Consider the following 144179-nt stretch of genomic DNA (forward strand, 5'->3'; position numbering starts at 1 on the left):
TGCTTTTGTTGTTGGCAGCATAAAGACCTGCTTTGCTATTTGAGAATCTCTGCCTTTTAATTGATACGTTTAGGTCACTTACTCTGAATATGGTTAGTGATATGGGGTGGTTACATGGTTAGTGATATGGATTTAAGTATTACAAAGAAAATAATTTTAATATTTCAACATTTTAAAAAATATTTTAAAAAATATACCCTATACTAGTTCAAGGAAGTTCCCTATGTTTTTAATTTTGATGAGTATTTTTGAAATGTTATATTTAATTGCATGCTTTTTTCTATTAAGGTAGTAATATAGTCTTTATGAGCATGACTCTTTTATATTATGTTCTTGTCTCAATTGGTGCATTAGAAAATACTCCTCAATTCTTAAAATTGTGTAAGAAGTTTTCTTTTCAATAATATATGAATGTATGTATATAAAATATAGAATATTTTAATAATGTTGTTATTTTATAGAATAGTTTTTAAGTTAAATTTAAATTTTTTTCCTCCTTGACAGTTCTTAAAACTTACTTAAATCATCCAGTCCTGCTGCTTTCCTTCCCAACAGATTTTTCCTTGCTATTAAAAGAAAATTATTTCATTAATGCAAGAGATACATTCTGAATATCTATCTGAAACCTGTCACCGTTCTAAGTACAGTATACACACAAGCTATAAAACAAGAAATCTCTGCTTTATGAAATTTACATCCTAATGGAGATATGTAAATATGAAAATAGATAAATACATTAATTGACCCACTCTTATTATGAATTTGCCAGTTTCTCCTTGCAGTTCTGATAATATTTACCTTACATGTTTTGTCATATGTGATGATATGCAGGTAAGTTTGCAATTGTTTGCTTCTGAACCCAGTGACCTTTTTAACAATTTATAATAAACCCCTTTATTTAGATAATATTGTCGTTACCTTCTGATTAGCATATTTTTACATCATTTTACTTTTAACCTTTCTTGCTTTTTTGTTTTAAATGTTTCTCATAAATAAAAAATAACTGCCTTATGGGTTTTCATCTTGCCTCATAATCTGTTTTTTAATGAGAGTATTTGATTCATTATTATTTATGTTAGTAGTGGTCTTCTTTTAAACTTCCCATTCTGATTATTTCTCTAGGTTTTTTCTTCAGTTCCTCATGCTTTCAGAGGTCATGAATAAAGTTCATGGTCATCGGGGCTAGTGAACACCACCATTAATTCTTTGTTTAGCTCTCAGATTTTCTTGTTTCATTTAGTTTTATTTCCTGAGCATTATTAATTTTATGCCAATAACTTATAGTTAGATGTCTCTTTTTTCCTTTTACTTAGCTTTTGAGTCTTTTCAGTAGATGATTATCTGTTCCACAATACAGCTAGGAAAAGAAATCCAGGAGCGTTTTCCACTTTTACTTAACAATTATTTAAAAAGCAATTAAAAACGTTTAAAGTATTTTATAAATATTAACTAATTTAATTTAGCTAGTTTAGTGTAGTTAGTTAATTTAGTTAAAAAATTTAACCTTCATAACAAAATTCTGCAGATACTAGTATTATATCTTTTTGAGACGAGAGAATTACTGTATGGAAAGATTAAAGAACTTACTTCAAGTCAGAGTTAGTAAAATATGAAGCAAGCATTCAAACTCAGGAAGCATGTACTGTCAAGTACTATGAAACTCTATGCCCCCTTTCTTATCCCCCCAATCCTTGCACAATCTTTTGTGGTGAAACACACATAGAAACATATGTAAGAATGATTATCTGTTCATTGTGCCATTTGTTTAAAAAAGAAGTCAAATTATACTATAACTTACTAATGAAAAGGAATTAAGAAATGCCCAGATTATGACTTCGTCATTTATTAATGTTCATTTATTAAGAAATATCAAAATTTATTGTAACATTGACTTTAAAATAAATTAGAGAATACATGATAACCAGATAAAATATTTGTTTATATAGTCCTTCATCCAAACCTTGTCACCTGTATTCATTCATACATGAAAAGAGGACTATTATAGGTACAGGACTATAGCAATGGAAGAACTTTCTCTAAAAAGTCAGTTTTCGTGGAGAAGGAAGAAGTGGGATAAGAAAGAACCTTAAGAGATTTAAAAAATAAGTGGAAAATATATCACATCATAGTGACTTCATTCCCATCTTCCCATGTAGAAATCAACCACCCAACCTCCTATCCATTCCACTTTCTACATTGCTAAAATGCTAGTGAATAAAATGATCTCTTTTTAAAATTAATTTTGTATTACAGCATCATTCTCCTTACCAGTCTTTCTTTCTCTAGTCTTACTTCATCAATCTGTTTATTAATCCATATTTCAGACTTCATAAACTTTTCAAATAAAATATATTCAATTAAATCCCTTCATTGCACCTACATTTCCCATAAGAGAGAGTTCATATAAACATTTGGGATGGCAAGACATATCTTCCTGATCTTGTCCGTAATCAGCTATTTTCATCTCCCACTGTTGTCCTTGTATGTTTGTGTTAATAAGTAATGATTGACTACCTATGTAAATAAACAATACTGCTACAATTCTCTAGTTTTGTTGTTAATGAGCCTTGTAATAGAGATAATGATTAATTGATTATATCAGCACTATATGGAATTCCTGAGTATGTTTTGCATGAACTAGGGATGAAGTTATCATTGCCAATATTATGATTTAATATTCCATAAATGTAATTATGTAGATGTGGAAGATCAGATAAAAAAGGATCATTTTAAGTCAGAGAATATGTGAATGGTTTACCTGTCACCTAAATCTGAGATAAAACCTTATAGACAAAAAATCTTCTTGGTGACATTTCTCTTGTCAAAATCCTTCAACTTAAGAAAATGTTCCCGCCACAATTAAGTCAAGATTTAGTGTTTGATCAAATGCCAGACACTCACTTAATGGCCCCAAAATATCGTGAGCCTCAAAATATGTCAACTGTTGTCAGTACGACCATATTGTTTGGCCTTTTTTTTCCTCAAAATTTATACACACACACACACACACACACACACACACTGAATTCACTTTGGTAATTACTTTCTGATTAATTCAAAAATCTTGATTATGGCCGGGCGCGGTGGCTCACGCCTGTAATCCCAGCACTTTGGGAGGCCGAGGCGGGCGGATCACAAGGTCAGGAGATCGAGACCACGGTGAAACCCCGTCTCTACTAAAAATACAAAAAAATTAGCCGGGCGCGGTTGTGGGCGCCTGTAGTCCCAGCTACTCGGGAGGCTGAGGCAGGAGAATGGCGTGAACCCGGGAGGCGGAGCTTGCAGTGAGCTGAGATCACGCCACTGCACTCCAGCCTGGGCGACAGAGCGAGACTCTGTCTCAAAAAAAAAAAAAAAAAAAAAAATCTTGATTATGAAATCAACATCATAAAGTTATTAGGGCAGACAATTAATAATAATTTAGTTGAAGGTAAACCTAGCTTGAGACAGCTTAAGACTACAGCTCAAAACAATGTCTAATAAGCAGTACCAACCTAAGTTTTTAAAATTCAGATTTGGAGCTATTGTTCTACTTTGATAACTGCTTTAAGTAATGCGTGTTACTATAAGGCAAAGCAAAAAAAAAATTATGTATTGATGGCACTCTCATACAATTGCTGAGAAGGTCAGAAAGCAAAACATGTAGGTAATCTGACATTTTCTTGATTATCAGCTACAGATGGAACAGTATTTATTTATTTATTTATTTATTTTTTTTTTTTTTTTTTTTTTTTTTTTGAGACTGAGTCTCGCTCTGTCGCCCAGGCTGGAGTGCAGTGGCCGGATCTCAGCTCACTGCAAGCTCCGCCTCCCAGGTTTACGCCATTCTCCTGCCTCAGCCTCCCGAGTAGCTGGGATTACAGGCGCCCGCCACCTCGCCCGGCTAGTTTTTTGTATTTTTTAGTAGAGACGGGGTTTCACTGGGTTAGCCAGGATGGTCTCGATCTGCTGACCTCGTGATCCGCCCGTCTCGGCCTCCCAAAGTGCTGGGATTACAGGCTTGAGCCACCGCGCCCGGCCGGAACAGTATTTATTTTATAACTTTGACATTCTCTGGAAATAAAATGGGTGTAGTAACATACTCACCTAGAATTACATTCTTTTTATGTATCCTTTTCAGTAATTTCATATTTATTTTTGATTTCTGGCTACTTCTCTGTTCTTAAGGTATAATTTTTTCTACAAATGTTGTATGATTTTAGTATAATTAATTTTAGTTTACTGAGAATTTTCAGTAGGGTTTTAAAAGACTGTGATTTTATAGAACAAACTAAGCAGAAGATTAACAAGTAAATAAAGACTAAAAAAAAAACAACTAGATCTAATAGATGTGCAGAACTCTCCACTCAACAGAAACAGAAATACACATTCTTAACTGCACATGGAAAATTCTCCAAGATAGACACATTTTGTATAATTTTATATTTTTGAATTTATTGAGGCTTTTGAAAAAATGTCAGATTATACAAAGTATGTTCTCTGACATCAGTGGAATTACAATAGAAATTAATTGCAGAAGGAAAATTGGGCAATTCAAATACAAATTGTCCCCAACTTATGATGGTTCCACTTACAATTTTTAGACTTTATATTGGGTTTACCAGAGTGCTGAATACATTTTCAACTTATAATATTTTCAATTTACAATGGGTTTATCAAGAAGTGATGCATCTTAAGTAGCAGAATATCTGCATTTGAAAATTAACAGCACAGTCCTAAATAACCAATTGGTTAAATAAGAAATTACAAGGGAAATCAGAAAATTTTATGAGATGAATAAAAAAGATCTCACAATATATCAAAACTTATGGCAAGAATCTAAAGAAGTGCTCAGAGAGGAATTTTATAGCAGTAAATGCCAATATTTTTTTAAAAGAGCAACATTCTAAAATTAACAACTTTTCTACTTTAAGAAACTAAAAAATAAGGAAAACTAAACTCACAGCAAGGAGAAGTGAGGAAATAATAAAGATCATAAGAGAAACAAAATCGAGACTAGAAAAACAATAGGGAAAATCAATGAAACCAAAAGTTAGTTCTTTGAAAAGATCAACAAAACTGTTAAACCGTTAGATAGACTGATACATACACACACACACACACACACACACACGCACGCGCACACGCACGCGCACACAGAGACAGAGAGAGAGAGAATTCAACTTACTAAAATTAGGAGTAACTGCCAATATTGCAGATATGTAAAATTCCAAAAGGGTGCAACTATCCTCCAACAAATTAAATAATCTAAATAAAACAGAAAAATTCCTAGAAAGACATGAACTGCTGAAGTTGACAGATATGGTCATAGCAACATTATTAATAATAACCAAAATGTAGAAAGAACAGAAGTGTGTATCAATTGATGAATGGATTTTTTTAATGTGGTATATTCATACAGTAGAATATTATTCAGCAAAATTTTGCCTGATACAGGTTACAACATGGATGAACCTTGAAACCATGTTAAGTAAAAGAATCCAGTATCAAAAGACTAAATATTATATTATTTTATTTGTCTGGAATGTTCAGAATAGGAAAATCTACAGAGACAGAAAGCTATGGGATGGGGAATCTGGAAATAAATGAGAGACCGCTAAAGAGTATAGGATTTCTATTAGGGTGAATATAACGTTGTAAAATTAGTGATGATGGCTGCACAACTCTGAATATACTACAGGCCATGGATTTGTATACTTTTAAAGGGTAAATCTGATAGTGTTTAAGAACATTTCAAATCTTTCTAAGAACATATGATTCAGAGAAAAATTAAAATTCTATGAAAATATCCAATTCACATATTTACATATATTTTTGACATTCACCATAATTTTCATTTGTTATCACTATCAATATTTCACTTAAATATTCAAATACTTAATGCCAACTTTTAAATTTCAATAAATATGGTAAAATAAAAAACTGCAGAATATTGCTTTTGATTGAGTACTAGCTTTGCACCAAAAACTGTTAATATGAGCAGCCAACCAAAGTGTCTTTTAGAGAATCATGCTGAAATATTTGTAATACAATGTTTAAGACTTGCTTCAGAAAAAATTGAATTAAGCAGAGAAGTGAACTGGGCTATGTAGGAAATAAAATTGGCTATGAGTTGATAATTTTTGAAACTGAGTGGTAGGCACATGAAATTCATTGTATTATTTGTCTTCTTTGTGTATATATGAAGTTATACATATTATAAAGTTTTAAAACGCACACAGAAAGTGAAAGTGGAGATTCAAACTAAATGATTTCACCACAAAAGTTTTAAAATAGTAAGTATATGAGGTGATTAATATGTTAATTTCAGTGATTACCTCACAATGTATACAGATATAAAAATAATATGCTGTATGTCATAAATGTAAACAATTCGTATGTGTCAAAAATTAATTTACTATTTAAACTGAATGGATAACAAAGTTATTTGTAAGAAAATTTTTGAAAATCAAAGGCAAAAGAGAAAATATTAAGTCACCTAGTGGAGGAAAAAGTCAGGCTTGTTTCAGTCATTCTTTTGGTGGTATTCAACAATAAAAAACATTGGATTTTCCTATGAATTTTGAAGAAAATAGTTAATCAAGAATTTCACAATGAAACGACAAATCAATCAAATCTAAATGCTAAACAAGTAATTATTTATATCTATGAATGCAGAGGATATTGTTCTCATGAGCTCATCCTAAAGAAAATATTGTAAGGGATTCTATGCCCTCCAAAATGGAAGAATGAAGAATCCATTTATCTGATGGAATTGGAGAGCTTCATTGCTATTGCCCCTTTGCACACCCTCCCCAAACCCCTAGCCCATCCCCAAACCATTGACCTTCCATTTATATTGGCATTCCCATAGTTACTCTGCCCCTCATGGTTCCTCAGTGAGGATCCTACTCCTCTTGGCCTATAATTCCTCCTTTGCTCCATACTGTCCCACTGCAACCTTCCCAAAGGCCTAGTGAGAACCTTCTCCTTCAGATCTTAATTAAAAGATGTGTTTCAGTGAGTGCTTTCCTGAATAGAAAATATTTTCTTAGTATAGAGAATATGGTCCTAGAATATATTTTATATGTGTAGAAATTGCACGATAACAAAAATTAGCATGGAGACAGAAGAAAATAAGTTATAATTTAAACACTAATTTCTTTCATTTGAATATGATGAAAACGTAATAAAGTAATATAAGTTTGACAATATTTAAATATATAACAAGAGCAAGAATATGCTAAAGTGGAATCGAAAATTTAAAATTTGGTTAGTGCATGGGAAATAATCTTATGAGAAAAATATGGAAATATGCTAATTCTATTATTTTTCTTGGATAGAAATTTACTGATTTTTTCCTAAAGAAACAGATAATAGATGTATTATTTTAAATTATGTGTAAAATATAAAAAACTTTTAAACGTGAAAAAAATACATGCACATGAAACAAAAGAGGAGAACGTATATAAAATCAATCATTATAAGTAACTAAGAAAGAAATAATACTATTCTATTTTTAAACCCTCTAATAAATAAATAAAAATACCCTTCTAGGACGAAGCTATATGTTGGTGTGATTAGGAGAGGCTGGGATTTGCCTTTGGAAGAAAGCAATTACAGCTAACAACAACCAAATAATAAAATACACTTTGAAGCCTGCAAATTATTTTTAAATACGAGGTTACTATGTCTAAAGAGAAAATAGTTATCATGCATATACACAGAGAAAACGTTATAATATCACTCAATTTTCTAGGTTTTCTGGCTTATGATTTAAAATATTATGAGACAAATTATTAAATTCTTTCATATCTTTAAACTTCATATATTTTAATTTTTAAGAGATTACAAAGCAAAATGATTTTACATTACCTATTTTCCTCACTTAAAAGTAATGGAATCACCAGTGATATGAAATATACAGGAAATGGAATTTTCATTCCTTTTTTGCAGTCATTTTTTATTGTAATTTTAAAAAAGTAACATAAAATTTGCCATCTGAGTCATTTTTAAGTGTACAATTCGGTAGTGTTAAGTATATTCACATTGTTGTGAAGCAGATATCCAGAACTTCTTGACCTGGCAAGCCTACTACTCTATATCTCTTACAAAAGAACTCCCCTCCCCCTTTGTATTCCTTTTAAACACTGAGGTATTATTATTTGCATCTAATTTATCGTCACAACAGTTTATTCACAGTGGATATACGTGACAAGACCTGCAGTATAAGGAGTCACGCTATTGCCCCTTTGCACACCCTCTCCCATTGGCTCGCCCATTCCCGGACCACCGGCCCTGCGTTTGCTTTGCCACAGTCACTCTACTGTTCATGGTGCCTCTCGCGCAGATTCCGCTCCTTTCGGCCTACAGTTCCTCCTTTGCTCCACACTGTCCCACCACAACCTCCACACATGGCCTAGTGAGTGAGCTGCTCCTTCAGATCTTACTTCAAAGATGTGTTTCGGCGAATGCTCTTTTTGTTTGTTTGTTTTTTGAGACGGAGTCTCGCTCTGTCACCCAGACTGGAGTCCAGTGGCCTGGTCTCGGCTCACTGCAACCTCCACCTTCAGAGTTCAAGTGATTCTCCTGCCTCAGCCTCCTGCGTAGCTAGGACTACAGGTGGACGCTATCACACCCAGCTAATTTTTCTGTTTTTAGTAGAGATGGGGTTTTGCCATGTTGGCCCAGGCTGGTCTCAAACTCCTGACCTCAAGTGATCCCCCTGCCTCGGCCTCCCAAAGTGCTGGGATTACAGGTGTGAGGCAGGCGCCCGGCCAAAGTGAATGCTCTCTTGACCCCTGGGCTACATTAGGCCCTTCCTTCCCACTAGCACTGTCCCAGTGTGGAGAAACACTTCTCCAGAGGACTTACCAGTGTTGAGAGACAGGGATTTACTTTAAAAATTTTGATTAATGGGCCTGGTGCGGTGGCTCATGCCTGTAAGCCCTGCACTTTGGGAGGCAGAGGCGGCGGGGCCTGGTGGGGGGCGGATCACGAGGTCAGGAGTTGGAGACCAGCCTGACCAGCATGGTGAAACCCCGTCTCTAATAAAAATACAAAAAATTAGCTGGGCATGGTGGTGCATGCCTGTAGTCCCAGGTACTCTGGAGGCTGAAGCAGGAGAATTGCTTGAACCCGGTAGGCAGAGGTTGCAGTGAGCCAAGATGGAGCCACTGCACTCCAGCCTGGGTGACAGAGTGAGACTCTGTCTCAAAAAAAAAAAAAACATTTTTTTTTCTAGTAATGACTATCCTTTTCTGTGCATGACAAACTTCATGATGGTATGAATTAGGTGTTTGCTCTATATCTATCACAATGTAGATGATCACAAAATACTTGTTGAATGAGTGAAATAAATGAACGGATGCATGCTTTCATGCCTTCATTATGGAGTAAACTTTTCATTGAGACAAAGTATACTAATAATACTGTCTCGGATACAAAATCTTCAGGCTTAGTTCCTTGTTTCTGTAAAAGATGCAAGAAAACACCTAATTTCCAATAATTCACAGAAAATTTTAGCTTAACAAAACAAACAGAACTCAAGAATCCCCAAAAATTTGAACATAGGATGCAACACAAAATAGACATTTGCAAAGTTACATACTACAAACCTAATTTGATTTTTCTTCCCAGCTAGAATTATTGATCCCTAAGAAACCATCTGACAAAAACTCCATCTTTTAGAAAAGCAATATTATGAATACCATATTATGAATGAAATGACTGATTCATGGTCACATAAGAGAAAAAACTTCTGTTTTCTTTGAGCAACTTTTTTAAATTATGATTATTAGATAAAGTGAAATCTAACCTTTATTTACACACTCTTTAAATCTCAGTTTCCTAATTTGTGAAACGGGTTAATCTACCTTGTAGAATCGTCACAAGAAATAAATTTCAAAAGTGGCAATTCAAAAAGGAATGAAAACAACTCTATATTTACCAGTGAAACCATCTCAACCTCACGTTGTTGGCAGAAAAGACTCAATTATAAATTTAACCACAGTAATAAAAATACAGTAATACAGATTTTATATTTCATCCTGGGTTGATTTTAATAAATTATCTTTTTAGATGAAGTTTTCCATTTAGACTGTATTTTTATATTTAGTGCCATAAAGTTGTTCAAAATACTCTCTTCTCAACTATTTGTGTGAATCAAGTCTGTATAGAGGCCCCTGCTTTTACTCATGATATTTATAAGTATTCATTTTATCTAGTTCCAAGAATTTATTGAATTTGGGGTTTCTTTAACTCCACTTGTCCCTTGCCTGTATAATTGTTGACATGTATTTTTATATGTATTTTACTCATCACCTAATATTATTTCTAAATTTTTGTATACTTAATATTTATTCATTTATATCCATATATTACAATTTCTGTTGCTGTTCACTTCTCTCTGCAATCGCGGGTGAGCAATTTAGGGTATTTTTTTAAGTTTTCCTAGTGACTGAAGTATTCTGCCATTAGCATTTTATTCAAATTTTGTGAGGTTCTACAGGTAATAATATCTCTCTTTTTTGTGCCTTTTAAATTCCTTAGAGATGTTTTTATTTCAACTTTAATTGTGAAAAATATTTTCAGTGGCTGTAGAATTCTAGATTGAAACATTTTCATTCAGCATTTAAAGTTGGTTTTCCACTGTATTCTGTTTTCCTGCTCTTTCTGTTGACAACTTGGCTCTTAATCTGAAAGTTAGTGAATATGTTAGTCACAGGTGTTGTAAAGCCCATATCTAGTATCTTCAATAACTGGATCGTTTAAAGGTATGTTTCTATTGTCTGGTTTTTCTCTTAATTTCTATTAATAAGTTTTTCAGTTAGCTACTGCTGTGTTACAAGCAACTCCAAAACTGAGTGTCTCCTATTGCTCATGAATCTACCAATCAACTCCTTGTAGTTCTCATCTCATTTGGATTCCATTATGTATCTGTAGTCAGCCAGGTATAAAGTTGGTGTATCTATCAATCATGGCTTCACCCTTTCACAAGTTTGAGATGAGCTTTAAACTGGTCTAGAATAGATCAGATAGAGCAAATGGGCTCTGAGCTGTCTTCCATGTCGTCCCTCATTCTCTAATATGTTAGCCCAGGCTATTCATGTAGTGGTGATAGGAATCGAAAACAGAGAGACAGAGAGGGAGAAAGAGAAAGAGAGATAAATATACAAATCTTGAGCCCTGAACTGATACATGATCACTTTCAGCATATTCATATAAATTACAGCTCATCTCAACGCATTGTCTGCCTAGATACAACGGATGGGGAAATGTCCTCTGTCTCCTGATGGAAGGAACAGCAAAGACATATTGCAAGGAACATAGATTCAAGTAACAATACAATTGGGATTATTTTTGCAATTAAAGCATAATTTTTATGTTTTATTTTTAAATTGAATGCTAATTTGCATTTATGCCATCCATTTTAGAGGCTGTGCATGTTATCTTCCTTCAGAAAAGCTTAACCCTGCCCTCTAGACGGCAGTACAGCAGCAGATTATCTCAATGGAGCCACAAATTTAGCTCATTCAAGGCTGCTCTGCAACCTTTGAAAGGACGTATTTATTTCTGTTTTCCCCTACTTCTACTAAGTGACCTTCCAGGAGTCCAGCAAGTGTTTCTGAGGGCCCCTTCTTTTTTTTTGAATTCTGAATTCAAATATCTGTCTTCCTTGCACTGTGAGATTGCCAAAAAGTATTCTCTGTTTCTAAGCTCCTTTGTGTTTGGCTATTTTGTCATTTGCCTTTGAAGCTTAATTACAAATGACTAAAGGAGAAAATCTACGTTAAGTATTGTTCTCACTTGTCTGCAGTTGCCTTCTCTATCACATCTTGACCTTCTAAATACTGGTTGTTTTGGCAACCCCAAAATGCAATTTTTTTTGTCTCACAACTCCATAGGTTGGTTAAAGCTCTATTAGCTTCTCTATCTCTCAGCACTGCTCTACGCCTAGCTCCTTACCATCTTGCCTATGATAAGATTTGGATAATGCCTTGAGAGATTTTCATTGGCATACAGGAAGTTGGTTTGTCTCAATAAACTTCTCCCCAGGATATGGCCTCTCAACTCCTGGCTGCCTTGCCAGCTCAAAGTTGATGCCTTTAAACAGATTACTAAAAACAGACAAATAAACCTATTTTATGCAGCTTTTCTAGCTGTCTTCAGTGGGGGCCTTAGTCTCCTCCAGTCTATTTGATCATGGCTAAAACACAAGTCCATCAGAGTATTTGTATTTTACTTGTATTTCAAACCCCATAAAACATCATGAGTATTATTTTTAATAGTAAACATTCATTTTATATTTACCCTTCCCATTATTTTTCCTCCTTCCTGTATTTCTTTGTTTCTATTTGGGATCCTAATTTTTTCTGCCTCAAAAATATTTTTTAATGTCTCTTTCAATGTAGTTCTGCTGATAATAAATTCTATCAGCTTTTATTGATTTGAAAATGCCTTTTTCACATTAAATTGGAAGAATACATTATTTGGGCATTAAATTGTATGCGTACTGTTTTCTTTTCGGACTTTATCTCATTTCCTGTGGCTTATGCTCTTTTCATTACACAATTGGCTCTATGTCCTTTGTTCACGTTTGAAGGCAATCTGACATTTTTTTTTAAATGGTTCTAAAATTTTTCAATATTTTTTATTTTCAGCAATTTGACTAAGATATGCCTTAGTAGGATTTTCCTTGTAATTACCCTGCCTTTTTTTTTTGTTTGTTTCAGCTCATTGAATCTATGACTTTATATCTTTTATCAGATTTTAAAAATTCTTAACCATAATCTCTCCCAAATGTTCTCTCTCTTTTTGCCTTGTGTGAATCCAATCAACAGATAAGAAATCTTATCAGTATATTCCACCCAAGATATTATAGTCATTATTATATTTTTTCACTCTTTTTTCTCCATGTCTTACTTTGAATATGTCCTAATGCCCTATTTTCCAGAATACAAATCTTCTCTTTAACTATAAATAACCTGCTATTAATCCTATATATATTTCATTAATAATTTTATTTGTCATAGTTTTCAGTTCTATAGTTCTTCATCCTGTCATTTATTTTTCTGAACGTATTTATCAGTTGTTTTCTTAAAAATATATATCAGATAAAAAACAACCTTGTAAATCTGTTTTTACTGTCTGTTTTAACTTATTCTTGTTCATTAGTTTTCCAGGTAAGTTTATTGGTTCCTATAGAAAGTAGAAAAGTTCCTCTTCAAAGCTCACCTTGGTTTAAAAATAAAATAATAGACACTAGGAATAAATAGCTTCTTACTCTGAAGCCTTCTATCAACTATCAGTTCCTACACTTTAGCCCAGTTAGTTGCTTTGGCTTACTCAGGTATGTCTAGACAGGCCCAGGTAAGTCTTAGCTCATAGCTTATGCTTCTTCCTCATTTGGAAATGTTATTGCTTCCTTAAACCTTTCATAAGCAACTTCCTCTCCTTCTTTGTTTGCACTTACCTATTTAGGAAAGTTTCAGGTTGTTAGCAAATCAGGTATCAGTTTAAGACTATAAGGTCCAGTTCCAGTCAATGGATGCCGGACACAGAAGTAAGGATGACCAAAATGCTTAAGGGATAAATATGTCTGTTTTTTCTTTGTTCAAACGTGCTCTCACTATTGTTCCATCTGTGAAGGGCACCCTTTCTGCAGAAAGTAAAAACTGCCTTGCTGAGAGATCCTTTGTCTCCATGCTGACTTTTCTTCATGGCACCAATTATCTGTTTCCAACAGTTCCTAAACATTGTGTATTAAAAAATAAGAGATTAAAGATAATGCATTTTCCAGCAATTTTCTGTACATATTAGCAGGCAATTAAAGTGAGAGTAGATCATTTTTCTACAACCAAACTTGGTTATAAGCTTTGTAAGTTCTAGTTTCTTTCTGATTTACCATCAGTTTTACAGCGTGATCTTTCAGGGATCTCAAGTGAAAGCCTGGAAATACTCTGCCTGAGAGTGCTGTAAGTTCCAAATTTCTATTTTGACAGCAGAAAGAGACTGCTAAGAGCTGAAATTAGGAAGTTAAACTTACGTTAGTGTTGGTTTTGTGGATGTTTTAAGAAGAGAAGCCACGGACGTTTAGCTGCCCAGAGAGCTTTCCTTTTCTCTGAAATCTTGGCCTCTCAAATCCCAGCTACCTTGAAGATACCATCAAGAAATTTATTGTTTTCAAAACTAGCTTTTCATTAATCTTCTGAAGAAGGGTTGATCTGTTATATACAGCTAGTGCATCATAGCCATAGGCTTATTGCTTCTTTTTGAAAAAGCCATTGTATATACTTCTTTTCATTGTTGTTCTTCAATATCATCATACTTTACATTTTAAAATGCTTTATGGAAAATACTTTCAATATTTAATTCATTATCCCTCATTATTGTCAAAGTGTACTCTACATGGTAACCATGCTATGATTGTAATATATATGTGTAAAAAATGTTCTTGATCTTAGGAAATAGAAATTAGAGTTTTCCAGGCATATTAGCTGCAACTTTTTCATCACTCTCTCCTCTCCTCTTGGTCTTCTGGAAATAATATTCTGGAAAACACACATACACACACATACATATGTATATGTATATATGTAGAGTAATCTCTCAGTATCAGCAGGGCATTGGTTTCAGGACCCACCACTTGAGGATACCACAATTCACAGATGCTTAATTTCCTTATATAAAATGGCATAGTGTTTGCCTATAATCTATGCCCATCCACCCTTATATTTTAAATGACCTCTAGATTACATATAATACCTAATACAATGTAAATTCTATGTAAAAGTTGTTACACTGTATTGTTTTAAAAAATAACAAGAAAAATAGTCTTTACATGTTTGGTGCAGTCATTCCCTTTTTTGTAGTCCCCTAAACTTTTATCTATGGTTGGTTGAAATCTAAATTATATCTAAAATATAATCATTAGTATATTAACTATTTGATATATTAATGTTATGCAATTAATTATGGCATACAATTAAAATAACATTATATTAATTTTTGGAAAACATGTATAGAGGGAAGACATTATATTTGTTATATAATTGAATTATATTATTTATATATAGATACGACATAATATATTTTAATTAAATACTAACATATAGTATCAGTATTCTGAAAAAATATTAAACATATATACATAGAGCATACACAAAGTAAAAAAGTTGGAGATAATAATGGAAATATTGGAAATATAATAATGGAAAGATCTGTGTACTTTCTTCAAAATTTTTCTGTGTAAAATTATATCTTAAAAACTGGAAAAAAATAATATATTTGTCTATACTTTAGATTTTTATAATGTAAAAAATTGACTTTGTGGAGGTGAGATCTGACATGTAAGTGGCATTCATGGAAGCAGTATGTTTAAAAAGTTTGTTTTATTAAAAAATTAAGTTTCCGGCCAGGTGCGGTGGCTCACGCCTGTAATCCCAGCACCTTGGAAGGCCAAGGCATGTGGATCACTAGGTCAGGAGTTTGAGACCAGCCTGACCAACATGGTGAAACCCTGTCTCTACTAAAAATACAAAAATTAGCCGGGCGTGGTGGTGTGCGCCTGTAATCCCAGCTACTCAGGAGGCTGAGGCAGGAGAATCACTTGAACCTGGGAGGCGGAGGTTGCAGTGAGCCGAGATGGTGCCTTTGCACTCCAGCCTGGGCGACAGAGCAAGACTCTATCTCAAAAAAAAAAAAAAAAAGAAGTTAAGTTGTGAATGGGGAATCTTTTTAAAACAGATAGTTTAAATTACTATTAGATTAAATTAATTGTTCATTTTGCCTTGAATTGTCTCTGTCTCATTTCTTTAAATAGCTACCATTATCTCACTAATACATTGTAGACACAACACATAAAATTATGCCTGCTATTGACTCAGGCCAAGACAGTTTATACTTAGCTTGAAATTAACATATTCTGTTTCGTTATGTCCACTCACAGACTTAATGAACATGTTTCTTTTTCACAAATAATTTTTTAAACTAATTCAGTTTCATCTTCTGTTTATTAATTTTTGAATAACTATTAATTGTGAGAACATTATAGCACATTAATAGTAAAATGAATAAAGCAAAAATTCCTATAACCCCCTAAAAAAAAGTTTTACATCTTCATTTCCGTTTTCTTACAGAGTCTTCAAAATGCTCACTGTTCGTTGATGCATAATGTCCCATCAGGTTGTTGCTCCATAGTTTACTTAACAACTTGTCTTTGCTGGACATTAGGTTGGCTTACAATTTTTAACAATCATGAATAATACCTCACTAATTTTGATGCAACCTACATGAATAAAATGCAATTTCAAATCTTTATAAATGTGCCTCTCTTGGGAAAAAGCACACATTCTTCTTCCTTTATTAATATTCTTATAACATTAAAACATGGTGTGCTGGAAATGATGGACGGACAATTTTGCTGCAACTCAGAAAAACTCTCAGCATACTGAGGTCAGTGTAGAAAAAGAAAACTGTTAATATAGGCTTTATTTTGTTGTTATAATGGGTTGGTATTTAATGTAATTGAGGTGTAATTTAACACATCACATTATATGTGCATATCCAATATTATGCATCTCATATTTAATTAGTGATTTTACACACCTGGAAAATGGGTCCAATATTGTTTGAGAAATTTTGAGCAATGTAGTTGAGTAAAAATAACCCAAAGCCCAGCCGGGCACGGTGGCTCACACCTGTAATCCCAGCACTTTGGGAGGCCGAGGTGGGCGGATCACCTGAGGTCAGGAGTTCGAGACCAGCCTGGCCAACATAGTGAAATCCAGTCTCTACTAAAAATACAAAAATTAGTCAGGAGTGGTGGAGTGGTGGCAGGCACCTGTAATCCCAGCTACTAGGGAGGCTAAGGCAGGAGAATCAATTGAACCCAGGAGGCGGAGGTTGCAGTCAGCCGAGATCACGCCATTACACTCCAGCCTGGGGGAGAAAAGCAAGACTTTGTCTTAAAAAAAAAAAAAAAAAAAAAACCCTAAGCCCTTCACAGATACTTCAAGTCCTATCACTGTGTGACCAGGTGTGTGGCCTTCTCCCAACACCTAAAAAGTTGCCTTGATTACCATCTTTCCAAAGGGTGTGCCTATATGTATTCAGGCTTCCAAGACATGCTCAGATAAGTGATGTTTCTTTAACAACCAGGCATGAGAGCTCTCCATTCCCTAACTCTTCGTGTTTTGTCCTTCTCTATATTATCCCTCACTGAGTCCTTACATGAGGGCATGTACACTCATGTATGTGCATTCACATAATTTCAAGTATTGTTTGTATATACCATGCCACGTGACTACCAAAATTCTACCTTGGGCTAGTATCTCAGTACTATTACTAATATTACTTCTTACTATCCCTGAGTTTCTGATACCTTTAACCTTTTTACTCAATGATGGACAGAGACTTCCCTTTCCCATGGTCCAAAATTTCATCAACACCAGGCTGCCACATTTGCTAGTGTTCATCAAAATTCAGAAATAACAGCATAAGATTTCTCACAGTAATTAACTACAAATTCATTACTATGCTGGACTCCATTTGGCACCCACAGTCTCCTGAAACTCTTAAAAGCCTTTCCCTGCCCTGCCCGTAAGGTATCTTGATTGGGTAGATGGCATTTTATTCCCACAACCCATGTGTGTCCTCAGCATCCTTAGGCTTCTTGGAACCTACCTCAGAGACAATGAGCCAAAGGAAAAAGAATAAATTTCTTCTTGGATTTGCATTGTGATGTAAACAAACCAGTTTTTTAAAAATGAACCAATTAGATGAATTTGAAACTGATTATGTATTTGATGAGATTAAGAAATTGTTTTAGGTATAGTGATTGTAGTATTGTAATGTTTAAAAGGAGGGAGTATCTATCTTCTAGAAGTATACACTGAAACATTTATTGAGTAATTATGTAACATCAGGGAATTGCTTTAAAAAATACAATCAGTGGCCAGGCACGGTGGCTCACACCTGTAATCTCAGCACTTTGGGAGGCTGAGGCGTGCGGATCACCTGAGGTCGAGATCAGCCTGGCCAACGTGGTGAAACCCCGTCTCTACTAAAAGTATAAAAATTAGCCGGGGATGGTGGCAGGCACCTGTAATCCCAGCTACTCAGGAGGCTAAGGCAGGAGAATCACTTGAACCCAGGAGGCAGAGGTTGCAGTGAGCCGAAACCATGTCACTGCACTCCAGCCTGGGTGGCAAGAGCAAGACTCCATCTCAAAAACAAACAAAAAAACAAAACAATAGGGGTGAGGGAGAATGAGTCAGCGTTTATATAGGTGAAACTAGATTGTTAAATGCTGATTATATTTGAACCTGGAAAATGTCTATATGGGGCTTTATTATATTATACAGTATTTATTCACTTATTTTTACTAAGGTACATGGCATCTCCATTCAATTGCCTTATTTTCCTTTAATTAAAAAATAAAGATGAAAGAAAGAATAAAAGAAAGAAGGAAAGAAAGCAAGCTATATTTTATAAATTTTCATAATAAAATTATTTCTTAAGCTATTTTTATCTAGTCTAATCAGTCTTTGTTTCTTGTAACAAGATCTGCCTCCTTCTAAATTAATTGGCACATATATGCTGCTGTTAGTGGAAGCACCATTACCCATGGAGAGTGGCCTTGTTCTGGTTACAATAATACAATCAAATCAGGAAAAAATGAATCTGCATATTGTACGTGAGCACAGTTTTTGTAAATTAACTAACTGCCTGGTTTTAAATCCTATTCTACCACTAGCCAGCTGCCAGCACTTGAGAAAAATTCACTTAAATACTCCTCATATTTAAAAGGAGAATATTAAAAATAACTGTATCTTATGGTTGTTGTCTTGATTAAGTGAAGCAATCCATATAAAGTGTTTTACATAATATATGGAACATACTAAATTTTAAACAAATGTTTAAAGTCAAATTGAACCAAAAAATCACATATTAATATGTTTGTCAAAGTCCACATCGTTCCATCTTAGATAACATATGTGATGCATCAGTATCACAGTACAGGGAAATCTCTCTAAATCCAGCTCATTTCCTTTTAATAATCAATGCCCCAGTAGGATATCAAAGCCATTTCTGCTCATCCATCCTGCAACTTCAGAATTCTTGGTATTTGATTTCTTGTGAGTCACCTTCTGAACCAGAATGCATATATATCCACAGAGACAAGAAATAGATGCAGGTCAGGCACAGACTAAATGGTATTTACAAAAGAAACATTTCTCCAAATTAAAGATAGTGAGATTCAAGCCTGTCTACAATATACATTACTAGGTCTCAAACATTTTTGCTGAAGACGATAATTTTTTCCTTATTTTTACAGAAATAAATATCCCTTCCAATAGTTTTTCAAGAGTAATTAAATAGCCTGCATAATGATCGTATTCTATTTGAAATGCACTGAAGAATTTAAAGTGGCAATTTCTAGGTTGCATATAGTTTTTATTCCACTTTCAAGTTCTTAGGATCAAATTTTAGCCAAGATTGCAGCTCTTCCTCTTTTTGATTTCTTCAGTTACACACAGTAAGCTTTGTACAAAGTTCAGTAATCAAAACTTAGCTAGGGGATCACGGCATAGAAAATGTATTTTCCCTGGACCTTCCTTTTTCACCTTTTCCAGATTCTCCAATTATCTGTTATTTCCTGAACACTATTCTTCATAAATTTAGATATAGTTATAAGTGAGGTATAGGTGTAAGTATAAGTATAAAAGGTAAAAATAAGTTGTAGGGTATAGGCAGTGAAGGATGTATATATTCAGAACTAAAAGAAAAATCAGTTGTTAAGCATATAACTTTGTATGAGTTATCTAATTCAATTTTATCAGTGACCACTCACTGTATTATTAACACTGCAATGCATAACCATTCTGCATTCTTATGAATATGTCAGTCTAATAGGTATCTTATAGGTATCTTTCTTTCTATCTTTCTAATCTTATAGGTATCTTTTCACTTTCTTTGAATACTCATGGATTCAATGTCTCATTAAAAAAAAAAACTTATCACCTATTTGAAGAATGCAATATGAGTAAAGACGATGTAATTTCATGACACAAACATGAGTTAAAATGAAATGTTAAGTTACTTCAAATAGTCTTTTAAGATTTTCTACACAGTAGTGATATTCACCATTGCAAAAAAAAAATCGTGTGCTTGGATTGTTGCAATTCTCATATTTCTACATCTTGGCTGAAAATACAAGTCTATTTTCTATCATCTTGGTACATAATTTATATGAGAATTACCTGTGGAGCTTAAATTTTATGCCATTGTTACTTTTGAACAGAGTTTTAAAAATGACTAGCAGGGACATGTTTTTCAGATACAGTTACTCATTACTGTATATGAGTAATAGAAAATATATAATAGAAAATTGTAGAAAAATATCAAAAACATGACTCAATTTTATGTGTGTATAAATACTTATACATGTATTAAAATCTCTGCTAAAGCACATGAAAGACTTGAATAAAAAGGAAGATATGTCACATTAGTAGATGATTTGGCCTATCATTGCAAACATTGCAATATCAAACTAATCTATAAACTAATCATCTTATGATGTTTTATTAAAATTTTATTGAATAGTTTAGAAACCAAATGCAACTATTTTGAAAGAATCATGGTCTACAAATAGTTAAGATAATTGAAAAGAGAAATAAAGAGGGAGTACTTGTCCCATCTGATGATATAATATATACAGACCAGTAACCTCACCTCACCATGTGGTGCTGTCACTGAAAGGTACCTAAAATAAATCAGTGGAACAGAATAGGTATCTCAGAAACAGACTGATGTACACTAAATAGTAGATATATTACACAAGTAGCATTAACAAATCACTGAAATAATGCAAGATATTTTTAATGTTTTGTTTTTAAAAAACTTGGATGACAATATAAGAAAAAATGAAGTTAGATATCTCATACCATATACCAAAACTTAAAGATGTAGAACTACATGAATTACAAAAGAAAAACTAGAAAAACATCTTTATAATTAGAGGAAAGGGCATAATCTTTTAAGCAAGGGGAGGAATGATGACTTTACACCAAATTTGAAGTGTTTAATGCAACAACACCATAGACATAGTTAAGTATGGGATGACAAATTTAGAGACGATATCTCAGTGTTTGAAACTAACATGAAATAAAAATTAAAAATGTTCGTTATTCTTGATACAGCAGACCAAGATAAACTATATGAAAATAAGAAAAGGAATAAAAACAGAAACTCCGAGGTTAAGAAATCCGAAGGCTAATAATCATATGAATGATTCATCTGTAATAACATTTTAAGAAATACAAATTAAAATAAGAATGAGATTCTACAACCTTGATAATGCCAAAATTAAGAAATTAAAAGAGCATATGATAAAATAATGTAAAATTCAGTTGTTAGCCAGGACATGAGGAAACAGGAATTCAAATGCACTTCTGGTAGCAATGCAAACTGGTACAGAAGGGGAAAGCCATCAGGGCCTACTAATGACAGTTATCCAAATCACACTCTAGGAATCCTTTTATCTCTAAGAAGTTCTCTCAAGGACCTGTAAAGGAAAATACACAAGGAGGTACATTGCTACAAGGAGTTATCTATAATGTGGCATATTTATTCACTATTAAATATATAACATTCAGAGTGGATTTCCACAGGTTTTTAAAAGATAAAGTTGAGTTTATCAAATAAACAAAAGAAAAAAATCTGTAAAACAATACCGTTTGTAAAATTAAACCCACACATACACATAAACAAGCACATGCATTAAAAAAATAATAAAAAAAATTAAAAAAATAAAAAAACTACAAAGAGCAAACTAAAACCAAAGCAAATAGAACGTAGGAAATGATAAACATTAGAGCTGAAACCAATAAAACTTTAAAAATAGATAAAATCAGCAAAGGCAAAGGTTGGTTTATCTAAAAGGGCAACAAAATTGGAAAACCTTTAGCCAGACTAAGAAAAGGAGAAATGATTTAAATTACTAAAATGAAGAAGAGAAGCTATTACAATCAACTTTATAGAAATAAAAGGATCGTAAGGGAAATACTAAAAAAATTTATGCTAACAAATTAAATGGCCCAGATGAAAAGTACAAATTTCTAGGAAAATACAAATGGTCAAAATGAACTCAGGAAGAAACAGAAATCCGAAAAACACTTCTCAGTATGTTCTATGAGGTCATTATTACCCTGCTACTAAAACCAGACAAAAAACTCATGATAAAAGAAAACTGCAGATGAACACTCGTTGTGAATACAGACACAAAAATTTTCAATAAAATACTAGCAATTAGAATCTGGCAACAAATCAAAAGGATGATACACCATGACCAAGAAGGATTTATTCCAGGAATGCAACATACAAAAAATAATCAAGGTGACATCACCTTAATAGAATAAAGAACAAATACCTTCACATGATCATCCAAAGAGATGTAGAAATGCATTTGACAAAAGCCTTTCATGACAAAACCACTCAACAAATTAGAAATCGATGGAAACTTCCTCAAACAAACAAGAAGCATCTCTTAAAAAGATAACCACTATATAATTAATGGTGAAAAGTGAACATTATCATTCTAAGATGAGAAATGGTACAGAGATGCCCACACTCACCACTGTATTTAACATAATACTGAAGGCTGTAGCTAGGGCTATTAAGCAAGAAAAAAATAATAAGTGATGTCCATATAGGAAAAGAAGAAGTAAAGGAATGTTTGTTTGCAGATGGCAAGGTATTATATGTAAAAAATCCTAAGACATTAAAAAATACTATTAGAGCTATTAAATGAGTTGGGACACATGGCAGAATACAGAGTCAGTAAACAAAAATCAATGGTATTTCTATACATTAGCAAGAAACAATTCAAAACTGAAATTAAGAGACAATTCCATTTATAATAATATCAGATGGAATAAACTGTTTATTGATAAATTGAACAACAGAAGTATAAAACTTGTATACTGAAACTACAAATCATCATTGGAAAATATTGAAGACAACTTACATAAATGGAGGCACTCTATTTTCATGGATAGGAAGATATAATGTTGTTAAGAGGGTAATACATGCCAAATTTATCTACAGATTCAACATAATCACAATCATATTTCCAGCTGGCATCTGTCAAGGGATTGACAGGCTGATCTTAAAATTCATATGGAAATGAAAGGGTCTCAGAATAGCCAAAAGATTCTTGAAAAAATAACAAGGTAAGAGAATATATACTTCCTGGTCACAAAACGTACTCTAAGCTATGTTAATCAAGACTGTGTAATACTACCATAAGGATAAACATGTGGAATAGAATTTGAAGTTCAGAAATAAACCATCTATTTTTTGGCAACTCATGTTTAACAAGGCTGTCAAAACAATTCAACAGGGAAATAATTTTCTTTTAACAAACAGTTCTGGGAAAGCTGGATTCACATCCAGAAAAATGAAGTTTGACCTCCTACCTCCACACATGTACAAAAATTAATTCCAAATAAAGTGGGTCAAATAGCTAAAAGTTAACAATGGAAAACTCATAGTAGAAAACATACATGTACATCTTTGTGATCTTGGATTAGGGAATGCTTTATTAGATGTGACACCTGCAGCACAAGCAACCAAAGGAAAAAAATAGATACATTGGACCAAATCTAAATTAAATACATGTGTGCTGCAAAGGACACCATCCAAAAATTGAAAATTAAACCTAGAGTACAAGGGAAAATATCTGAAAATTAGAAAGGTAGCTGGATAGACAGATCCAAAATATATTTCTACAAACCTCTTACAACTCAATAATGAAAACAGAAATAATATAGCCAAAAAATGGACAAAGAATTTGAATAGACATTCATCCAAGAAATATATACAACTGGCTACTAAGGGCTTGCAGAGGGTACACAACATAAATATTCATCAGGGAAATGCAAATCAAAACCACAATGAGATACTACTTTCATACCCATTAGTATGATGATAATCAAAAACACAGAAAATAGCAAGTGTTGACAAGGTTTGGAGAAATTAGAACCCCAATAAATTGCTGGTGGAAATGTAAAAATATGCAGCCACTTTGGAAAATAGCTGGATAATTCCTCAAAAATTGAAATGTACAGTTAACAGATCGTCTAGCAATTCCACTCCTATGTATATATCCAAGAAAATTGGAAACATATATCTACACAAAACATGTACATGAATATTCCTAATGGCAGCATTTTATAATAGCCCCATAAGTAGACACAATCCAAATGGTCAACTGAGGAATAAACAAAGTATGATAAATCAAATCAATGAAATGCTATTCATTAATAAAAATAAAAGTATTGATACATGCTACAGTATTGATAAACCCTGAAAACATTCTGTCAAAATGCTTATGAAAGAAGCCAGATGCAAAAGGCCACTGTTGTGTTATTCCATTTAATCATTCTGAAATGTCCAGAATAGGCAAATCTGTAAAAACAAATAGTGGATTAGGGTTTCCCAGGAGATGAGCAGGAAGGAAGGAAGGATGGGAAATGACTGCTAAAGACTGGATTTCCTTTTGAGGTGCTGATTGAACAGACTTTTGAATAACTTTAAAAACACTTACTTGTACATTTTACAAGGGAGGTCTTCATAGTACGCGAGTTATATCTCAATAAATAAAAGCAAAAATATTTTTCATACATATTAAAATAAATAATTGGAAGTTAGATTTGAAGTACAGATAATAAAACTGTTGGAGCGATTTACCCATTTTGGGAAAGAGACGTAGAGTATGCAGGTACAAGTTGAAAAATTACATTTTCTTCCTTCTCATTGGTAGTTTCCATATCTTTTAAGACAGCTAGATTTTAGGGAAAATGCTCAGTGTCTAAGATGGGGAGCACTATTTCTGATATCATAAGCTAGAAATTACCATGCCTGTACCAAAATATCTCATGTACCACATAAATATATACACCTACTATGTACTCCCAAAAATTTTTAATAATAAAAAAAGTATTCATGAGTTAGCAATATTTCCTAATGATGATGAATATATACAGATATAAAATATCTTTTAGACAACACATCTCTATCTTAAACAAAGTTTGTTAAGATAACATTTTAATTATCACTCATGTTTTAACTTGCATAATCAATATTAACACTTTTTGCTATGGCAAAGTTTTGACTAAAGCCTGGTATGGTGGTATACACCTACAGTCTCAGCTACTTGGGGGCTGTAGTGGAAGAATCACTGGATCCCAGGAATCCGAGGACAACTTGAGCAACATAGTGAGATCCTGTCTCTGAAAATATAAAAATAAATAAATAAAAGTTTTAACAAATTATATTTTAGAAGAGTTTCATAAAAGGCATAATTGTAAGTGCTTGTCCAAAATGCAGATCCATTTGGGAAGACAATGAATAAGAATACTTCATTTCCTAGGGCTTTCTACCCAAAATTTTAGATCTATTTATTATAATTCTATTAAGTGTTTCTGAATAGTAATTAGCTGATTTTTTAATCTTTTCATGTCACCTGGAAAATTCTTCATTCTTTTAAAAAAGCAAAAAAAAAAAAAATCACTAACATTATATAACAAAATAGTCTGTGTTCATTTTCAGCCACTATAAAAGAATATAACAAACTGGATAATTTTTAAGTAAAGTAAGTTTATTTGGCTCATGGTTCTGGAAACTGGGAAGTCCAAGACTGAATGGCCACATCTAGTGAGGGCCTCCTTGCTGTGTCATTAACATGGCAGAAGGGTAAGTAAGCATGCAGGAGACAGAGAGAACTAGGCCCAAACTTGTCTTTTGTATCAAGAACCCACTTCAATAACTAATCCCCTCCCATGATAATGGCATTAATACATTCATGAGGGCAAAACCTTCATGACGCAATCATCTTTTAAAGTCCCTACCTCCCAACACCATTATATTGGCATTTCACGAATATATTTCACCATGTTTTAGGGGAACATTCAAACCATAGCAGGCTTTCTGCCAAAGTAGTTATATTTATTTTGTAAAATATATGGAAGTGAAAAGGTCATGAGTGATAAAACACAAATCCATATTTTATGAGATGAGTCTTGGTGTGGCTTGGTGAAATGTGGCACATGTATCAAGATATTCAAGTAAACATCAGCTGAAGAGCAAAGGTACGCTGTCATTTGAGAGAACTGGGTCCAATCAAAGGAAAGAGTGGTAACAACAAAAAGTTCAAGGGAGTCCCACCAACAGGCAGAACTAGAAAGTCATTATGCAGAATAGGGCAGATTTAGAAGACAAGAGTTCAGTAGATGGGAGCAGCACAAGGGAGGGAATGTCAAATAGGAATACAAAATGGTGAAAAAGTAAAGGTCACGCCTGTAATCCCAGACTTTGGGAGACGGAGGCGGGTGGATCACTTGAAGTCAGGAGTTCCTGACCAGCCCGGCCAACATGCTGAAACCGTGTCTCTACTAAGAATACAAATAATAATAATAATAATTAGCCGGTGTTGTGGCGCACACCTGTAATCTCAGCCCCTCGGGAGGATGAGGCAGGAGAATCGCTTGAACCCCGGAGGCAGAGGTTGCAGTCAGCTGAGATCGCGTCACTGCACTCCAGCCTGGCGACAGAGCAAGACCCCGTCTCAAAAAAAAAAAAAAAAAAGAAAAAAGAAAAAAACAGTAAAGGTAATAATAGGTAGTGAAAAGAAAGTGTAGTGACTATCTAAATTTTAAAGCAGTACTGTCATGGTTCGACTCACTTTGATTATGGAAATATTCATAATCTGATCTGTCCAATAGAACAGCCACTAACACATGGCTAATGAATTCTGGAAACATGGATAGTGCGACTGAGTAAATTTTGAATTTTCTTTGATTTTAATTAATTTAAATTTAAATAGACGCACGTGGCAATTAAACTAGGCTCTTGTATAACGCAGCACAGATGTAGAATGGTTGGAGTTAAAAAGCACAGTCTCTTCAAACAACAAAAAACGTTGTTATTAGCTCTCCTTTATGTATGCTCTCACCCTGTAAGGTTCTCTACACAAGTTTTGTGAGAAAACCCTAAAAGTTTCAGACAATTTGGAAGTGGAAAGAACATGAAAACTGAGTATATGTAATCCAGGCATTAAAATAATTTGGCTTAATTCTCAATAAATTTCAGCATACTAATGGATGACCCTGCTCTTCATCTTATAAGTGTTTAGAAATATGAAAGATCTTTAAGTAGGTATAATAATCAGATTTTCATGTAAGCGATCATTCTTCTTGCAATGTGGAGAAGCAACAAATTCCTTGAGTGCAATGTCTAGTTTTCATCAGATGAGTATTGATCCATATCCAGTCTATAAAGTAAAGGCACTTATCTCTGATAAGTCCTCAAACAATTTCAATTGACCTCTGGTCTACTGTTCCCCAAATGAGAGTCCTTGCATCCATGATGTGATTATGGCATCTCATACTGTAGAATTACCATCAAGGGCTGCACTTCTCAAAAAGCCAAAATACTCAGACTTTACTCTCATATTGAATGAGCCAAGTACATTATATTACCTTTCTTCTGTAGCTAGAACTATGTGACTATCCCTAAACCATGATGCTATTTATATTTATGATTAAATAAATATGTCAAGATGAACTTACAATATGCCTGAAAGAAAACTCCATTAGCAAAATACTCTTCAAAACCTTGATTATCATTATCAGAACCTGAATTTATCATGTAGGATTTAAATACATGCACAAAGTGGGCACGGTGGCTGACGCCTGTAATCCCAGCACTTGGAAGGCCGAGGCAGGCGGATAACTTGAGGTCAAGAGTTCAAGACCAGCTTGGCCAACATGGTGAAACCCCATGCCTACTAAAAGATACAAAAATTAGCTGAGCATGGTGGTGCACGCCTGTAATCGCAGCTACTTGGGAGGCTGAGGCAGGAGAATCACTTGAATCCACGATGCGGAGGTTGCAGCGAGCCGAAATCCTGCCACTGCACTCCAGCCTGGGTGACAGAGCAAGACTCTGTCTCTAAATAAATAAATAAATACTCAAAAAGAAAATAAACTTTAAAGAGGTTAAAATCCTATACAAAAGGTGTGTATTAATTTAATTATTTCAAAAAATAAAGATTATAGATGTATGTTTGTAAATGGCTCATGATTTCTAATGTGGCCTCTTCAACTTTGGCACTAATTATTCTATGGAAGAATCTTAAAACACAAGGTACTGATGAATGCAGTGACCAAAAAGTTAACCAGTGTGTGAATCTCCTTTGATTTAGATTGACAAATGCATGTGTAGATTTCACCTCATGGTACGACTAACTTTCATTTTAGGAAATAAATAACTCTCACAAAACATAATGTGGAACTTTGCACCTCTCCACATGTCTGTGCCTCATTCATGCACATGAGAACCATGGCTTCTACAACTTGGGAAACTCTCCTCTAACTCCACTGGGGCACATTTTGTGGTGGGACTCTCCACTCTGACCTGCTTTACTCTGAATTTTCAGCAACATCCATAGCCTAATTCTTCATGAAGTTGAGAAGACAAAAGAGATTTGTAGTATTGAAGGAAAAATAAGATACATGAATCTTTGCCAATAGATAATTTTAACATTAAAAGAGCACACTACCATTTAGGATCCTATTTTTAATTAATCAAGTTATATTTTACCTAGTCTACTATTTTTTTTCCTTGGCTTTCAATTCCATCGCATTTCCATGTATCCATAGCAATTTCTTCCTCTTGTTTAGTTTCCTTTTAAAAATCAATTACAGGCCGGGCGCGGTGGCTCAAGCCTGTAATCACAGCACTTTGGGAGGCCGAGACGGGCGGATCACGAGGTCAGGAGATCGAGACCATCCTGGCTAACATGGTGAAACCCCGTCTCTACTAAAAAATACAAAAAACTAGCCGGGCGCGGTGGCGGGCGCCTGTAGTCCCAACTACTTGGGAGGCTGAGGCAGGAGAATGGCGTGAACCCGAGAGGCGGAGCTTGCAGTGAGCTGAGATCCGGCCACTGCACTCCAGCCTGGGCGGCAGAGCGAGACTCCGTCTCAAAAAAAAAAAAAAAAAAAAAAATCAATTACATTCTTTAATTCTTGAGTTTAAACTTTAGGTCTTTATGCTAACTTATTTAGTTTATTAAATAAATGATTTACTACTATTAATTCACCTCAACACATAACTGAGCATCTTTTAATAATAATCAACTGTGCCTGTTCTCATAATCATCTAAACATTCTTTAATTCAACTTGTCATAGTCTCCTTGACATAAGTATTATTTTCTAGTTCTGTTGTAGTCAATATAATTTTTCATTATATCTTTACCTTATTTTCTCTTTTAGTACTACAGTAGATAATATGGCTTACAAATTATAAGTATTTTGTATGTGTACCTTAGTGACTGAATTTTTAGAAATCCTTAAATATACTCTATTGTTTCTTGAAAATAAGATATATTTCCTTTTAATAGAATATAAATACATCTATTACATAAATCTTACTATATTATTCAAATATTCTTTCTTTCTAGTTTATATTTCTGTGTTTGGTTTGTCAAGCTCTGATTCTGACTTTATGATTATATTGAAATCAATTTTTCTATTTTTTCTTTCCAAAATATATTTTTTGATTGCTAAAAAATAAATGAATTGATTAATTTACTTGTCAACAGACAGAACATGGGCCTAGCCCCTCACTCTCTGTTCACCTGTGTGATGAATAAATCTTCAGGTCTGAATCAGAGGTCCAGCTCCCCATTTGAGTCAGTTCCCAGCACATTTGGCCAAGTACCTGTATTATTCTGCTATTCAGAGTAGTATTGTCTCTTGATCCATTGCATGGGCCTCTTGTATGCTAAGATGTCCATCCTTCAAAAATTCAAGCATACTCAGTAATTTTATTGCTCTCTTTACTTTTAAAACTGGGACAAAAACATGGTTTTGTTCATAATCTCTAAATGTGACTATTCTAGTAAATGGGATGGTTCAATGAAAAATCTGATTTGCTGCACTTTTTCCAATACACCCTGCTGTGAACAATAGTGATTTAATTAACAAACATAAGTACAATTACAAAAATAATGAATTGGAAACACAATTCTAGCATTCTGTCTTTTAATGAGTTGGAATACATTAATCCTGGTACATACTTGCAGTGCCAGGATTGAAAGTGCTACTAAATGAGGAAACCAAAAGTGAAGATGGAGAAAAGACATCAGCAGGATACACAGTATGACCACTTCTTATTTTTCCTCCTCAATAAAATCTAGCTAACATTTCCCTGTTCATCTGTATGTCTTTCAGGAATAAACCTTGACTCACTCAAATGATGCGTAGTCAAACATGATGAGAGAGGCTGTTAGAAAACAATTACTGAACCCTAAAGAGCTCTATGTTGACTAAGCTCATGAGAAAAAGAATGCTTTCAAATAAAACATGTAAATGGAATTACCTTAACTGTAGAGACCCACATACATACATGTGAGAATGCCTGTTCAGTTACATTAGGCTAAGTGTAAAGACCTGTCTGATCAGCAAGAGTTTACATTAAAATGATTTTATTCTATGTTTAAACAAGACCAAATGACTGATGCAAACTTTGGCAAGTTTATTCTAGACTTCACACTGCTCATTTTGAATTTTAGAAAAATAATTAAACCCAAACCAGTCTCCACCGGGAAAATAATGTTTGTAAGGAAAATGAAAGGTTTTCCAAATAGTATAAAAACATCAGACTCTGCTTTTCTGTATTTACTCGACTAAACAATGCTGTTTTCATATTTGCTCACTGGCCATGCTACAAATGTCCCACCCTGTCCATGACAATGAACTGAACCATCTTATCAGAGCTATTTCTGCTATCTGTTGTATTAATTCCATCCCCTTCACCTCCTCTGGCATGTCCCTTCATGAAGTAGCTTAATTTTTGACAGTGCAATCCTGTTAAGAAGTAATTTTCCCCACAGCCTACAATAAGCATAACTGTATTAGGTCTTTTAAAAAACAGCAAGATTTTCTTTCTACACACAATCTGTTAATCTGTCCACAGCCCTGAATAATAGATTTCTTAAACTTTCATTTGTCATAGTGGCAAAAAAAAAAAAAAAAAAAAAAAGAAAAAGAAAATCATGCATCAGCTAATGTTTGGCTTATTCTTCCTACAGAATTCTATGCCAATTACCTCCTTTATGAAAAAGATACAAAGGACAGCTGAGCACGGTGGCTCACGCCTGTAATCCCAGCACTTTGGGAGGCCGAGGCAGATGGTTCACCTGAGGTCAGAAGTTCGAAAACCAGCCTGGCCAACATGTGAAACCCTGTCTCTATTAAAAATACAAAAAATTAGCTGGGCATGGTGGCGGGTGCCTATAAACACAGCTACTCAGGAGGCTGAGGCAGGAGAATCACTTGAACCCAGGAAGAGGAGGTGGTAGTGAGCTGAGATCACGCCTTTGCACTTCAGCCTGGGCAATAAAAGCAAAACTCCATCTTAGAAAAACAAAACATAAACAAACAAAAAACAAAAACAAAGGACAGCTGACTATGTTTAAGCTAGACAGTACATATATATTTATTTAAATTGCATTGCAAATGAGAAAAATATCTACCATACATTAACATACATTAAATACACTCAGTACAAATGTAACTCCTAGCATAAATATAATATGCAATATAATATGAAGTATATCTAGATGTTCAGAATGAATAGATGTGTACACATACTGATATACACATGTGTATATAATATGTATAATTTAAAGTATTGCACACTTCTGTTCATTTATTCTATAAAATAATATTTATCAAGTGTGTACTGTGTGCCAAGCACTATTCCAGGTGCTGAGAATAGCCAGTGAACAAAACAGACAATCTTGCTCTTTTAGTGTTTATAGACCAGTGAAAGAGGAAACATATTAAGTATTATACATAATAAGTAAACACATTAACAGTAAGTTAGAATGAGGTAAATGCAGGGTAAGCAGTACGAAAGTTTAAAATTTTAAATATGGGAATCAATTTAGGCCTAGTTGAGGGGGGCAACATTTGAGATAGCTATAGTTAGACCCTCAGTCTTCAGACAGAGTCAAAGGAAAAAATGATACCATGAGTGATAAAGGTCTCTTTCTTCTTTTCATTATGTCTCTTTTAGGAGACTGTGGGTCCGAATGGTATTACTCCCACATTTTAGACATCCCTACATAAGTCATTGGCAGGTGCATAATTGTGTGTCTCTTTATCTTTCATATGGGGAGATGCTGACAGCTCTGAATTATGGCAATTGGTAAGCGGTGGCAGGCAGGCATAGTTGTGTGAGTTCTGGTTGGCCAGCCCTGAACAAGCACGTGCTGACCATGGCTGAGATGCTATCAGAAGTCCACTTTATATAAACAGGCTTCTCTGTGTGTAAAAAAATGATGCTACCAATTTGAACACCCAGAAGCTCTTCAAAATTCTAATGTAGTTCCTCCTTAGGACTGGCAAGTTTCAGGAATCCTTCCTCTACCCCCCAACATCAAACAGACAGATTCTGGCTGGCCAGCCTGCACAGACAAAAAGCTTACACTGTCGCCTCAATAGGAGACAAGATTCTTCCCCTAATGCTAGAATTCGATCTTGATTGTTTCATGAAATCAAATACTGTAAACAAAGCGTTTTATTCAAGGAATTCAAATATACTTCAATTAAAGAAAATATATTAATATAATTAATCACATCAAATGCTCACATAAGAAAAAGCTTAAAGCTTATGATCAACACTATAAATGCTGTGAGAGATCTTCAAAAATTCACACTTTATTCATGGCCAGAAGATGGCTCAACTCATTTAGCAACAATCTTCAGGGTTTTGGCCAACAAAGGTACCTCTTACTCTCACCTGAGTGAGAAAGGGCATTTAAACCCATTCATGCCTGAGCTTGCAGTTGATTGAATTTTTGCAATGAGACCTTGGCCGTGACCTTGAGCAGTAGGATATAAATAACTCCCGCATGCTTAGCGTTCCAATAATGGAACACGAGGCATAAATTGGAGGACACCTGTCACAGCAGTTCTATCCATTATCTCTCATTTAATCAGTGTAGGTACTCTACTACTGTGAATTTCCAAGTGTCTGTATGCCTTGTTTTCCTTGTGTTTCAGACACAAACAGCTATAACAATAGTTTCTCATTGCCATTCCAGGTTTATTCTTCACTTTATTTTCTCAGTTAAAAGGCTGCATCCTCTGAGAGTCTTGACTTCTGATGTGATAACTAAACTCACCTAACTGTATATTCCCTATAGCTCTTGGTCCTCAATAGGTACTCAAATCCTGACTTTTGTGACAACACTGTCCTTTCATCTTACTTTTACAAGCTATGAAGTCATCCCTAAATGACATACTTAGAATAGCCCAGTTTGAACATTACATGAATAGAAAGATTCTCTATGGATTTTTTTCATGTGTTTTTTTTTTTTTTTTTTTTGGCTCAACATTCACTTTGTTGGATTCAAACTTGTTGTTTGGGCTATTTATTTTATATTTATTTGACTTGTTTGTAATATTCCACAGGTAGCAATTTATTTGCCCATTTGAATGTTTAGGATACTTAAATTCTTTCTAGTTTGGAGTTAAGAAAAATGGTGCTATGAACATTCTTCTGCATATTTTCCTGGTGAAAATGTGTATATATTTCTTTACAGCATCTGATAGAAACAGACTTGCTAAGCCATAGAATATGAGTAGTTTCTAAATCACTCATGTCATACTGTTTTACAAATGTACACATTTATACTATAATAGCACTTTGTGAGAATTCATATCTCCATGTATCTGCCACCACCACTTGTTATTGTCAAAATTATAGCTTTTGCCAGTATAGTATGTATTGTTCTAAACTGTGATTGTAATACTCAAATCCCTGATTATTAATGATTACATATATATATACACATATATATATAGTTTTGGATTTCCTATTACAGTTTGTTCAAATTGTAGTTCTTTTTCCTACTGAGTTATCTCTTTTCCTTTGATTTGTAGGACTTCTACAGTTGTGATGACTTCCAATGATTCAACACTAAGCTTGAAGCTTGCTCTATATTTTATTGTCATACACTTACATTAAAAAGACTTTTTGAGGCCCAAATATCCTAAATTATCTATTATAAAAGGCTGTTGAAATTATCAAGTGCTTTTTTGATAACCATTAAGATTTTCATATATTTCTTTTTTTTTTTTCTGTATGCTTGTTTGCTTATAATTACCTGTTTTTTTTATTATACTTTGAGTTCTAGGGTACATGTGCATAACGTGCAGGTTTGTTACATATGTATACTTGTGCCATGTTGGTGTGCTGCACCCATCAACTCGTCAGCACCCATCAACTTGTCATTTACATCAGGTATAACTCCCAATGCAATCCCTCCCCCCTCCCCCCCACCATGATAGGCCCCAGTGTGTGATGTTCCCCTTCCCGAGTCCAAGTGATCTCATTGTTCAGTTCCCACCTATGAGTGAGAACATGCGGTGTTTGGTTTTCTGTTCTTGTGATAGTTTGCTAAGAATGATGGTTTCCAGCTGCATCCATGTCCCTACAAAGGACACAAATTCATCCTTTTTTATGGATGCATAGTATTCCATGGTGTATATGTGCCACATTTCTTTATTCACTGTGATCTGTTAATGTTTTGACTGACATTAATTAGTTTCCAATATTAAACAAACCTTGCATTCTGGGTATAAACTTATCTTAGAAACTTATTTTTCATACACTGCTAAATGGTGCTTTGCTAATATTTTATTTAGGAATATTCATATATATATCCATGAGTAAAAATTTAATGTATTTTTTGTATATCTTGTAGATTTTTAGATTTTTGTGACAGGTTATGATAGTGTTATGAATTGAGTTTTGGAATGTTTCCTCTTGATTTATTTATTGAAAGAATTTGTTTGATATGGAGAATCATCTTTGAAAAATTAGCAAAATTTGCTAAGGAAGCTGAGACCTAAGTTTTTATTTAAAAAATACTTTACTTCTTTCTCAATGCATTTAATGATAATATGATGGTTTCATTTTTATTTATCCTTGAGTTAATATTTATCATGTATACATGCATAGTTAACCATAAATTTTTACCTTATTAGCATAATATACTTATATCATCTTAATTTCTGCATTACCTGCAGTGATGCCTTTTTTCATTATTGATATTATGCTTTCTCTTTCTACATCTTCTCCCTAGAGATGTGCCAACTTCATTCGTCTTTAAAATTAACCAAGTTTTTGCTTTGTTTATCCTGTTATAGATTTACTTACTTTTCAATTAATTTTATTATTTTCTTCCTTCTATTTTTCTTCACTGTTCTTTCTCTAGCTTCTTGAGATGGATGCTTAACTCGTTTATCTTCAGCTCTTCTTTCCTAACATAATTAAGGTTGTAAAGATTCCACTAATTATGGCTTTACTTTTTTGTTTTTGTAGGTATTCTTTTTATAATAAATTAATTTTAAATATATTCTAATTTCCATTATGGTTTTTCTGGACTCATGTATTTCATAAATTCCAAATACACAGGGTTTTTCTAGTTGGTTTTTCTTATTTTTTCTAGAATACTACAACTACAGCCAAAGAACATAATTTAAATTATTTCATCTTTTAAAAATTCTTGAAATTGCTCTATCATCAGACATATGGTCAGTTGGCTTGGCATATAACTCATATGTAATTTCAAAGCTCTTTTCCTTCAGTTTGGGGGTGCAGTATTTTATAAAGGCCAATTAAATTGAGTTATTGATTAGATTTATCAAATCTCCTATATGCTTATAAATTTTTAAATCTATATGTGCTGTCTAAACTGACACAGTTGCATTAACCCTCTCACTGTGATTTTGGATTTATCAATTTTCTGTTTTATTTATTTTAATTTAGTTCTATACATTAGAAGCCTATATTATCAGGTACATTAATTAGACATATTTGTCACCCCATCTCTATTTTCTTTACCCACCATTTTTGTCTGTTTTTTCCCCTGTGGCAGATATAGCCTGGCAGTACGTTGTCTGTCTACATGACAGATCTTTTCATTTCTACTACTAGGCTTCTCTTTAAGCCACCAAATAGCTTATCTTTAGCAGTCTTTAAGCCATTCTGGTGTATAGGAAAACTTGAAAGTAAAAAAAGTAAAAATCTCAGAGTAATCTTTTGACAAAAGGTCACAAGATGAAATGTTCACATATCAAAGACTATTACTAACCAGCTTTTTCTTGCTGGACAGAGCAATGATTTTAACATAGTGTAATTTCACTTACTCCATCACACCTTATATGTAATTTCTCATGTATTTTAATTATACAGGTATACGTATATACTATATGTACTGTAAATTTCCTCCAAATTTTTGCCTATTTACCTTTATATGTATAGACTCATGATATATAGATATAGAGCAATCCCACTAAAAATCCCAAACTTTTTTGGTGAAACTTGACAAGCTGATCTGAATTTATTTGCACAAGTAAAATACCAAGAATAGCCAAGCAATTCTTGCAAAAGCATATGTTGAGAGAACTCAAACTGTAGCAATTAAAACATTATGTTATAGGTGCAAAAGTAGATAAATAGCAAGTAAACTGATGGAAGAGAATGGAGAGCCCTGAAAAAGATCTGTACGTAATAGCAAGCAAAAGGCACACAGAAGATTACTGGGGGTGGAGGTGGGGGTGAGGACGGGGGGAGTAGCCTTTTAAATAATGATAACGGATTATTAGGATTATTATTAATGAGTTATCTTTAGGAGATAAAAAATTGTATATCTTCTTACACCAGGTACATAATCGAACTTTTTCATGTGTATTAGAAAATAAAATGTGAAAAGAAACACGATACGGCTCTTACATGAGTATACAAAATGTGCAGGTCATATGTGTGCAGGTCATACAAAATGTGCAGGTCAAATGTGTAGCTGTGGGATTTAGTCATTTCAAACCTTTGAGCATAGATTGCTCCTTTGAAAAGTAAAATTGTAGAACAAGTACAGTTCTGACTTTTAAAAAATGTTATTCTGAAATAACGTTGATTTTGAGAAGGGCTGATTCATTAATAGTAATCAGTAATTTAGCATAGATTAAGAGTAATAAAATATACTTCTTTCTGCTGAGTGACATAGAACAAAATGTTCCTGGGGTATTTATGGGATGGAATCATAAAGTCCAATCCATAAAATGTTAAATCTCTCTATAATATGAAAAGCAATAAAACTGACTATTTTTATTTGCACCTTTAGGGACACAGAAGCAGTAGCAAGCATATATCCACTGAGAAGCATGTTAACTTCATCAAAGCTGTAGGCTATTCCCTAGAGGAGAATAAATCTTGTGCAGAAACAAAACAAAGAATCCATTAGTAATACCTAGAAATTTAGAATGTGGAAATATAAAAGTTACATTTTGTAGCAATGACCATTAAGAAACAATTATTTTAAATTTATAGTACATTGCTGTAATATATATGTTTCTCATTTGAAATAGTAAATAATATATTCTCTATATTAAATAATAATGGTTGCTGTGAGTCGATGAAAATTGTTTCAAAGAATTTGTGATCATTTATTAAATTTGTTTTAAGTTAGGCAGTTATTTGCTATAAGAAGGAAAAGACTTTTAATGAATCCTAATGAAGATGGAACATTCATAAAATAAAGATAATTAAAATGTTCTGGAATTTCAAAATTCTAAAATTGTTTTCCAAATGACAGGAATAGAGTCAGGCCTGCATTCGAATCTTAACTTTATCTTTCATAACTTCTATGAATTCAAGCAAATTACTTAACTTTTGGGAGTATCAATTTTTCCACACGTAAAAAAAGAGGCTACATGTCTCTAAGAGTTTATCTAAGAATTAACCCAGATAACACGTGTGAAAGAATTAATACAATGGTTGGTACGGTTAAAAATTCACAGCACATGCTCTGTAAAGTTTTTTATCTTTATTTCGGCTATGCACAAAATTGATTGCCATAACACAACAAAATTTTCAGGCCTATGAGCATAGCCAGCCAAATCAAAAAGCTAAAAATTTTTAGAAAGAGACATTGAGAAATGACAATCTTACCTTTTTAGTTTTTGGAAATTAGGCTAAAACATCCACTCTTTAACCAATAAGTGTAATATTAGCAATAAGTTTTTAATAGATGGCCATATCAGATTGAAAATTATCCCACTGTTGCTGGTGGTTCACTCAGAGATTTTTATCATAAATTTGTTTTTCATGAAAAAGAAAATTCTTTTTTCAGAATATTTTTTCAACATCTATTGAGATGATTATATGATTTCTTTATTAATATGCTGCATAACATGAAGCGATTCTCAGAAGCTAAAATAACTGCATTCCAAGGATAAACTCCACTTGGTTATGATGCATTATTCTTTTTGTATATTGCTAAATTCAATTTGTTAATATTTTGATAAGAACCAAATCTACCTTTATGAGGAATATTGGTCTGTAAATTATTTGTTGTTGTTTTACTTTGTGTCTTTTGATGACTTTAGCTTTACTATAAGCATAATATCAGCCTAATATCAGCCTCATAAAATGAGAAATGTTCTTACCTCCTGTATTTTCTCAAAGATTTTTTAGAGCTCATATCATTTCTTCCTTAAACGTTTGACAGTATTCACTACTGAATCCACTTGGGCTTAAACTTTTCTTGTGAGAAATTTTAAACTAGTAATTCAACTTCTTTACTTGGTTTAGAATTGTTGAGATTTCTCCTATTTCTTGGGTTAGTTTTAGAGATTTTTTTGGTTTGTTTGTTGTTTTTTGTTTTTTGTTTTTTTTGAGAAAGTCTCACTGTGTCACCCAGGCTGGAATACAATGGCACGATCTCTGCTCACTGCAACCTCTGCCTTCTGGATCCAAGCCAATCTCCTGCCTCAGCCTCCCAAGTAGCTGGGATTACAGGTGCCCACCATGACGCCTGGCTAATTTTTGTATTTTTAATAGAGACGGGATTTCACCATGTTGGCCAGGCTGGTCTCGAACTCCTGACCTCAGGTGATCCACCCCTCTGGGCCTCCCAAAGTGCTGGGATTATAGGCGTGACCCACCATGCCAGGCCGTGATTTGTATTTTTCTAGAGAATTGATCCACTTCACCCATCATCAAATTTATTGGCATATTCACAGATTTCTCCTTTATTATTCTTTTAATGCTTATTATATCTGTAAAGATGGTCCCTCTCTCAAACTTGATATTAGTAATTTGTGTATTCTCTCTTTTTTTCTTGATCAGCTTAGGCAAAATTTTAACAATATTTTTGTTCTTTGGAAAGAACCAGGTCTTGACTTGACTGTTTGTTTACATGTGATCTATGACTGTACATTACAACAGCAGGCTTTAGTGGTTGTGACAGAGACCATATGGTCTGTAAAACTTCAAATATTTACTGACCAAAACAGCGATCTGACCTCTGATCCACATCATTATTGATGTCCACTATGATATTTATTATTTCCTATTTTCTATGTGCCTTAGATTTAATTTGTTTTCTTTTTAAGTTCCTTATGGTTGAAACATAGAGCACTGATTTGAGTTTACTTATTTCTAATACAATAATTTAATGCCATAAATTTCTCTCTAGGCTTTGTTTTATTCGCATCTCACATATTTTGATATATTGTGATTTCATTTTTTACAATACTTTCTTACATTTTTTACATTAATTGAGTGTACTTTCTAATTTCCTTTGTGATTTAAAGTGTGAATCAGACAATGTAGTGTTTCATTTCCACACATTTAGGGATTTTTCAGATTTCTTTCTGTTGTTGATTTCTAATTTAATCCTGTTGGAGTTTAAGAACATACTCTGAATTATTTCAGTTATTTTAAATCTATTAAGACTTGTTTTATGGCCAAGCATGTTATCCATGTTGGTGAATGTTTCAAGTGCACTTGGAAAGAATGTATATTTTTGTTCAGTGTTGTGCTCTTCACGTTTAAATTAGGCAAAATTGGTTAATGTTTTGGTCTTCCATATGTTATCTGTTTTGTTTACTTGTTCTCTCTCTTACTTAGAGAAAAATAGTGAAACTCCAGCTAGTTTTGATTTACGTATTTCTCCTTTTAATTCCATATTTAATTTCTTATAGCTCTAGTTTTCATTGTGTATACATTTGTAATTGATATATCTTCTTGTTATACTATTTTATAATTTTGAAATGTCCCTATTTATCTCAAATAGTTTTCATCTTAGAGTATTTTTTGTTGCAGGAAGTTGGGGACCCCAAACGGAGGGACCGACTGAAGCCGTGGCAGAAGAACATAAATTGTGAAGATTTCATGGACATTTATTAGTTCCCCAAAGTAATACTTTTATAATTTCTTACACCTGTCTTTACTGTAATCTCTGAACATAAATTGTGAAGATTTCATGGACACTTATCACTTCCCCAATGAATATCCTTGTGATTTCCTATGCCTGTCTTTACTTTAATCTCTTAATCCCATCATCTTCTTTGTAAGCTGAGAAGGATGAATGTCGCCTCAGGACCCTGTGATTGCATCAACTGTACAAATTGTTTGTAGAGCATGTGTGTCTGAACAATATGAAATCTGGGCATCTTAGAAAAAGAACAGGATCACAGCAATGTTCAGGGAACAAGAGAGGTAACTTTGAACTGGCCGCTGGTGAGCCAGACAGAACAGAGCTATATTTCTCCTCTCTCAAAAGCAAATAGGAGAAATATCTCTGAATTATTTTTCTCAACAAGAAACATCCCTGAGAAAGAGAATGCGCCCTGAGGGTAGGCCTATGAATGGCCCCTTTTTAAGGCGTCCCATCTTTTATGGTTGAAGCTGAAGGCGTGAAACAAGCCTGGGTCTCCTGTAGTGCTCCCAGGCTTATTAGGATGGGAAAATTCCCACCTAATAAATTGTGGTCAGACAGGTTATCTGCTCTCAAACCTTGTTTCCTGATAAGACATTATCAATGACAATGCGTGCCTGAAACTTCATTAGCAATTTTAATTTCACCTCATCCAGTGGTCCTGTGATCTCGCCCTGCCTCCATTTGCTTTGTGATATTTCATTACCTTGTGAAGTATGGGATCTCTGTGACCCACACCCTATTCGTGCACTCCCTCCTCTTTTGAAAATTGCTAATAAAAACTTGCTGGTTTTACGGCTCCGGGAACATCACGGACACCTAGCTTTAAATTTCTCTCTCTTGTGCTCTTTCCCTTTATTTCTCAACCCAGCCAAGGAAATAGAAAAGAACCCACATTAAACATCAGGAGCAGGTTCGCCCGATAATTTTTAGCTGATATTAATTTAGCAACTTCACCTATCTTACATTAATTGCTTGCATATAATTTTTTTATCCTTTTACTTCAAACTTTTTGATTTTTTGAACCTAAAGTACATCTCTCTTTAGACAGCAAGTAATTGAATCTTGCTTTTAATACAATTAATAATCTGTGCCTTTTGATAGATTATTTACTCATTCACATTTAATATAACTGCCCATATAATGGCATATTAGGTCTACCATTTTGCTGTTTGCTTTTATCTCTCTTTTTTGTTTGTTCTCAGCTCCTCTTTTATTGACATCTTTTGTGTTAAATACTTTATAGTACACCATTTTATTTTCTTTATTGACTAGCTTATTTCTGTGCATTACTTTCTACTGATTTTCTAGGAATTACAATATTTATCCTTATCACAATATATTTCAAGTTAATACTTATTTACCTTGGTTATAGAAACTTTGCACAAAAATAGTGGCATCCTACCCTCCCATGTAATAGTGTTGTCATATGTAGTGCATCTATGTATGTTGCAAACTCAACAATGTGGTGTAATAAAATTTGTTTTCAAATAGATTTTTCTCTTAAAAAATTAAGAAAAGAGAAGAAAAAAGTGTATATAATACATAACCATAGTACATATACTATATTCATATAATATGGTATTTATCAAAATATTTACCATTTCTGATGTCTATTATCTTTTCTGTGGATTTATAGCATCATTCTGTGTCATTTATCTTTGATCTAATGAAATATATTTAGCCTTTGTTCTAGTCCAGACCTGCTACCAATAAATTTTCATAGTTTTTATTTAAAATTGCCTTTAGTTTGCTTTTATTTTTGAAGGATAGTTTCACTGGATATAACTAAACCTTGGATATAACTAAACCACTGGATATAAATAACCTTGACTGAGAGTTTAAATTGCTCTGTGGTTTCACATGTCTCATAATTTGTAATTCAAAACTGTATGTTTTAAGTAATATGTTTTAATGGCTCTAAATTCATTTCTGTTTTTATAATGATTGTTTTTCTTATTGCTGCTTTAGTATTCAATTAATTTTCATGGGCTCAAACTACGACATTTCTCCCCCATATAAGGTAGAGCTGCTGCTATTTCTACATAGATTTGTCTTTGTTTTGTTTTCAAATATATATACATATGCATATATATTTGTGTTTTATTTATATTAATATATACACAGTTTGGCCTGGCTCTCTAGGGAGTTTTTCCTGAACCTGTGTATTTCAGTAGTCAGTCACTTGATTTGCAAAGATTATTCTGAAAACAGAAGCCCTCTGTTCTTTGTGTAGATTGAAGAAAACACTATAGTCACAGAAAAATTGCAAGTCTCCTTAAGGCTTTCCAGTTTTTGCTAGGCTCCCTAACATAGTTCGGCAGTTGTTAAGGATATGTGAATAGTATTTCATTAACTGATAGTAACTCATTAACTCCGTGTGGTTCTTTCACTTCTAAAAATGTCCTCAGCAAAGGTTATAAACATTGCTCTTATCTAAAGCTCTAGCAGTTGTCTGTGAGTAAACGTTTTGTTGCCAACCTTTGGGTGTCTCCCTGAAAAGGTTGATGTTAATAATTTTGTTTTATTTTACACTTGTTTTCTTTGGAAGAGTATATCCTCCTCCTGGTGCCTTTACTATAAAGAATCCCACACATTACATTTTTAATTTTTATTGTTGCATAAATTAAATATATAGTTTTCAGTGTTTTAAGTATATAAATTCAATTCTTTGATGAAATTCTGCATATTGTCAACATTTTTATATACATGAATAGTGGCATTTTCATGTCCACGTGATAACTCCAATAATTGGATCATATATTTGATCTATATGTCTATTTTCTATTTTTTTCTCTTGGTCCTTTTTTTTTTTTTTTTTTTTTTTTTTGACATGCCACATATTTTGTATAAAAAATCTAAGGATTTGGAGAAGTTAATTCTTATGATAAGCCAAGGCAGGGGAATCACCTTAATCAAATTAGGGACTGACAAAAACTGCTGAAGTGCAGCTTTTATAAAGCCCTACATACTCTGTTTCTAGAAAGAGGACCTCTAATTTCTGATCCTGTAGATCTTAGTATGGTCTCTCTTTTTTGTATGTCCCGGACCGCAGTCTTGGGGTTCTCAAGGAAAACTGCTAGAAAATCTACACCAATTTTTCATAGGCTTTTCATCTAGCTGAAGTGCAGAATTTTTGAGTTTCAGTGTATAGGTATTTTGCACTTAATTTTAGGATGAAGACTTCAAGGATCACAATGGGGAATTTGTAAAATTTACTATGATCCCACTTTCTTGTAGGTCCTGAACTCCAACTTTTGTTTGCTCAACATTGGGATACTGCTAAAATTCTACTCTGCTTTTCAATAGTTTTCCATCTCTCTTCTTAGTCTTTTGGCCTTCACAGTTTAAAAAATGTAACAGCTGCCTCAAGCTAAAACTATTAGAGCGTTAGGCTTGTTTTTTTGCTCCTCCCTTCTTTGTAAGAACTTGGATCTTCAAGCACTTACTTTTATGAAGAGTCCCAAACTTGAAATTGAAATCTCTAGCCATGGAGGACTTCCAGATATCTTTGTCTCCTGGTCCAAGCCATCTGCTTGATTGGCAGCCTCTTGTATCAAAGCAAAAACTGTCAAATTTTCTAAGGAAAGATGCTTGAAGACTGCTATCTCATCTTTCTGTAGTTCCCTTCTCTTAGGAATCTTGAATCCTCAAATCCTGGGTGTCTCAGGGACTTACTAATCATCAAATAGATTCTTTTTTGCAACTTTTTTGTTTCATTTTTCTTTTTTTTTTTTCTGTGAGTCTTTTCCAAATTCAAGTTATTCCATTATCTCAAAGTGGAAGCAATAAACATGTATTAATCACTGGTAGTGCAAGACACCTTTCGTTGTTTCTTGGCAGAATTGTTTTGACTATTCTTGCACTTAGACTATTTCTGTGAATTCTAAAATCAGTCTATTAAGTTTCTTAAATACTTCCACACGTTTCTTTGTCGATTTATTTTGATTATTGGTAATTTTGTCAAAATTGGACTTCATAAATATTGAGACTCAGACCTCTCGTTTGTGAATACATTATGAAATTATTCATATTTACTTCAATGTTTGTATCAATAGGTCTTCTATGTGATCCATTTTTATAGAAAAAATTCTAATTATGTTGCATAGAAAATATAATATTCATTTTATATGTTAATCTTTTATGTGACCATCTGACTGAACTTCTATTATTTCTAATAGTTTCCCTTTAATCTTTTTGGAATTTATAGGCAATCATATTTTAAGAAAAAAAGGAAAAAGATATTTTAGGCCAAAAATACATATTTTTCCTCTTTATTTCCGAATTTTATAACTCCTATTCATGTGTCTTATTGTATCACTTTAACTGGGACAATAACAAAAGCAGTAACAGTAATGAGCATTGTTGAATTTAATGGAATATTTCTAATTTTTACTAGTTTGATGATGGCTATAATTTTTCATTGGTTATCTGTTATCAGGATAACAAAGTTCTGTTTCATTCCAAGTGTTCTAAGAGCTTCCTATCAAAAAACACGTACTTCTTAAATACTCATTTGAATTTATCATCGTTCATCTAAGTGCTTGAAATTATACTATTCCATTTGTTATTGCAGATATAGGAAATATTATAGATTTTCTAAAGTCAAATCATCATTACATTCTTAAGCTTAGCTTATTTAAGTAAATATTAATTTAATACACTACTTGATTGTTTTTGTGAATATCTTATTTAGAATTTTTTAACCTATATTTTTAAGTGAAACTGGCCAATAGTGATTCCTTCTTGTATTATCTCTGTCTTCCCCTTTGTTATAAAAGGGTTATAACAACCTGTGAAAGTAGATAGGTACTGCTGCCCATTTTCTGTATTCTGAACAACTTGTATACAGCAAAAATTTGTATTTTAATGTTAGGAATATTTTATTGTCCTATTTTAAATGTTTTCTCTTGCATCCTACTTGCATTACATGTATGTTAATGCAGTAATTTTATTTTTATTTATCCTGATTTTGAACATTTATAACCTAACAATTATATTAACACTTTTCTAGTTTTCCTAAGGAGCACGTAGTATTGTTGAATCCAATCTGAACTCATTTGAGATTATTAAATTCAGCTTCTTCCCATGCATTGTGATAATTTATACACTTGGATTTCTACTCTTCTTATTTAATGTTCATTATTTAGTATACTTTGATGTTCAAATATGTTTATACCCATCTCTTACATTGCAAAATTGTTCCATTTCAATTTATTCATTTCCCCCTTTTCCAGTCACAGTAATTTGCATATTCTGCTGTTTTCCAATATATTTGCATTCCTATCAATCACATTTAATATCAAATATCCTTTTTATCCATACATAGAAATAACATCAATGATTATCCATATTTTATTTTTCTACTTATTTACTGGCATCAATAAATATGCAAATTTTAATTTGCTTTTATCTTGCCACTCTGCAAACCTTTCACTCATCTTTCCCATTATATGAACTACTTGGCATCTTTTGAAATAATAATTTAGGTTCTATTTCTTGTATGTTATTGCATCATCCCATTCAGCAAAAGTCTTCTGTCTAATAATCTTTATTTAACACATTCTAAAATTACATATCACACTATCAAAAGAACAAGAAATAACCATATGTTTAGTAATACAGTGGATACAACATTTTGTCAACAGCAGTTTTACTGGAATTAAGGGAAATAAAGAATTCGGTGCAGGGAAGTAGACAGAGCTATTATACATAACTCTGTCATCAAATTTTGCCTTGAATAGGAGCAAAATGAAAACAACAACAACAACAAAACCAGCCATGAGCTCAGGGATGGAAAATAGGCAATGGCAAGTTTTTCCTAAAGACGGATGACACCTTAGCAAGTGTTTATTCAAATGATCCAAAAGAGAATGCAAAGTAGATGAAAGAAAAGAAAACATGAGAGGGAAGTCCTTGAGTTAGCAAGAGGGAAGACATCACAGGTCACATGGGGAGTTTGCCTTTGAGGGGACTAGGGACAGTCATTCTCTTAGCTACGTGCAAAGAAAGTAGTGGATGGGTGGCTTGAGAGACTTAAACATCTAGCACTGACTGAAACAAATAAGTATGAGAGGCACGATGGGCTTTTCCTAGAGCTGCATTGTCCAATATGGTAAGCATTGGCCACGTGTGGCATTTAATTACAAATTAATATTAAATAAAATTAGAAATTCAGTTCCTCAGCACACTATCCACCTCTCACATGCTCAGTAGCCACATGTGGCTAGTGGTTACCCTAGTGGGCAACATATTTTCCATCACTAAAGCAAGTTCTACTGGACAGCATTGTCCTACATTGCCTCATGAAGCAACAGGCATACAATTCAGTATTGACTATTAATGTAAGGCTGGCAGGTCAGGGGATCCCCGGAGGCTCTTCTCTTCCTGCCAAAGTTCAGATGAGTTGGAGAAATAATATCATTGTAAAGGGCTGACTGAAGATCTCTGTATTAGGCCATTCTTGTACTGCTATAGAGAATTACCTTAGACTGGGAAATTTATAAGAAAAGAAGCTTAATTGCCTTGTGATTCTGTAGGCTATACAGGAAGCGTAGTGATATCTGCTTCTGAGGAGGCCTCAGGAAGCTTCCAATTGTGGCAGAAGGTGAAGGGTGAGGAGGGACATCACAAGGTGAAGGCAGGAGCAAGCAAGAGAGAGTGGGCTCTAGGTAAGATCTCGCTCTGAGTTCACAGGAGACAGCGTCCTTTAAAAGTGTGTGAACGAGATCTTCTGTGAACTCGGGGTGAGATCTCATCACCAACAGGATGGCTCAAGCCACTCAGGAGGGATCTGCCCCCATGACCCAAACACCTGGCACCAGGCCCCACCACCAACATTGGGGATTACATTTCAGTATGAGACTTGGACAGGAACACATATCCAAACTGTAACAGTCTCCTTTAGCTAAACTCCTGTATAGCCGCAGAACTGGCAACCTGCTAGGCTTCTTTTCCAAGTTTGCTAGGTAATAAATAACAAGTTACCCTCCTGCTGCTTTAATTTGCATTTCTTCAATAACTAATGAGAATAAACTTTTTTGTTAGTGTGTTTCAACTCTAGGTAGTATTTCATTTTTGTACAAATTTTACATTTCAAAGTATATTTTGCTTAAGGACATAAAATCTCATTTTTCATTTGGATTAGGATTTTAAAACTGTGTTTGTTATACTAAAAATGCTTTCTCCCAGCTTGTCATTTTCCTTCTATGTATGTATTAGCCAAGACGTTTTAATGTTTATGTATTTCAGTGTGTTTTTTTCCTTTTGTAGTTTTGGTCTTTGGTATGAAACTTTACCATCCTCAAATGAAACAAACTATCATTTTTCTGGCATTTTTTTTTACTTTAAATCTTTCATATGAACATATACACACAAAAACACATCTGCACTTACGCACACATGAAATTATTTGGTGTAAATTATGAGATAGAAGGTAACTTTGGTACTTTTAAAATATAAACTGGCTTTCATCTTAACATAATTTCTTACATATTTACTAAATAATTCTTCCATTCTGTTTTAAATATATGTTCAAAACAGATTAAATGAGATGCTATTTAATATAAGGAATATAAATGATAAATATATAAAAATATACATAAGATAAAGATATACATAAGAAAAATATACAGAAGAAATATACTTCTGTATATTTCTTATATAAACTAGAATATAGGTCCAGATGTTTTTAATAAATCCACTAAGATATTATTTTTGGATTCACTCTCATAACTATTTGAACAATTGTACTTTTTAAATGCTCTGTAATATATGTGAGTCTTAATGTACTTTCATTATATTTTATAATTTTCTTGTCAATTCTCACATATTTGCTCTTACAGAAAAACTTTAGAGTGGTTTTATTATCTCCCAAAAAGCATTATTTTTATTGGAATTATTGTAAAATTATAGATTAACTTGTGGAATACTGGCTTTTTAGTAATATTGTGTGATTCTTTCTAGTAAAAGCATAAATATTCAGTTGAGTATTTTTAATAACCCAGAATACAATTTTTATTGATTTCTTCATATATCATTATTATGTTAATTTTATTTGTATTTATATTTTCTCTTTTAGGATTTAAATCCTCTGACTTTTATTTTTCAAACATAATATTAAATGGGAAACATATATTCATTATATTTAATCTAATCCTTTACTCAGTTCTCAATTTAAAAATAAATAATTTTTAATTACACCAAAATTGTATGGATGCAATTTATGTAAAATCTTTAAAATATTATAGATGAAGTTAAACTCCTGAAACATTATAGATGAAGCTAGAGTCCTTGCTGACTACCAATCACTGTCCCAGAATATATCCAGAGGTAAAAACACAGTTGTCTGCAGTTTTTCCTTATTAAATACATGAAGTGTATGCCTTTCTAGATATCTACTTATTTCTCTAGCTGATGCAGTATTGAAAAAATAGCAGTTAAACAATAACTATCAAATAAAGTGAATGATATTAAAAAGTAAGTCACTCCCTTAAAAGGGATAGGTCCATTCTGTTTCCTGGATGAGTTATTTAACACTTTTAATGCTGTTTATAATTGGAAGACCATAGTAAAATAAGAAACTTTACAAAGAATATTACAAGGTTAACATATGACTAGTAAAGATAGCATGAAAAAAGAAAACTACAGAATATACACCTTATAAATATAGAGCCAAAATTTTAAAAATATATTACTAAATAGAATTCATTTCAAGGATGCAAAAATGGATCAAAGTTAGAAATAATTGTAATAAACTTTAATAGATGATAGTAAACATTTAAAAGAGGAAAACATTTTATCATCAAGAAAAAATCCAAAATAATGATATTTAGATATTATGTTTACTTTAAGCAAACACGCAGAGACAAATACTCTCTCAGAAAAAAGAAAGAAGGATACCTTGACTGCTAGGAAGAAAAAGAGAGAAGGAAGGAAGGAAGGAAGGAAGGAAGGAAGGAAGGAAGGAAGGAAGGAAGGAAGGAAGGAAGGAAAGAAGGAAGGAAGGAAGGAAGAGAGGGAGGGAGGGAGGGAAGGAAGGAAGGAAGGAAGGAAGGAAGGAAGGAAGAGAGGGAAGGAAGGAAGGAAGGAAGGAAGGAAGGAAGGAAGGAAGGAAAGAAGGAAGTAAGGAAGGAAGAGAGGGAGGGAGGGAAGGAAGGAAGAGAGGGAGGGAGGGAGGGAAGGAAGGAAGGAAAGAAGAAGTAAGGAAGGAAGGAAGAGAGGGAGGAAAGGAAGGAAGGAAAGAAGGAAGGAAGGAAGGAAGGAAGAGAGGGAGGGAGGGAGGGAGGGACAAGGGACAAAAATTAAATTGAAACAGTGACGTCTTAGTCAAAGACCTTTTGGTAGTAAGGTACAAAAAATCACATTAGTTATTTAAATAAGAGCCTAGAGAAAAGAAGTTACCACTACAAATATGCAGCAGCAACAAATGGAGCCAAATGGCAAGGAGTTGCACCTCCCAAGAGACTGAAACCATAAAACATACATGTCCAGAAACCAAGTCTTCCCCTGTCTCTCTTTGAAGATTGTGCTCTACTCAGAATGGGCTTCAGGGTGGAGACAATGTCTAAATAGTTTCTGGGCCAGGCACAATGGCTCATGCCTATAATCCCAGCACTTTGGGAGGCCAATGTGAGCGGATTACTTGAGTACAGGAGCTCAAGACCCGCCTGGGCAACAGGGGAAACCCCGTCTCTACTAACAGTACAAAAATTACCTGGGTGTGGTGGTGCACACCTGTGGTTCCAGCTACTCAGGAGGCTGAGGTGGGAGGATCATTTGAGCCAGAGAGGAGGAGGTTGCCTCATTCACCACTGCACTCCAGCCTGGGCAACAGAGCAAAACTCCGTCTCTAAATAAATAAATAAACATCCTGAGATTTTGCTGAAGTTATCAGCTTAACAAGCTTTTGGGCTGAGACAATGGGGTTTTCTAGATATAGGATTATGTCATCTGCAAACAAAGATGACGTGACTTCCTCTCTTCCTATTTGAATACCCTTTATTTCTTTCTCCTGCCTGATTGCCCTGGCCAAAACTTCCAATATTATGTTGAATAGGAGTGGTGAGAGAGGGCATGATGTCTTGTGCCAGTTTTTAGGGGGAATGCTTCCAGCTTTTGCCCATTCATTATGATATTGGCTGTGGGTTTTTCATATATGGCTCTTATTATTTTGAGGTATGTTCCTTCAATATCTAGTTTATTGAGAGTTTTTAACATAGAGGGATGTTGAATTTTATCGAAGGCCTTTTCTGCGTCTATCAAGATAACCATGATTCTTCAGTGCTCTTTATGTGATGAATTATATTTATCTATTTGCATACATTGAACCAACCTTGCATCCCAGGGATGAAGCCAATTTGATCAAGGTGGATAAGCTTTTTGATGTGCTGCTGGATTTGGTTGGCCGGTATTTTATTGAGGATTTTTGTATTGATGTTCATCAAGTATATTGGCCTGAAGTATTCTTTTTTGTTGTATTTCTGCCAGGTTTTAGTATCAGGATGACACTGGCCTCATAAAATGAGTTAGGGAGGAGTCCTTTTTCAATTGTTTTGAATAGTTTCAATAAAAATGGTACCAGTTCTTCTATGTACCTCTGGTAGAATTCAGCTACAATTCCATCTGGTCCTAAGCCTTTTTTTTTTTTTTTTTTTTTTTTTGGTTCATAGGCTATTTATTACTGCCTCAGTTTCAGAACTTGTTTTTGATCCATTCAGGAATTCAATTTTTTCCTGGTTCAGTCTTGGGAGGGTGTATGTGTCCAGGAATTTATCCGTTTATTCTAGATTGGCTAGTTTATGTGCATAGAGGTGTTTATACTATTCTCTGAAAGTTGTTTGTATTTCTTTGGGGTCAGTGGTGATATCCCCCTTATTGAAACAGGAAAGGTTCCCATGTCCCATTCACAGGGTGTGCAGCAGCAGGAGTGGCTCACTTCTTTGGTGCCCCACTGCTCAGACCTCTAGGGAAGCATACAGATGGGCAGGTTGTGGGCTCCGACCCCACGGTAGTGTCTCGGGGTGAATGTTTACAGCTCCTGAAGCCCCAGTGGGCATGTGCTACCATGTGCTCTTTTAGTTTGCCATCTATAGGCGGCTTGTGTGAACCAGCTTAATTAGACCCTCTACCTTGTGGAAAGGGCAGAGGGCTTTCTGCATTCTGGGTTCTTGCCTTGGTGTACAGGAAGAATTGGCTAAAACCTGGCCTTGGAGAATGAGTGCAAAGTTTTACTGAGTGGAAGTAGCTTTCAGCAGATGCAGGAGCCAGAAGGGAGATGGTTTTCCCCTGGAGTCAGGCCGCTGAGTGACCCAGGGCTCTCCTTTGACCGCCCTGGCCAAACTCCAAGTTGTTCCACCAGTAGATGGCCTGCTGGGGTGCTAGTGTTGGTCGGTGTGCTCCCCATGTCCTCTCAACGTCCAGTCACTTGTATCTTCTTCCACCGATCTGCTCCTCTTGATGTCCAGCCACTTGTGTGTCTGCCCTGCCCGCTAGGTTCTGGAGTTTTTATAGGCCCAGGATGGGGTGTGATGGGCCAGGATGGTCTTGGAAAATTCAACATTTGGGCACGAAGGTAGGAGTGGCTGTCCTCAACTAAGTCTGTGGGCACAGGCCCGAAGGTGAAGCCCTAGCCAGGGTCATGCCTTTCTCTACCCAGCACTTCCCTGCCCCCCTCCCACATCATTATCATTTCTGATTGTGTCTATTTGGTTCTTCTCACTTTTCTTCTATATTAGTCTAGCTAGCAGTCTATTTTATTAATTTAAAAAACAGCTCTTGGATTTGTTGATTTTTTGAAGGGTTTTTCATGTCTCTATCTCCTTCAGTTCAGCTCTGATCTTCGTTTTTTCTTGTCTTCTGCTAGCTTTGGGGTTTGTTTGCTCTTGGTTCTCTAGTTCTTTTAGTTGTGATATGAGGATGTGATGTCAGGATCGCTTGAGCGATATGCCCAACAATGCTTTAGCTGCATCCCAGGGATTCTGGTACATTACCTCTTTGTTTTCATTAATTACAAAGAACTTCTTAATTTCTGCCTTAATTTCATTATTTACTCAGGATCATAATTATAAATAATTTTATTATTTATTCAGGAACAGGTCACTCCATTTCCATGTAGTTGTGTGGTTTTGAGTGAGATTCTTAATCTTGAGTTCTAATTTCATTGCACTGTGGTCTGAGAGATTGTTATGATTTCAGTTCTTTTGCATTTGCTGAGGAGTGTTCTACTTAGGATTATGTGATCAATTTTAGAGTAAGTGCCATGTGGCAATGAGAAGATTGAATATTCTGTTGTTGTTGGGTGAAGAGTTCTGTAGATATCAATCAGGTTCACTTGACCCAAAGCTAAGTTCAGGCCCTGATTATCTTTGTTAATTCTCTGTCTTGTTGATCTGTCTAATATTGCCAGTGGGATGTTAAAGTCTCCCACTATTATTGTGTGGGAGTGTAAGTCTCTTCGAAGGTCTCTAAGAACTTGCTTTATGAATTTGGGTGCCCTTGTATTAGGTGCATATATATTTATGATAGCTCTTCTTGTTGAATTGAACTCTTTACCATTATGTAATGCTCTTCTTTGTCTTTTTTGATCTTTGTTGGTTTAAAGTCTGTTTTGTCAGAAACTAGGATTGTGACCCCTGCTTTTTTCTGTTTTCCATTTCCTGGTAAACTTTCCTCCATCCCTTGACTTTGAGCCTATGTGTGTCTTTGCATGTGAGATGGGTCTCTTAAAGACAGCATGCTGATGGGTCTTGGCTCTTTATCCAGCTTGCCATTCTGTGTCTTTTAATTGGGGCATTTAGCCCATTTACATTTAAGGTTAGTATTGTTCTGTGTGGCATATAACCAAAGGAATATAAATCATTCCATTATAAAGATACATGCATATGTATGTTCATCGCAGCACTATTCACAATAGCAAAGACATGAAATCAACCCAAATGCCTCGTCTCTACAAAAAATACAAAAGTTACCTGGGCACGGTGCCTCATGCCTGTAGTTCCAGCTACTCAGGAGACTGAGGTGGGAGGATCGCTTGAACCAAATGTCCATAAATGATAGACTGGATAAAGAAAATGTGGTACATATGCACCATGGAATACTATGCAACCATAAAAAGGAATGAGACCATGTCCTTTGCAGGGACATGGATGGAGCTGGAAGCCGTTATACTCAGCAAACTAATGCAGAAACAGAAAACCAAACACCACATGTTCTCACTTATAAGTGGGAGCTGAACAATGAGAACACATGAACGCATGGGAGGGAACAATATACACTGGGGCCTGTTGGGGGAGAAGGGGAGGAGAGAGAGTATCAGGAAGAATAGCTAATGGATGCTGGGCTTAATACCTTGGTGTTGAGTTGATCCATGTAGCAAACTGCCATGGCACATGTTTACCTGGGTAGTAAACCTGCGCATCCTACAAATGTACCTGGAACTTAAAAGCTGAAGAAGATTCAGCCAGGCGCAATGGCTCAGGCCGGTAATCCCAGCACTTTGGGAGGCCAAGGTGGGAGGATCACGAGGTCAGGAGATTGAGACCATCCTGGTTAACACGGTGAAACCCCGTCTCTCCTAAAACTACATAAAAATTAGCTGGGCGTGGTGGCACTCACCTGTAGTCCCAGCTACTTGGGAGCCTGAGGCAGGAGAATGGCGTGAACCCAGGAGGTGGAGGTTGCAGTTAGCCAAGATCGCACTGCTGCACCCCAGCCTGGGCGACAGAGCGAGACTTCATCTCAAAAAAAGAAAAAAAAAAAAAAAAAGATTGAAGAAGATTCACAGAAAGGAGTTTGTGATGCCAGAGAAAAGTAGCTAGAGCAGTGCAGCAGCAGCCAGATTCTGACATGTTCGGCCATTCCACCAAACCCGAACCTTCTCTGCCTCTTTCCCAGAAAATCGGATCAAAATGTGGAAAGGTGGATTTGAAAGCTATGGCAGCTCCTTGTATTGAGATCCAGCAGCTACATGCAGTCCCCAGGGGCCTTTGGATTGCTGACACCTTCTCAGGTGTCGAGCCCAGCACATTGTACCCTGTACTATATATCTCAGCCGCTTTTTGCCACCTTGATTGATGAAGTGTTTAAAATTGGTAATGTTGAGATTTCACATGTCACTATTGTGGGGGATCATCCAACATGCAGAGAAGGCTGCAACCAATATTGTTTACAAAATAGATGACATGACAACTGCACCTATGGATGTTCGCCAGTTTTTGCCCAGAATACTTTATCTCTAAACTTTTCATGCATATGCCAGCACAAGAATACTTTATTTTAAATGTTGTTGCTCTTTCTTCATCTTCCATTTTCATGTTTATTTTCTTTTTATTTTGAGAAAATTAAGAGAAAGTTACAGAGAACCGTATTCCAGGGCCCATCCAAGATTGACATTTTAACACATTGATGTTCTATTCAAGTTTATTTTTTAATGAAAATAAATATCATAGATAAATATAAAATCCATTTTGTTATTTGTTCCTATCCCATTTTCTTTCTAAGAGATAAAAAGTATCATAAATTTTCTATGTATGCTTCTAGGCCTTAAACATTTTTTAAACATATACAAGTGTGTTTACATTGCCCAGTGTGTTTTTGAAATTTAAAAATGCTATTATATATGTGTGTGATTTACTTATATTGTCATTACATTTATATAAAGGCTATCATAAATGTATGCATCATTTGGCAGCTTATTCTTTGTTGATGTTAAGATTTAGCAATGTTGATATACAGAGATCTAGTTTATTCCTTGTGCCTTTGTCACATTTCATTTTTCATCTTCCTAATGATGGACATTCAGATGTTTCCATTTTTTTTCTATTACAAATGATATCATATGGTATCTTTTTATAGACTTCCTTGCACATGACATGCTTTCATTAAGTCACTCTAGCAGACATTGCTTGCACACTATCCTTATTCTGTCTGTCTTCCCTATTGTACTCTGAAGGCTGACTTCTGTGAACACTTGCTGGCTGCAGGCAGCCTGAGAACACTTCCCTGGCTGGACACATGCTCAGAGCAAGCTGGAAGTGTGCAATAATTAATGCTCCCAGAAATAGTCCTTAACCAGAGATGGACAGGGAATTGGAGATTAATACCCCAGATTTTTTACCTATTGACTAGAATAACCCTGAAGTTTTGTTCTATACCATCTTCTACAATTCCTCCATCAGATTGAGCTCCAGTTGTCCACAGTGGTAAATTGTTGGCAATCCGCCCTTGTATTAGCTTCCTTTTCTGTCTCACTCCCAGTCTCTCACTGGCATTTCCCGGAACTACCTCATATACACACACAAAAAATCTATTTGCACTGAAATCTTAGTCTCCAGGTCTGCTTCTGAAAGTATCCAAACAAAGGAGGCAATATACATAAGAGTGTAATTGTTTGGTAGCGGAGTATGAATGTTTGGGATAAATGTAAAAAGTCAAATTCTATGTATGTATGTCAATTATGCATGAATTGGAAATCAATTGTCAATTTCCAAATGATTCTACTAACTAATTAGGATTCTCATTAGCACTGTATAAGTTATATTTGGAACACTTAATATCAGATTTCTTTTTAATTTTCTAGTAAGTGGGAAATGATATCCTGTTATTTCTTACTCTCATTATTGGTGATCTCTTCTTTCCATATGGAATGCATATTAGGCATATATGGTGAATTAACTAAATCTATCATCAGTATTTCTCATTTAAAACTTATCATATTCCTTTCTTCACCTTTAACCCGGAAAACATGGAAAACTCACCAATTTTCTAATTCACTGATTTCATTTTCTCACAGTCAATATACTGTGAACTAGGTTTATCGCTTTTGCTTTTTAAATATTGCATATATTTTCTGAATATTTTTCTGAAAATATGTTCTTGGGTTTATTCTTTGTTTTGTTTTTTGGTTTGTTTTGTTTTTTACTGTGTCATATAGCATGCTTGCTTTGGTGGTGGGAAGACAGCTTACAAGTTTACCCACAAAACTTCTCATTGTTTGAATTACTTAATCTTTTGATGTGTTGTATGGAATTCCTTTTCATTTATAAAAGAAGTCTGTGCATGTGCACACCCAGATTTAAGAGAAGTTCTTTTTTATATTAGGGACAAAGAGAAAATAGGAATATTGATATTTTATCTAATTTTAAAAAGAGAGATGTTTGGAAGTTTAAGATACGGTTTTTAGTCTTATCAAAGATGAGGTGCAAATACTGGTGAAGGCAGTTATATGGCAAAGATTTCCATATAGAAAGTGTTTTCCTTTCCATGTTGGTTATTGTCATTTGCCAAAATGCACTAAATTGCAAAAATGCTTCATCAGCTGTGCATAGGACTCTTTTTGGATTCCTGTTCTTGATTCAGACTTTGTCCAATGCACTTTTGCACTACAATTTTCCATTTTTATTTTGCAATAAGAAGTTATTTTTCAATGGGAGGTTGGGGAGCAGGGCAATAAACACATGGGCTCAGAAAGCTACTTTGCAATAAGTAAAGTAGCTTTCTGAGTAAATTTTTAAAGCAAAAATAAAACAATGATGAATGCATTTAAAATTCTTTGAGAAAAGGTACTGAGTAGGTTTATTTTGTTATCCTTCAATAGTCTCCTTTACTAGAACAAAAAATGATTAGCTCTGAATTCAACCATAATCTAATTCAATTATACCTAAAGCTCTAACAATTTGCTGTAAAGCTTTAAAAATTATGCCTTTTGACATTGCCAGTATTAGTCTCTTTAAAAATCCATTTCGCCTTCCTTTTGACATTGCTTCATTTCAGGCCAATTACAAATAATGCAGCCTCAACAAGTTTTTAAAAGCTCAAACATACTATGAAGTGATGCAGAACAGAAATTAAAATCCATGTACTAATTTTTCTTTTTATGCTCATAACTATGTATTCCTACCCAGTATGCTACTGAGACCTTAATGTGAATAATTTTGAAATATTTTCCTCTATTTAATGACTCTTTGTTCTCTAGTTAATGACTCTTCGTTATGCTACGGAAATAACATCAAAAGTCAAATGCACATTGTAGGTTATAACTTTTCTATACAATGGTCAGTGTCATATTCAATCTCTATGGTAGATTGTGATACTCCCCTATTTGACCCTTGGGGAGTAGTTAGGATAATAGCCAAACAAAAACAACTTGGCCATTGTGTGAAAAATAGTTCATCTAGTGAAGAAAAAAATAGTCAATTTATCTGGTACCCCATAGAAAACTCTCTCTGGAGCCCCATCTTTGGATGTTGGAATTTAGGGAGAACTTTTAGCTGCTTTCTTTTATTCATGCTGCTGGTACTATAAGATGGTGCAGGGAACCTCTGCTGGAAGAAAATATCAAGTTCTCCACTTGACTCATCAGCTTTATGAGATTAATTGGTGATTCCTAATGAAATTACATAGGCTAAAAAAAAAAAAAAAAAAAAAAAAAGCATTTTAATTTTAACTATTAGGATTTCTCTTGACCACTATTCTGTCCCTACCGAGAAGACCAAACAGTGTGGAGCCGTGAGTGCTAATTTTACTAAAGAAATGGGCAGGTTTCCTCTTCTGTGTCTGGTATTGATATCAATTTGTTTGCTGGCAAATACCTCTCCACCTTCTTCGGTAAGGTTGGTGCAAATGTAATGGCATAACAGTAATGGCAAAAACTGCAATTATGTTTGCACCAACCTAATAGTAAGGGTTTACCATCATTCCTATAGGGAAATCATACTGTGTGGTTTAAGAGAGACTAACCTCACTCTTCCAGCTGCCCAGCAGTAGGAATGTGACCTTGACTTCATTTATCACAGTGCCAAAATGCCCCAGGCCTCAAGGAATGGTTAAGAAATAGAAATATCATCAAAAGGAGGCAAATGAGAGTTCTCCCTACCTAGAATACTTTTTTCAGTGTTATCAAGGAAGAAGCCTTTCTTGTCCTGAAGTTAAAATGCGATTGGGATGGAAGTCTCAGGTTGCCAGGGACCATCATGCACATCACATAGAAAAAGCTTGTCTGAAAGACGGAGGGTCACAACTTTAATGACTTTTTTAACTTCCTGGATCAAACCAAGCCTGAAGCTGGATAATGTTGACTAATTTTGTTTGTTTCTTTGGGGCCAAAATTGGGTATGCTTTAAATTTAAGTTTCAATTACCTAGCTCTCTTACTTAAACTGGAAGAATCCTAAGATACACACTCTCACCTTGGCTTTTAGGCAAAAAAATTTAAAAAATTTTTTTAAGTGCAGGGAGAATCCAAAGTAAAGTGCACTGTTTCTATAATTGATGACATTCAATTTTTCACAGAGCAGACAAAATAATCTTTTGAAAATGTAATTTCATGCCTATTATTTCCCCTCTTAAAAACTTTCAAATTCTTATTGCCATGAAAATTAGGTCCAGTCTTCTTTCACACTTGCCCAGCACTGCTACAACATCTCATGCCATTCTCCCCCTTCTCTCTGCTTGGCCTGTTCTCTGAGAGATTCATTCTTACTTCAGGTCCTAGAGGATTGCTTCCAATTATTTGTATAGTCCTTCTCATTTTGAATACTTCAGCTCAATTGTCACTTCACAATTAAGTTTATCCTTGTTGACTCCATCTAAAATAACCAATGTTGACTATGTTTAATAATAAAGGATTACATACTCGTAATTTTCTAAGACAGTAGATCTTAAGTATTCTCATCTCCCTCTCTCACACACACATGATGACTATGTAAAGTGACGGATATGTTAACTAGATTGATAATGGTAATCATTTCACAACATATGCATACATCAAAATATCACATCATACACCTTAAATAATACAATTTAAATTTCAATTATACCTCAATAAAGCTAGAAAATAAAACAGCCAATGCAAATACTTTCTAACTTCATACTTTATTTCTACATATTACTTTTATGCTATAAAATTATCTTTATTTTTAATTTTTTCCATTTGCCCACTTAAATCCATTTGTCCCTCTAAGAATGTGGGCTGGGCACGGTGGCTCACACCTGTAATCCTTGCACTTTGGGACGCCGAGGAGGGCAGATCACCTGAAGTCAGGAGTTCGAGACCAGCCTGGCCAACATGGCAAAACCCTGTCTCTACTAAATATATAAAAATTAGCCGGGTTTGGTGGTGGGCACCTGTAATCCCAGCTACTTGGGAGACTGAGGCAGGAGAATCGCTTGAATCTGGGAGGCAGAGGTTGTGGTGAGCTGAGATCGTGCCACTGCACTCCAGCCTGCGCAACAGAGCAAGACTCCGTTTCAAAAAAAAAGAAAAAAAGTGAATTTCATGAGAGCAGGGACCCTTTTGATTTTGCTCATTGCCACATCTTTAGAAGTTATAACAATGACTAGCTCAAAGATACACCAAATTCAAAATTGTTCAATTGATAAATGTTTAAATAACACTTCCCTTGTTTTATTTTTGCCAAGCAGTATTCTGTAATTCTAGCTGTCTTTCTTCTGTAAATCATTCTCTCCTTTCTATCCAGCTCCTTTTAGAATCCCTCTCCTCTTCCTCTCTTTACTTCTCTCTCTCTCTCTCTCTCTCTCTCTCTCTCCCTTCTATCTTGCAGTTTCACTACTATATGTCTAGTCATAAATTCTTTTTAGTTATCCAGCTTGAGCTAAATTCTCACCAATCTTGAAACATGTGAAGCCATTAATTCTCTAAGTAAGGCCTCTTCCCAAATCTTTATAGTTCATCTTTTGGGATGCCAATCAGATGTTTTTAAGAGCTTCCTATTCTATTATCCATGTTTCTTTGCTACTTTTCTGTGTTCTTATACACGCGCATATGTCATGATATACATCTATCTTGTAGCTAGTTATCTCTAGTTAGCATCAGACTTCTTTCTTCAATTGTACTTTATCCGTTGTTTAACGTGTATTTTTTTTTTTTTTTTGGATGTGTATCCTATGTATAAGTAAAATGACTCCAGCTGCAAAAGAGCAGTACCAGCTCACCTGGCTGAAGAGAAGGAAAAGTTAGTGTCTTATAGAATAAATTCCGAGAGGACAACATCTTCCAAGCTGCTTTATTCAGTGATCCAAAGGAGCTACTTTCCCTCTTCATCAGATTGGGTTAGCTTCCCTTGGGGTTGCATGGTAGCTACAGCAGTTTCTAAATATAACATGTAAACACAAAAGTATTACATTGAAAAACACAGAAGTATTAAATTGTACTTTTAAGAACAAGAAAGCATTTTCCAAAATCCCCGAGGAGACTCTCCCTCATGTCATTTATCAGAACTGCGTCACATGTCAACTGTTAAATCCCTAGGAAGGGAAATGAGATTCCAGTGCTTGTTAGTGAAGCACATGGTTATGGGGTGGATGGTGAATTACCAGCAAAAAAAAAAAATCAGCACTCTGGCAGAAAAAAGAAAGGAAAGGTGGAATAGATATTGGCATTCCTTCTGCTACATCCTTCTAGATTTCCTCCACACAAGGAAAATTTTGCTCTGCATCCTTCATCCTTCTTTGTAGTCTTATTTTTTTTAGGTTTTTTTTTTTTTTTTTTTTTTTTTTTTTGAGACGGAGTCTTGCTCTGTCGCCCAGGCTGGAGTGCAGTGGTGGGATCTCGGCTCACTGCAAGCTCCGCCTCCCGGGTTCACGCCATTCTCCTGCCTCAGCCTCCCGAGTAGCTGGGACTACAGGCGCCCGCCACCTCGCCCGGCTAGTTTTTTTTTTTTTTTTTGTATTTTTTTTAGTAGAGACGGGGTTTCACCGTGTTAGCCAGGATGGTCTCGATCTTCTGACCTTGTGATCCACCCATTTTGGCCTCCCAAAGTGCTGGGATTACAGGCTTGAGCCACCGCGCCTGGCCTAGTCTTATTTTTTTTTAACCTTCCTATATCATAGGCAGTTCTTCACGTGTACATAATGGCTGCATATAATTGTATTGCATGGAAGTCCCAAAATGTATTAAAGTGATGTTTATGCATTGAATTCTACTGATGGGTATTTAGATTACTCCCTGCCATGGCAACTGTAATACACACAGAATGAATGTTGGATAGATAAATGATAGTTAGATTACATAGATAGATGATAGATAAAGAGATGTAATTATAATAATATTGGAATTTACGTTCCTGAACACCGTGCCTGGGAGTGAAGTATATAAAAAAAGGGTACACTTATTTTTTTCTCAGTCAAAACTAGCTATGCCCCATACATTTTGCTATGTGCTGTTGTCATTTTCTCTAATTAGCAAAAAGCCCGTAATTGCACTTTTGATTTTCTCTTTGACCTATGATATTTAGAAGACATTTTAATTGCTGTGTTATTGCTTTTTGATGTTAGTTAAACATTTATTTTTAAAATTTATTTTTAGTTTGATTACAAAAAATTTAAAGGCAGAAAAAATGGCCTATACATTTTGTGCTTTGAAGATTTTATTGACATTTCCTTTGTGGCCCAACATATGTTAGTTTTGAAATTATCAGTTGACACAGAAAAAAATGAGCATTTTTCCTAGTGTGTAAATGTTTAACTATATCAGGTTAACCTTAATTTGTATAGAAATTAGAGGTTTTATATTTTTTGAGACTTGATGAGAAAAAATAGAGAGGGAAAATGCTCTGCATTATATATTTTGATATAATTTTTTAACACATAAAGATCCCCAATAGTTACAGCTTCGTTGGCAATGGCACTCTGTAGTAAATAAATTGATTGACTTTGTCCTGCTTAATGCTTCTTGCTTTGGATTCCACACAATCTTTTATTATGGAGGTTTAGCAAAGGTCCCATGGATAAACTTAAGGTTGCTCTCGCCAGCAGAGTTGCACAGAAATGATGCTATGTGACTTTTGAGCTAGGTCATAAAAGCCCATGCAGCTTCTCCCTGGTTTCTTCAAATGTCCACTCTTGGAATCTCCCTCTCATAACCTAGCCATCCTACTGCCAGCAACCCAAGCCATATGGACAGGCTGTATACACGTACATCAGTGGACAACCCTAGGTAAGTCAAGCCCTTCAATCATCCCAGCCCAGCTTCTGCATGAATAAATGAAGAAGCCTCCAGGCAATATCCAGTCCCAAGCATGTGAATGACTTCCAGATTGTTACAGACTGAATATTTGTGCCCCCTTCAACATTTATGTGTTGAAACCCTAACTCCCAAGGTGATAGTCTTAGCAAGTAGGGCCTTTGGGAAATAATTGCATCATGAGAGTACAGCCCTTATAAATGGAATTAGTGCCCTTATAAGAAGAGACCCAGAAGCTAGCACACTCTCTTTCCACCTTGTAAGGATACAGGAGAAGTTGGCAATGTGCAACCCGGAAGAGGGCTCTTCCACGCTGGCAGCTCCATCTCAGCTTCCAGCTCCAGAAGAGGGAGGAATAAATTCCATTATTGATAAACTCTTCAGTTTATGGGATTTTTTATAGCATCCCAAATGTACTAAAAAACTGATCTTCCCAGCTAGTGTTCCTCAGACATTATGGAACATAGATGAGTCAAACCTGCTGTGGTTTGCAATTCCTGAACACAGAATCTGCAAATGGTTTGTTGCTTATGCCACTATGCTTGGGTGGTTTGTTATGCATCATATGCAAGTATAGACACTGATCTTGGAAACTCTGCTTCATTATTGCTTACATGTGCTTTTTAAAACTTTTTTACCCTTTTGTAATTTTAGTCAAATCTCTTGAGAATATCATATAACTGCCTATTTTAAATTGTTTATAAATTAAATAAATTACAATTAATAATTATTTCTAGCTTATGTCAGATTTTGCCCTTGATAATGTATCTTAATGTAACTACTTTATTTTTAAATTGATTTACATAGTTTTAGAAGTTGTGCTCTTTCTTCGGTCTACTTAATATTGCCTTGTCCAACACGACTTGAAATATATTCTGTTCAGTTTTACTTTATTCAAAATGTTAAAAATGCTAGGAAGACAATATTTGTCAACTTCATTTTCAGGCTGTTTTCATTCTCCAGTTTCTCTCAAAATGTGGTGTGAGTTTCCTGGACCCTAAGCAGGAGCTTCTCTCTTTATCTTTGCATTGACAGGGTGGTGCAGGGGGTCATAGAGGCACAGGTAGTCCAGCCAGTGCAGGTGTCCTGGGGGAGCTCACTTTTATATACTCCCAGACAGGCTATAATAGGCACGACTAAAAAAAAACCTTTTAAATCTAGGAATTGTTAAATATCATGGAAATTATTTGTTACCCGAAGGTTACAAGGACTTTCTTTAAAACTACCTTGGACCAAATGTTATTGATATTTATACTCTTCTTTTTCAATTTACTTTATGGTTTGGAGTATATTAGGTTCACTTCCTTTTTATTAGCCAATGATAATAATTTATATGTTCTGGCAATGCTACTCATTTCATCAAGATAGTAAAGCATAATTATCATAGAATTTTATACAACATCCTTTTGTGAATTACAATCACTTTCTCATTCTCAATATTGTTTAAATTAAATGCATCTCTATTTCATTAGTTTATTTAAAGAACAAAACGTTTTATCAATTCTATTGTTTGTGTTGTTTTTTAATTAATTTCTTTCTCCTCTTATGTTTAATAACTCACCTCCTTTGTTTCCTTGGGACTATTTTAATCTGCATTATGATTTTTGTTGTTGTTGTCTTATCAAAAAATCAAACAGTTATTGGACATGACTCTTCTTCTCTGTAACTCTTTTTTTTGTTTTGTTTTGCTTAGGATTATTTTAAATATTTTTGCTTAGACTTCCTCTTTATTTCACTTCAACCTTTGCTAGGCTTATGTGAATGTCTGGGGAGAAAATTTCTGAGCTCTAGCTTTGATGCCTCTCCCCCTTTTTTTAGAGAAGGAAGCCCCAGGCTGAATTCAGAAGTTTTGATCTTGCTGGTTATATTTGGGGTTCCTGGATGAGCTGCTGGGGTTGTGTGTGGTTATGTGCTGTGAATAAAACACCTCCTGGCACAGAGCTGCTTGTCCAAGTGGGCAGAGAACTTGAGCAACAGAGTTCTGCTTATTTGAAGTTATTTGCCACTCACCTCCTGTTTGATGGTCTCATGATATCTCCTAGTATGAGAATCTTCTAATGAGACTTCCTTTGTAGTGGCAGCAATCTAAAAGGGCTTCACACAGCCCGAGGCAGCTGTCTGGCTTGAACCTGATATTCTCACACCAACCTGAGACTCTCAAATAATCCTTGCACATTTAGCACCACTATGCTCTAGAGATGCAAGTAAAGATCCAGAAGGATTACTTAATCCAATATTAAACCCAGAAGCACTCTTTTAGGAGGGTTTCTAATGCAGCTGTTTAATAGAAAATATTGGCCTTAAACAATAGTTTAAGATGAGATGGGAAGATAAGACTGCATTTTAAATTAGTCAGGGAGTGTTTGGAAAAGCAGAACAGGTCCACAGCACAACCAGCCTCCCAACCTTAACTGCTGCAGAATCATTTTCTAAAACTGTAGACAATCTGAGGACAGAATCTTCATAACGGAAGGGTCTGAGGAGTCTGAGGAGAGGTAGCTAGAAGAGCAACATCTGGAACCAGTGAATATATGAGACCGCATGGGTGGAGCCAGGGTCACCATAGGCATAGATGAGAACATCCTAGCAGAAGTGCAATAAACAGTGTTACACAAGGTTAATTAAGCATCCTGGAATTCAGCAGGAAGCCTGTTAGAGACTTGATGGAGAACACATGTCATTAATCCAGGTCAAACAGGGTTAAGGTTAGGATAACCTTAGGGTCTGCAGGTGAAATGAATGCCACAGCTCAAAGTCAAGGGAAAGTTCTACTTACCTCAGGCACTGCATCCTTAGCAGAACTTTGCTTTCTCTGCTGCTGTTCAACAGGCACTAGACATTTATGGCTATTTAGATTTAAATTAATTTAAATTAAAGATGATTTAAAATTCAGTTCCTCTGTCTCAATAGCCACATTTTTTTTCTTTTAAGTTCAGGGGTACATGTGCAGGTTTGTTACATCAGTAAACTTGTGTCATGAGGGTTTGTTGTACAGATTATTTCATCACCCAGGTATTAGGCCTAGTACTCATTAGCTATTTTTAAAATATGCAACATTCCCATTCTGTGTATGGCACAGAATGAAGATTTCCAGCATTGTGGAAAGTTCTATCGTCTTGCATCTCATCTTACAGAGAGATAAAAGATCTTTCACCAAGGGTGATATTGGGACTGCCATTCATGTTTATTTTTATCTAATTTTAAAATTTATATTTATGCATATTTTATAATGCTTGTAATAGATCAGTACCTAATATATGTAATTTCTAAAACTTGATGTTTTGTATATAACTTCATTGCTTTACTATTCCTCCTTAGCATTACCACGATATAATATACATGATCCTCATTTTTCTTTTTTATTTAATCCTTGATAATTTCCACAAAACGCAAGCTCCATAAAAGCAATAAGTTTGGCATTTTGCTATTATCATTTACTGAAAATATCATAGCATATAGGTATTCAATAAATAACTGCTGGCTATTCAAATCTATTCATTTGGGTTAATTACACAGCACTGCATAAAGACATTTATATTATAGATAGGGCAGATTTGTATACTTGTTTCAGAAAGCAAGTAACAAAAATGTAGACTTTTCTATCAGAAATCATTACATTTGGAAAAGTTTCTGATCCAAAGGAAAAGTGAAGAAACACCTCTTTCTAATTTGCACAAAAGATTAGTAAGGGCCAGCATATTGAAAGTACACATAAAATAGATTTTTTTGAATAAGTACAGGATATGCAAATTTGGAGTCTCTGTTCCAGAGGATGGAAATCTAACAGGGGCAATAACATAAAAGAATTTCACTCAGAAGAGCAAGGTGGTGGTGTGGGTGGAAGGAAAGCCTGTGGAGAAGGACTTTGTGCCCTGTGCTAGTAATCAAGGCTGTACATTGGGAGTGGGAATGGGGAGCCATCAGTACATCTCGGGGGATAAAATCAGGTTTGTTCAGAAACAGCCAGACATTGTAATAGCGGATTAGCTTGCCATTCAGCCAGCAGGTAACACATTCTCAATAATACCTGTTGACTCAAATTCATCATTCTGATGTACATTTGATTGCCATTGTCATCAGCTGTTCTAAAACACTGGCAGATGGCCCTGAGACTAATCACTCATCAGTAGACAGCAGTGCACTCTATTGATTTTGGTGTGATTTAGAAGTTATCAGTACAACCCAGGAGTGGCAAAATGAAATTTGGAGTCAAAAATAAGTGGGCTATCATCTGGATTCTACCTCAATTTAGACATGAGAACATAGCTTTATATTAACCTATGTCTGTCAGTTCCCACATTTATGAAATGGTATTAATTATACCAAATTATATCTCCTTCATGGGAGTATGGAGGTTAATTTAACCATTAGTGTAAATTCTCTAGAACAGTCTATGGCATGTGGTAGAGGCTCAGTAAATGAGGTGTGTTTTCTTCCCCCTTTCTAATTATTAAAGTTCCAATTTGAACCTTAAAATCCTTCATGTATGTCTTTGACTCTCTTCAAAAAGTTGTTAGGCATAAAAAGCCTACTAGTTGACATGCATTTAAGTTTTACTGTGTAAGAGGCCCATGCTAAGTGCTTTACACATTCTTTAAGCAAGAAACTCAGCATCATATCCCAAGCATTTTGCTCTTCACTTCCCAATCCTGCACTCCCCACCCCCATCATTAGGCCAAAGTCCCCTCTCTCATAATGGAGTCAACAATATTAAAAACAAGAGCTTGCCAAAGAGAGTTTAAATTTCTCTACTTATATGAGAGAGTTTTCATTGTCTTATTCACATTCATTTCTTAATATTATCCCCAACTTTAGCCTAATCTCTGAAAGGATTATCAAATAAATGTAATGAAGTATATAGTGGCAAGCTGAGGGGAAGAGAGGGATAAAGAATACATGTCCAAGGACAATGAACTGCCCTCAGAGTGACACCAAAGGTCAACTCAGAAAGCCTACGTAGAGGAGGTTCACATTTTGAAAGACTCACTTCACTGACTTGATAATTTTGCCATGATTCATCTCTGAATTTCCTATGTTTTTCTGACACATTGACAGGACCTAAATTCACTAAATTTATTTGACACATATATATATAAAAAGAATGATCATTTCTCCCTATTTATACAAGGGGAAAAAAAGCTAAGGCTATTTCAGACATCACAAAGCATATTGGCAGAGCTTCTGGGATGCCAGTGGCCTGGGACTCTAAGAACAAAATCACTCCATCCTTACTATACTGTGATGCAAACAGAATGCCAAATAAAGGAAAAGCACATGCTCATAAATGCCATTCTTTCTAAGCATCAAATCTTCTTTCTGATTCTCCTTTTACATCTCTTGTTCTGGGGCTGGTTTTGAGACAAGAATTCACGGAGGATAAAAAAGAACTGAAAAATAAAAATCCAAAGGTTTCTAAACTTAAATAAGTATTTTCCAATCCAGAAAATAAAAGGCTTGAATCACCTCTCCTATGTGCACATCTCTGTGAGCTTCAATCTTCTTTCTCCATTTTTGCACCTACCTCTACCTCTGCCTCTTTTACGTTGTCAGGGCTGTAAGAAAAGCAGGTCCATTGTCACATTTTTGGTCTGACAGCCAGAAAATGTTCTTATTACATGTATTACAAAATTTTTTCTTAAAGTACACCAAGTTGAACTTGAGTTTTGCATATTTAAAGAGCAGAGGAGCCTACCGCAGCAACAGTGTGGATTTCTTGGTTGCTATCCCAACAGAGCAGTGGACCAGCCTGGGAAATAATGGTGTGTGTGCATCGATGAATTTGGATGAAGTGAAACTAAGTGGTGTTTTCTGCCCCAAAAGAACAGTTTGATGTCCAGGTGCGGTGGCTCAAGCCTGTAATTCCAGCACTTTGGGAGGCCTAGGTGGGCGGATTGCCTGAGTGCAGGAGTTGGAGAACAGCCTCGGCAAACGGTGAAACTCCATCTTTACCAAAATACAAAAAATTAGCCAGTCGTTGTGGTGTGTGCCTGTAGTCCAAGCTACTTGGGAGGCGGAGGCAGGAGAATTGCTTGAACCCAGGAGGCGGAGTGAGCCAAGATCACACCATTGCACTCCAGCCTGGGCGACAGAGCGAGACTTCGTCTCAAAAAAAAAAAAAAAAATAGTTTGATATTTGTGTCTTTGAATAGACTTGTTTCTTGAAATCACTCTCAGAGTGAGCTTCCTTGTCCCAGTGGAATCGATTCTTATACATGAGAGTTTAAAAACAAAAACAAAAACAAAGAAACACCGTTAAACAGAACTTCTAACTTGATCACTCATTATTTCCCCAAATTTGATGCTGCATAACTTATAAGTGAGGCTTAATATTAAATCTTTGTGCAAAGGTTGGGAAGTGGCACCATTTAAGGGCATTTTTTAAAAGGAGTATTGAGACTCTGAAGGCCACACTCAAAAAAAGTAAAAGAAAAATAAGAGTTTCCTCCTTTCTGGAAAGAAGTTGAAATTAGAAAAGAGTTTCCAATTTGCAAATGGCTACTTCGTTAGAAATATAATGAGCATTTATTGATTGATTTCTGTGTTTATTAGGACAAGCCTGGAGTTATTAGGCTTGTTTTTTGAGGGCCTTAACATGCAAGTGTGTACTAACTTGTCTGAATTTCGAACCAGGAAGTATATACTGAGATGATTCAAAGCCAGAAATTAGGGCTTGAGGGACCAGGGCAGGGTGTCCTCCCTTGGTGGTTAAAAGCAGAAAGATCAAGGTGGAGGTGTCCCAGACAAGTCAATTGAGACGTGGAAAGGGCAGAAACAGATAAATTCAAGAGACAATTCCAAAAGTCAGAATTTAAGCAAATTTAGAATAGAACATAAGCCAGTCAGGAGTGAATTCAAGCTGGTGTAGGGTTATTGTGGCTGATTCCTTTAAACACTCAAGAGCTGCACTTTCTGAGTGGGAGGGGTGTGGAGGATATAGGATCGGTGCAAAAATTATTCTTCCAAATGTCTATTGTGAAAAGGTGAATAAGAGAAAATAAGATCAGACAGGGCAAGTATATATTTTAGGCTGTTTGTGAAGATCAAATTTGATTAAAGAATCAGCCTCTCTTTCAAAAGTAGTGGTCTTATGTTGAGCCACAATCATCTCCCCAATATTTCCTTCTACCTCACAAGTGTGGCGTGTGTGTGCACACAGACACACACATACACTCAAACACAGATACTCACTTATTGCCTCACTTCCCTCAGGCCAAAATAAATAGCAGTATTGCTACCAAATTATACTGAAATCAAGTAGGAGATTCCTCATTTCTTAGGGGAAAAAAAAGTAGAAATATTTATCATTTTAAACTATGTCATTGATATAAACATCTTCACATAATAATATAATGTTTGTCTAATACTGTTGGTCAGCTGTATCTCCTTTGATTTCTCTTCATCTTTGCTATCCTAAACTCATCTCTCACCTGGATGAATTTAACAGTTTTATAATAAGTCTTATTGAATTTAATATTCTTTTTTTTTTTTTTTTTTTTTTTTTTTTGAGACGGAGTCTTGCTCTGTCACCCAGGCTGGAGTGCAGTGGCCGGATCTCAGCTCACTGCAAGCTCCGCCTCCCGGGTTTACGCCATTCTCCTGCCTCAGCCTCCCGAGTAGCTGGGACTACAGGCGCCCGCCACCTCGCCCGGCTAGTTTTTTGTATTTTTTAGTAGAGACGGGGTTTCACCGTGTTAGCCGGGATCGTCTCTCGATCTCCTGACCTTGTGATCCGCCCGTCTCGGCCTCCCAAAGTGCTGGGATTACAGGCTTGAGCCACCGCGCCCGGCCAGAATTTAATATTCTTATAATTTTAAAATTGACTCTCAACATTGTAGGCAGAAAGATCTTTAAACAATTATTAAAATCATTTAGCTTGTTCTCATCTCCATCCGAACCGTCTCCTCAAGCACTTAACTCTCCACATCGCACACTGCTTGTTTCGCACACTGCTTGTTTCATGTCATTTTCAGGTCTCTGTTTCAATGACATCTCTGTAAGAAACTTTCTCTATCCACACTAAATTATACGCACATAGCATTATTTTCTATCACAGCATTATGCTTATTTTCTTTCTGGCTCTTAATAAAGTTTATAAAAATAGATTAACGTCTGTGCCTACTTGTCTGTCTTCTAGACTTTATGTTTCTTGAGTGAAGGGGCATATCACTCTATTATCCATTGTATCACCAGTTCACCCAAAGCCTCACAAGTGGAATATGTTCAGTCAGTATTTGTGGAATGAATGCATGGATTAATATTTTAATTTTTTGCTTTATAAAAATTATTTCGAAGAATGATCAATGGATACTAAAACCAGTGGGTAGAAGCTTTTATAAACTGGATATTCGTAAAGCCTCTAAGACACAGAATAATAATTACAAAAGAGAAAATGTACACTTATGGAGAGTTCCATAGGTCACCAATGTAGCCAAGGAATTTAACTTAATATGACCGATTGTATAACAATCTGACATTATATATCTCCTACTGCTAAAAAATAAACATATAACACCATCTATGTAATGTTTGCCAAAAATATTTTACCCAAATCTGATCACAAAGAAACAGTCAGATATATGCAGAATGTGCAACAAGCTACAATGCTCTGAAAAGTTCTAGAAATTGAATGTCCTGAAAAATAAAAATGCAGAAGGAAGACCATCCTAGGTTAAATAGGATTTAAGAATAACAAATAAGTATGGTACACAACCTTTTATTGGATTTTCTCCATAAAATGTTCTTAGGGCAATTGGGGAAATTTGAACGTAAAAATGTATATTATATATTAATAAAATCAAGTTATTTTATTAGGACTAATGATATTTTGCTTAGGTAAGTAATGATCTTATGCTTAGGAGATATATGCTGCATTATTTAAGACTAAAATGTCACGTTTCCTACTTCATGCTGAGGTTGTTCAGCAAAAAGCAACCCTGTGTGTGACATATATAATTATGTGTGTGTAAGAGAAAGAGAATTTGGCATAATGTTAGTGACTGAGACATCTAGGTGGGAGTTCATCTAGGTGTTCATTAAACTCTTCTTTCAACTTTTCTGTAGGACTTAACATCAATTAATTCATGAACTATGCAACAACCTGTGAGGAAAGGAGATAGTTCTCTCCCAACTGTGTACAAAACAGGGGTCCCCAGGCCCCACCCATGGACTGGTCCTGGGCAGCACAGAGGACGTGAACTGAAGGCCAGGAAGCATTACCACCTGAGCTCCGCCTCCTGTCGATTGCCATGGCTTTAGAGTCTCATACAGCGCCAACCCTATTGTCAACTGTGCATGTGAGGGATCTAGTTCATGCACTCCTTATGAGAATCTAATGCTTGATGATCTGACGTGGAACAGTTTCATCCCAAAACTAGATGAGAGAATGCCCCCATCCATCACACCCTCCCCTTCCTCATTTCCCCGTCCGTGAAAACTTGTCTTCCACGAAACCTGTCTCTGGTGCCAAAAAGGTTGGTTACCACTGGTATAAGACAACATGGATGAGACAACTCTAAAAAGAGTGGTTTTCATATGTATTTTGTATGACGGCAATCTTGTTACATCATAACTATACGAAAGCAAGGTGATTCATTTTGAAATAATTAGGAAAAGTTGAACAGTATTAGCTAGGTTTTCATTGCTATAGATTTAGTAACCAGTATGGTGTGGCATGAGGCTGACTGTTATTTTAAAGGGGTGTGACATATATTCTAATAAAGACAGAAAGTAGCAAGTTGATTTTTTTAAGCATGTTAATTTTAATTGTTGCAACCAGCTTGGCTGATCAGTGTTGTAAAAATAAGGCTTACTGGGCACATTTGTCAAGTGCTAGTGACTAAGGCATCCCAGACTCTGGATCTGCCATCTTGTGGACACTTTAGTAACTTCACGGTATCAAAATTGACCACATCTGTCAAAGTCATCCTGGGCTCTAAGACAGATATGGCAGCTAACATTTTTTCCCTAGAAATAGATTGTCCTCCTCAACTCTTTATCTCACTCAGGCTGTGAGATTTTTACAATTCCCCTGATATTTTAAGACGAAAGCTAAAAGCATCAATTTTAAATAATATAAAAGCTAATCATATATTTAATACCTATTGAGGTGTTCAATGTGATTTATGCATTATCTCAATATAATTTTTAAATATGTCTTTCTACATTCTGTGTATATATTCTAATTATGCTCACATTTAGAGGCCTATTTACTGTCAGAATACAAAATGAAATATGATTGCCACATATACATGTAAATCCACTTAGAGGTAGTAATAGGTATTTAATTTAAAAGACAGCCTTGCACAGGGATATGAACTTTGAACTTTATCTACTTTTCTGCTTTTATCATTTGTTTTTGTTTTGTAAACAAAGAAAATAGATTTAAGCTGAGATCAACTTGTTTGGACATAGCTAATTGAAATGTGTTCCCCTTCCCTCTCTCTCCCCTCTCCACTCCTGGAACAGCTCCCATAAGGAAATCATGCAACACTGGACTCTGCACGGCACCATTTCTGGAATGCAAGAAAGAAAACTGCATTGCAGTTTCCCCAATTTGGAATGACAGTTGTGTGACATTAGCAAATAAATTATTCTCTCTAGATACCTACCTTAGCATTTATAAACTTAGCATATGTGTAAGTCATTCTTAAACCAATCAATCATTCCATAAGTATTTACTGAGCACCTACAAGATTCCAGCTATTGTGGAAGGTAGTGGGGTTACAGTGGTAAATAAGCCAGATTTGATCTGTATGTATAGCCTAACAAAGCACACAGCCAAAAAATCAAAGTGCAGACACCAACTTTGAAATCAGAGAAAAAATCTCAGAGCATATGGATTTTAATTATTTTTCTTAAAATGTTTGGAAAGAACTTGAACTTTATTAAAATTTAATATGTGAGTTAATAGCACTACATGCATAATTGTCAAATAAATATGTAATGTTTTGAGGTACATGCTCAAATAAACATATGCAATAAAAAATGTTTGGAGTCTACTAGTCAATCATATCTGAACTATACTATCCACATGCAATGACATAGCTATTTATAAAATGACAGCTGGAAACAAAACAGGCAATAACAGCACCTAAATATCATTGTAATTACAAATATTTTGTGTATATATATACATATATATATTGCATTACATTTATATGTGATGCTGGACTTTAGGTCTGGAAGACTTAGAGTTTAGCTCTAAAGTTTAATTGAATATAGAAGAAAAACTTTAAAAATTAAAAACCTTAAAATTAGGTAACATTATACCCAAAGTTAATACTTGAGAAATTTCTCAAACTCTTAAGTTGCTTAAGTAAGCAACTCTTATTAATGTGTTATTGGGAATTATTAAAGCAATAAAAAATATAATACATATTCAAGCACTCAAAGAGCATAGCCATTATGCCCACAATTTAAAAATAAGAGAAATTCTCAAATACATATTCTAATCAAAAAAGACAGATTGAAATAATGAGATAAATCACAAGAAAAACAAAAGTGATTTTTAAATGAACTCAAACCACTTCGATGTAGAGATAATTCTAAGACAAATGTTGTTATGAAGGTGAAAAAAAGTGGTCTAAACACTCTTCTTTAAAGACACATAGAGGCCTGGAACAGTTCTTCAGGCCTGTAATCCCAACACTTTGGGAGGCTGAAGCAGGAAGATCACTTGAGGCCAAGAGTTCAAGATCAGCCTGGACAACAGAGTAGGATCCCATCTCTACAAAAAAAAAAAAAAAAAATTATATATATATATATATGTGTGTGTGTGTGTGTATATATACAGATAGATATACACACACACACACACACACAAACTGGCAGGCATAGTGGTGCATGCCTGTAGTCCTAACTACTCTGGAGGCTGAGGTGGGAGGATTGCTTGAGCCCAGGAGATTGAGGCTGCAGTGAGCTATGATCACGTCACTGCACTCCAGCCTGGGTGACAGAGTGAGACCCTGTCTCAGAAAAATAAATAAGTAAAATAAAGATACATAGGACAAAGGACATACGAAAAAATGTAATAATTGTATGGAAATAAAACTCGGATTATATTAACTTGAAATTAAGGTAAAGGAGAAAATGTGTCCTATATTTCAAGTTTCAACATGAAGATTTCAAAGACATTCTTGAGGCAAATAATTAAAGAAATAATTATATTATCCTCTTGAAATATTTAAGAACATATATCTTCTTGGGGGTGGGAGGAAGAGACTTGTACAATGGACATAGAGTTTCAGTTTTGCAAGACAAAAACATGTTCGACATCTGTCACATTCAAATGTATTGTACTGTATATTTAAAAATGGTTAAGATGGTAAATTTTATGTGTTTTTGACCACAATATTAAAAAGAAAGTTCCAAAATTAAGAAGATAAAAGAAAATATGTTCCATATAATGAAATACAGTAAGAAAAATGCATAAGAAATAAAATTAGAAATAAAAATCAATGCACAGCGGCTCACTCCTGTAATCCCAGCACTTCGGGAGGCTAAGGCAGGTGGGTCACCTGAGGGCCAAAGTTTGAGACCAGCCTGGCCAATATGGTGAAACCTCATCTCTACTAAAAATACAAAAATGAGCCGGGCATGGTGGCACACACCTGTAGTCCCAGCTACTCTCGAAGCTGAGGCAGGAGAATCTCTTGAACCTGGTAGGCAGGGGTAGCAGTGAGCTAAGATCACACCACTGCACTCCAGCCTGGGCAACACAGCAAGACTGTCTCAAAAAAAAAAAAAATCAACGTAAGACTATTTTTAAAGAACTTTTACAATAAATAGATAATTTTTAGGTGTGTAACTCTAGGTAACTTGTTTCACTTCTCTAATATTCATCTTTCTCTTCAGAGACATAGAGAAAAGAACAGTTTATACAGTTGCTGTTGTGCTAGTTATAATAAATTAATGCATAAACTATGTCCCCTAATACATGCAGATACCTTAGTGGATGTGGAATAGAAAATAAGATTCTGAGAACTGGGGAACATATGCTCTTTACAAGACCATTAAAAATTCTAGAAGATTAAAGAATTCAAGAATGGGTAAAGATATGTCAAACAAAATGTAAATTTTAAAAAGAAGAAGCAACAGAAACAATTTTTTAATTTGGCAGAGTAAAATTAAGTGAAATAGTTGTAAATGATGAAAAGATAATATTTTATACTTCCAAGGTAAAAGTCAACTTGAAAGTATAACAGCAAGGAAGCCATCAGCCAAATAACATTATATTTAAATCTATAAGTTCACAATTATTAAAATATTAAGGAAGGATTTTAAATTATAATGATAAATTATAAAAATTCTGATATAATTTAACTTACATTCATATGTTATTGATAGATCAAGTAATAAAAAAAGAAGTGTACAAATTTGCCTACGTGAGAACATATAAGGTTAGTTTCTGCTAACGTTTTAAACACTGTGCATCAGAATCAATTGATCAATGTCCTTCACCACTCAAAATATGGTGTTACTTCAATACTTACAAAACAAAATATTTCAGATAGATCAAAAACTTAAGCACAAAGCACAGAACTATAAAATTCTAGAACAAACCATGTGCGAATAAGTTTACAAACTGGAAAGGGATCAGTCTTTTTAAGCAGGATACAAAACCCCCAAGTCATAAAGAAAGTCTTTGATAATTTTGGGCACAGTAAACTTGAATACAGAAACTGAGAACAACAAATGGCAAACTGTGTCTGTGTTTGAGAGGTGACAATGATATTTTTTAAATGTAAGATATATAAGAAAAAGACTTACCAAGAAAACATTAACCAAAAGAAGGCTGTTATAGCTCTATCAGTAACACCAAAGAAGATTTTAAGGCAAATAGAATTAGCCAAGTAAAATGAGCTATTTCACAATGACGAAAAAGTAAATTCAACAAGAAGACACACAACTTTAAGTTTACATGCAACTAATAACAAAGTTATCCAAGTGTATTAAACAATAGTAGATGGAATTAAAAGGATAAATAGAAAATTTGCATTTGTAATTGGAGATTTCAAATATTCTCTTTCAATAACAGATAGGTTGTCTAAAAATCAAAGGGCTAATTTTCTAAATAAAAAATATATTCTTCTGAATTAGTTAACATTTCATCAAAATTAAAGTTGCAACTTAGGTATCACACTGGACAAACATAATATTTGCATGAGGCCTATCAAGAAAGAAAACGTTCTTAAAAACTGCTCTGTCTCATCATAAAGGGAAAAGTAAAATAAATGAAGCTTTTAACTTAAAACATAGGAAAGAAAAAATAAAAGAGGTGTGAATGACATCTAGGCTTCTAACTGCACTTCTATAAAAACCAAAGCTCTTTGCTGTGGTCACAGGACTCTTTATTATATAACCTGTTTGTAAGGCTGCAGCATTGTCTAAGCCAGTCTCCCACACAACCCAAATGCTCCAGTCTTACTATCGTTTCTTTTCTTTTTTCTTGTTTTATAAAAATGAATTTGTATTCACATGCTTAATGTCTCAGTTTGAGTGTCACATCTTCAGAAAGTACTTACTGAACACTTTATCTGAGACTACCCCTTTCATTATTTTCATTCTCAAATCCCTATTCATTTTCTTTACAAAATGTGTTATTCATTGTTTCTAGTCTGATATGGTTTGGCTGTGTCCCCACCCAAATCTCATCTTGAATTGCAGCTCTCACATGCTGTAGGAGAGACCCGGTGGGAGGTAATTGAATCATGAGGACATTTATCCCTACGCTGCTGTTCTCATGATAGGGAATGAGTTCTCACAAGATCTGATGTTTTTATAAGGGGCTTTTCCCTCTTTGTTCGGCACTTCTCCTTGCTGCTATCATGTGAGGAAGAACATGTGTGCTTTCCCTTCTGCCATGGCTGTAAGTTTCCTGAGGCCTCCCCTACCATGCTGAACTGTGAGTCAATAAAACCTCTTTCCTTTATAAATTATCCAGTCTCAGGATGTCTTTAGTAGCAGTATGAGAACACATTAATACATAGTCCTTTTAAATTCTGTATCTGCCATATGAATGGAAGTGTGTCTGTCTCCATTAGAACACAGCCTATATCTGCCTTGCTAACCATTATATCCCTAGCATCCAACACAGGAAAAAATCATCTATGCGTGTTTGTTGAATGATTGACTTAGTAATCTCAGACTAATGAAATAAAAATAGACCACAAGTATTAGGAAAGAGAATAACATATATACAGATGTAAAATTTTTAAATTATAAATTTGTGAAGTTCCCACAATATAACACATTTGAAAACCTAGATAACATGAAAGTGTTTTTTGTTTGTTTGGTTTGGTTTTTTTTGAGACAGAGTCTTGCTCTGTTGCCCAGGCTGGAGTACAGTGGTGCAATCTCAGCTCACTGTAACCTCTGCCTCCTGAGTTCAAGTGATTTTCCTGCCTCAGCCTCCTGAGTAGCTGGGACTACAGGCGCACACCACCATGCCTGACTAATTTTTTGCGTTTTAGTAGAGACGTGGTTTCACTGTGTTGCCCAGGCTGCTCTCGAACTCCTGAGCTCAGGCAATCCGCCTGCCTCGGCCTCCCTAAGTGCTATCATTACAGGCATGAGCCACCACGCCGTCTTATATGAATATATGCTACCAAGGTTTGTGCAAACATTATTTTGTATACTTCCCATGTAAAATCTGTACAGTAGACAGCCTGAGCCCTGTTTTTTACATTAAATAACGGTGCTTAAAGTTTAGCATTGTTTATAACAATAAAAAATTGGAAACAACTTACAGGGCTAATAAAAGTGTTTGGAAAATTAAATGATGGTCAGTCCATAAAAGGAAAGAAACTAAAGCCATGAAAAATGATGATGCACAGGCGCATTTACTCAGAAACAATAAAAGGTGTTCCATCAAATGAAAATAACGTCTTGTAAAACAGCATGTAATAGCATCCCACTGTTTATAAACCATACACAAAGATGTATATATATTTTATAAGTAAACACAAGAAGGAAGAAGTCTTAAGGAGCACACCAAATGGTATTAACTCTTGAAAGCAGAATTATGGGTGATTTTGCTAGTATCTTTATACATTTCTTTATTGTCTAGTATTATGCTGCTTGTAGAATTCATAATCAGACTAAAATGTTTTCCTTTAAAAATTAATGCACAAATGAATAATATATTTGCTCTGTGTCTCTAAGACCTTACAATTATATTCCAGTCAAAACAATAACATAAAAGAGGAATATTTATTTGATAACTCTCCCTTTGTAATCAATCCCAAGACATTTCTCCACAAAGTTTCAGTTTGGAAGGGATGATTCCTCCTAATGTGGGAATCTAATAAATTTGGAGATTTGGGGGGGGAAACGTGGACAAATATGGTTCCACTGAGTATGGTAAGCCACCACCCTCTGAGTTTCCAGAGTTTTGAGCTTCTTTCTGCCTCCCTGTTTATACTGAGCAAAGTAAAGATACCATAACATTTTCCAAATGGTTCTAGGAAACGTTAATTGTTTCGTAAACAATTATGCTACATGCATAACAAGTAGATAGGCACTTGCCCCAGTGGCACAACGAATAGAACCAAAAATATTAGTGACATTTAAATCTAATTACATTTACATTATATTTTCAGTTTTCCAGTTTCAATTATTTTCTATAGAAGAGGCAGCAATTCCAAACTCAGAAAATTACCGTCATATTATATTTCAAAAAAACAAATTAAAATCTGAAAATTGCCTTGGAAAGCTAATCGTGTTATTTTTAATGACTACATCAATGAGTCCATGAAACTGGACCAGAATAGCATCATATTTTCACAACCGTGCATCATCCCAAAGTATTGTTGCATGTATTATCTTATCTCACAATGACCCATTGATCAAACCTTATAAGTAACTTATTGCTTTTGAGAAACAGACAGAATTCATGCCTTCCTCTTTCAGGCAGGGCTGAAACTAAAATCCGAGTCTTCAGATCCTGCTGAAATGATCTTTCCACTAGATTGGACCATCCTGCCTCTGAGGTAATTGAAAAGCCTTTTCACTAAGTACTGCTAAGTAATGAAAATAAATTGAATACATAAGCAAAGTCTTTCTCCAGAAGACCTAGATACAAATAATCCAATTTACATACTTAAGATCTAACACACAGGTTTCTAAACAACCTGCAAACAGATGTATGGTCCCCTATATACCATATTTCTTATCATTGGTATTGAACACAAAGGAAGCAGAAGAGTAAGCAAGCTTGACTGATTGAGTCAGGTCTCCAAACTAGAGAAGGGCTATATTATATGAAAGATAAGGTCCCATTGTTCTGGTTAGTACTGTTAGCAATTCCACGAATAATATTCTAACTGAATGCATCCCCTGAAATGTGCACTTGAAACTCTGTATATGATTGTCATTCATTAGCTACAATTACCTATCTGAGTCACATTCTACTGCTTATTGCTCCTACTGTTATCTCAAAGCCTGCAGCTGATGAAGCTAACTATTTAATTAGGGGCTGCCCAGCTGGGCTGGTGATGAAATAGAAATCATGGTCACCAGGGGGTAATGAAGATGAGGAGGAGGTAAATGTTTGCTTTCCGATTGCTGAGCATTCATCTGATAAGGTTTTGTGATATTTTTCTAATCTCCTCTTTCACCAAAGTCAAATTTAAATCTAGGAGAAAGCTGTGGTGATGGGGAGAGTGAGGACAGCAAAACACACTGAAAGAACACTAAGAGATTATGATGCAGCAGAAAGGAGGTGGCTGGAACTCAGAACTGCCTCCAAGCCTGCTCCAGCCCAGACAGCCCTGAGTCACTGTGAGGCCTGTAAATGAGGAAGTTGTCCTGGTTCTTCAAGAGTGAACATAAGAATTGCCTGTGGCAATTTTCATAAACTTAAATGCTCAAGGTTCACCCTGGGCCCATGGAACAAGGGACATTCAGGTATATTTGACTTTAAACAATTTCATAGATGATTATGATGTACATCTGTGGTTCAAAGTTATTGGGCTGGATGAATTAACACCCTTTGCAGTTCTCAAAACTCATGACTTTCTTTCTTTCTTTCTTTCTTTCTTTCTTTATTTATTTATTTATTATTATTATACTTTAAGTTGTAGGGTACATGTGCATAACGTGCAGGTTTGTCACATATGTATACTTGTGCCATGTTGGTGTGCTGCACCCATCAACTCGTCATTTACATCAGGTATAACTCCCAATGCAATCCCTCCCCCCTGCCCCCTCCCCATGATAGGCCCCGGTGTGCGATGTTCCCCTTCCTGAGTCCAAGTGATCTCATTGTTCAGTTCCCACCTATGAGTGAGAACATGCGGTGTTTGGTTTTCTGTTCTTGCGATAGTTTGCTGAGAATGATGGTTTCCAGCTGCATCTATGCCCCTACAAAGGACACAAACTCATCCTTTTTTATGGCTGCATAGTATTCCATGGTGTATATGTGCATTTTCTTAATCCAGTCTGTCACTGATGGACATTTGGGTTGATTCCAAGTCTTTGCTATTGTGAATAGTGCTGCAATAAACATACATGTGCATGTGTCTTTATAGCAGCATAATTTATAATCCTTTGGGTATATACCCAGTAATGTGATGGCTGGGTCATATGGTACATCTAGTTCTAGATCCTTGAGGAATCGCCATACTGTTTTCCATAATGGTTGAACTAGTTTACAATCCCACCAACAGTGTAAAAGTGTTCCTATTTCTCCACATCCTCTCCAGCACCTGTTGTTTCCTGATTTTTTAATGATCGCCATTCTAACTGGTGTGAGATGGTATCTCATTGTGGTTTTGATTTGCATTTCTCTGATGGCCAGTGATGATGAGCATTTTTTCATGTGTCTGTTGGCTGTATGAATGTCTTCTTTTGAGAAATGTCTGTTCATATCCTTTGCCCACTTTTTGATGGGGCTGTTTGTGTTTTTCTTGTAAGTTTGTTTGAGTTCCTTGTAGGTTCTGGATATTAGCCCTTTGTCAGATGAGTAGATTGCAAAAATTTTCTCCCATTCTGTAGGTTGCCTGTTCACTCTGATGGTAGTTTCTTTTGCTGTGCAGAAGCTCTTTAGTTTAATTAGATCCCATTTGTCAATTTTGGCTTTTGCTTCTGTTGCTTTTGGTGTTTTAGACATGAAGTTTTTGCCCATGCCTATGTCCTGAATGGTACTACCTAGGTTTTCCTCTAGGATTTTTATGGTATTAGGTCTAACATTTAAGTCTCTAATCCATCTTGAATTAATTTTCGTATAAGGAGTAAGGAAAGGATCCAGTTTCAGCTTTCTACTTATGGCTAGCCAATTTTCCCAGCACCTTTTATTAAATAGGGAATCCTTTCCCCATTTCTTGTTTCTCTCAGGTTTGTCAAAGATCAGATGGCTGTAGATGTGTGGTATTATTTCTGAGGACTTTGTTCTGTTCCATTGGTCTATATCTCTGTTTTGGTACCAGTACCATGCTGTTTTGGTTACTGTAGCCTTGTAGTATAGTTTGAAGTCAGGTAGCGTGATGCCTCCAGCTTTGTTCTTTTGACTTAGGATTGTCTTGGAGATGCAGGCTCTTTTTTCGTTCCATATGAACTACAAAATTAATGTGCAAAAATCACAAGCATTCTTATACACCAGTAACAGACAAACAGAGAGCCAAATCATGAATGAACTTCCATTCACAATTGCTTCAAAGAGAATCAAATACCTAGGAATCCAACTTACAAGGGATGTAAAGGACCTCTTCAAGGAGAACTACAAACCACTGCTCAGTGAAATAAAAGAGGACACAAACAAATGGAAGAACATACCATGCTCATGGATAGGAAGAATCAATATCGTGAAAATGGCCATACTGCCCAAGGTAATTTATAGATTCAATGCCATCCCCATCAAGCTACCAATGAGTTTCTTCACAGAATTGGAAAAAACTCATGACTTTCATATGGACTTTCTTACCACTGCATTTCCAAAAGAGCTTCCTTATACTAGAAGAATGACAGAAAATTCCTTAGCGTTACAAAAGCCTGCTTCTAGTAATTTTTTTTTTTTTTTTTTTTTTTTTTTTTTTTTTTTTTTTTGAGATGGAGTCTCACTCTGTGACCCAGGCTGGAGTGCAATGGTGTGATCTCAGCTCACTGCAACCTCCGCCTCCTGAGTTCAAGAGACTCTCCTGCCTCAGCTTCCCAAGTGGCTGGGATTGCACGTGTGCGCCACCCATGCCCTGCTAAATTTTTTTTGTAATTTTTTAGTAGAGACAGGGTTTCACCATATTGACCAGGCTGGTCTTGAACTCCTGACCTTATGATCCGCCCACCTCGGCCTCCCAAAGTGCTGGGATTACAGGTGTGATAGTAATTGACTTTATACTGCAGATGGGTATGCCATTCTCCAAATATTACTGCTAACTTGTATCAGGCCATCTAGTGACAATAGGAAAGGAAAGCTTCTGGTGTCCCGCTTATAAATTAACAGTGAAAAAGCTAGATAATGAAATGCTCAGAAAATGGAACAGAAAATGAAGTATAACTTTAAAAATTAGCTTTCTGCTGTCACCTCACACTCTCCTTGCTTACCATAAAATCTTTGTAAGCAAGCACTAGTTGTCAGCTTCCTTAAGCCTAGAAGAGAGGTTACCACTAAAATATAACCAAAGCCTTACAGAATCTCAAAGTTTGAATGCTGGACATCTCTGTAACACTGACCACATTACCAATATCCTGATGTCCTTGACTGTGAGAAGTTGACTGATATTCGTGTGTGTGTGTGTGCGTGCATGTGTGTGTGTGTATTTAAGCCATTTTATTGATGTATAATTAACATACCAAAAGGAGAACCCATTTAATGGATACAATTTGATGAGTTTGCAGATAAGTATACACTGGTGAAACCATCACCAGAATCTGTGTCATAGACCTCCATCAACTCCAAAAGTTTCCTCCCACCCCTAGGAAAATTTTCTTTAATTGTAATTTCTGAAGGCATGTACATCTTGAAATTCTCCTTGTCATATCAAAGATAGTGCACTATTTTGTCAAGACTTACAAAGCCATGCTTGATTTTGCTTAATTAATTATTTATGAATACTGTAGTAGATGGCTAGGGCTCCCATAACAAAATCCTAGGAACTGGATGGCTTTAAAAACAGTAATTTATTTTCTCACAGCTCTGGAATCCAGAAATCCAAGATCAAAGTGTTAGCAGGGTTGGTCCCTTCTGAGGGTCATGAAGGAAAGATCTGTTCCAGGCCTGTCTCCCTGGCATATGGTTGGTCATCTTCTCCCTCTGACCTGGGTGTCTTTCCTCTGTACATGTCTGTGTCCAAATTTCCTATTCTTTTTTCAAAGCATTTTTTAGAATCTCAACTTTTATTTAGATTCTGGGGATACAAGTCCAGGTTTGTTACATGGCTGTATTGCATGTTGCTGAGGTTTGGGGTATGACCGATCCCACCATCACGCAGGTAGTGAGTATAGTACCCAATAGTTGGTGTTTCAATCCCTACCTCTTCCTCTCCCTCCTGCTTCTAGCAGTCCATAGTGTCTATTGTTGCCATTTGTATGTCCACGAGTAATCAATGTTTAGCTGCTCCTTATAAGTGAAAACATACGATATTTGATTCTCTGCCTCTGTGTTAATTTGCTTACAAATTTCCTATTCTTATAGGACACCAATCTTATTGGATTAATGCCTAACCCAATGACCTCATTTTATCTTAATTACCTCTTTAAGATCCTGTCTCCAAATATGGTCACTTGAGGCACCGGGGCTTAGGACTTCAACATATGAATTTTAGGGCAGATACAATTTAGTTCATAACAAAAACATCTTTCAAGAACATCCTTCCCTGATAACCATGGTTAGTAGTCAAATTGTCTGATGCTACCTGTCATCTGAGGGGCTGAGAAGCTACAATTAAAACAATGCAAGAATCTTTCTGTCATTGACAATTTTGACTTTAAGAAAATAAAAGATCACAGTTACTTTTAATTATTTTCATCACTATTCCTCAGGGACTTATGATGGATAGAAAGTTCAGCAGTGACAGTTAAAAATTCAGAGATTTAGGGACAAGCAACCCGGGATATGTCCTAGTGCCAACTCTGAGGGGCTTTTGGTAGATTCTCTTAGTAAAATGTAGAAAACGTCAAGGGAATACAACATTGTAACAATTGAATTAGTTGATTGTATGAGAGTGGTCTGTAAACTTAAAGTCCAATAGAAATTGCTTGTAAGAATGTCGCTTCTGGAGTTAGAAACTCTGAGTCCAGCCGGGCACGGTGGCTCACGCCTGTAATCCCAACACTTTGGGAGGCTGAGGCAGGCGGATCACGAGGTCAGGAGATCGAGACCATCCTGGCTAACACGGTGAAACTCCCTCTCTATTAAAAACAGAAAAAACTAGCCGGGCGTGGTGGCGGGCGCTTGTAGTACCAGCTACTCGGGAGGCTGAGGCAGGAGAATGGCGTCAACCCGGGAGGCGGAGCTTGCAGTGAGCCGAGTTCGCGCCACTGCACTCCAGCCTGGGCGAGAGAGCGAGACTCCCTCTCAAAAAAAGAAAAAAGAAAAAAAAAGAAACTCCGAGTCCAAGTCTTATCTTGGCCACTTATTTGTTTATTCTTTGGGCAATTCACTTAACTTCTCTGAGACTCAGTTCCTCACCTCTACAAAAAGGTAATTGATGAAGTCTACCATTTCTAAGAAATAATAAAAATAAAGGAAAAAGTAAGATATTTAAAAGTATAATATTAATCATATTAAATTGTTATACAACTAAAATAATTTCTTTTATGAGCTCTGAGAATCTATGTATACAACAGACAGTGAAGCTCTCCCACCCCTGCAACCATCATGCCCAAAGGGAAGTACTGCTATTAGATTGATTAGATTGATTATTAGCTTGTAGGTTGCAAATATATAATACCTTTCTTTAATTAAGCAGGCCCTTTCTTAGTATAACTCAACGAATTCAGGATAGCTGCTGTTACGACTTCTTATGAAGGCAGTAACAGCTGTGTGCGCATGCGTGTGTGTGTCTGTCGTCCGTCCGCTATCGTTGGGGATGGGAAGTGGGACATTTAGGGGAGTTAAGTCTTGAGGTATAGAGTCTATCAATCTATCAGGATGTCTTTCCTGAAGCAATAACATTTACTGAAGGTGAGAAAAATGAAAAGTGAAAAATCAGAATTTAAAAAATGGTTCAGAAAATATTTTAAGCTGGAGAAGGGCAAAGCTAGAGAAAAGAAAAAAGTGAGGGCTGGAAACACATGGTCAAAGATGAGATGTGGTTTACATGCACAGAAGGAAGAGAGAAATATGCTTTTCAGTAAAGTCAGCCTGACACAGTGTCCCTACAATAACTGTTTTAGGACTGTTGGGTATGTTTGCCATTACTATGCATATTTTTAAACGAAAAAAATTACGATAATGGCCAGCTTAAAAAATTGCTCCTGCGTTCTTCGTTAGGTAGAAGAAGTACAGGGATGGAATGAAGACCCTTGCATCCTATTACAGTGCCATAACTGGAACAATTTCCAAGTTCATCAACAAAGCTCTTTCTAGCTTTAGGAGAAAACTGAACTTGGAGACAGTTGTTCATTTGTTAATTTATTCCCTTGGCAAACATTTATTGACTAATAGTAGTTCCTATATGTGGGGCTAGAAACCAGGAAAAAAAAAATTGATAAACAAGACACAGACCCCACCCTGAGGCTTTCACAGACTATAGGCTCAGGGGCCACATAAACTGAACATTGTTCTCAGTGTGCCAAGCGCTGAGACTGTAGGGCTAGAGTGAGCTGCTCTCATTTCTCCCGAGCTGTCTTTAGGGGAAGGAAAGGCCACAGAGTTTCAGTAATGTAACTCAGAACCATGCTTGGGCGTATTAAATAAAATTTATAGAAATCCATTAATTTGGACTGAGCTCTGGCATTAGCCCCAACCAGACCAAACAAAAATGGAGTCACTCAAGCTAAACTAAAACACCCCAAGCCAAAACAAGTCATTTATCTGGCCTGAGAAATTAGGAGAGAGAGAGAGAGAGAAATAACCACAACAAGCCAGCTTTAGCTAGCATAATAAGAAAATCCCCTCTGCTTTAACCTTACAAAAAAAATGCCTTTGAAATAACCAATTTGCTTTTTGTTCCTTGTTTCTGCTTGCATCAACCTTTTCTGCCTATAAATACTCACTGCCCACATTGCAGAGCAGAGTTCTCTGAACCTCTTCTGGTTCTGAGGGCTGCCTGATTCAAGAATGGTTCTTTGCTCAAATAAATGCTGTTAAATGTAGCTTGTTGAATATCTTGTCTTTTATCAGGGGGCAATGCTGAACTAGAACACAGGATCTAAGGCTCTATTTCAAGTCTGTGTGTACAGTTACCTTTTATCTCTTTCTTACATAATATTATCCTCTAAATGTGCCACTCAATCATTTCTCCAAAATGATCAATTGTATACATTCACTGACAAAATATACTGAACATAGGACAATGAAGAAGAAAACACAACTAAGAGATTTAATATATATGTAGAAAAAAGGCTACCTTGGGAAGGAAATAGGAAGATAACTCAAGAAAAATCTCTAAATAAATCAAGTTTAAAGAAGTTGAGACTGAGATGGAGAATTGACCATTGAGCTCATGGGATAAAGAAATGGCAAAATGGTCACTGGGAAAAGGCACTATAGATGTTCCACATATTTGTATATGTACACAGATATGCATACATACAAAGAAAGAGAGTCAAAGTTTAGCAAAGAGGGAAGTGGCACGGGAGACTTCTGGAAAGATGAGCACTCTAACACTGGTAGGACAGCGCATCACTCAACACTCTAGAAAAGACTTGGGTGAGAAATTTCTCTCTAAATTTAGCCTCGTGAATATGTGAGGGCAACAGCGAGTTACCACTCTTCCCACAAACTCTACAGCAACAAATTGAAAAAGGTGTGAGATGGAGTTTATCACAGGAAGAGGTCGACTTTAAAATAATAACCTTTTGGCCAAGAGTGGGCAATTCAATTGGAAGAAACAGATTGGGCTTCCAACCATCCAGAGTTGACCATACCTGGTTGTTGGATTTAAGCAATGACACGTTAATAAAAAGATGGGTCATCCATGGGTGTTTGCAAGGATACACATAACAGGCGACATGTGCAAACCATTTCATTTACATAGTCGCCATCACTATCAGGAAACTCAGGTTTTATTCTCAATGATTGCAAATTGTGTTGATTGTGTATATTTTTCTTCTCTTAATTCAGCTGTGTTTTCTCCCTTTATTCTTATTGTAGTTATTATTTTCAAATAATGAAGAAATTTACACATGTGTATGCAGAAAATTTCACCACCTCTGCATGAGGCACAATGTAAGTTAAAAGCAACAAACTGTTGTTGCAGAGTCTGACTTGACTGAGAAGAGACAAAATACTGATAGAGTCTATTTCTTTATATATCTTAGAATTCAGGCCATACCCTGAGGAAATTATTTGACTTATGACTGACTCCCAACAACCCTATACATTCTATAACCTCAACATTTATAGATTAGGAAAATGAGACATGTAAAAGTTAAATAACTTATCTCAGTCCTACAGCATGGCAGTCTGAATCCTGGATTTTAAACTAGTTCTTTTGACTCCAAAACCATGTTCTTTCCTCTATTCCTCTATGTCTCAGAAATGTCACTTTCAAGTAGAAGAACCAATAAATCCAAACTGCTGTGTTTTTAGCTTCCAGAAAGTCTGATTATAAGAGGACATTGAAGAAATACATTAGCTTCTAAGCTTAAAGAGATACCTCAATTGGTCTTAACTCTCTCTGTCTGTAAAACACTGATTTATTTTTTCTTGTATTTATTATACATTTTAAACAAAAAGCTCCATTTTTTTTTTACTTTCATGTTTATACAGTAGAATTATTCACCACAATGTCAATAGTAATACAGAGCATGGAGGAAAAAAGTGGGGTTGGCTAACTAATCCATCAGTAATTGAACCATGAAACTGAAAAACCCAGTATCAGCCTGAGGAGACAAAATCTTTGAAATTTCCCTTAACACTCATTATCCATTCAAATATTTTATGAGCTGCTGCTCCATACCAACCGGCCTGCTCAATACTGGCAGATTCAGATGTGATACCAGTTGTATGCTTCAAGGACTTCAGTACAGTGGAAATACAGTCCCTTTAAAAACAATATCATGAGGACTATAATAACTTTTATTTAAGGTTTGTTCACATTGCACCAGAGAGCAAATGTTACAATTTCAACTGGAATTTGGCTTCTTTCCCCCATTTTGATCCCACATAGTTAAATTTTAGCAGTATATGTAAAGTCATAATGCAAAAAAGATAAATGGCTTAAGAGTGCAAGTTACATCAAGAAAAGTATACATCGAAGAAACCTTATCTCTTATAAAGTATACAGCTCATGACAAAAAAAATGTATATACATTATTATGGTAAAAACTAGATGTAATGCTAAGTGAAAAGAAATTGGAGCAGCACAAAATAAAATGCTGAAATAGTTAGGTTATAAAGAGAAACTAGGATGTGATCCCAAAAATTCAAAAAGGGTGATATAGATGTGGATTTAGGAGGAGAAAAAAGGTGAGAGAGTGTTTCTTACTGGTAGAGGAGAATTTCTTCACTTAGGGTTCCCAGACTCTTCACTGATCCATAGATAAGCCTTATGGGATCTTCCAAATTCTAACATTGTTTGGAAACTTCATGTATATGTTCATCTTTTTCAGGGTGAAGAGTCTAGAGCGTTCATTAGATTCTTCCATTTACCTTTACAACGTTAAAGTATCACAGACACGAGCAATACAAAGTAAGCAAAATATAACATCAATCTGAAGCAGGGTAATTTATATTTTTGTATTTTTTGGAATAAATGGACACTTTTCATCACACATTAGAAACGCTTCTTCATCACAAATTAGAAAGGGAGAAAATAAACAGTTGTCAAATAGGTACACTGAGTGGGTGGCATTAAAAAGAAACAGATGATTTTATTATTAAACAGGAAACCTCAGGGTGATGAGAGACAAGCAGTAGAAAATTATAATGTTTACCCCAAACTAATAATGGTGGGTTTTCATGCTTGATTTGAGCCCATTATCCTTTCTATAGGTTATCTTCTGAGTGTAAATAATAAAATAAGTATATCCAGATTCAAGGGCATACACTAGTGATTGGATAAGATCCAGGAGATGAAACCAGTCATCACATTTAGCTGAGGATTTTTGGTTTAGTACGGGGGAAGAGTAAAATTTAGAAGACTGGGGCTCCATTCTCTCACCTAGATGTTTTCTCTTAGTCTCTCAATGTATAATTCCCCAAAACAGTGAAATATGAGTCACACAAACATGTCAGAGAGTAATTTAACTCAATGCAGTAACTGGGAAGCACACAAAGCAGTTATAAGAGCATTTAGTGGACAGAGATTTATATTGTCAGGTAAAACTTGGATAGGGAAACAATTTCGCTAAGTTATATGCACAAATGGTTAATGTTCTACAAGGCAATAAAACTGTGTATCCCTGGGATTATGTTTTACTGTCTGAAAGAAATCATTTCCATTTCTGCTGATCAAAAATCATGCATTGTTTCTCAGTTTCTGCAAGTTTATATATAACTGCACACTGTCTGGATTTTAATCAATAATAAATGTCAAGAAAAAGCATTCTTTTAGAGAATTAAATAATCCCTTGGTAGTCCTAAAAGACAACGTTATAGTATAACATCAAAAGGACACAGAGTCAATCTTTTACCTTATATTCAAGGTTTGAATAATTTTTCTTAACAGGTGCCAGGGTTTCACCATTGATGAGAAGGAGACCTGTTTCACCACCATGACATCTGTAACCACTTCCATCTGATTTTTTGGATTTGTGCTTACATTGCAACAGGCAACACTGCAGAAGGCTCAAACAAAAGACTTTTTGCTAAATTGGATTTAAGGCCAAAATAAGAGTTTTCATGTGAAAGTTGGAGATGGAAAAGTGAGAATAGCCAAGAATATCTCACATGTGTAATCCAGTGGTCTGAAGCTCCAGATGGCCCCACTTAATTGTGCCTTGCTTTCTTCCCTGTCTTAACAGGGTCTTGCAGTTTGGGGCATAGAACCTGAGCGTAGAGACAGAGGTGAGCTCCCTGATGAAGCAATCTTTTTCACTCTTTTGCCCATGGCCTCTCTCTGGACATCTCACAACTAGACTGCCTCTAGTCTAGTCCTGTCTCTCTTACTGGTTATATTCCAAACACAGTCCCAGTAGCTGATTCATATCTTGCCATTACCATCATTCCATCTTATAGATTATGGGTACTAGACTTTCGGAAATTGTGGCCACTCTTCCAGACCTCAGGCAGAACTCATAGGATCCAGAGAATTTCAGGATGTGGAGCGGGAAGAGGATGCTTTCCCACCAACTATAATATTGAAGAAATCATAGTGTTGACAATGTGTGGCTGTTCTCAAGTCTGTGTTCTAATTGCAAGACACCCATGTGCTCATGACTTGGCCCTAGGCCTGTGTCTTCCTACCCTCCCCTTCTCTGCCAAGAAGAAATCCTTTCTCCACAGCCCAAGTTAAACCATGGTAGCACAGCCATCAGATGTCATATATTCTCTCAGCCATGTGTGGAAACAACACCATAGTGAGACCTTGAGTTTTTTGTTTTTTTGTTTTTGTTTTGAGATGGAATCTTGCTCTGTCACCCAGGCTAGAGTGTACTGGCGTGATCTTGGCTCACTGCAACCTCTACCTCCCGGGTTCAAGCAATTCTTCTGCCTCAGCCTCCTGAGTAGCTGGGATTACAGGCATGTGCCACCATGCCCGGCTAATTTTTGTGTTTTTAGTAGAGACAGGGTTTCACCATGTTGGTCAGGCTGGTCTTCAACTCCTGACCTCATGATCTGCCTGCCTCGGACTCCCAAAGTGGAGATCTTGGTTTTAAACATCTGTGCTGCCTGTACCACTGGTATGATCTTTGTCTTCCTTGGTATCTGGTTTGCATCGCTGTGGTTTGGGTTTGCTGGTTAAGATTGCTCTCAATTTTTACAAGGATGGAAATATTCACCCACAGAAACAACTCAAAAATTGTATTTCTTTTCTCAGTTCATCTGATATAGATGGATCTGATGTAAATGTTGATGTCACACGAGCAATACCCCAGTCATACCCCTGGAGTTTCAGTCACTTTCAAAACTGACTTCCTCACAGAGGGACAAAAAAAATCTTTTCCACCAGATTTTACAAAACGTTCAAATATTTTGTGATACATTAGCAAAGAGTGAGGATGAAGATAAATAAGAGTCAAATGGAGGCATTGCATCATTCACCAAGCAGTATTCAGGATGCTAACAAAACCCTTTACTCCTCATCCCTTCCTTAACTGCTACTACACAGTCTCAATTAGAAGTAGTGGTTTAAAGCTTTTACACTAACCTAATCAACTAGAAATTTCACTTTTACCCCTAACACACTCATTAAACAATTGACCCGATAAAGTTAATTTTACTCTAAGAAAAATGTACCTAACTAGTTGCTAAGAAAATAAAATTCTGCCCATCTTATTATACAAGCATGCAAGTTAGAGACAATCAAGTATTGTTACACCAATTTTCTATCCAATATCCTTAAAACGATAGCCAGAAAAAAATAATTTTATATTTTATCCCCACTTCCCCCCTCAAAACAAAAAACAAGAACCCTGGAAGTGTAGCTAGAATGGTTAGATAACTTGTCCACAAGTTCATAGGTCTGAAGAGTGGATGACCTGGGACTAAATCTCACGTCTTCTTCCTCTTATTCCAGAGGTCCCTCACAAGTAGACTTCTTCAAGCAGAGAAGAACATTGCATCGCCCCATCAGCCTCATCAGTGGTTCTCTAGTAAGAATGAAAAAGAGTCAAAAACTTGAGAATGCCATGCCTTGTCAGCCAGCATGGGCTCTAATTTAATTTTTTAAAATTATATAACGGGTTTTAGCAAATCCAGAATATAAGTTGTATAGATAAAAGAATGGAGTCAAGATTTCCAAAAACTTGAAAATGAGAAGTATCATGCTGTTCCCTTGGAGATTATGATAGGTAATGCATACTGACTAGGTAAGTAAAGAGACATGAGAAGTCACACTAAAGAGACACAATGAATCCCAGGGTAGTTGGTTATTGAATCTTGATTGATATGACATATCCAAATATGGTCCATTGGTGGGAGCACTTGACAGATAAATTTGGAATTCTAAATTATTTTTTGTTTTGATCTGTGCTCATTTTTATGTAATCATTTTGATTTATTCTGTAATTCATCATACTAGAGGCAGAAGTACGCTGGCCAGGTCCCTGCTAATATTATTTCCAACTGCTAGTTTTATTTTCCAGTGGCCTTCTCGTTTGAATGGGAGAGGGAACAATGCACGCCCCTGGGGTGCTAAAATATCCAGGCATGTTTGCCAACTGATGGAGTTTTGTCTATTGAAAGTCCATTCCCGTAAGGAATGGCAATCATTAAAAAGTCAGGAAACAACAGGTGCTGGAGAGGATGTGGAGAAATAGGAACACTTTTACACTGTTGGTGGCATTGTAAACTAGTTCAACCATTATGGAAAACAGTATGGCGATTCCTCAAGGATCTAGAACTAGAAGTACCATATGACCCAGCCATCCCATTACTGGGTATATACCCAAAGGATTACAAATCATGCTGCTATAAAGACACATGCACACGTATGTTTACTGTGGCACTATTCACAATAGCAAAGACTTGGAATCAACTCAAATGTCCATCAGTGACAGACTGGATTAAGAAAATGTGGCACATGTATACCACGGAATACTATGCAGCCATAAAAAAGGATGAGTTTGTGTCCTTTGTAGGGACATGGATGCAGCTGGAAACCATCATTCTCAGCAAACTATCGCAAGAACAGAAAACCAAACACCGCATGTTCTCACTCATAGGTGGGAACTGAACAATGAGACCACTTGGACTCGGGAAGGGGAACATCACACACCGGGGCCTATCATGGGGAGGGTGGTGGGGGAGGGATTGCACTGGGAGTTATACCTGATATAAATGACGAGTTGATGGGTGCTGACGAGTTGATGGGTGCAGCACACCAACATGGCACAAGTATACAAATGTAACAAACCTGCACGTTATGCACATGTACCCTAGAACTTAAAGTATAATAATAATTAAAAAAAAAAAAAAAAAAAAAAAAAAGTCCATTCCCGTAAGGAACAAAGGAGCTTTCACAAAAAAAAAAAAAAAAAAAAAGTAAGAAAAAGAAAAGAAATGAAGAAAAAGAAATGTCAGGCATACAAGCCAGGTCTCAAATGTAACAGGAAGGACATTACTGTTTTTCACAAAAATATATCTCCTGGCCCAAGCCTAAATACTCACTTGTGAATCCCTTAGAGAGGGTTGGTGGCTATAACCAAAAACTTCAAGATATTGTTTTCTAAATTGCTTTGAGACATTGAGATATATATGGGACTACTTTAGGACTCCTCAGAAGGTTGTGTAAAGTGGATTCACCACAGACCACCATCACCTTGGACACTCCAGTGAAGGGGTGTGCAGAAAGTTGTAAGAATCCAAAAGAAGATGGTGATACCACTATAGCATCAATGAAGACCATAGGCCTTGGTACTGCTGGAGCTGTACTACTCAATAAAAAGCCAGAGTCAGTTGAAAGTTGGTGCTAGGTAATGGAAGCAGCAACAGGACATGATGAACAAGGCAGTATCCATTAGAAGCATCTGTGGATTGTAGGAGTGGTGAATTGGACATGGCTATGCAGGAAACGAGACAGGAGTTCCCAGGGTTTGTGAGTATGTACAAAATATGACACTGTCAAAGGAAGGCCATAACAAGAGGGAAAGAATAAGGAGGAAGGGGGGGAAACAAGAGAAAGAGAAGAAAATCTTTGAGAACAACATGTAACCTGACCACTCTTATTAATAATGCTCCAGGACTCTAAGAGTTGTTCTTGGAGACACAATCAGAAAGTTTTAAAACAGAGAGAGTATCATGAATAACTATATATAAAGACATTTGAAAATCTCTATAATATTTAGAGATATGCAAAAGCATAAAATTCATTCAAAAAAAAAAAAAAAGGAAAAGAAAAACCTGAAACCTAGAAAAACTACTAAACCAAACTGATAGGGTGACAAAAGACTATCTTTTCCAAAAATCTTTTTGCCCAGAAAACTGGCTAGCCATATGCAGAAGAATAAAGGTGAATCCCTGCCTCTCACCTACACAAAAATTAACTCAAGATGGATTAAAAACTTAAACACAAGGCTACAAAATATGAAAATTCTGGAAGAAAACCTAGGAAATACTCTTCTAGACATTGGTATAAATAAAAAAATTTATGGTGAAGACCCCATAAGCAAATGCGACAAAATAAAAAATAGACATGTGGGACTTAATTAAACTAAAGAGCTTCTGCACAGCAAAAGAAACTATCAACAGAGTAAACAGGCAATCTACAGAATGGGAGAAAATATTTTCAAACTATGCATCTGATGAAAGACTAATATCCAAAATCTATAAGGAACTTACAAGAATCAACAAGAAAAAAACAAACAACCCTATTAACAAGTTGGCAAAGGACATGAACAGACATTTCTCAAAAGAAGACATACAAGTGGCTCACAACATTTGAAAAATGTTCCACATCACTAATCATCAGAGGAATGCAAATCAAAACCACAGTGAAACACAATCTCACATCATTCAGAGTAGCTGTTATTAAAAAGTCAAAAAATAACAGATGCTAGTAAGGTTGTAGAGAAAAAGGAACACTTATACACTGCTGGTGGGAATGTAAATTAGTTCAGCAACTGTGGAAAGCAGTTTGGAGATTTCTTAAAGAACTTAAAGTGAACTACCATTTGACCCAGCAATCCCATTACAGAGTATGTACCCAAAGGAAAATAAATCATCCTGCAAAAAGAGCACATGCACTCGAATGTTCATCACAATACTCTTCACAATAGCAAAGACATGGAATCAACCTAGGTGCCTATCAACAGTGGATCGGATTAAAAAACTGGGGTACATATACATCATGGAATACTACACAGCCATAAAAACTAATGAAATCATATCTTTTGAAGCAACATGGATGCAGCTGGAGATCATTATCCCAAGCAAATTAATACAGAAACAGAAAAAAAAATATTGCATGTTCTCGCTTATAAACTGGAGCTAAATCTTGAGTTCACGCAGATAAAAAGATGGAACAATAGACACTGGGAACTCTGAAAGAAAAGAGGGAAGGAGGGAGGCAAGGATGAAAAACTTCCTATTGAGTGCTATACTCACTATCTGGGTAATGGAATCAATAACAGCACAAACCTCAGCATCACACAATACACCCTCGTAACAAACCTGCACATGTACTCTCTGAATCTAAAATTAAAATTAAAATTAAAAACAAAAATCTCCTTGCCCAGATACTTTCACAGGTAGTTTTACCAACTTTTAAAGTAGAGTCTCAATCTTTAAATACATCTTCCAGAAAACATGAAAAAGAAAACAAATAATTTTTGAGACAAATACATTTTTCCCAAAAAAAGATAAAGAGTGACAGAAGAGAACCATAGATGTATTTTCAGAATATCTAACTAAGAACTAATAAATAACTACGAATACATTTTTTAAATGTATCACTATCAAAGTAAGTTAGTACTACAGCATAATTCCATATCAGAAAGTCTACCAATGCAATTCTCCATATTAAGATAATAAAGGAAAAAAATATATGATTATTACTAGAGTATACAAATAATTTTATAAAATTCATCAACCATTTTAAAAACTCATGAAACCAAAAAGTAAAAGGAACTTTATTTTGTAAAAAGCAACAACAAAAAACAAAACTACAGAAAGCATTTTACCTAATGGAGAAACTTTGATGCATTTTCTTAGAAACTGAGAACAAGACAAGTATTCCCACTAACACAGCAACTGTGGAACATTAAACTGGAGGTCAGAACAAATACAGTAATAAGAAGACAATAAATAAAAGAAAAATTGGAAAAAAGAGATAAAATTCTCAGTCTTATAGACACCATTAGCTTTCTACATTGACCAGTTAACCTAATCCAAACAGAAACTTACAATAAACAGAATAGACAGATCATTGGGGTTGCAGAATATAAAATCAACTTAATAGTGGTGTAGCTAGAGGGAAGATAGTGGAGTAAAACACACCAAGAACTTGTCTCCCAACTTAGACAACAATTGCACTGGTGGAATCTGTCTGAGGTAACTATTTTGGAACTCTGCAGTTTATTAAAGGCTTAAATAGTAAATTGCAATTAATTTTGGTCAATTACAGCTCTTAACACAATTTCAGCTTTTAACACAGCTCTACCCTTCCCCCAATCCCTAGTTCCAGGGCAAGCAGTCATGCCGATGTTTTTCTCTAGCAGCATGCACACAGCTTGCAGGAACCAGGGTGAGGAGAAAGCACCCTGTCTTTCAAAAATCAGAGAGGAATTGATATATTACCAGATAAAAGCTAAGAAGAGAACTTAAAAAATGGAGAGCTAGTCCATGTTTATAGATACATAGATCCAATATTTACCAAGAATCTACACACAGATCTTATACCTATCACAAAAATTATTTCAAATTAATTCAATCATAGACCTAAATAAATGGATCATAGACCTAACTGTAAAATGCAATACTATAAAGAACTAGGGGATAACATATGAGAAAATCTATATGTCTTTGGGTATGGAGATGATTTTTTAGATACAACTTCTAAAGTATGATCCATGAAAGAAATAATTGATAAGCTGGACTTCATTATAATTAAAATATTCTACTCTGCAAAATGTGATGTCAAGCGAATGACAAGGCAAGGCACAGACTGGCAGAAAATATTTACAAAAGAAACATCTAAGATATACAGAAACTCAACATTTAATAGTAAGAAAACAACCCAATTAAAAACGGATCAAAAGATCTAAACAGATACCTCACCAAAGAAGATATACAGATGGCAATTAAACATAAGAAAAAATGCTTAACTCATATAAACTGTTGGTGGGAGGTAAATTAGGACAAGCATTAGGTAAAATAGTATGAAGATTTCTCATGAAACTAAAAATAGAACTATCATATGATCCATTAGTGGGTAGTTATCAGATCTCACTAGTGGGTAGTTATCAAAAAAATGCAATTAGTATATTAAAGAGATATCTGCACTCTCATCTTTATTGCAGCACTATTCACAATAGCCAAGATATGGAATCAACTAAAATGTCCATCAAAAGACGAATGGATAAAACAAATGTATACATACACAATAGAATACTATTCAGCCATAAAAAGAATAAAATCTTGTTATTCATGGTAACATGAATGAGCTTGGAAGACATTACGTTAAGTGAAATAAGCCAGGCACAGAAAAATAAATACTGCATATTGTCAGGCCTCTGAGCCCAAGCTAAGCCATCATATCCCCTGTGACCCGCACGTATACATCCAGATGGCCTGAAGCAACTGAAGATCCACAAAAGAAGTGAAAATAGGTTTAACTGATGACATTCCACCATTGTGATTTATTTCTGCCCCAACCTAACTGATCAATGTACTTTGTAATCTCCCTCACCCTTAAGAAGGTTCTTTATACTCTCCCCTACCCTTAAGAAGGTTCTTTGTAATTCTCCCCACCCTTGAGAATGTACTTTGTGAGATCCATCCCCTGCCCCCAAAACATTGCTTTTAACTCCACCGCCTATCCCAAAACCTATAAGAACTAATGATAATCCACCACACTTTCCTGACTCTCTTTTCAGACTCAGCCTGCCTGCACCCAGGTGAAATAAACAGCCACGTTGCTCATACAAAGCCTGTTTGGTGATCTCTTCACACGGACGCGTGAGACACATATTCTCACTCAGCTGGGGGAGCTAAAAAAAAAAAAAAAAAAGTTGTTCTCTTCGCAGTAGAAAACAGAATTTTAGTTATTAGCAGCTAGAAAGGTTAGTAGGGAGGGAAGGTAGGAAGAGGTTGGTTAATGGATGCAAATTACAGCTAAATAAGGTAAGTTATAGGGCCCTATAGCACTATAGGGCAAACATAGTTAATAATAATTTATTGTGCGTTTTCAAAAAGCTAGAAGAGAGAATTTTGAATGTTCCCTACAAAAAGAAATTATAAGTGTTTGAGGTACTGGATATTCTAATTACCATCAAATGCATACATGTATTGAAATATCACACTGTATCCCATAAATATGTACATTTATGTGCTGACTAAAAATAAGTGAAAGAATAAGGGGATCATGGTGCATGGGAGACAGGACTAGATTGTAGCTTCGACTTGGACAGACAGAGCAGCATGTAGAGGCTCACATCGTGAATTTTTGCTTCAGAATAACTGCAGGAATTAATCAGGAAACCCGAGAGGACCTACAGACCCTCTTAAGGAAGTGGATTGCTCCTTCAATACCAGGGAGATGCCCCGAATACTGTGAGTGCCCAAACTGTGGAAGTGGGAAAAGGAGATAGTCCTCCTCAAATACACACACCCACTGGGGAAACTGAACGTCTAGATTATGGGAGAAGATCCTGACCTTACCTGGAGCTGAGTCAATTAGAGAGCTGACCAGAATACACGGGTGGAGGAAGCAGTGGAAAAAGCCCTGTGAGCTCGCTGGGTTCCCTAGCAAGCCATCTCTGCCTGGCTTCACAAGGGTCCTTTGGTAGGGTGGTCAGAGTCACTTGGCAAAGGCCACAGGGAGAAGGAAATCTCCAGCTGAACTTAGTAACAATTTGAACTGATCCAGAAGTCTCCTGACCAGAACCCGGGGGAGGGTGTGAATCCAGTGTGCAGATGCCACAGTGGGGGAAGAAGGAAAGCCATACTTGCTTTCACAGTTGGGAGGTGGGTAGCCTGGGGCAATTTCTCAACCCTGCTCACCCACTGCCTGGAAACAGACTTGGTGCTGCTGTGGGGGCACAGTGGGAGTGAGACCAATCCTTCGGATTGTGTAGGATCTGGGTGAGGCTTGTGACTGCTGGCTTTTCCCCACTCCCCTGACAACCTGCATGATACAGCAGAGACAGCCACAATCTTCCTAGGAACATAATTCCATTGACCTGGGAACTTCACCCCCATCCCTACAGCAGCTGCAGCAAGACCCACCCTCAGGAGAGTCTGAGCTCAGACACACCTAGCCCTACCCCCACCTGATGGTCCTTCCCTACCCACCCTGGTAGTGAAAGAAATCAGGCACATTCCTCAGCCCCGGGCTCAACACAAAGCACATTCCTCAGCTCCGGGCTCAACACAAACAGGCCCAGTACAAACACATCCCACCATATATCTCTCAATTTCCTGAGCCCAGTACAAACACATCCCACCATATATCTCTCAATTTCCTGAGCCCAGTACAAACACCACCTGGAAAAGTCCCTGATAAGGACACAGCCGTTTGTGGTTTTACTGAAAGCACGGGAACCAATAGAAAACTGCTAAATGTATAACTTAAAATGTAAACCAATTATAATGCTGTAACCAAAAGAACTCCCTTGTTCCTCTGTAACTTTACGTATCTTATTTACATTGGGCTATAAAAAGCAAGCACTCGCATTGTTCGGGGCCCTCTTGTATGCTGTAGAATGGAGGGACCAAGTTCGAACTTGCAGTAAAAGATCCTTGCTGCTTGGCTTTGACTCTGGACTCTGGTGGTCTTCTTTGGGGAACAAACGGTCTGGGTATAACAGTAGCTGAAGGCAAAAGGCGTATACTCTTAAGAGTTCTAGGACCCCACCTGCCAGCTGTTTGTCCCCATACTACCATAACTGATGCTCTCTAGAAAGTGCCACCTCCAAGCAGGAGGCCAACCAGCACAAAAATAGTGTATTAAACTACCAAAGCTAAGAACCATCACAGAGTCCATTTCACCCCTCTGTCACCTCCACTGAACCAGGTGCTGGTATCCACAGCTGAGAGACCCACAGACAGTTCACGTCAGAGGACTCTGTGCAGACAACTCCCAGTACCAGCCTGGAGCCTGACAGACTTGCTGGATGGCTAGATCCCAAAGAGAGACAACAATCACTGCAGCTCGGCTCTCAGGAAGCTACATGCAAAGGAAAAGGGGGAGAGTATTACATCAAGAGAACACCCCATGGGACAAAAGAATCTGAACAACAGCCTTCAGCCCTAGACCTTTCCTCTGACAGAACCAACCCAACTGAGAAGGAATCAGAAAACCAACTCTGGCAATACGACAAAACAAGGTTCTTTGACACCCCCAAAAAATCACACTCAGTCACCATCAATAGATTCAAACCAAAAAGAAATCCCTGATTTGCCTGAAAAAGAATGCAGGAGGTTAGTTACAAATCTAATCAGGGAGGCACTAGAGAAAGGAGAAGCCCAATGTAAACAAATCCAAAAAACAATACAAGAAGTGAAGGGAGAAATGTTCAATGAAATAAACAGCATAAATATAAAACAATCAAAACTTTAGGAAACAATGGATACACTTATAGAAATGCAAAATGCTCTGGAAAGTCTCCGCAATAGAATCAAACGAGTAGAAGAAAAAAATTCAGAGCTCAAAGACAAGGTCTTCGAATTAACCCAATCCAACAAAGACAGAGAAAAAAGAAGAAGAAAAGATGAATAAAGCCTCCAAGAAGTCTGGGATTATATTAAACAACCAAATGTAAGAATAATTGGTGTTCCTGAGAAAGAAGAAAAATCTAAAAGTTTGGAAAACATATTTGAGGGGATAATCAAGGAAAACTTCCTTGGCCTTGCTAGAGATCTAGACATCCAAATATAAGAAACACAAAGAACACCTGAGAAATTCATCGCAGAAAGATCATTGCCTAGGCACATTGCCCTCAGGTTATTTAAAGTTAACATGCAGGAAAGAATCTTAAGAGCTGTAAGACAGAAGCACCAAGTAACCTTTAAAGGATAACCTATCAGATTAATAGCAGATTTCTCCACAGAAATCCTACAAGCTAGAAGGGATGGGGGCCCTATCTTCAGTGCCTCAAACAAAACAATTATTGGCCAAGAATTTTGCACCCAGCAAAACTAAGCTTCATATATGAAGAAAAAGATAGTCTTTTTTAGACAAATAAATGCTGAGAGAATTCGACAACACCAAGTCACCACTACAAGAACTGCTAAAAAGAGCTCTACATCATGAAACAAATCCTGAAAATATATGAAACAGAACCTATTTAAAGCATAAATCTCACAGGACCTATAAAACGAAAATACAATTTAAAAAACAAAAACAAAAAACCAAGGCACGCAGGCAACAAATAGCATGACAAATACAATGGTACCTCACATCTCAACACTCACTAACATTGAATGTAAATGGCCTAAATGCTCTACTTAAAAGACACAGAATTGCAGAATGGATAATAATTCACCAACCAACTATCTCCTGCATACAAGAGACTCAGTTAACACATAAGGACTCACATAAACTTAAGGTCAAGGGATGGAAAAAGACATTTTATGCAAATGGACACCAAAAGTGAGCAGCAGTAGCTATTCTTACATCAGACAAAACAAACGTTAAAGCAACAGCAGTTAAAAAAGACAAAGAGGGACATTTTATAATAAAAGGCCTTGTCCAACAGGAAAATATCACAATCCTAAACATATATGCACCTTACACTGGAGCTCCCAAATTTGTAAAACAATTAATAATAGACCTAAGAAATGAGATAGACAGCAACACAACAATAGTGGGGCACTTCAATACTCCACTGACAGCACTAGACAGGTCATGAAGACAAAAAGTTAACAAAGAAACAATGGATTTAAACTATACCCTGGAACAAACTTAACAGATATACACAGAACATTCCATCCAACAACCACAAAATATACATTCTATTTAACATGGCAGAGAACTTTCTCCAAGATAGATCATATGATAGTCCACAAAATGAGCATCAATAAATTTAAGAATATTGAAATTATATCAAGCATTCTCTCAAACTACAGTGAAATAAAAGTGGAAATCAACTCCAAAAGGAACCCTCAAAATCATGAAAATACATGGAAATTAAATAACCTACTCCTGAATGATCATTGGGTCAAAAATGAAATCAAGATGGAAATTTAAAAATTCTTCAAACTGAACAACAATAGTGACACAACCTATCAAACCCCTGGGATACAGCAAAGGCAGTGCTAACAGGAAAGCTCGTAGCCCTGAATGCCTACATCAAAAAGTCTGCAAGAGCACAAACAGACAATCTAAGGCCACACCTCAAGGAACTACAGAAACAAGAACAAACCAAACCCAAACCCAGCAGAAGAAAGGAAATACACAACATCAGAGCAGAAATAAATGAATCTGAAACAAACAAAAAGAAAACAATGCAAAAGATAAATGAAATAAAAAGATGGTTCTTTGAAAAGATAAATAAAATTGATAGACCATTAGCAAGATTAAGAAAAGAAGAGATTGTTCCATAAGAAAGCTCAATAAATGAAATGGGAGATATTACAACTGATGCCACAGAAATACAAAAGTTCATTCAAGACTACTATGATCACCTTTATGCACATAAACTAGAAAATCTAGAAGAGATGGATAAATTTCTGGAACTATGCAACACTCCTAGCTTAAATCAGGAAGAATTAGATACCCTATATAATGAGCAGCAAGATTGAAACAGCAATTTAAAAATTACCAACATAAAAAAGTCCAGGACCAGATAATTCACAGCAGAATTCTACCAGATGTTCAAAGAAGAATTGGTACCAATACTACTGACACTATTCCACAGTATAGAGAAAGAAGGAACCCTCCCTAAATCATTCAATGAAGCCAGTATCACCGTAATACCAAAACCAGGAAAGGACATAACCAGAACAAGAAAACTACACACCAATATCCCTGATGAACATAGATGCAAAAATTCTCAACAAAATACTAGCTAATCAAATCCAACAGCACATCATAAAGATAATCTACCATGATCAAGTGGGTTTCATACCAGGGATTCAGGGAAGGTTTAACATATGCAAGTCAATAAATGTGATACACCACACAAACAGATCCAAAACCAAAAATTGCATGATCATCTCAATAGATACAGAAAAAGTATTTGACAAAGTCTAGCATCCCTTTATGATTAAAACTCTCAGCAAAATCGGCATACCAGGGACATAACTCAATGTAATAAAAGCCATCTATGACAAACCACAGCCAACATAATACTGAGTGGGAAAAAGTTGAAAGAATTTTCTCTGAGAACTGGAACAAGACAAGGATGCCCACTCTCACCAGTCCTCTTCAACATAGTACTGAAAGTCCTAGCCAGACAAATCAGACAAGAGAAACAAATAAGAGCACCCAAATGGGTAAAAAGGAAGTCAAACTGTCTCTGCTGATGATATGATCATTTACCTAGAAAACCCTAATAATTCCTCCAGAAAGCACCTAGAATTGATAAAAGAATTCAGTAAAATTTCCAGGTACAAAATTAATGTGCACAAATTAGTAGCTCTTCTATACACCAGCAGCAACCAAGCTGAGAATCAAATCAAGAACTCAACCCCTTTTACAATAGCTGCAAAACAATAAGATACTTAGGAATATACATAACCAAGGAGGCAAAAGACCTCTACAAGGAAACCTACAAAGCACTGCTGAAAGAAATAATATATGACACAAACAAATGGAAACACATCCCATGTTCATGGATAGGTAGAATCAATATTGTGAAAATGGCCATACTGCCAAAAGCAATCTACAAATTCAATGCAATTCCCTTCAAAATACCACCATTATTCTTCACAGAATTAGAAAAAACAATTCTAAAATTCGTATGGAACCAAAAAAGAGCCGACCTAGCCAAAGTAAGACGAAGCCAAAAGAACAACTCTGGAGGCATCATGTTACCTGATTTCAAACTATACTATAACGCCATAGTCACCAAAATAGCATGATATTGGTATAAAAATAGGCACATAGACCAATGGAACAGAATAGAGAACCCAGAAATAAACCCAAATACTTACAGACAACTGATCTTTGACAAAGCAAACAAAAACAAAAAGTGGGGAAAGGACACCCTTTTCAACAAATGGTGCTGGGATAATTGGTCAGCCACATACAGGAGAATGAAACTGGATCCTCATCTCTCACACACAAGATGGTTTAAGGACTTAAATCTAAGACCTGATACTATAAAAATTCTAGAAGATAACATTGGAAAAACCCTTCTGGACCTTGACTTAGGCAAGGATTTCATGACCAAGAACCCAAAAGCAAATGCAATAAAAACAAAGATAAATAGCTGGGACTTAATTAAACTAAAGAGCTTTTGCAAGGCAAAAGTACAGTAAGCAGAGTAAACAGATAACACAGAGTGGGAGAAAATCTTCACAATCTATACATCTGACATAGGACTAATATCCAGAATCTACAATGAACTCAAATCAGCAAGAAAACACAAACAATCCCATCAAAAAGTGGGCTGAGGACATGAATAGACAATTCCCAAAAGAAGATATACAAATGACCAAGAAACTTAAAAAAATGATCAACATCACTAATGATCAGGGAAAGGCAAATCAAAACCACAATGTGATACCGCCTTACTTTTGCAAGAATGACCATAACCCAAAAGTCAAAAAATAGTAGATGTTGGTGTGGATGCGGTGAACAGGGAACACTTCTACACTGGTGGTGGGAATGTAAACTAGTACAGCCACTATGGAAAACAGTGTGGAGATTCCTTAAAGAGCTAAAAGTAGAACTACCATTTGATTCAGCAATCCCATTACTGGGTATCTACCCAAAGGAAAAGAAGTCATTATATGAAAAAGATACTTGCACACACATGTTTATAGCAGCACAATTTGCAATTGCAAAACTGTGGGACCAATACAAATGCCCATCAATCAATCAATCAATCAATCAATGGATAAAGAAACTGTCTCATATATATGTGTGTATGTGTGTGTGTGTGTGTGTGTATATATATATATATATATGATGGAATACTACTCAGCCATTAAAAGGAAGGAATTAATGGCATTCACAACAACTTGGATGAGGTTGGAGACTATTATTCTAAGTGAAGTAACTCAGGAACGGAAAACCAAACATTGTATGTTCTCACTTATATGTGGGAGCTAAGTTATGAGGACGCAAAGGCATAAGAATGACATAATGGACTTTGGGGACTCAGGGGAAATGGTGGGAAGGGAGTGAGGGATAAAAGAGTACAAATAGGGTGCAGTGTATACTGCTTGGGTGATGGGTGCAACAAAAACTCACAAACCACCACTAAAGAACTTACTCATGTAACCAAACACCACCTGTTCCCCAGTAACCTATGGAAATAATTTTTTTTTAAGAATACGATGTTCAACAACATAAGTTACTTTAGAAAACTGCAAATTAAAACAATGAGATACTACTATATACCTATTAGCATGGCCAAAACACCAAGTGCTATTGATGATGTGAAGCAACAGAAAATCTTATTGCTGGTGGAGATGCAAAATTATCCAGTAGTTTGGAAGACAGTTTTACAGTTTTTACAAAACTAATCATACTGTCACCATAAAATCCAGTGATCATGCTCCTTAGTATTTATCCAAAAGAGTTGAAATGGTATGTCTACACAAATACCTGCACATGAATTTTTATAGCAACTTTATTCATAATTGCCAAAACATGGAATCAACCAAAATGTCCTTCAGCAAGTGAATGGATAAATCAACTGGAAGAATCACCCATTCAGACAACAGAATATTATTTAGCATTAAAAAGAAATAAGCCATCAAAAGACATGGAGGAAACCTGGATGTATATTACTAAGTGAAGGAAGCCAATTTGAAAAGACTGCATACGTACAGCATGATTTCAACTATATGACATTCCAGAAAAGGCAAAACTATGGAGACAGTAAAAAGATAAGTGGTTGTAATGGGATGAGGGAGAGAGGGATGAATAGGCAAGCACAGAGGACTTTTAGGAAAACAAAACTATTCTGTACGATAACACAATGGTGAATTTATTTGTCAAAAATCCATAGAATGTACAACAAGAGTGAACACTAATGTCAGTCATGGACTTTGAGTGATAATGATGTATCAATGTGGGTTCATTGATTTTTTTTGGGGGGGGGGTGGAGGGACAGGGTCTCACTCTGTCACCCAGACTGGAGTGCAGTGGTGCGGTCTCGACTAACTGCAACCTCCACCTCCCAGGTTCAAGTGATTCACCTGCCTCAGCCTCCCAAGTAACTGGGATTACAGGTACCCGCCACCTCACCCAGCTAATTTTTGTATTTTTAGTAGAGACAGGATTTCACCATGTTGGTCAGGCTGGTCTTGAACTTCTGACCTCAAATGCTCCACCTGCCTCAGCCTCCCAAAGGGCTGGGATTACAGGCATGAACCACCACGCCCAGCCGGGTTCATTGATTTTAACAAATGTACCACTGTCATGTGGGATGTCGATACTGGGGGAGGTTTTGCATATGTGGGGGCAGGGAATATATGAGAACTCTCTGTACTTTCTGATTAATTTTGCTGTGAACTTAAAATTGCTTTAAAAAACAAAATCTATTAAAAATCATATGGTAAGAACTAAAAACATTTTTAATTGCAAAAATGCTGAGAGAATTTATTACCAGTGGACCAGCCATTCACAAAATGCTAAAGGGAGTCCTTTTTGGAGAAATGAAAGAACATTAGACACAAATCTGAAGTCATGTAAAGAAATAAAAATCTATGGTAAAGGTAAATACATAAATAATTACAAAACTAGTAGTACTGTAACTTTGGTTTGTTACTCTTTTGTTTGTTTTCTACATGAATTAGAGACTAATGCAGAGAAACAGTTATTTATGTTTTTGGACATAAAATGCATAAAGATATAATTTCTGACACCAATAACTGAAAAAGGGTGAAGATGGACCCACCAATCAGTGGCAGAATTTGTGTGTGTTATTAAAGGTAAGTTGGTACAAACTCAAATTGGAATGTTATACTTTTAGGATGTTCAATGTAATCTTCATGGCAACTGAAAAGAAAATAGTGATACCCTATGGAAAGCAAATCAACCCCTTGTAAAGATATCTGTACTCCCATATCCACTGCAGCATTATTCACAATAGCCAAGATATGGAAACAACCAAATTTGTCCATCAATGGATATATGAATTAAAAAAATTGTTTCATACACATATGGACACACACACACACACACACACGTATACACACACAATGGAATATGATTCAGCCTTGGAAAAGGAGACCTTGACATGTGGGACATTTGGTCCACTGGAAGAACCTAGAAGACATTATGCTAAGTGAAGTAAGCCAGCCACAGAGAGGCAAATACTGCATGATCTCATTTATATGTTGGATATTTTTAAAAATTGAATACATAGAACAGAGTGTAGAATGGTGGCTACTAGGGGTGCAGAAAATAGGAAGATGTAGTTTAAAGTGTACAAAGTTGTATGTAGTTATATAGAATAAGTCTAGGTATCTAATGTGCAACATGAGACCTATCATTAATAATATCGCACTGTATGCTGGAAATTTGCTAACAGAGTAAATTTTAGCTAATCTCACCACACACAAAAAAAGAAAGATAACTGTGTGAGATGGTGGATATGTTAATTTTCTAGACTGTGGTAATCAATTAACTATGTGTTAAAGCATCAGGTTGTGCACCTTAAATATATGCAATTAAAAATAGCTATAGATTATACACAAACGGAAATAAGAAGGAAATTAAAACATTTTACTACAAAAGACCAACTAAACACACAAGAAGACAGTAATTCAGAAAATAAAGGACAAAATGCTATAAGATATATGGAAACACCAGTAAAATAACAATTATATTCCTCCCTACCAATAATTTCTTTAAATGTTAATAAATTAAATTTACTAATCCATAGACAGAAACTGGAAAAATAGATTTTAAAAATCTATCTATATGCTGTCTACAAGAGACTCACTGTAGATCCAAAGACAAATAGGTTGAAAAGGAAGGAATGGAAAAATATATTCCATTCAAATAGTAACCAAAAGATAGCAGGGTAGCTATACTAATATCAGACAAAAGAGATTTTAAATCAAAAACTTGGGGAACCAATGGCAAGATGGCTGACTAGAAGCAGCTACTGTGCGTCACTCTCACAGAGAGGAGATAGAGCGACCAGTAAACACTAGCTCTTCAACTGGATAGTTCTGGAGGACACATTGAGATTCGTTAAAGAAACAATGTGAGTCACAGCAGAGAGGAGCAAGACAGGACACCCACCCACCTGGGATTGGCATGGAGTCAAGGGTGTCTCCCCACCTCCTTTGGTAAGTGAGAGTCTCCGGGGACCTACACTTCTACCATGGACCTTTGCAATTCTGGGCACAAGAGATCACCCCTGACCTCTTCTCCCTGGGACCTCCAGGCTGACACTCTGCATGCAGTCTGGGCAGAACCACTACTCAGGCCCATGGGGAGCCACAGGGGCCTTGGACTCCTGAGGACCCTGATGCCAGCTGCCACAGCTCCACCAACAAAGGAGGTGAGGATCTCTCATGTGGTCCCAGGATAGGAGCCACATCCATGATGCTGAAGAGCAGACGAACTGTAGACCTCACCTCCGATACACCTGGACAGGCAAAGCCTACTTCCCTGGGACCCCAGTGTGGCCACCTCACCCCTGCCTGTGCATTTAGGCTACCAGCAGCTCTGCATTTCTTTGGGACAGAGTTCCCAGAGGTAATCAACAGGCCCACCACTTTTCTGCTGCCAGAGCCCCTGCCCCTACTGTCCTTAGGCTAGAGAGGAAGCAAAGAGCACAAGAACTATCACAGGCCTCCAGCACACTCAGCTGCTTTATGGAAAAGCAGCCAGACTGTTTTCCACATGGGTCCCTGCCCCTGCCACTCCCCACATGGGGCTCCAGCACAACTGTTCTGCCCCTGCCTGATTGCTTCATTTGGTAGTGGCTCTGCATTTCTCTGGGGAGGAAATCCTAGAACGATCCACAGGCTCTCTGTAATTCCACTGCAGTGGTATGGCTCTTGCTGTCCTTGGGCCAGGGAAAGAATAAAGACCCGGATGACTTTGTCCAGCAAGCCACAGTTGCCATATGGAGAGGAGCCTGATCTTACTTCCCTGTGAGCCCCTGGCTGCCTGCACTTGACAGGCAGGACCCCCAGCTTGGGCCCACAGTGCAGTCACTCCACTTCTAAAGGTTTCAATTGGCAATGATTTTGTGTCTCTCTGGTGGAGTTCCTAGAGATAGCTGAAAGCCCCTCTGCCATTGCCATGGCAGCAGTTTTGCCCTTGCTGCTCTGGGGCTGGGGAAACAACAAAAAGCCCAATCACTTTGCTGGCACCTCCAGCACACAACAGGCATCATAGGAGTGGAGCCCAGTCTCTCCTGTGAACCCCTGACCCACTGCTCTTCACTAGGCAAGGGCCTCTAGCATGGGTCCACAGTGCAGCTGCCTCACCCCTGGTTGAACATTCCCATTGACAGTGGCTCTGTTTCTCTAGGTGGAGCTCCCAGAAGCAACAGACAGCCCCTCTGCCACTGCCACTGCAGTGGTATCACCCTTGATGCCCTTGGGTTGGGGAATGAATAAAGACCCTGGTTGCTTTGCTGGCACCTCCAGCATGCCACAGCCACCATACAGAGAGGAACTCAGTCTCTCTTCTCTATGAGCCCCTGATCCCCTGCTGTTCACCAGGCAGGGCCTCCAGCTCAGACTCACAGTACAGCCACTTCCACTTCCCCAGCTGAACATTCCCATTGGCAGTGGTTTTATGTTTCTCTGGGGTGAAGTTCCAAGAGGCGTCTGAAAACCCCTCTGCCTCTGCCACTGCAATAGTACCTGCGTTTGCTGCCACCAGACTGGGGAAGGAACAAAGAGCCTGAGTGCTGCAGGCACTTTATGGAGAAGAGGCCAGACTGTCTTCCCCATGAGTCCTTCCACCCCACCTGCTCTTTAAGAGGCAAGGCTCCCTGGCTTGGGTCCACAATGCAGCTGCTCCACTCTTGGCTGATCCTTCTGGTTGGTAGTTGCTCTGTGTTTCTCTGGGCTGGAGGCACCACCAAAGTCCCCACACCAGCTTCCCCCAAGCTGAGGAAAAAAGCAAAAAGCCTGAGCTCACCCCAAGGCTGCAGTGCACAGCCCAAGAGTGCCAAGCCTAGATCCGGGAGAGGAACACACACTCTCAGAGCACTGAGAAGGAACACAGGTGCAATTGCAAGGAAATACAGAGGAGCCTGTCTACCAGCGATTACACTTCCGCTCCATCTACTGGATTGCAGCCCAAGTATCAACAGCAAAAATACTTTGCTAATATATGCCCCTAAGAAACAAAGGACAACAATTCAGCCACAAATAATGTCCCTACACACCTCAGCCCCCTGAAAACATCCAGAAATGAAGCTAACTGACTGTACTCAAATTATATCACAGTTAAAGAACCATCAGCCCCTTTGGGAGGCTGAGATGTATTACCTGAGGTCAGGAGTTCAAGACCAGCCTGGCCAACATGGTGAAACTCTATCTCTACTAAAAATATAAGAAATTAGTGGGACATGGTGGTGGGCACCCGTAATCCCAGCTACTCAGGAGGCTGCAGCAGGAGGTGGAGGTTGCAGTGAATTGAGATTGTGCCATTGAACTCCCACCCGGGCAACAAGAGTGAAATTCTGTCTCAAAAATAAAATAAAATAATAAAATAAAGTAAAATAAAATAACAAAGAACCATCAGCCCACACAGATGAGAAAGAACCAGTGCAAGCACTCTGGTAACTCTAAAAGCCAAAATATCTCCTTACTTCCAAACAACTGGCTCCCCAGCAATGGTTCTTAATCAGAATGAAATGGCTGAAATGACAGAAATAGAATTCAGAATCTGGAGGCAACAAAGGTCATAGAGATTCAGGAGAAAGTTGAAACCCATTCCAAGGGATCTAAAAAAATCCAGATCCAACAATTCAAGAAATGAAGACGAAATAGCCATTTTAAGAAAGAACCAAACTGAGCAGATAGAGCTGAAAAACTCACTATAAGTATTTCATAGCTCAATTGGAAGTATGAACAGCAGAATAGACTGAGGTGAGGAAAGAATTTCAGAGTTTTTAGAAAGGTTCTTTGAATTAACTCAGACAAAAATTTAAAAGAATTTTAAAAACGGGACCTAAACTTGACACTTGACCAAATGGACAGAACATTCCACCCAACAAAAATAGAATATCCATTCTTCTCATCTACACATTGCATATACTCTAAAATTGACCACACACTCAAACATAAAGCAATTCTCAACATACTAAAAAAATAGACAAAATCAAATAAACCATGCTCTCAGACCAAAGTGCAATAAAAATAGAAATCAATGCAGAGAATCTCTCTCAAAGACATACAATTAAATGGACATCAAATAATCTGATCCTGAATGACTTTCAGGCAAATAATGAAATTAAGGCAGAAATCAAGAAAATTTTTGAAACAAAGGAAAACAAAGATATAACATACCAGAATGTCTTGGACACATCCAAAGCAGTGTTAAAAGGAAAGTTTTTTGCACTCAACATCTACATCAAAAGGTTGCAAAGATCTCCAATTAATAACCTAATATTACAACTAGAGGAACGAGAAAACAAGACCAAAGCAAGCCCAAAGCTAGCAAAAGAAAACAAATAACCAAAATTAGAGCTGAACTGAATGAAATGGAGGTGAGGAAAACCATACAAAAGATGAACAAAACCAAAAGTTGGTTCTTTGAAAGAAAAAATAAGATTGATAGACCCCTAGCTAGTTTAATAAAGAAAAAAAGAGAGAAGATCTAAATAAACACAATCAGAAATGACAAAGGAGAAGTTACCAACAACCCCACAGAAATGCAAAAATCCCTCAGAGACTATTATGAACACCTCTATGCACACAAACTAGAAAACCTAGAAAAAAGAAGTTGATAAATTCCTGGAAACATACACCCTCCCAATATTGAACCAGGAAGAAATTGGCACCCTGAACAGACCAATAACAAGTTCCAAGATTGAATCAGTGATTAAAAACCTACCAACCAGAAAGAGCCCTGGTCCAGAAGGATTTACATCCAAATTCTACCAGTCATATAAAGAAGAGCTGGTATGAATTCTACTGAAACCATTTCAAAAAAACAAGAAAGAGGGACTCCTCCCTAACTCATTCTATATGGCCAGCATCATTCTAATATCAAAACCTGGCAGAGACACAATGATAAAAGAAAACCTCAAGCCAATATCTTTGATGAACATAGATGCAAAAATCCTCAACACAATACTAGCAAATCAAATTCAGCAACACATTAAGTAGCTAATCCACCAGGATCAAATAGGCTTTATTTCTGGGGTTCAGGGTTGATTCAACATAGGCAAATCAATAAATATGATTCATCATATAAACAGATCTAAAAGCAAAAACTACATGATCATCTCAATAGACACAGAAAAGCCTTTCAATAAAATTCAACATCACTTTATGTAAAAAACCCTCAACAAACTAGGCATCAAAAATACATACCTCAAAATAATAAGAGCCATCTCTGACAAACTGACAGCCAGCATCATACTGATGGGCAAAAGCTGGAATCATTCCCTTTAAAGACAGATACAAAACAAAGATGCCTTCTTTCACCACTCTTATACGACATAGTACTGGAAGTCCTAGCCAGAGGAATCATGCAAGAAAAGTAAACTAAAGGTATCAAATAGGAAGTTAAACTATCTCCTTCTTCACAGATGACACGATTCTATACTTAGAAAACCCCATAGTATCTGCCCAAAGGCTCCTAGATCTGTTAAACAATTTCAGTAAAGTTTCAGGATACAAAATCAATGTACAACAATCAATATGATTACTATACATCAATAACATCCAAGCTTAGAGTCAAATCAGAATGCAATCCCATTCACAACAGCCAAAAAAGAATAAAATACCTAGTAATATGGCTAACCATGGAGGTGAAAGATCTCTACAATAATAAATTCAAACAGTGCTCAAATAAATCAGAAATGACACAAAAAAATGGAAAAGACATTCCATGCTCATGGATAAGAAGAATCAATTTTGTTAAAATGGCCCTACTGCCTAAAGCAATTTATAGATTCAGTGCTATTCCTATCAAACTAACAGTGACATTTTTCACATAATTAGAAAAAAGCATTCTAAAATTCATATGGAACCCAAAGGAACCAGAATAACCAAAGCAGTTCCAATACAAAAGAACACAGCTGGAGGCATCACACTACCTCATTTTACTACAAGGCTACAGTAACTAAAGCAGCATGGTACTGGTACAAAAGCAGACACATAGACTGATGGAGCAGAATAGAGAGACCAAAAATAAAGCCACACACCTAAAACTATTTGATATTCAACAAAATCAAAAATAACAAGCAATGGGGAAAGGACTCCCCATTTAATAAATGAGTTAACTGGATAGCAGAAGATTGAAACTGCACACCTTCCTTACACCATATACAAAAATCAACTCAAGATAAATCAAATATTTAAATGTAAACCCTAAAACTATAAAACCTTAGAAGAAAACCTAGGAAATACCATTCTGGACATAGCCCTGGCAAAGACATTGTGACTAAAATTCCAGAAGCAATTGCAACAAAAAGAAAAATTGACAATTGGGACCTAGTTAAACTAGGGAGCTTCTGAACAGCAAAAGAAATTATCAATTGAGTAAACAGAAAACCTACAGTATAGAAGAAAATATTTGCAAACTATGCATCTGACAAATGTTTAATATCCAGAATCTATAAGGAACTTAAATCAGCAAGCAAATACGAATAACCACTTCAAAAAATAGGCAAAGGATATGAACAGACATTTCTCAAAAAAAGACATACATGCAGCCAATAGGCATATGAAAATGCTCATTTATCACTAGTCATTAGGGAAATGCAAATCAAAACCACAATGAAATACCATCTCGCATCAGTCAGAAGGCTGTTGTCAAAAAGACAAAAAGTAACAGATGCTGGCTAGGTTTCAGAGAAAAGGTAACACTTATATGCTGTTGGTACAAATGCACCTTAGTTCAGCCACTGGGGAAATCAGTTTGGAGATTATTCGAAGAGCTAAAAACAGAATTATCATTTGACATGGCAATCCCATTGTTGGGTATGTATCCAAAGAAGTATAAATTTTTCTGCCATAAGGACACATGCACATGTATGTTTATCACAGCACTATTCACAGTAGCAAAGACATGGAATCAACCTAGATGTCCATCAATGGTGGATTGGATAAAGAAAATGTACATATACACCATGGAATACTATGCAGTCATAGAAAAGAATGATGTTGTGTCTTTTGCAGTCACATAGATGGAGCTGGAGGTCATTATTCTAAGCAAATTAATGAAAGAACAAAAAAACAAATACCACATGTTCTCACTTACAAGTGGAAGCTAAACATTGAGCATACATGAACAGAAAGAAGCAAATAATAGACACTAGGCCCTACCTAAGGGTAGAGGGTGGGAGGAGGGTAATATTTTTTTAAAAATACCAGTTGGGTGCTATGATGATTACCTGGTGACAAAATTATCTGTACACCAAACCCCCACGACCACAAGACAAAATTATCTGTACACCAAACCCCCACGACCACAATTTACCCAAGTAGGAAATCTGCATATGCACCCCTTCAACCTAAAATAAAAGTTGGAAATACATAAATCAAAACATTGTTATAAGAGATGAAGACATTATATATTAATAAAATATTCAATACAGCAAGAAGATATAACAATTGTGAACTTGTGCACACATAATAATAGACCATCTTGTATGAAGTAAAAATTCACATAATTAAATCGAAACATAGATTCTTTACAATAACAGCTGGGGACTTAAATACTCCACTCTCAATAATGGATAGAATAACCAGACAAAAAAATAAGCAAGGACACAGGCAATCTGAACAGCACAATAAACTAACTAGATTTAACAGACATATAGAACACTCTTCCCAAAGAGCAGAGAATACATATTCTTCTCAAGTATACATGGGACATTCTTGAGGATATAGCATATATTAGATGACAAATTAAGGCTGGATAGATTTTAAAAGATAGGCATCATACAAAGTATCTTCTCCTTCCACAATAGGATGAAGTTAGAAATCAATAACAGAAAGAAGACTGAAACACTCGCAAATTTGTGGAAATTAACACACTCTTAAACAACAAAAAGGTCAAAGAAGAAATGACAAAAGAAATTAGAAAATTTTAAGAGATGAATGAAAATAAAAACAGCATACCAAAACTTTGGGGGCACGGCAAAATAAGTGCTAAGGGAAGAATTTATACCTAAAAATACTTGAATTAAAAAAAAAGCTCAAATCAACTACCAAACTTTACAACTTATGAAACTAAAGTAAGCTAATCAAACAAATTCTGAAGCTAGCAGAAGGAAGGAAATAAGTAAAGGTTAGAGTGGAGATAAATTAAAGAGCATAAAAAAAATACAAGGATAAACAAAACAAACATTGGTTCTTTGAAAAACTTTAGCTAGATTGACTATGATAAAGGCATATAAGACTCAATAGAATGAGAAATGAAAGCAAGGTCATTCCTTCTTATTCTATAGAATTAAAAAGGATTATAAGAAAGTAATATGAATAATATTGCAGCAACAAATTGTATATCCTAGTTGACATGGCCAAATTCCTAGAAATACAAAGCCTACCAAGACTAAATAACAAAGACATAGAACATCTGAATAGACCTCTATGCAGTAAGGAAATTGAATCAACCCAGCAAAGAAAAGCCCTGGATCTGATGACTTTACTTGTAAATTCTACCAAATATTTTAAAAGAACTAACACTAATCTTTCTGAAACTCTTACCAAAAAAAAAGTTAAAGAGGAGGGAACACTTTCTAACTCATTCTGTAAGGTCAGCAGTTCCCTGATAGCCAAGCCAAGAAAAGATGCTATAAGAAAAGTAAAGAGCAATATACTTTTTAAGCATGAATTCAAAAATCCTCAAATACCAGTACACTAACTTCAGCAACGTATTAAAATTATCATGCACCATACCAAGTGGGATTTTTATTATGCCAATGCAAGCATGGTTCAATATACAAAAATTTAACAATGTAATATACTGCATTAATGAAATGAATGAAAAAAAACAAATGATCATCTCAATTAATGCAGAAAAAGGATTTGACAAAATTAAACACTTTATGATTAAATAAAACACTCAACAAAGTAGAAATAGAAGGAAACTACCTTCGCATAATAAAAACCATAAGGGAAAAATTCACATCTATTATCACATTCAACTATGAAAGACTGAAAGCTTTTCCTCCAACATCAAGAAGAAGACAACAATGTACGCTTTTTCCACTTCTAGTCAGCAGAGTATTGGAAGTTCTAGTCAGAAAAATTAGGCTACAAAGGGAAATAAAAGGCATTCAAATTTGAAAGGAAGAAGTGTAATTATCTCTATTTGCAGATATGTAATCTTATATATAGAAAACACTAAAGATTCCACAAGAGAAACCTGTTAGAATTAATAACGAAATTCAGCAAGGTAGTAAGATATAAAATGAACATAAAAATCAATTGCATTCCTATACACCTACAATGAACAATCTTGAAAGAAAATTAAGGAAACAATTCCATTTATAATAGTATCAAAAACAACATAAAACTTAGTAATTAACTTAACCAGGGAGATGAAAGACTTGTAAAATGAAAAATACAAAACTGTTGAAAGAAAGTGGCAGAGATAAAAATAAATGAAATTTTTTCTATGTTCATGGATTAGAAGACTTAATATTGCTATCATGTCAACACCACCCCAAATGACCTCCAATTCAAAGCAATCCCTATCAAAATATCAACTAAGTTTTTACAGAAATAGAAAACTACATTCTTAAATTCATATGGACTCCCAAAAGGTGCAGAATAGCCAATACAATCTTGAAAAGGAAGAATAAAGTAAGAACTCACACTTCCTTATTTCAAAACTTACTAGAAAGCTACAATATTCACAACAATATTGAAACGGCAGTATAAATACAAACAAAGAGATCAATGAAATCAAATAGACAGCCCACACATAAACCCTTGCATAGGTGGTAAAATGATTTTCAGCAAGGATTCCAAGATTATTCAATAGGGAAAAGACAGTCTTCAATAAATGTTGCTGGCAAAAGTGTATACCCACACTCAAAAAATAAAATTACACCTTTACCTAACAGTATATACAAAAATTAACTTAAATTGATCAAATACTTAAACATAAGAGCTAAAACTTATATAATACTCCCAGAAGAAAACATAGGGGGAAAGTTTCACAACATTGAATTTAGCAACGATTCAAAGGCATAGGCAACAAAACAAAAAATCAAGTGGACTTCAAAAAAATTAACTATTTTGTACATCGAAGGACGCTATCAAAAAAGTAAAAAGGCAACCCACAAAATCGGGAAAAATTTTTCAAGTCACATATCAGAAAAGAGATTCATGTGCAGAATAGAGATACTCAAAAACTACAACAATTAAAAAAAACCATTGATTCCGTAATAGACAAATAACTTGAATAGTCATTTCTCCAAAGATATGGTTTCTCAGTAAGCACATGAAAAGATGCTCAGCATCATTAATTATTCGGAAAATGCATCGACACCACAATGTGATACTTCACACCAACTAGGATATGTATTATTGGAAGGAAGGAAGGAAGGGAGGGAGGGAGGGAGGGAGGGAGGGAAGGAGGGAAAATAAGTGTTGGTGAGGATGTGGAGAATCCAAAAACAATTGTCCACTGCTGGTGGCAATGTAAAACAATATAGCCACTGCAGAAAACGGCATAGCAATTTCTCAAAATATCAAAAATATAATTAGCATATGATGCAGCAAATTCCACTTTGGGGTACACATCCAAAGGAATCTGAATCAGAGACACAAACAGATATTTGTATAGCCATGTACATAGCAGTCTTATTCCCAAAAGCCAAAAGGTGGAAGTAATTCAAATGATCATCAGTGGATGAATGGCTAAACAAACGTATACCTACAATGGACTATTAATCAATTTAAAAAGTAAGGAAATTCTGACACATGGCAGAACATTATGAAGCTTAAAAACATTGTGCTAAGTAAAATAAACCTGTCACATAAGGCCATATATTGTATGATTCTGGTCATATGAGGTACTTAGAGTACTTGAATTCATAGAGACAGAAAGTAAAATGGTGGTTGTCATAGGCTGGAAGAAGAGCAGAATGGGGAGCTATTATTTTATGGGTTCATAACCAGATTTTTGCAAGATGACAAAAGTTCTGGATATGGACAGTGGCAATGACTGTCCAACAATGTAAAAACACCTAATGCCACTAAACCTTACACTTAAAAGTGATTAAAACAATCACTTTTATGCTATGTACATTTTACTACATTTTGAAATACATAAATGGGGAAAATAGCGTATTTCTGCTGTAGTAATAATCAGCAGCGAACAAATTAAGATAAAATTTGCAGTAATACCAGAAATTATAAAGCATCTAAGAGTTACTTTGATAAAGAATTTTTAAGTCTTCTCTAGAGAAAAATTTAAAACCCTATTCGAGGGCAGAAAATAAGACCTGATTAAATGGGGGAGGCACTCCATCTTCTTGGATAGGAAATCATAATGTTAGAAAAATGCCCCTGGTGGAAGCTTGCTCTTCTTTCTCAACCTCACCGTGGCACCTCTTTGCAAAGCTGCCACTGGCATGAATATATGATTTTTAGACAGTAATTCTTTTCTGTATTTTAAAATAATTAATAGTCAGGGGTTAGATCTATTTCTGCAAGGAGATGTCAATTATTGCTAAACCTGCAGACGGTGCATTAAAGTTCTTTGAGTGAAGAAGATGGGGTGCAGCATTCTGGGAACCATTATCCTCTATAAAATTTTATAATTGCATTTTCAAGAGGCCCAAGGCCATGTTTCATACAGATACTATACGCACAAAAGCAGCACATAAAGCATATTTGTTTATTGTACAAGCTGATGGAGAAATGAGAATGTCCACCGGGGCAGACAGCCAAGTTACTTTAAAACAGACTCCCCACTTTACAAGCTATATGGAGCTAGCCAAGGCAGGAGAGGGTGATCAGAAATCCTGTCATCTAACTGAAGGTGACCTCCATCTGTGAGGACTCTCTCCTGACTCAAAACTCCCAATGGGCTTTACCTAACTGCCTTGTGGAGATGAGCATTCCTTTATGTTACATTTATCCTGTCTAACCCTTCTTAAGAGACTTAGAATGTCTTTGATGGGAGAACTCGTATTTCAGACAGGCTTGTTCCTCATACAGGGTCTAGCACAGATGATAAAAACTCTGTGTTCAGTGGTGTTGACTGAATCTATCTCTAAGGGAAAATACACAGTTTAATAGAGTTTTTCTCTAACATATTTCTATATACCAACAAGGTTCATGGTAAAATTGACCAGTCAGCAAATCATTTGCTACTAAAGCAATGATTTATTTATTTATTTCTCAGAATCTATAAATTTAAAGCATAAAACTTTACAAAATATATGGATATCTCCATTACCCAAACTCTGTTTCAAGGAATTCTAGCTCTCAACGTTCTGGAAAAATCACAATATGCATTTACATACTAAGAAATTTTAGAAATAGTCAATTTTTTAAAGCTTATTTTTGTTTAACCCCATGTTTCTATAAATTTTAATTTACCACTGAAATATTTTATCAAACACCTAACCAGAATTTACATCTCATGACCCAAAGTCTAAACTTGTATATATAATTGTCCACTCAGCATTTCCATTAATGTTTTTATAGGCATCTCTGTTACTAAGGGCTCATGGTGGCAGACAGAACCTTCTGTAGCTACTTCAGTAGGACGGTATTAAGTATATAATGTAGCTCACGGCGTCTGTGAGAGGTGGAGTACCCAGCATGAGAGCTTCAAATTCAGCAATAAGCAACATACTACCACTTGGACTAATCTGTCATAGCTACCACTGGGCAGCAGCACCTCAGGATCCACCACCAGCCACAGGTACTGCTGCTGGGACCAAGGCCGATACTCACCCCTATCATTAATGGACACAACATAATCACTTTCTTCACAAGGATCTCTTTCAGATGCAAATATCAAGCAGAAGCATTTGACTGTCAACATCTATGTGATATACTTCACATACTTCTACTGCAAGCAAACCTGGGAAGAGTTGTAACTTGTAGCTGGAAAAGTCCGAACCTAAATAGATGGAAATTTCCTAAACATTGTATGTCAATCAGATAGTCTTAATTATGCTGTAGTAACCACAACAGAAAATCTCAATGTCCTAAAACAAGTGGAGAGGGAGCTGATGGAAGGTGCTCAGTGCATCTGGGACATTCTGGAATGTAGGCTGATAGAGGTGTCAATCTCAAAATGTGATCACCAAGGCAGAATAAAAGGGGGCATAGTAAATTGTGAAAGGGATCTTAAAACTTCCACCTAGAAATAACATACATTACTTCCACTTGCAATTTATTTGCCAAAGCAAATCACATAACCATGCCTAAAACTACAGAAGGCAGGAAAGTGCAACCCTATTCTGTCCCCAGAAGAAGAACTGAAATTTTTGTGAATGAACTTCCCGATTTCCATATATAGAAAAGGTGGGTAAAATATCCTGAGAAGCCAAGAAGTTTGACAAATGTTTGCCACATCACCACGAATATAGGATTGCATCAAATCTCAATTTTTCTCCCCATTTTTCTTCCTTATTTTAGTATCACCAACCATTCTTTAAAATCCACTGTTTTGAATCCACTCACTTCTTTTCATTTCCATTGCTACTGTTTTTGTCCAAGCCCCCATCATCTCAGGTGCCACTGCTCTGATCATGTGCCTGTCTACATGAACTCTGTCAATGACTTACTACTAACTCTAAGGGTATTTAAAAAAGAAAACAAAACAACTTTACCTTCATTTGTAAGACTCATCTTTATCTATCTCCTGCCTAGTTTACCAGTAAACTGAATACCTTTTAGACCCTCAAAATCATTATCCTTTAGCCAGATATGATGGCATCAACCCATAGTCCCAGCTACCCAGGAGGCTGAGGCTGCAGTGAGCTATGATAGCACTACTGCCCTCCAGCCTGGACAACAGTCTTAAAAATATATATATTTTTCTCTGCCTCAAGTCCTTGTTTATATTCTCTCTTTTACCTACAACAAATGGGATCATTGTTTTGTTATTGTTGTTGTTAGGCTATCTCTCACCTATCTTATTTTCCCCCTACAAGGGTGGAATTCCACGGGGGCACAGATTTGGTACTGTTTATCCCTGGATTCTAGCACTTGTAATAGTGCCTGGCATGCAGGCATGTACATCCTTAGAGATCAGACAAAAAGGCCACATTTTAGTAAAGCCATCAAAAAGCTTCCGGCCTTCCACCCAAAATATAATTTCATCTTCTTCTGTTCTCCTGTAATGCTGTGTGCATCCTTCTACAAAATAAATGCTTGCATTATTATATTTACTTTCTACTGCTGAAGGAGGAGCTTTTCTAGGCTAAGTACAATGGTTTACTTGATCAATGAGATATAATCTCTCAAAGTCCCTGGCACACGAACTTCATGCTCTTTATTTCCTTTCTTCTTTCCATAGTTTCTTCCTTCCTGTAGTCATTAGCAGCACAGTGGATTATTAATTAAGTATCATCAATCAATTAGAAAGTGATGGATATTATACATCAAATAAACAATAACTATTAACTTCCTATAAATATATACTTGTGTACACCACAGATAAAATGCTCTATCTATATAATACATTTTCAATAAAAGTATATTATTAAGTTTAAATTTCTCATGTGTAGCACATGTGAGCACAGGCAGACACTTTTGTATAAATAGATACATGTTACATTTCTAAACTATAAATAGAATGTTCAGGGAGGGTGTATATTATTTCTATATATGTATAACTATATATAGACATGCATATAATACTACATTTATATAGCAGCTTGTAAAACTTTAGGATAGAACGAGTTGCAAAATAAAAATAGAAGATTTTAAAAATAGAAATAGCATCTTTCCACTGAGGGAAAGGACTCACAAGTAGTGATTTTACAAACACATTGTGAAAAGCTGAGGGTTTTCTTGTGCAGTCAAAGAACTCCTGGGCAGTTGATTTGAGGTTGCATTTCTCAAAGTATAGCTCAAGGGCCAGCTACCTCAGTGTCCTCTGGTAGGTGTCAAACATTCTGTTTCCAGGACGTCACCCCAAACTCACCACTTCAGAATACCTGGGGACTGGGCCCATGAATCAGTATGTTTAACAAGCTTGACAGATGATTCTGTTGGATGCTGTGTTCAGAGAATCATTGATCTAAGGCACCCTGCCTTCGGCAAACGGGCTTGTGTTGAAGGATGGGAGGCACGATGGGGAACAGCTGTGAGTGGGAAGTTAGAGATTCTGCGTGGGGAAGCACAGAAGGCTGACTACATGGTGGGTGCTGGCATGCTTGGAGTGCTGGATTCAACAGGGTGTGGGTGATTAAAGAAGAAGGATTGTTTAAATGAGGACCTTATGTTCCCCTTCAAGGTTAAGGAAGCAAGACTCTCAGCTGTCTGCTTTTCCATTTCTTACTTCTCTTTCATCTCCTCCTGTTCTTTGACCTTTCATCAACATGTTTTCCACCAGAAATATGCTCTGAATCTTGGTGGAGCTTAGCACTGCCTCCCTCTATTGCCTCCTCCCAGCATCTTAGGCTATGGCTATGGACAGGGGCGTAAAGTGGCAGCCACTTGGGAAAAGGCACTTCTGAAATCAGGTGACTACTGCTCTGCAGGCTCAGAGAATATCAGAGATGAGAGGCGTCTTAGAGATTATTTAGGTTAACACTGTCTCTCATTTTAACTGAGGAAACAGCTTTAGAAAACAGTTAAGAAACTAAGATCAGAAAGCAACTTAGCAGCTGAGCTAATCTGGTATCCAGGCCTCTTCTCTCCCCCTTAATCTTTTTCCAGAAATTCTCTGTAATACATCTTTAAATAGTTATCTAAATTGAACTATTGTCTCTTGTCTTCTGTAGGCACCGCATAAATAATTTTAATGAATAAATGAAACATTGAATGATTGATCAACAACGGGATGATGAATGAACATACTGATGAAAAAAGAAAATTAAAAATGATTTCAGTATCACCTAGATACTCTGTGGTTACTAGAAACCCAAATGTAGTCAAGAAACTGGATTTTAGAAAAGAATTTTATTATTTGTAACGTCAACGTTATTTCATAACATACATATGACAGGAGCTCATAAGACATTTTCCATATACAATCCCATTTGGCCTTTCAAAATTGTAACAGATATTCATAAATTCATAAGATTTATTTTAAAAACTGTCAATGTGAGACATTAAGAAATCTGACATTCTATGCGTCTAATTAAAAGTAGCAGTAGAACACAAACCCAGACCTGTTGCATCCTTTTCTATTGACCATGAAGGACAGCAAATCACATACAGAATCTCTTCTCAAAACATTTCTTAGGAGACACAAATAGTCTCACTCTGTGAATATTATTTAAGTCAAATATGTAGGAATGCTTCCTGTTTTACATGTGAATAAATTAAATTACCTACAATATTCTTTTTAAGTGTCACAGTAGCTAGGTCTAAAATTTAAGAAGAAATGAACAAATATACAGATGGAAAACAACAGTGCTTTTAAAGACTGGAATACGTGATGATCATGGTGGGCTTAGCTATAATCTGGCCTCACCACCAGCTCGTACATATCTCCCACTATTTCAAAGATAACCCTTAATTCTAGCCACACGAGGCCACTCAAACCATTAGTATATCACAGTAGATGCTGCCTGCTCTTTACATCTTCAGTTTTTAATTTGATAATATATTCTTTTCTTTATTAAAAGGTAATTTCTTTTATAACAAATATGTAAAATGTGTTTTATATATTTGTAAATAACATTCTAGGTTGTATATAATAATTTTTGACTTGTATATTATCTCATTTTGGGGGCTAAAATGACATCATCCTGGAAAATATTCTTGCCTTTGTTTCTTTTCCTTTTTTTTTTTTTTTTTTGAGACGGAGTGTGGCTCTATCACCCAGGCTGGAGTGCAGTGGCGCCATCTCGGCTCACTGCAAGCTCCACCTCCTGGGTTCTGCCTCCATTCTGCTGCCTCAACCTCCCAAGTAGCTGCGACTACAGGCGCCTGCCACCACGCCCAGCTAATTTTTTTGTATTTTTAGTAGAGACCGGGTTTCACAATGTTAGCCAGGATGGTCTCGATCTCCTGACCTTGTGATCCACCCGCCACGGCCTCCCAAAGTGCTGGGATTACAGGTGTGAGCCGCCACACCTGGTCTTATTTATTTATTTATTTATTTTTGATACAGAGTCTCACTCTATCACCCTGGCTGGAATGCAGTGACATAATCTCGGCCCACTGCAACCTCACCATGCCCAGCTAATTTTTTGTAGAAAAATATTATTTTCGATGGCACCATGGCATTTATTCCATCACATGGTTATTCTATAATTAATTCCCAATTGTTAGAGCTACAAGTTGTTTCCATTATGTCACTCTTATGAATAGCTGAGGATCTTTATATATGGGTAATGTATCTGTATTTGCAACTAGTTTTCATAGGATATATTTCTTTTTTATTTTCTCTTTGAGACAGGGTCTTACTCTGTCATCCAGAGTAAGACCATTACATCTGGCATGATCACGGTCACTGCAGCCTCGACCTCCTGGGCTCAAGCAATCCTCCCACCTCAGCCTCCAGAGTAGGTGGGCCCACAGTTGCAGACCACCATGCCAGGCTAATGTTTTTGTAACTTTTGTATAATAATAAGGTCTTATTATGTTGTCCAGGCTGGTCTCAAACTCCTGAGCTCAAGCTATCCTCATGCCTCAACCTCCCAAAGCATTGGGATTACAGACTTGAGCCACCATGCCCAGCACAAGATGTATTTCTAAAAGTGAAAATACTGAGCATGTTAAATCCCTGTTCCATTCATATCAGGCCAAACCTATAAATATGTGTGCATTGACCAGGCATTTTCTTTCAATAGGCTATAGTACAGTGGTTATAACAATACAAATATATACATCTGTATATATATAACAATATACATCATTATAAATGTAATTTATTTTCAATCAAAAAGAAAGATGAATCTTGAAAATGAGAATCATTTATCATAATATTAATCACTTGAGAGAACAATAGTAGCTACTGTTCCAGGTTTAATGTATTTCTTGGAATAAACCAATATGACTCCCAGCACACAAAAATGCAGCAACTGGTTTAGCTGATGATTTTCTTTCTCTACCCCAATAAACAAACAAACAAACAGAATTCATTTGCATTCACCTGGAAGCATTAGCAGGACTTCATCACCTTGCTACAAGGTTATGTCAATTTTTTGGCAAACTGCTACTGTTTAGGTTGCAGGCATTTCATTTCAACCATGTCTCAATCATATACAACAACGTATTTATCCACCATGTTAGTGACAGCATGTAGCCAAGACCTGCAGCCAGAAGCAACAGGTTCTGTAGATGTTTTGGTAAGATGCATATTGCTAGAACATAAGAAATTGTTTTACAAAAATGAAAAAGGCTTGTCAACTCAATGCAATTCCAGTGGGCCCAGTGTCTGGGTATGTTGTAATATCCTCACACAATGAAGGAAATTTTGCTCTTCTTTGCACTTCCTTCTTCTAAGAAAGAAACAGAATATTGGGTAGTCTCTTTGAAGTTCAGAAGCAACATACAATAAATTTGGGTTCCTTTGAGCAAATGACCTCAAAGACTTCTATCTTCGATATAATCTATTAGTTATGTACTGCTGCATAACAAATTAGCCCCAAACTTAAGAACTTAGAACAATAAAAATGTGTTATCTTATTGTTTCTGTGAGTCAGAAATCCAGGAACCTCTTCCTTGGGTCCTTTTGTTTAGGGTCTCTCATAAGGGGGCAATCAAGGTGTTTGGTGGGGCTGCAAAGTTCAACCTGGGGAGGATTTTCTTAAAAGCTCATTCATGAGGCTGTCTGCAAGCCTCAGAAGATTGTCTTTCAAGCTCGCTGGCTATTGGCCACATATTGGCCATATGTGCTTCTATATGTTGCTATTCATAACATGGTAGCTTTCTTTACCCAGAATTTCTTTTGTGTCCTAACTTTGGAAGTAATATCCCATCACTTGAGCTACCTTTCTCTCTGGTTTTGTTTATTTGTTTGCTTTTTTGTTTTACTACAAAGTGAGTTATTAGGTCCAGCCCCCAAAACCAAGGGAAGGGAATTCCTTAAGGGAAAGAGTGAATACTGGAAGTGAGAGAGTATTAGAAGCCACTTTAGAGGCTTCCTATCACTTTGGATATCAGAGTAAAATTAAGATTTCTGGATAGTTCAACCTATAGAGCAAATTTCTGCCTCTCAGCCCTTAGGACCTAGTTAATCTAATGAAGCTCAAAGTACTTTCTAATCAGTTTAGTCAGGATTTTTTTTAAAAGGAGCCTGCTTCGCAGATGGCTGTGCATCAGGAATCAGCAAACATTTTTTGTAAAGAGTCAGAGTAAATATTTTAAGCTTTGCAGGCCACATACAGTCTGTCACATATTATTTATTTTTGTTTTCTTTAGTTTGGTTAATTTTTTTACAGCCCTTTAAATGTAAAAATCATTCCTAGCTCACTGGCCATACAAAACAGGCAACCAGCCATATTTGGCCCATGGCTATAGTTTTCTAATTCATGCTCAACACAATAAGATGGCCCCATTGGAAGTGCCACGGTGGGATTACAGATTCATTCCTAAAGGATAGTGAGTACATTATAAATGCCCATTGAGTAGGATCTGGTGATGCTTTCTGTTTCCTCCTTTTCCTGAATGGAGAGACAACTTGAGATAAGAATCTACAATGATTCATGAGGAGCCTCATCAGGCTTTCTGCCAATGGCCACTGCTGACCTTCAAATATTCCTGATGCAAATGCAAATGTTGAGCTCTGCATTGGCTTCATAGGGCTGCTATAACAACTCACTATGAACTCGGTGCCTTCAAACAACAGCAATTTATTCTCTCACAGCTCTGGAGGCCAGATGTCTGAAATCAGTTTCATTTGGCTGACATTGAGATGTTGGCAGGGTCACATCCCCTCCAAAGTCTCTAGGGGAAGATTCATCCTTTGTTTTTTCTGCTTCTGGTGACTGCTAGCATTCTTTGGCTTGTGGCTGCATCACTCCAATCTCTGGCTCCATGGTCACATTGTCTTTTCCTCTCTGTGTCAAATCTCTCTCTGCCTCTCTTATAAGGACACTTGTGATTGCATTTAGGACCCACCAAAATAATCCAGGATAATCTCCTCAGCTGAACAGTCTTAAGTTAATCACATCTGAAAAGACTCCTTTTCTATGTAAGGAAACATTCACAAGTTCCAGGTATCAGGACTTGATATTGTTGGAAGGCATTATTCAGCCTACAACAATCCTCAGTGTGTGCAACACTCAGAGAGGTCCAGGCAGCTATCCAGTGTCAAGACAATTTTATTGGAATTATTCCATCAATGGAATATATGTTAATTCCCATTTTAGATTTTCTTTCATTCCATGATTCTTCTTGCATCCTTGTCCTTGACTTAAAGAGGTGATATCCTTGTTTTTTGTTATAACTTATAAGAAAATGTAGAGCAAACACTTCATGACCTTGAATTTGGCAGTTATTTCTTAGATATGACACTAAAGGCACAGACAAGAGAAGAAAAATACAAATTGGATTTCATAAAAATTTTAAAATTTTGTGCATCAAAAGATATTATCAACAGAGTAAGAAGACAACACACAGAATAGGAGAAAATATTTGCAAATCAAATATCTGATAAGAGATAGATATCCAGAATATATAGATAATTCTTAAAACTCAACAAGAAAGCAACAAATAATGCAATTCGAAAATAGGCCAAGGAATTAAATAGATATTTCTCCAAAGTAAAAACAAAAGTGGCCAATAAGCACATGAAAAGATGCCTAATATCATTGATTATTAGGGAAATGCAAGTCAAAACTACAATGAGATACCACCTCACATCCATTAGGATAGCTATTATAAATAAACACACACACACACACACACACACACACACACAAAACCACAAAATAACAAGTGTTGTGGGCACATGGAGAGATTGGGAACCATTCTGTACTGCTGATGGAAATGTAAAATGGTACAGCCACTGTATAATGAAAAACAGTATGGCAGTTTCTCAAAAAATTGAACATAAAATTACAGATGATTAAGCAACTTTTTTCTGGGTTTATATCCAAAAGAATTGAAAGCAGGGTCTCAAAGAGATATTTGTACACCCATTTTTATAGCAGCATTATTCACAATAGTCAAAATGTGGAAGCAACCCAAAGGTTTATCAAAACATGAATAAATAAGCAAAATGTTATAGGCATGCAATCGAATACTATTCAGCCTTAAAAAGGACAGAAATTCTGACATATGCTGCAACATAGAGGAAACTTGAGGATATTACGCTAAGTGAAATAATCCAGTCACAAAAAGACAAATATTGTATAATTCTACTTACATGAGGCACTTAAAGTGGTCAAAATCATAGAGACAGAAAGTAGAATGATGTTTTGGAGGGGATGGAGTAAGGGAAGTGGGAGTTACTATTTAATGAGTGTAGACTTTCAGTTTTGCAAGATGAAAGAAGTTCTAGAGATGAGGAATGGTGATGATTACACTACAATATGAGTGTACTTAAGACCACTGAACTATACATTTAATAATGGTTAAGATAGTCAATTTTATGTTATGTGCATTTTTCCACAAGAAAGAAAATTAGAGGGAAAGAAGAACTGGTAGTGGGCTGCATCTGGCCTGTGTTCCATAGTTTGCTGACTCCTTATCTAGAACAATAAATCAAATCCTGATATATACGATTTGTCAATATTTTGGTCTAAATACTCCCACTGAAGCTGATATCAAGCCACCAAAGTGACCTCACTGCACATGGAGTTGCCAAAACATGTTCAGTAGCACCCCATTATAGTGTTACCACCATTCAGATATAGTAAATCACACCAAGAACACAGGTAGCAGTAAAATGTAGTATAGTACTTAGGAAGTGATGAGTTTTATGTATCTATTGATTTTGTAGTTAATATAACCTATTTCATTGTAAATTTATATAATTTTTAATAATGGCTGTGTATAACAACTGGCTCACAAAATTCCTGAAAATTTAATGTGGGTTCTCCTGAGCCAGTATGGCTGGCTCCAAGATAGCACTGTTTCTTTCCCCATCACAGGACATGTGAAAGTTCTAAACATAAAAGGTGTCAAAAAATAGAAGAAACTTTTAGGTAGTCCACTCAATACCACCAATGAGATGTCCTGGCCAAAACTGGTGCTTCTGTTCTCCTTATGACAAGAGGAGTAGACACCTTGCCCCAACCTCTCAGACATCAGTTCTCAGCGTCCCCTCTCTCTAGGATATGTATCCAGCTTCATTAGAATTGTGCACAGGACCTGGCCCTTTATGAAAACCACCTTTCTCGATCATCTCTATTTTCCCCTATCTGGACCTTCCTTCCCTCCCCGAGAAGGACCAGCAGAATCACTGGAGAAACCTCTCCTCTTACACTACTCTTGCAAATGAAAACCTAGGGGAACTCAAATTTTGGGTACTTGGCCAATTTCTGCTTCTTCATCCCTCAAACAGGAAGGATGTTAAAACCCCTCTACCACACTCCCCCCTCTCTCCTATACTCAAGTCGAGTGAAAAAAAGGAAGGGAAAAATAGTAACTTTCATTCTTTTGTGATTTCTCCAGCAGTGAGGCTATATAGGAATTACTCATTTAAGGGATGGCCTGGCTACCCTTCTCCTGTTTGGAACAGTGCTCTCAATAAAGGTTAACTATCATTCTTAATACATAGAAGGAACCAGCTTCGTAGGATTTTATTAAAAATCTCACACTGAATTTTAAAGAAAAAATGGGTCAAAATAAAGGAAACATGGGCTCAAGCCATATATTTAATTTGTATTTATTATTTAATTCTTTATTTATTTATTTAATTTAATATTTTTAAATGCCTAAAAAAATTAGGTAAACTATGCCAAAGTGTGTATTAAAGACAACAGCATTAACCTATATAGAGTTTAAGAATGTCAGAAAACCAGTAAGAAAGTACCAGATGTTCAAATTGCTTGGCCTTTAAATTCAGAGAATGTGAGAATATCGGGTCTTTGGATTCACCAATAAACAGGCATTTTCATTTTTTCAAAATAAACAAAAACACCTGTTAGGGTATGTGTACTTTTCTTAAGAGGGGATCCATAAATTGCATTATTCCCAAGGATTCCTTGAGCATCAGAAAATTAACAATTAGACAAACATCCATTCATATGGAATGAAGCTGGACTAGAAAAACTCTGACATTATATCAAATGGTAATATCCTATACAGTCCATATTTGTTATTTTTTGGCCAACTGAGCACTTGTTCTCCTTTTTGTAACAGAGCCCTAGATTCCTTTTGATAATTATGAATTTCCCATCATTGTGTCTTTGGTGATTTGACAAGGTCCCATACCCTTATGTGATGCAGAGAGATGTGTCTAGCGGTCATCTAGCATCTTTTGAATAACTTTAATCTTGGTGATAATTCCTGGGCTAGAGCAGTCTCCTCGGGAGAGCCGCCAGAACTTATTGTCTCAGGCCTCCTTGCGCTGAAGCATAAACTTCCTATTTATGCATCATCATTTGATTGACCTTCATGAGAGTTTGATTTGATTGAGAACAATGTGATAAGGAAGTGGCACATAGAATCCTTTTTTGGAGGGGAAGCAGGGGTTCCTGGCTTTTAGAGACAGCAAGTGCTAGTTGTCTGACACCCAGCATCTGGTATAAGTGGTTCCATGATTTCTCCAAGTCTCAGCAGCGTTGGCATCTTCCTTAGAACAGTGCTGGTGTAGTTAGCTCAGAGCTCCTGGCTCTTAAGCCTTCAAACCTGAGGCTCTGGCCATTCTAGAGATTCTGTAAGATATTAACTTCCTCTATTAAATTTCTTTTCTGCTTGAACTACCTAGAGGAGTTTTGTTTTGTAACCAAGAATACTGATTTATACACTCCCTTGTAGTCAAGGGGGAGTCATGTAATTCAAGCCATGCCAATCAGACTCTTTAATTTCTGGGAACTTTAAATCTTAAGCTTCATATGGAATCAAGAGTGAAAAAAAGAAAGAACGTGAAGAAAGAAAGAGTGAAAAAAGAAAAAAAAAGGAAAGCTTATTTTTCCTTATGGCTGTATCCTTATCATCTGATTGAATATTTTCTACTACTTAAATTCCAGAACTGCCCTGGTCCCTATCCATTTCCTAACTCTGCTGCTCCAATCCATCTATTCTGTGAGATAACTGATTTTCTTTGAATAAATTCCTTTTGTAGTTAACTTAGCCAGAGTTTGTTGTGTTATAATCAACCCAAATGTCCATCAGTGACAGACTGGATTAAGAAAATGTGGCACATATACACCATGGAATACTATGCAGCCATCAAAAAGGATGAGTTTGTGTCCTTTGTAGGGACATGGATGCAGCTGGAAACCATCATTCTTAGCAAACTATCACAAGAACAGAAAACCAAACACCGCATGTTCTCACTCATAGGTGGGAACTGAACAATGAGATCACTTGGACTCAGGAAGGGGAACATCACACACCGGGGCCTATCATGGGGAGGGGGGAGGGGGAAGGGATTGCATTGGGAGTTATACATGATGTAAATGACGAGTTGATGGGTGCAGCACACCAACATGGCACAAGTATACATATGTAACAAACCTGCACGTTATGCACATGTACCCTACAACTTAAAGTATAATAATAATAAATAAATTTTAAAAAAAAAGAATCCCAACTGAAAAATGAAAAAAAATGAATGTACTTTCAAGCCTTTGCTATAAAAACAAAAGTGTGCACTCTATTTGATTTGATTTAACTAATGTTCTAGGCCAGGATAAATTTATCTATGATAAGAAGGGAAAAAAGTCAAAACAGTGGTTGCCTCAGAGTGAAAGGGGGCAGTGAGTGACTGGAAATGGGCAGGAGGGAATTTTCTGGGCTGTGACAGTTGCTGTAGGTTGAATTATGTTGCTCAAAAAGACATGTTGAAGTCTAAACCCTGGTACCTATAAGTGTGACCTTATCTGGAAATAGAATCTTTGCAGATGTAATCAAGTTAAGATGAGGTCATACTGGATTTGGGTGGATACTAGATCCACTAACTTGTGTCCTTTACAAGAAAAGAGACACACAGAGAAGAAGGCCACGGAAAGACAGAGGCAGAGATGGAGTGATGCAGCTGCAAACCAGGGAAACAGAAGCTAGGAAGAGATAAGGAAGGATTCCTCCCTGGAGTCTTCAGAGGAAGCGTGGCCCCACCCACACCGTGATTTCAGACTTGTAGCCTCCAGAACTGTGAGATAATACATTTCTGTTGTAAGTCACCCAGGCTGTAGTAAAAAGGCAGCCCGAGGATACAATACAAAGGTAACGTCTTATATCTGGATAGAATTTTGGGTTTCACAGGAGTACAAATTTGCCAAGACTCAGAATATACACTTAAGATATTTCAAATTCTTTCTGTATAAATTTTATCTTTCCAAAAATAATACGATGAACAAATATCAAAATTGAATGAATTATAAGTTTGTTGAAGGTTTTAGGATTGAGCTATATTAATACCTGCAGCTTTCTTTGAAATGCATTTTAAAAATAAGAGAGACTGATGGGTGATTAGAAGAATGGATAGATAAACATACATAATAAGGCAAATATAGTAGAATATTAATTTGTAGGATCTAAGTGGTAAATGTCTGGGCATTTGCAGTAAAAGTCTTTCAACTTTTCTATTTGAAAACGTTCATAGAAAATTGTTAGACAAAATAATAATAAACCCTGTGCATATTACAGTCTGGATTTTTCTGCCTTTCTTTCTTTAAGAAATGCATAAAGTTTGCAGTGATGAAAAATAATGCATTATTGTTTTCATTCTTTCACAGAATATGCTTATTATGCTAAATAGACATGCAACTTGCATCACCAAGATGAAGAAAAAAGATAAAATTTATGAAAGGATAACAAATTACCCAGCATGTCTGTTGTAGGCAGGAGGAAATATAAGGATTTACAGCTCTGATATAAGCCAAAATCGGAGGTTAACTCTTGGTCAGAATCTGATAAAGCATTGTGGTCAATAGTGTAGCAGTTTCCTGAGTTTTAAAATCTTATTTTTAAATTTCATAATTCTTATATTCTAACCATAAACAAAGTTGGAATCTAAATGTATACAGAATTTTACGTGTAAGTTGGATTTAGAAATGTGCCAAAATATGCATATTGTGTTCTTTCAATCTCCTATGACAAACATAATCTTCTACCAAGTTGGGTGGCGTTAACTTCCTTAAATACCCGTATCTTGTTTAGTTAGAAAGCATAGAGAGGTTACATCTATGTCTGCTCCCCCTAGTGCTATTCTGTCTTAAATGACTTGGACTCCTTCCTCATTTGGCTATTAAGGAAGTTGACTGGGCAACTCATAAGTTTTAATCAAAAATCGTAAACAGATAAATGAGATCTCTATAAACTAGGGCAACCCACTCCCGATCTACAATCTAGACATGTTGCATGTGCTTATGTAAAGAGTGCTTTCAAATCCATGGTAAACAAAGTCCACGCTTGGCTAGCCCAGCTCAGAAATACAGAATCCAATACTGCAGCATAAAATAAAGCTGTATTTTTAACATACACTGAAGTGCTTTTTACAGCCTTAAATGCATAAATGTACCTCACGGCAACAATATCTTTCCAAGGAAGAATTTCCAGATTGAAGTTGAAGATGTTCATACTTATACTTTCATCTCTAAAAATGCTCTGGTGATGGTCTATACAACTTGCCACATCCTTTGTGAATATTCACAATTAATTATTTAATTTACGTAACACGTTTTTTCATACTTCATGTTAAGAAGTCCTTATCTCTTCATCCTAGGCAGAGGAGAAAGAAGAGAATACAAATAACTGATGAGAGGAATAAAAAGTCTCTGCTTACCCTGAAGGGTCCAGTACAAAAAGAATGGAACAGGAAGCATGTGACATCTTACATTTGGTTCCACAAAATGTGCAGGAATAAATTAAGAAGGATGTGCTCGTGCTTATATTGTAGCGTGTGAGAGAAAAGGTTTAAGGGCTTTATGAAATTTTAATTTTGATAAGAAATAGCAGCATTCTAGATGCAGTGAAGCTCCACAATGAAGATAGAACTGTCATGAATCTTTATGAACTGAATACTATTATATCAAAATAGATTTTTTTAAATATACGAAACAAATGGACAGAAACACATTAGATGTGAGAGGCATAATAAACTTCCCTTAGCTATTTTCACGTTAAATAGGCAAAAATAATAATAATAAACATATGTGTAACACACCTTGTAAAGTAAAAATAAAACATTGATGAAATGAATTATTACAGACCTAAAATGTCTCAATAAACACTAGCAAAGATATCCTGAAGAAAATTATGAAATACATTATGAACAAGTAGGATTAGCTCAGAGGTCCAATTGCAAGAACCTCATGCAAGGATGGTCCAATATTAGAATATCTATTAATATTATTTCTTAAAACAATCCATTAAAGAAGATAAATAGAGTTATATTAATACATGTTGGGAAGCATTTGGTAAATAGCTTATATTCTTGATTTTTTAAAATATTACAATAAATAAAAAAGCTCAAGTATAGGCAAAAACTTCCTTTTGGAATGCACTTTTTATGATTTCACCACAGTTTCTTAGTAATATTTTATTGTTTAAAATTAACCTTATTTATAATGGTGGAATTGTGGATTACATTATCAATTTTTTTTTTTTTTTTTTTTTTTTTAAGAGATGGAGTTTCTGCATGTTGGCCAGACTGGTCTCAAACTCCTGACCACAAGTGATTCACCGGACTCCGCCTTCCAGAGTGCTAGGATTACAGGCCTGAGCCACAGCTTCTGGCCACATTGCTGCTTTTTTACTTCCAAATGTTGAATAACATTTCTCTTTTACAGAAACACTCTCTGTTAGCTACCATTTGTTTTTGAGGATAATACCTTGAAACACAGCTTGTCAGCTACCAGCTAGATGGTCCCCAGATTACACTTTCATCTACATACTTTTATTGTGAATTTTGGTCGTCTGTAGTTATTATTTTCTGAATAACTCTGTTCACTGCTATTTCTGGTGCTTATTTTTAACCAGATATTAGGACTTTCTTAACTAAAGATCCTATAACCAGAAGTCAGAACACAGACTGCTATATATCATGGACTCAATTCAGATGAATAATTTGACATTTCCCCAAAAAAAATCAATTATAGTCATTTTCTTACCACCCAGTTTACTTACTACTTGAATTATTATTCCTTTCTATTTTTATTTTATGTTCTTTTATGTTCAAATAATTGATCTTCATATATAGATGCTGATAGGAAATTTGTAATTCATAAATATACAGTTGTATGACGCACTATGTTTTAGAATTTTTTCCATGTTTTATTACTACGAATTTTTCTTCACTATTCTATATCCCTTTTTATGCCATCCTCTAGTAAGACCATGTCTGGTTATTTTTACTTTAACTCTAAATGTTTAATTAGTGAAATGATGTACCTATTTTGAAGTTGGTATTCCCACAACTTACCTAAAACTTTGGAGGTGCTATAAAGAAAGAGACTGTTATTAAAAGGTAAGGATAGGCCAGTTGTATGAAATGAGTTTATACTTATTCATCACATTTGTTTGCTTTTTATAATCTTCTATTGTTGTCTAACATTCTGTTTATGTTACACATTATTATATTACTGCATGTTTTCCAGACTTGAAACAGATCTTTCTCATTTCTTTTACAGTCTCACAAGATGTTCTTGTAGTTTACTAATGCCAGTTTAAAATACCATTAACCACAGTAACTCAACATTACCTGCATATAGGAAGATTTCTTTCTGTTATCCTTCTGCAAATAAAATTATTGTAACTTGTTAAATATGCATGGTTTTAAAATATCTAAAACATCCAGAGAAAGTCTATTTGCTAATTTTCAAGAGCAAATCATATGTTTAATTAAATAGTAGTAGTCTGCAAGAAAGTCACATAATGAATAGTAAAATACAAAATCACTTGTACTGATGACAATTGTGGTATCACTATTCATAGATGATTGTCAGATTAGTAACTTCTGCCCTTCTTAAAATGAAGCAATTTTCAAAAAAGAAAGAGGGTTTTTGATGTATGCTTTTATTAGATTAAAGATATATTGAATTTCCAGTGATTCAATCTCTTGTTTTAATGTGCTTTAAATGTTAAATGAAATATTAGAACAAGATATTTAAGTGATTTATTTATTTATGGTGTCATTTCTGTTATAATTTGATCTGTCAAACTCTTTATAGAATTAATCAGATAATAAACAGGCCTGATAACAAAATATCAATTTTAGTAATTAAATCCTATTTTAATTATTCAATTGAAAACTATTAAAATACAATTAAATGGTATGAGGAAGATAATCCCTTTTCCAATTTAGTTATAACTCACTCATAGTGTCCTTCCTTAAAAACAGTGGTATTTAAATGCAATCACATATTTACCCCTTTAACAAAAGTTGTAACAAGGAAAAGGATGAGACAGAAAATTCGTAACTTCATCTAACAGTGAGAGTCTGATTTCAAATTCTATTGAGGCACATTTGTGTGATTGATATTATATTTTTTAATTGCACAGAAGCATTTCTTGAAATTTTTCTATTCAACAGTAAATGCTGATCAAAGTTTTGTCTAACCATAGCCAGTAAAGTACTTATATGAAGGCCTTAGTTTCCATTTCATTTTACCCATTTCAGTTACCAAATAAATTGCTCTATAATTTCTTTAAATAGAAATCTTTGTTAAACACGTTACAAGTTTCCTGCTTTCTTCATCCTCTAATAATTCAATACTTTACCAATTTGCCTTTGATACCTTTGCAACATTCCAAGAATTTGGACCATATATTCACCTCTCTTATGGAAATTCAGCTCCTCCTGATGAGGTTCCTATCTTTCCATCCCATTTTCCCACCTTTCCCCACACCTTCCCAACATTACCACCATATCCTATGATAACACATCTTTCATAGAGATTCAACCTTTCTGCTTTTCTACACTAGAAACAATAACACAAATGGTAGACTCCCACTTGGTTAAACAAATCTTGCAGCAAGCCAAAGATATTCTTAGGAAATGTTCTGGGTGTTTTGCTGGGTCACATTTTCCAGCTTTTAATTCTCTTTTCAAAAACATAGTTTGGCTGAGGTTTCATTTACATACCATAAAATTTCCCCATTATAAGTGTACAATTCAATGACATTTAGTAAATTTATAAAATGATGCAGCCATAATCATAATACAGTTTTAGAACATCCACCACACCTATTAAGTTCTCTTGTGCCTGTCTGCAGTTAAGACCTTCTTTCCCTGCCATCCCACCACAGCCCCAGGCTACTACCACTTTGCATTTTCTGGAGATTTTTGTATAAGTGGAGTCATGCTATAAGCATTCTTTGTATCAGGCTTTTCTGCACTTAGCAAAATGTTTTTTTTTTTTACAATGATGAAATTATGTAAAACTTTAACTCTTTTTTTCTTTTATCTTTTTATTTTTTAATTTTTTATTTTTCCATAGGTTATTGGGGCACAGATGGTGTTTGGTTACATGAGTAAGTTTTTTAGTGGTGATTTGTGAGATTTTGGTGCACCCATCACCCAAGTAATACACTGCACCCTATTTGCAGTCTTGTATCCTTCGCACCCTCCCACCCTTCCACCCAAGCCCCCAAAGTCCATTGTATCATTCTTACATCTTTGCGTCCTCATAGCTTAGCTCCTACATATCAGTGAGAACATACAATGTTTGCTCTTCCATTCCTGAGTTACTTCACTTAGAATAATAGTCTCCAACCTCATCCAGGTCACTGCGAATGCCATTAACCCATTCCTTTTTATGGCTGAGTAGTATTACATCATATGCACACACACGCACACACACACATATATATCTCTCTCATATATATATATCTATATCTCACAGTTTCTTTATCCACTCATTGATTGATGGGCATTTGGGTTGGTTCCACAATTTTGCAATTGCGAATTTTGCAGATATAAACATGCATGTGCAAGTATCTTTTTTGTAGATAGCCAGTAGTGGGATTGCTGGATCAAATGGTAGTTCTACTTTTAGCTCTTTAAGGAATTTCCACACTGTTTTCCCTAGTGGCTGTACTAGTTTACATTCCCACCAGCAGTGTAGAAGTGTTCCCTGATCGCCGCATCCATACCAACATCTACTGGTTTTTGATTTTTTGATTATGGCCATTCTTGCAGGAGTAAGGTGGTATTGCATTGTGATTTTGATTTGCCTTTCCCCGATCATTAGTGATGAGCATTTTTTCATATGTTTGTTGGCCATTTGTATATCTTCTTTTCAGAATTGTCTATTCATGTCCTTAGCCCACTTTTTGATGGGATTGTTTGTTTTTTCTTGCTGATTTGAGTTCGTTGTAGATTATGGATATAGTTCTTGGTTAGATGTATAGATTGTGAAGATTTTCTCCCACTCTGTGGGTTGTCTGTTTACTCTGCTGACTGTTTCTTTTGCCGTGCAAAAGCTCTTTAGTTTAATTAAGTCCCAGCTGCTTATCTGTTGTTATTTCATTTGCTTTTGGGTCCTTGGTCATGAAATCCTTGCCTCAGCCAAGGTCTACAAGGGTTTTTCCAATGTTATCTTCTAGAATTTTTGTAGTTCCAAGTCTTAGATTTAAGTCCTTAAACCATCTTGAGTTGATTTTTGTATAAGGTAAGAGATGAGGATCCAGTTTCATTCCCCTATGTGGCTAGCCAATTATCCCAGCACCATTTGTTGAAAAGGGTGTCCTTTCCCCAGCAAAATGTTTTTGAAGTGCATTGTTTATCACATGTATCAGTAGTTTGTTCCTTTTTTATTGCTGAATAATATGTCACTGTATGGATGTACCACATGTATTTATCGATAAATCAGTTGTGGTACATTATGATTGTGTCTACTTTGGGGCTATTATTAACAATATGGCTATCACGATCTGTGTGCAAGTGTTTATGTGGACAAACATTTTTATTTCTCTTAGAGATATACCTAGGAGTAGAATTGCTGGGCCATATGGAAATTTTGTGTTTAACTTTTGATGAACTGCAAGGTTGTTTTCCTAAGTGGCTAAAACATTTTACATTCACACCAACAACATGTAAGAGTTCAGATTTCCACATCCTCACCAACACTTGGTGTTGAATTTTTTTATTACAGCCTTTTTAGAAGGGGTGTAGTAGTATCTCATTGTGATTTTAATTTGCATTTTCTTAATGACTAATGATGGTGAGCATCTTTTCATATGCTTATTATCCATTTGCATACCTTCTTCAGTAAAACATTAAATAGAATTGTCTTAATTTTACTTTGTGAGAACTTTTATATATTCTGAATACATTCACCAGATATATGATTTGCAGATATTTTCTTCAAGTATGTGCTTGTCTTTTCTTTTCGGTAGAAAACACAAGACCTTTTGGTGCTTACCTTTTTGGTAAAGGTGTCTTTTAAGGCACAAACTTTTAAAATTTGTATAAACTTTAATTTACCAGGTTGTTATTTTGTGTCACATTAAGTGCTCTTTACCCATCCAAAGATCATTAAGAGTTTCTTCTATTTTTTTCTCTAAGTTTTAGTGTTTATCTCTTATATTTTAGTATAATTACTTTGTAGTTAATTGTGTGTATGGTATGTGGTAAGGGTCTAAACACATTTCTTTGGCATGTAAATATCCACTTGTCCAGCATTATTTGTTAAAATAATATCCTCTCCCTACTAAACTGCCTTGGCACTATTATTAAAAGTCAAAAAATCAAAAGACCATAAATATAAGGATTTATTTCCGGAATCTCATTTCCAGAAACCAATCTTATAAATCAATCTGTGTCAGCTGGGAGTGATGGCTCATGTCTGTAATCCCAGCACTTTGGGAGGCCAAGGTGGGTGGATCACCTGAAGTCAGGAGTTGGAGACCAACCTGGTCAACATGGCGAAACCCCTTCTCTACTAAAAATACAAAAAATTAGCCAGAGGTGGTGGTGGGCGCCTGTAATCCCAGCTATTAGGGAGGCTGAGGCAAGAGAATCACTTGAGCCTGGGAGGCAGAGGTTGCAGGGAGGCAGAGGTTGCAGCGAGCCGAGATTGCACCATTGCACTCCAGCCTGGGCAACAAGAGCACAATTCTGTCTCAAAAATAAATAAATAAGTTAATTAATTAATTAAATCTGTTTCATTGGTTTCTTTGTCCATCCTTTGGTGAATACCACACTATTTTGATTACCTTGGCTTTAGAATGTTTTCAGATCAGATACTGTCCGTTTTTGTTCTCTTTCAAAATCGGTTTTGGTTATTTTAGGTATTTTGACTTTCCAAATAAATTGTATTATTAGCTTGTTAAAGGCTATTTTAAAAGCTTCCTGGTATTTTAACCATTAGACAAGCTTCCACTTCCAGTTAACCTAAGATGTGATTTACCCTCTCCTCTAAATTGTCAAAATGAATACATATAACAATGAAAGGTAATGTGTTAGACATCAGGCAATGAAGGACAGTAATCCCTCAGGTATGGGGGGAAAATGAGTCTTTTGATTCCCTTAAATTACTGCCTGGAAAAAGCTTCCAAGTCACAGCATGGATGGGGATACCCAGTAAGATCCCAGTGTATTCTCTATAAGGAAATAGACTTGGGAGTCTGAGGAAGCCAAGATGAAGTACTAGAGAAGAAGAGATTCACAGAGAGAAAACTCCAGAGAATTGTAGAAGATCCTTCTTTAGTATTTGGTAAATACTAATGACCAGCTTTCAAAAATGAGGAACTTAAACATATCTCAGATTGATATCTAAATTCATAAGCCCCATTTGTTACTTATATTGAAGTACCAAAGTGACAATGAAAATATTAAGAATCCAAAAATATGTGTAAGCATAAAAGTATAACTTTACTTGTATGATTTTATGAGATTGAAAAGATGGAATGAAAAGGGAAAGTTATATTAATTTGGAAAATATTCCCCAACTTATCTAGACAACTGGAAATACAAATAAGGAGTGATGATAGAAACACCTGTCACACTTCCCACCATGAAAATTTACTACTCATTAGCCGGGCGCGGTGGCGGGCGCCTGTAGTCCCAGCTACTCAGGAGGCTGAGGCAGGAGAATGGCGGGAACCCGGGAGGCGGAGCTTGCAGTGAGCCGAGATCGCGCCACTGCACTCCAGCCTGGGCAACAGCGTGAGACTCCGTCTCAAAAAAAAAAAAAAAAAAAAAAAGAAAATTTACTACTCATTAACCTTTGGTGAATCCAGCTCTCCAAGGAATTTTTGTGAATACATAACTCATGCAGTGAAATTAACAGTCAGTGATATATTTAATAACTAACTGCAAAGTGATTTCAATAGTCTGTGTTTACTCTTCCCATTTTTGGCTTCTGTAAAAGTAATACATTTACGCATATTTGAAAATAAAACTGGAGCAATGCAAATCCAATTTCAGAACATTAAATTTTGTCCTCACAGTACCTTATAAAGATACATTGTCATTATCAGTATGTCAAAAGTGTTTTCAGGTATTAACTCATTAGTCCTCCAACTGTATCTGTAATCCTTAATATTTAATGTCCTGAATTTACTTAAAAAGATTTGTATTTTAATTTGGGGAGCATGAAAATAGAAGTTCTGGCATACATTACAGAAGTCCCATCCTTTATAGACATTTTGGCACCAGAGAAAATTTTGTAAACTGAATTCTAATTCACTGATGGATTTCTGTTACGCAGTTTGAATAAGTGCAATCACAATGAAGAAAAGAATTAACTTGGACCCCTACTACACTTTGTACAACAAAATAATTTCCAATTAATCAACATTTCAGACCTAAAAGATGAAATAGAAAAAGGTTAGAATTAAATATAATTGAATTTACTTATATTCTTGGGGAAGACAGAGATTTCTAAGTATCATATTAAAACAATAATGGAAAATTTTGAGATGTTTTGAGTAATTTAAATATATGAAAGTACAAACTGACAAAATACCATAGATAGAATAAAAAAGTAAATGACAAACCAGGAAAATATATCTACAATATACATAAAGATTAATGAGCTAAGTAAGTTACTAAATAGCTCATAAAACAATTACAAACTTAAGCCCTAATAAATTAGCAGAAAAAATATCTGGGTTAAGGCCTTACAGTTTACAGAAAAGAAAATTTAAAAATTACCTGAAATCAGAAGCTTTAAATACCCAACCTCTTTTATTGTTAAAGTATACAAATAAAAGTTAAGAACTCAAACCTCAAATTTGACAAGATTGAATACTGGAAAATGTATGGAGAAACAGGCACTCTTAGAAACTACTTATGAGTTTCAGGTAGGATAGAAATGCATGTGTTTAAAATATTCTTTTGCTTATCATTACTTCTTACATTTTATGTTTTTCTTTGTTTCATTCATTCTCCCTGAAGTATATCCTCAGGCATCCATTCAGCAAACTTCTGTTTGTGATACAATCAGCCTTTGCTTGAAAATTTCTTCATTTCGCCCTCAAACTTGAATGATCATTTGATAACAGTTTTAGGGAAATAATTCTAAGTTGGAAGTTAATTTTTATTAGTAGTTTGATAACTTAAATATCTGGCTTCTTTTACTTCTTAAACATTTTATTATGAAAACCTACCAACACGTAGCCTGAGTCCAATTTAAGTTCCCAGTGTAAGAATTCCTGTAGCCTAGGTAAGGTAGCATAAATTCAGCACAGTCTCAGGGTTCTGAGCATCTTATCCTACTGGGCATTGCCCCTGGATCCCTTACATGACCATGACCACACCATTAAGTGCCCCTAAACCACCACAAAAACAGCTAAATTTTGAGCATTTGTTTTTCCTTCTGTGGTTTTCAGTTTCTTCTTAGATCCTGGCATTGTCGTACTAGTTGGTGCAAAAGTAATTGTGTTTTTCTTTCATTAAAGATAAAGGCAAAAACTGCAATTATTTTTGCACCAACCTATTCTTCTCTTTTCTTTAAAGGATATCAAATAATAACTTTACCTAGGAGCTAAGTTGTGTAGAGTGAAAGGATTTTCAAGTTACATTATTTTACCATAATGCTGAATCCAGACTCACAGCTTGCTTTCAATTTTTTCCCTGAAATTTCTGTCACTGTGATTTAGTTCTGAAGTAGCCTAACGCTACATTCTTTTATTTTATTCTAATCTGAGGATCTCTGTCTTTTTACTACTGTGATGTGTTGGTGTTTGTGTCAGTTACTTACACATAGCATTTATTTCTACTATCTTATTTTGTACATTCTATTTACCATGTATTTTCTTTGTTGCTTCTTTTTTTTTATTTTTTCTCTCCTGACTTCCACTGGATAGGTCAACTTTCCTTGCCTGTGGCTCTGTCTTCCAGAACATTAGCTTCTCTGAAGCTTTAGGGTAATTAGCCTGAGTCCAATTTAAGTTCCCAGTTGGAGAATTCCTATAGCCTGGGTAAGGCAGCATAAATTAAGCACAGACTCAGGGTTTTGTTTATTCATGGAAATTTTTTTATCTTTCCAGTAGAGAAAGAACTTCCTTGTCTC

This window comes from Macaca fascicularis, chromosome 9, assembly GCF_037993035.2.
Source record: "Macaca fascicularis isolate 582-1 chromosome 9, T2T-MFA8v1.1".
NCBI classification, from domain to species: domain Eukaryota; kingdom Metazoa; phylum Chordata; class Mammalia; order Primates; family Cercopithecidae; genus Macaca; species Macaca fascicularis.